The sequence below is a fragment of the Perna viridis genome, chromosome 8 (assembly GCF_037379345.1).
Source record: "Perna viridis isolate PV_CMFRI_1.1 ecotype Kerala chromosome 8, ASM3737934v1, whole genome shotgun sequence".
Lineage (NCBI taxonomy): Eukaryota > Metazoa > Mollusca > Bivalvia > Mytilida > Mytilidae > Perna > Perna viridis.
The window spans coordinates 29548657-29674792 of NC_142452.1; the positions used below are offsets into that span (position 1 = coordinate 29548657).

The 126136-nt window shown below is 32.8% G+C and overlaps 7 protein-coding genes and 1 non-coding gene across 12 annotated transcripts; 6 read left to right on the plus strand and 2 right to left on the minus strand.

The window, feature by feature from the left end:
- The first annotated feature begins 2577 nt into the window (after positions 1-2577).
- Positions 2578-10957, plus strand: LOC148610152 (uncharacterized). Its single transcript, XM_088542257.1, has 5 exons — positions 2578-2732; positions 6689-6828; positions 7364-7459; positions 8112-8294; positions 9577-10957. The coding sequence occupies exons 1-5, from the start codon at positions 2721-2723 to the stop codon at positions 9779-9781; spliced, it is 636 nt and encodes a 211-aa protein (XP_088398383.1). The 5' UTR covers positions 2578-2720; the 3' UTR covers positions 9782-10957.
- An 11608-nt stretch (positions 10958-22565) lies between these two features.
- On the plus strand, positions 22566-40073 carry LOC148610153 (TAF5-like RNA polymerase II p300/CBP-associated factor-associated factor 65 kDa subunit 5L). The gene is made up of 15 exons (XM_088542258.1): positions 22566-22692; positions 23389-23546; positions 27017-27135; positions 28164-28293; positions 28646-28709; positions 29758-29812; positions 30579-30768; positions 31689-31862; positions 32227-32339; positions 32719-32800; positions 33412-33523; positions 34374-34542; positions 36348-36470; positions 37703-37766; positions 38714-40073. Exons 1-15 carry the CDS (start codon positions 22624-22626, stop codon positions 38826-38828), a joined length of 1737 nt encoding a protein of 578 aa, XP_088398384.1. The 5' UTR covers positions 22566-22623; the 3' UTR covers positions 38829-40073.
- Positions 40074-48716: 8643 nt separating this feature from the next.
- LOC148610154 (tyrosinase-like protein 1) lies at positions 48717-51431 on the plus strand. Its single transcript, XM_088542259.1, has 3 exons — positions 48717-49175; positions 49688-49803; positions 50296-51431. Exons 1-3 carry the CDS (start codon positions 48765-48767, stop codon positions 51314-51316), a joined length of 1548 nt encoding a protein of 515 aa, XP_088398385.1. The 5' UTR covers positions 48717-48764; the 3' UTR covers positions 51317-51431.
- A 3066-nt stretch (positions 51432-54497) lies between these two features.
- LOC148610155 (uncharacterized) lies at positions 54498-55819 on the minus strand. 2 transcript variants are annotated; one of them, XM_088540722.1, is made up of 2 exons: positions 55737-55819; positions 54498-55488 (listed from the first exon to the last, which is right to left on the minus strand). In XM_088540722.1, the coding sequence occupies exon 2, from the start codon at positions 55468-55470 to the stop codon at positions 54673-54675; it is 798 nt and encodes a 265-aa protein (XP_088396848.1). In that variant the 5' UTR covers positions 55471-55488; positions 55737-55819; the 3' UTR covers positions 54498-54672. The 2 variants fall into 2 exon arrangements, with proteins under 2 accessions (XP_088396848.1, XP_088396847.1); XM_088540721.1 differs by having other exon boundaries at positions 55725-55819.
- A 3733-nt stretch (positions 55820-59552) lies between these two features.
- LOC148610156 (polyphosphatidylinositol phosphatase SYNJ1-like) lies at positions 59553-97693 on the plus strand. 4 transcript variants are annotated; one of them, XM_088542261.1, is made up of 26 exons: positions 59553-59696; positions 61892-61978; positions 63359-63626; positions 64015-64240; positions 64651-64734; positions 69330-69488; positions 70284-70453; positions 70941-71022; positions 71502-71657; positions 72158-72314; positions 72971-73159; positions 74033-74135; positions 75169-75309; positions 75693-75885; positions 77286-77297; positions 81001-81159; positions 81857-82016; positions 82802-82880; positions 84429-84629; positions 85666-85750; positions 86682-86853; positions 88195-88376; positions 88688-88790; positions 89396-89478; positions 90187-90328; positions 90850-97693. In XM_088542261.1, exons 1-26 carry the CDS (start codon positions 59576-59578, stop codon positions 91668-91670), a joined length of 4335 nt encoding a protein of 1444 aa, XP_088398387.1. In that variant the 5' UTR covers positions 59553-59575; the 3' UTR covers positions 91671-97693. The 4 variants fall into 4 exon arrangements, with proteins under 4 accessions (XP_088398387.1, XP_088398386.1, XP_088398388.1 ...); XM_088542260.1 differs by lacking the exon at positions 77286-77297 and adding an exon at positions 79204-79224; XM_088542262.1 differs by lacking the exon at positions 77286-77297.
- A 738-nt stretch (positions 97694-98431) lies between these two features.
- Positions 98432-105487, minus strand: LOC148610157 (uncharacterized). Its single transcript, XM_088542265.1, has 5 exons — positions 105373-105487; positions 102946-103068; positions 101578-101743; positions 100721-100823; positions 98432-99670 (listed from the first exon to the last, which is right to left on the minus strand). Exons 1-5 carry the CDS (start codon positions 105443-105445, stop codon positions 98459-98461), a joined length of 1677 nt encoding a protein of 558 aa, XP_088398391.1. The 5' UTR covers positions 105446-105487; the 3' UTR covers positions 98432-98458.
- LOC148610158 (serine/threonine-protein kinase PLK1-like) lies at positions 105484-121288 on the plus strand. Its single transcript, XM_088542264.1, has 13 exons — positions 105484-105898; positions 107558-107665; positions 107923-108039; positions 108895-109112; positions 109471-109566; positions 110717-110916; positions 111441-111554; positions 114696-114794; positions 115953-116048; positions 116303-116456; positions 117385-117514; positions 118180-118296; positions 118782-121288. The coding sequence occupies exons 1-13, from the start codon at positions 105794-105796 to the stop codon at positions 119016-119018; spliced, it is 1791 nt and encodes a 596-aa protein (XP_088398390.1). The 5' UTR covers positions 105484-105793; the 3' UTR covers positions 119019-121288.
- LOC148610159 (small nucleolar RNA Z159/U59) lies at positions 116744-116819 on the plus strand. Its single transcript, XR_015914850.1, has one exon. It is a non-coding gene; the product is annotated as a small nucleolar RNA Z159/U59 (small nucleolar RNA).
- Positions 121289-126136: the final 4848 nt, after the last annotated feature.

The window sequence follows — 126136 nt, forward strand, 5'->3', positions numbered from 1 at the left end:
TGCAATGCACTGAAAGTCCTCGTTGCCAGTTTAATTGACATTGCTGGTATAATGAGAAAGTTTGGTGAATCTTGAATGTTAGATAAGACTCTCTGTTCTTTCTTCATTCTGCACTTCATCTAATTTTCATCGGTCTACCTCGTCAATATACACGTCTTTCCCTGCTAAATCAGCTGCTTAAGCGTCAAAAATGCAATTAGTTATTTAATTTTTTAGAACTCCCTAGTTTTAGTCTCCAGTAATCTGATGCTGTGTAATAATTATCAATTGTCAAGCATCTATAAATCTATACATCTAGAAATAGCTCCAACCATGGCATTCATAATATAGTAAAAAAAAATTCGGGAAAAATATATACCCACAACAAAAGGGTTATCATAGAAACCGTGCAAAAATATGCTAAAATTTGGGGGAAAGTTAATGAAATCGGGTTTAAAAATGTCAAATTCTCCGCAAAATATCTTAAATTTTTATTTCATGCCCTGAAACTATCAAAACTTCTTCCTTGGAAAACCTCCTTTATATATGAGCATCGCCGGTTAGATTTTAAGCTATTTTACTTCGTAATTCACTTATCAAATTTAGCATGGTAAAAATTGGCTTAAATTCACTTTCACAATGAGATCAAATCGTCATTGAAAAAAAAGCTCCTTCAACATTTAAACTATATAAATACTTTCAAAAGTCCCCCTTTTCAGAAAATGTTTTATCTGCAATAGAATAGAATCTTCAATTTTTTATTACTATAGCAACCACCAATTACCATTTGTGTCATTGTTCAACCCTAGTCAAAAGTGCGAAACTAAACTTAACTGTGCTGGCCGAACCTCTATAAAACAAATAAAACCGACGTTAATTAAATTGTTCAACTTGGCAAAAGCAAAGTAAAGCTATTAGTGTCAGCAGAAAAAAAGCAAATGACCATAAACTGTACAAAAAGGGAATTAAATATGGTATATAAGTGCCCGGTATCCAAGAACCAGGATTCTAGCGGTAATCAAGGGAACCTAGGTTATAGTGGTAATCAAAGCGTAATCAAGGGAACCAAGTTTATAGCGGTAATCAAAGCGTAATCAAGGGAACCAGGATTCTAGCGGTAATCAAAGCGTAATCAAGGGAACCAGGATTCTAGCGGTAATCAAAGCGTAATCAAGGGAACCAAGGTTATAGCGGTAATCAAAGCGTAATCAATGGAACCAGGATTCTAGCGGTAATCAAAGAGTAATCAAGGAACCAGGTAATCAAAGCGTAATCAAGGGAACCAAGGTTATAGCGGTAATCAAAGCGTAATCAAGGGAACCAGGATTCTAGCGGTAATCAAAAGAATGAAATCCAGGGCAAAGACCAGACATGGAAAACAGACAAACATGACAAAGAACATAAAGTAACTAAAATCATACATACAAAGTAACAAAAGTAAATGAGCAACTCGGACTCCACTAAAAACTGGGAACATGGACCAGGTGCACTGGTAGGGTTAGCGCCCTCTGCTTTTCTAGAAACACCCACCGAGTTTGCTCATAAAAAGTCAAGTCCGGGGTGTACGAAAGAGGAAAGGAAAACTACATTTTGTATGACACGTTGAACAAATCAGTTTTTATGGCGCAGAACTTTGTCAAAAAATAACACGACCTATTCGGACAAGGATCCGTTTTGAATAACTAAATATTCAACTTAAGTATTTATCGATAGTGTTCTATCAATGTCCCTGCTGTGTAGTGGTTGTAAGCCGACCGAAAATGTATACTAGGATCATTGTGTCGATCGATCATCTGAGCGAAATCCAAAGTTTATCGATCATGTTAAAGTTCAAAGAATAAAATGAAATTATTAAACTATTTTTATACGTATTTATTGAAATTAAATGTACATGGTCGAAGGAAAAAATCCGTCAAATAGTACTAGTCCTAATATCAATATAACGGACCTAGTGAATTATTTAGAACAGTGTGTAGAAAGCCCACTCAGGTAAAATAATACTTCATGAACACTAGGAAAATTGTTACTTTTATGTATATGATAAAAACGTTACTGCATGAATATTGGAGAATAGTCTGGCACTCTTCAAAACCACTTTATATTTTGAACCTTTTTTGAAAGAAAAATGAACACCTGCACATGTCTGATCCCAGTAACCAAATGTATAGTCCAATGTATAGTCCAATGTGAGTTCGGTTTATATAGGTTTCATTGTTTTAATTGTCCTAAATAAGATACCGGACCAAGACATACACTTTCATATTTCACAAAAGGCGGGGCAAATAATGTTTGCCATGTTATGGATATTTCTTATAGAACTGCATGATGAAAGACGATTATTGTTGGATTGGATGCTGGGAAAGAGAGGTGATCCAATTTAAAGGTGCAATGTTCAGATTTCAAGCGCTGAATGTATTTCTTATTTTATCAAGTAGTACGTGATTAGACTGTAAACATATGTTCTATAAAGAACTGAACATTTATTGTTAGTATTTAATCCTGTTATATTTAACTGGTATACAATTTCTACAAAAGCAAATGGTCAGATTAATGCACAAGTAATTATAAATAAATCTGGAGTTTTTGTCGAAATGTATTAGTATATGTAGGCATGAATGCTCCTTATATTATGAAACACAGTGATTATACTTATGGTTTTTACATATTTTACTGCGACATTTCCTGGACTTTGATGAATTGGTAGCATTTTTGAAGAAACAGTGTGCATTAACGGACGGAAAATGCATTTTCAGGTAAAAAATACTAAAATATAGAAATGAGAATGGAAAGCTAAAAGATGAATATTTTAAAAGGTAATTTTGAATATTAATAATCTTTTAGACTTTAAAACGGATTCAGCTATCATTTTTCGTGCTTCTTTTTCTTTTATATTCTATTTTGATATTTTATGGGTTGGACCATCAGTTATATTATATTATGTATACCTAATAAACAACATCAAAACCATATTTCCCGGAATAAAACACAAATTGAAAGACCTCAGCAAAGGAATTTGTTTTTGTTCCTGCTGATAAAGCTGCAAATAATATTATTGTTATTTGTCGTAAGTTTTATATTGAAATTCTATAAAAAAAAATTACGAATTCACCAACATTCCAACTGACTAAATTTTCAGACAGTGAAAATGTGAACAAAGACAAATTTGTTGCTACCTCTTTACAAGCTGAGCCTAGTAGCATGGAAGTTCCTACTATGTACTGACTTCCCAAACTTCACAAATCACCTTATAAATATAGATTAATTTCCTCTTCAAGTAATTGCTCTACCACTTGACCATAAAAACCTGAATATAAATTTTTGTTACAAAGCCTATGAAAATAATGGAAGTAACTATTTTTTGGAGTGTTAAAAACTCACCAGAAGTGCTTGATAAATTACAAGCCCATGTGGGATCTTTCGAATCTGTTCAAAATTTTTACTTTTCAACTGTGTACGCTATACTTCCGCATAATCTCATAAAACAGAAAATCACATATTTTATCAAACGGTCATTTAATAAATCGGGATGTGAATGTGTTTGTTTTCATTCTTTAGATCATTTTTTAGTAACGAAAAACATAAAAGCTACTTTAATTTTACTTATTTTGATATGCTTACAGCACTCGAAATCCTGTAAGACAACATTTTCGTACGCTTTGACGAAACCATTTATCGTCATGTTGTTGGAATTTCCGGGGGGAACCAATTGTGCACCACTTATTACGAATCTCTTTTTGTACTGTTACGAAGCACAATTTATGGCTAGAATAAATAAGATCCTTCCAAACAACATTTGGTATAAAAAAAAATAATAACACCTTTAGATATTTGGACAATATTTTGGCTCTAAAAAACGATGCCTTCATTATTTATACTAAAGATTAATATCATGTAGAATTATCTTTGAATAAAGCAAGTATTGATAGTAAAGAATATCCGCTTCTTAACCTTAGTATTCATATCGGTAGAGGTTAACCTAATCCTAAAATTTACGATAAAAGGGAGGATTTTTCATTCCCTATTATCAACTATCCGTTTTTAGTTGGTGATGTCCTCTTGTCACCATCATATGGTGTTTACATATCACAACTGATTCGATTTTCTCGTATTTGTAACAATGTTTCGGATTTTAATGAAAGGAATCTTCATCAAACAAAACAAAATACTACATCAAGGTTTTCGATATCAAAAGCTCGTAAAAACATACACAATTTTTTTCAACCGATACAAGGAACTCATGCTCAAATACAGATGTACTTGTGAAGAATTAATACGTGCGGTTATGGTCTACACAAAGCACGGAAAGCTCGATATTCACCCAATAAATTATCTAAACGCTTGAATATGCTCATTCGTAAGGGATATAGTTATGATATTGTTGTCAAATCATTAAGGGTAGCATTTTTTGTATTAATATTGATTCCCTCATAGGGTCTTTATATAGAAATTAAAACACTATTAGAGTGCTATAATATCTTAAAGCAGTTTTTGGCATGACGTGGGTTGTGTCCTTAACCCGGCATGAAAAGAATTGGGATTGATTTTACATTTTGGCATGTCTGTTAACTGCTGTTAGTCCTTTGTTCGTACACTAGTGTAATTCATATTCAGTTTCTTTAATTTATTTCCGTTGTAACAAAGGACTCAGACCTTTTTTAACTGATTTGTAGGTGTGTCATATTTTTCCATAGTGGCCAGATTTTAAAGGGGGGTTGTGATCACGCCAAAGTACTTTAATCCAAAGTCAGGAATTTCTGGCCTATGTATGTCTTGTTTTGTTTTCACCTTTAGTTTATTTTTTATGTTACTTGCGTATATATGCGCAACATTTTCGCAGTACCTGTGTATAATGATGTTTTGGCGCTAGTTGAAGCCTGCCCTATGGTATGAGGATTTCCTTGTCGTTCATTGAAGATCAATGGGTGGCCTTGGGCTGACAGTTTCATATCGGTGAGGTTTTTTTGACACATACACCATACCTATTATCGTTACATGTTATCCTTTATCGGGTTACTATCCATATATTGTTCACTCTTGTAACGTCTGTCACTGCAGCATGGATTGAAATTCTGATATTGAATATTATTTGACAATTGACTACACTACATACCGCCCACATTTTTAGGTGAACAATCATCATTTCATTAGTAAATTTTTTTCTAGAAAAAAAGAAATTCAATGTTTTACTGCTTAATGATTTACAAGTGCAATTTTGGTCGTGTAAACGGGGGCTTAATATATGTGCTTTAAATGTTTAATTGAATAAATCGAAAAAGGCGTTAGCTTATAGTCCAACACCGGTCATGGTAGTTTTTTAAAACTGATTTTTGTAATATCCAAATAAAGGACAAGATAGGATTTGCATGAAAAGATGTACTATATATTACTTGAATTATCAGTAAATAAAGCTCACTATTTGTGTGATCTATAGAACACAGTGTATTGCTTAGATAGCATTTTTATTGAATCGGGCAAAGGATGGGTGGGACAAGAAGGAGGGGCTATGATCGAAATTGAAAATGACAGGCCAAAACTATTAGTAAAAAAAAAGACAGGCATTTAGTTGTGTTTTATAGCGTATAGTAGAAAATGAGTCTGAACTGAAGTATAGGAGAAAATAGTCCAAGGGGTTTTTAAGTGGCTAATAGTGTTAGCGACTTCTTGCACTCGTTATTTCTGTATTTAATATTCGCATATGATTTGCATTAATGTGTAGTTATACGCCACATAATCCAGCAGATCTTCGCCGTGTTTACCGCCATAGCGTTACAATTCTAGATTAATACGAGATAAAAAAATTTACCTCTTAAATATCATACACGTTTGTTCTACGTGTGTTTCTTGTCTGAATGAGACCGTAAATTTTACATGAAGTGATCAGTTAGCTTTGAACATTACCCAGTTTCCGATTCAGGCATTGAGGCTAGTCACAAGACTTTATAGGTCATATGCATTAGCACGCCCCGATATTTATGAATATTCATTGCCAGCTGCTTAATCTGGTTCATAAACTGGTTCCTTGGTCAATATTATAATTGACCCAAAGATCGCTACAACGTACTTTTTTAAAAACATACCATACACATGTCTATGAAAATGATCGGTGAGCATTGCATTTGTTTCGTATTTAATGGGTTTAAATATAAGATAATTATTCATTATTTTAGACTTTAACTGCTCCATTTTATTCTCCATTTCTCATGACGTTCATATTTTTATCGTTTGTTTCATTTTTGGTGTAATATATTTTATATCTTATTGAATGACGTATTTGTGTGCGAGCATGTATGTGACTGTACTTGACTTGTGTGATTATGGCGTTCTTGTTTGTGTGTATGGTGGTGATTATGATGTTATGTATGTGATGGTATGCGAGTGTGCGCGCAATTGTGAGTGTCGGTATGTATTTGGGTGTATTATGGTATACTCCTGTGTGGATATGTGCTTGTGTGTACTTTTATATATTTATTTATGTAATGTAAAGCGTCTACAGTAATTTTGAAGTGTCGGCGCTATATAAACTTTGTTTATAATATAATGATATTAATTTATGTAATATTACCCAGTTTCCGATTAAAACACAGGCGTTAGTTACAATTGATAATATAAATGTCATTTAAATATCTTTTCTGATCTATTCTCCTAATCGAGAAAAAATTATTGAAAGGTAGACTTTTAAAAACTGACTGGTTTAATGTCATTTTATTAGGTAATTTTTCTCGTGGTGATAGCTATTTACTGCTTCGAACAGTCAAACAGTTCTGATGTCAACGATAAGTGTAAGCTACCTAGCGAAAGAAGCAACCTTAATGGGAAATATAGAAAGAAAATACGAAATTTTAATATTGCGTAAGTAATTCACTGTCAGTCAGGCATTTATTTTTTTTTTCAATAATACACTTTCTTAACTATATGCTGAAATGGATTCACCTTAAAAGCTTTATTGGTATATGATGCAATCGGATCTACTACACACTGTTCCGCTATAAAATAAAGTCGCATCGGATGCAGGAAGGAGAAAAAATCTTTTTTTTTTATTTTTGGACGTATTTGCGGCTTTTATGGCGATCCGAGTGTTGAAGTACATGTAGCATAAGTACCACATTCCGAAATATCACCTGCTTTTAGTATGATAACTACGTGCGGCGTTTCAATGTAACACCCTCTACACTAACGGCACTATATGTTGACAACTTTTCCTTTCATTCTTATTTCTTCAAGTTACAAAAAAATGCTGTGTGTTTTTGCTTCTTTTTTGTGCGTTTGTTGTTTGTTTCATTCGTTTTTTCAATTGTTTTTGTTTGTTTGCGCGCGCGCGCGTGTGTGTGTTTGTGCTTCGCATTTCAATTTTATGTTCAAAGAAATATATAACTGTCTTTCATAGACCAAAGAGAAAATTGGGAGAAAAAATTGCACGTACGAGAGGAAGATTAAGTAACCAGATAAAAACTGCAGCTCAAAAATACAAAAGATATTGTAGGTATGTATCTGTTGTCAGATATTATTTAAGTTACTTGCGATTTTTTAAAAATAAACTAATATCGATATCTAAATATGGCGTAGAAATTAAACTACTCAAATTCAACAAAAAAATATTCTTGCAGTATTGGTACAATTCACGCACAGAGGCAACTGTAACAAGGACATTTGGAAATGTTTCTTTTTTCCTTTAATTTCAAAGTGAAAACATGTTTCCTAAAATATAATATTCAACATGTGACCGTGAATTCTCTGATATCTTTATATGTTTATTGAAAATGATGCTCTTGGTATTTTCTGAAATATGGATTAACAAATAAACGATGCATTATTACATATCCTTTGCAGATATTAATCATTTTGATAAACATCTTTGATCTGTTTGTAAAGTTAATGTGTTTTGCTCACGATCCTTAGCATGCTCCGTTCACGAACAGTGTTATCCATATTTTCACGATCATTTCGTGTAACGAATCGCACTTCATGACAGAAATGTTCATCAATAAATAAGGGAAATTATTTTTACCTGCATTTTCTCTCCGTTTACTCCAATGTTAAGAAAAATAGCATGATATGTTCAATTGTTTGTAACACAGTGCGTATGCTGGTACACACACCATGATAACATTGTATATCTTTTCTGTTAATTTTAGAAAGCCGGACTTTAGTTCGACCTATAATGGCTTTATTCTAAGCAATTTCAAGAATACCACTGTTTGCCCAGGGCAGTGGGATAGAATTGATATTCCATCTTATTATGTTGATGAAAAAAATTGGATATGTGTCACTCTAGGAAATTTCCAGAGATTCAAATGTCCAACTTATAATTGCTTGAGGTGAGTAAAATACTATTCTATATATATTGTAGTGATCCCCTGATACATTGGTTAAGTTTGTGGTCAACTTAAATTTCAACAAAATCAGTCGTCTAGGTGAGTATTGTTTAAACATCTTCTTCTGTTACTCAGCTGCAACATCTAAAATTATACAAGATTTTATTCGAAGCTTTGTTTGTATTGTTCTAGACATTAAATTCTGTGAGCAGAAATGAGTTCTTCTGGTTGAGCTTTTCAGGGCCTCAACGGATTTTTATCATATTTTCACTGATGAGACCTACTTTATATCTATTTAAATAGGTGGTCATCGGCCAGTGCGCATATAACCATAGGTGTCTATTAATTTACAAGGTTAATTTCATCGCGTATTATTTGTGTAGGATGTTATTATAATAGAGTGCTTTAAGTGTAAGTGTTTGTAAGAATCAGGCAAAAATAGAAAAAAAAATCAGAAACATGCATATCAAAACCCCCACCGATCTGACAATAAAATATCACTCAAGGCTTACTTCTCTATTTGAAAAGACCATTACTTGATCTCTGCGCAGTGGTTTTGCTCAGAATTTATTCAAAATAATTTTAGAAAAAATGAGGTTTTTAACAGAGTTATCTGCTCCTGAAATGTCCATTTTCAGTGCATTTCTGTGAAATTGTATCTCAGTGCTCCAGTACGATATAGAAAATCTTGTCTGTTTTCTTTGATTCTGATGGTGCAAATAGTAAATGATTCTTACAGGTACTGACACTGACATTTAAAACTTTCACATAAAGAAATATTTTCAGCCAACTCTAGGTAGTCAAGTTATTCCAAGTTAGCTTAGTCGTTATAACGTGATACTAAGTCGTTATAACGAAACAATAAGACATAATTAGGACTTAGAATTAAACAACACCTTTAAAGAAGCAGTCTGTACAGAAATAAGAAATGAGGTGATTCATATCAGTCTTAGGTTGCACTAAAATTGCAAGAGTTATCATTCTTGATTTAAGTGATTAATTTTTGGAAGTGAATGTGGGGTCTATTCCAAACGTTAAATGTTTCATAATACAGAAAGGCCTATTGGTACGTAAAAATGTTTCATATGAAGACCAAAACAGCATCGTTTGTTCGGTGGATTTTTCTGTACCACGAATCACTTCTACCATTGGCTGAGTCTTAATATGAATTGGTACTTAAATTATAAACATTACTTATAATGGCTCCTTGACCCCTTACGGCAACTTAGATGTAATTGGTTCTCTTTACTTTGCAAAATAATCGTTGACCTTCTATTTTCAACAGCTCTCGTTGTCAGCTTGGAAGCGATGCCCCAGACCCAAAGGCTCACCCCCGTGTTGTGTATTCGTGTCAACTGGATAGCTTTGTTGATGTGCCATTTTATGTATTTTGTTTTCATCAAAAGGATGCTACCAAGTTTGAATTCCGGAAAGAGTTCATGATACTTTCAAGGTGTTGTCGGTGCACAAAGTACACCTGTACAGAATAAAATAATTTAATGTATGTATTGATTTCTACTGATTTAAACTAACATTTATAATACAGTGGATTCAATGTAGACTTACAATATACAATGCATTCAAACGCTGAGAGGGGGACTGGCAGTTTTTTGGAAACAAAATATTCTGGCCCTGGAAAAGTCGAAAATAAATATTCTGGCCTACACCTCCTTAAAAACAGATTTTCTGACCTTAGTCCAGATACTCAATACAGTTAAATGAAAATAAATAATCTTACTCAATGTGCTTGAAAATAGATTTTTCTGACCAGGAAAATTTCGAAAATAAATATTCTAACCCAACAAAATTTGCCAAGCCCCCCTCCCAACCAACCAACTAGGCTTATGAAACACAACATACATATCCTATTTTTGTGCCTACCCTGAACATTAATTAGATATAAAACATAGTTTGAATATGGAATTAACGTTTTACGGTATAAAAACGTGAATTTAAAGCAAAATTTTGATAGGAAAACACTCAGGGTCTTGTACTAAACATGAACCTACAACAATGTAATTTCTTTGACATTCTCTGGTAGAACTTTGGCTACCTATCTAAATAAGAATCATGCTAATTCTGTAATACACGATACACCAAAAAAGGCTACACATTTTTTTTTATTTTTGTTGTTAAATTGCTTTATACGTCTATATGATGAAATGTATAATTATTGATTCCAATCTGTCTACTCTTAGGGTATAATCCACACTGAATATCCAACAATTTCTGTTGTATTTTATTGTCATTTACAGAGTTATCTCACTGAATTTGGAATTCTACGGTGCATTCTATATAAATTTTATCACTTCAGAACAACAGTTTTACATGTATGAAAAGCAACATGTTAATTTCTGTTTACTATAACATTTTAATCAAAATACTAGTATCAAATTAATACGTAGGCTTTCCAACTATGAATCACATTTTACATGATTCTTATCTGGAGTGCTACATAATGTTCAAGTTGCTAAAATAATTGCAATGAGAAATTACAGTGCTTCCCAATGACCCATATTGTGTTTAATACTGATGTTAATGTTCATAATTTTCAAAGGATCATAGATTGTTCTTGATACACTAAGTTATGAATCATGACTGTATTTATGAAATGATTGCATATTACTGAGATTTTCAATGTACAATAAACTAAAATGTTTTTTTTTCTTTTTGCATAAAAAAATTTAGACTACGAGAGCCACAATTTGTAAAATGGACCCAAAAGTAGCAAATTAAATATGACAATACAATAAAAACAACTAGTATGTCATCATTTTAGAACGACAAATCCTGGGGAAGTTTTGATTATATTAAAATAGATTAACTTTGACAAGGGTATACAGTTAAGGAGTAATCAAGGAAACCAAGGTTATAGCGGTAATCAAAAAAATGTAATCCAGGGACAACGATCAGATATGGAAAACTGACATGCACAACAAAGAAGATAAACTAAAATCATACATACAAAGTAACAAAAGCAAATGAGCAACTCGGACTCCATTAAAAACTAGAAGCATGGACCAGGTGCACCAGTAGGGTAAGCGTCCTCTGCTTTTCTAGAAACACCCGCGTAGTTGTTCATAAAAAGGTCAAGTCCAAGATAGATTAACGAGGAAAGGAAACCTCTGACCCATTGAATAAATCAGTTTTCAAGATACCCCAAATTTCAATAGCCATACAGCAACTATCGTGGTTCCAATTTAAAGCCATGATAAAGGGGTTTTTCCAGATTACCAAATTGTATTGATTATTTTTCATAGTTCAATAAAAAGAGGTTGTTGGAGAAATCTAAATAACAGAACAAAATATCAATTTACCCTCTAGATTCAAACTTTGGTTTATACCGCGTAATACAAATTTTAATATTTCAACAAATTGGTTCATAAATAAGAGGTACGGAGGTACCTTAATATCATCTAAAAAAATTCATGGAGAATTTGTAACAGGTGAACCGTCTTTTATCTTGGACTAATAAGGACAACGCTCAAAGCATTTGGGATTGGTAATGATAATTTGATCTTCAACAAAGAAAATACATTCAAAATTCATACTACAATATAACTTCAAATTTGTTGTGATATGTATCGTTGATCCTCTACACTACATAACAACACCTATAGATGAGCTGCACTTGATCCTCTACACTACATAACAACACCTCGTACTACCATACATCGTGTACTAAGTTGCAACCCTAGGTATATCCTACGACGAGGAATGACCAAGCAAGCGAAATTATTTTTTTATAACCTAGCTGGTCGAGTGGTCTGGGGCGCTGGTCTTTGTGCTGGCGGTGTTGCCATAGATATCACAGCGGTACGAGCTCGAGTCCTACGGAGGGAACGACCAAATTTGACAGTTCTAACATCGTTGGGAATTTTTCAGACTCTTCTATGCTTATGTTATCTTCCCTGTATCAATTTGAACCGATGGTTCAGTGTAGTGAATAGAGTCGTCAAATTATGAGACCGTAAAATCAAGAAAAAAATCCGAAATTGCCTACTTTTCCTTCTCTGTCAGGAACCAATAAACACTTTTTGTCAAATTGTGCTATGTAAATTGTAAGCTTTTCACGATATTAAGATCACTGTTGTAATTGCAATTGGAAGTGTTATTTGTCACAATTTTTTATCATTTTTATTGGGGTAAGGGTAGCAGTTTTTTTCTTGAAAAATATAATAAAAACTTAACGAAGTAGGTCCCATATCGAATAAAATAATCTTACATTTTGACGTGTTACATGTCAGAAAGAAGTTAACCACCTGTATTTTTTTTTAAATGAAAAATATAAACACTTGAAGCTCTTTTTGTTGAAAGAGTAACCATGGGAACCAAAATTCTAGAGGAAATCAAAAGAATGTAATCCAGGGACAAAGACCAGGCATGGAAACAGGCACACACAACAAAGAACATAAAACAACCAAAAATCCGAAGTAACAAAAGTTAATGAGAAATTCGCACTCCACTAAATACTGGGAGCACGGACCAGGTGCATTGGTAGGGTAAGCGTCCTCTGCTTTTCTAGAAACACCAGCGTAGTTGTTCATAAAAAGATCAAGTCCAGGGAAGACGAAAGAGTGAAGGAAAAATATACGACACGCTGAATTGTTATTACTTTGTTTGCAGCAATTACCAAATGACAAACAACTGAATTATTAAAAGAAGATATATTTAAGTAGCTAAAAATCAAAGTCCCATAAATTCCGCGAAAGGGGATGGGTCAGTGTTTCCCTGTGTGGCCAATGCACTAGAAAAACATATTCCAGGGATAACAACGAGACAAAGAAAATAGACACACACAACAAAGAAAAAATGTAATAAAATGTAAACCGAGTATTATATATATGTACTTTTTGGTTGCATAAATGTCTTAGTCGACGCATGTTCTACATACTAAATTCGTTTTATGTGTCAAATATTTATTCATTGCCTGATAAGAAGTATTGTGTAACAGTTTGCAAAATATTTATTATTTCCGATTACATCTTGTTATTGCATGAATATTTTGTGATTATTGAAATATAAACTTAAGCTCAAACTAACATGCCAGCTAACGACCAAGCGCTTGAATAAATTACCGATTCTGATGATTAGATTGTACAAGTGTGTTTAAAATTTCAATAAAACTAACCCGCAATACGAGTCAGATTACTCTTTAAAAAGTTCTTTGACAACGAAAAAGTAAGTTTTTTTTTGGAAATGGAACAATATATGACAGCTACAATGTCCTGCGCATAGAGTAACTTTATTCGCTCTTTTATAGATTTACACCTCTGCCACACTCAGCCTTAAACCCCACCCCTTTATGCAAATTAGTACAGTACACGGGAAACCGCTCTGTGGATTTTTCACATGCTATATTCTACACTGTAGTCTCCTTCTTCCATTAATTTCTCCATATTAGGCTCCAATGTTTCCAGTGCATTTTTCAACAAAAACACAAAAATAAAAAAAATTGAAAACGGTTGATTCAATTAAACGTTCATACCCTGAAATTCACCATGAGTCCACGGAGATCGGAAGAACGTCTAACCTTGCATGAGTCAACAGCACATGTTTGGTGTTATTGTTTTGGCAGTTCTTTATATTTACCGGATGGTCTTCCTGTTTCCATCTTTGTATCTGCAAATAAAAGTCACACATCATTTTATACATGTCTTGAGCATGTCAGTAATGGATGTTCGTGTCGGAGGATGTTTTATATGGATCATGAACCACAAGCAGTTAATTTTTCCTCCTTTTTTTTAACAAAAATTGCTACTTCGACAAACAAATTACGTATGTATGTCAGAATGGCTACTATCTGCAAATGGTATGGAGTAATTTTATATAGGGAATTCTTTAAGCTGAACTTCGGAATACTTAATTCTTAGTAGCATTCCAGCTAAGAATCATGCAAAATGTGATTCATGGATAAAAAGCCTACATATTTTTATTTTTGAAATTTTGTTTGAATTGGCATAGTAAACAGAAATCGACATTCAGTTTTTCATGTATCCCGTGTTCTTAGGCGATAAACATATAGACTGCACTGTAGATTTCAAAATTTAGGGAGATAACACTGTAAAGGACACTCAAATACAATAGAACCTATTGTATTTTCAATGTTGATTATCTCCTAAGAGCAGGCAGATTTAAATAAATAATTACACATTTCGTAATATAAACTCGTTAAACAACTTAATAACAAAAATAATAATATGTAGCCTTTTTGGGGTGTATCACATTTTTTAATATTTTGCATGATTCTTACTAAGACAGCTACTTAACATCTTATTAGTAGACCTATTTATGAACATTTTGACATTTTTAATTTTCTAATTCGACCTAGTAAAAGATTCACAAGCTTTTTAAATATTTTTCATTCAGTCATATCATTCTGGGCTTGTTATTGTAGAATTAATATGTATAATATGATCGTGAAGGAGAGAGTCAAGATTTAATTGGATCATGAAGATTTAATATTGGATCCTGACATTGACTTAAGTAAGCACCCATCGCAAGATTACTACATAACAACATAACTAAAAACGTAAATCAATACAAAAAAAAATATAAAAAGGATATTATGATAAAACTATTCGCATTTATTTAGAAACACAAAGCATTTAAATAAAATGTGTGTTTGAATGATATTGCTTAGACGTTGAGTACGTTGTTGGTGTCACATTCGATTGAACCGGGGCTGGTTACGAAAACCGAAATATTACTATTAGAATGTGAAGTTATCGAAGGCAATATAGATATTAGAATGTGCGAAAATGTTTGCTGTTTTAGAATTACAATCATAAATCTTTGAAAGATCCCGTTAATTTTGGAGGGAAAGCATTATTCGATCACAAGAACGTCCATTTTCATATTTGGACAGGTAACATTAAGAAATGCTTTCTTCCCATTTCACCAATATATATAAGTTGTTTCTTAACGTATTTTGATAAAACCAACTTTTTTGGAAAGAGCAATTTGTGCTGCAGACGATGTCATATTTTTTTCAGGACGTAATGATAAGTTCAAAGCGAATTACAATATCACAAATGTCTCCCCTTTGATGTGGACATTGTAAAAATGGAAAGAAACCGATTTGAAGACAAAATTTTAGACATTTTTTTTTTAAGTTATGCGGACAGCTTTTTTTAATCGGGACTCTTTTTAACTATATTGACCATTTATTACATAACCCCAATGAAAATATATATAAAATGTTCAATCAGTCTTTTTGTTTAAAGCCTTTTTGTCCGTATTTCAATTATGTCACAAATTTTAATTTTTTCGACGTTGGCCATTGGCTACTTTCTTGCTTACCGTTGTAAAATATAACAACGAATAGTATTTTTACCAAATTTTATTCGCGCTAAAACGATTGTATAAATATTCAGAATATCAAGTTTACTCTAAAAAATAACGAGTTTTATTGTCTAATAGTGGATAAATACTAGTACTTTTTACGAGAGAAAAATGAGTTTCGATCGTTTATATTTTCACAAGAATGAAATTAAGCTATTACAGTTGATTTTTTTTATCCATTTAGACCGAAGATCGGAATTGAGCTAAGAGTCACCAGAGCCTATAGATTTGTAAAGCCTATTAACATCTGCAACTATCTCTTACACCGCCTGAAGAAAATAGTTCTACTGGCATACACAGTTTAATGTTCAAATACACACTTGGGTCACCTTAACAGTGATTTCTAAAATACAACTTTTAATTAAATTGTACCAAGTTTAATTCCATGTTATTTATGCCGATAAACAAAAACAAAACATCTTTTACTCCGAACTAAATATGCTGACCTCTGTTGTGCCATGTAAATGATTGTTATACTAAGTGGACTGCATTGTGGAAGTCTCGCATATCTTGGAACGCCTTTAAACTAATTTTAAATGGGAAACAGGCTATAGAAAACATTGAAACCAACTGTACTAGGTGACTACCCTTTTATTTTCCAGCGGGGTCATATAATATTGGTTTTCAAGCAGAAGTCAGACGTCCCTAATATGGCAAAACGTTCCCAAGACATTTAATTAACGGCAAGCTCCGGAACAGTGACCCGTCTTCCTTCTGGGGCGGCAATTAATTTAAATAAATAGGTATACCGTCTTTAAAATGACTTAGTTTCCCGTCAATATAGCGCCCCTTTTTTAATATACAATACTGTGGAGCACTTTCAGTGTACAGAATTATTGCCACCGGAAAAAAATTCTGTTGGTCATTGGATTGATATGCGAATTATGAGATGGAAATCTGAGTCTTCCCCTATTTATTGTTCATGCACATACAATAATAATTCTCTTGGACTTTTCCGTTTGCTTACTGTAATGATTTTGTTGTCATAGTCATGTCACAATCCATGTAAGAAAATGTATCGTAGTTAGACCTGCGCACGAATATATGCATTTATTCGCGCTTTTCAATGTTTAACTTTTTGATTACAGCTACCTTTTACTAATTGTACCCTAAAACACTGTGCATTTGACATGTATTTTCAGTGCTTGAGAAGGAAAACGGTGTTATGGTACGATATATATATGACCAATATGTAGAGATTTTTCTCATGCAAACATGCAACCACTGGAATGATCATCATTAGTCGAAGCGCATGCTCAATATACACTTTCGCAATGAAAATTTTTTTTTTCTACCCAAAGCCTTACCTCGCTGACGTATACACACGCAGTGCTCATTGACCATTCTGCAATTAACACGAAAGGTCTATTGATTAAACATACGCCGTAACTTGAATACAAATATGACATGATAAATAGCATATGTCAACTAAGCAAACAGGACCCGTAATATTGAAACACAGTCTCAAGGTAAAATCAAGTTGACTTGATAAACTTAGAAAATTTTCAGCTGCGAAAAATAATCAGTTAATTTCCTATCAGCTCACACAATCTTAGCGTGAAATGTTAAACCTTTGGACAGGAATGGTCATGTCAATGCTTGTTGGGAAAGAGTCGAACAAAAGCATATTCAGATAAAACAAAAACTACAGGTAATTGACAGATTATACACATAATTAAATTCACTAACACGTCATATATTTAAACAACGACGATCACACGAAATATACGAAGAAGAACAACTACTTTTTTAGACTACATTCCCACCTGCTTTAAGGATTATTCATGATCATATTGTATATTTGCACATTTTTTTCTAAAACCACTTTAAGTGTCGGTCTCTCTAAGAATCAGGCAGTGGGTGAAACAATGCATAAAAAAAAACACCATTTTGAAAGTTTAATTTGACTAGTTGCACCATCAGAATCAAAGAAAACAGACAAAATGTTCCATATTATGCTGGTAAATTGAGTTATAATTTCATTGAAATGCACTGAAAATGAACATTTCAAGAGCAGATTACTCTGTCGAAAGCCTCATTTTTCTAAAATTCTACTGAACAATTTCTGAGCAAATACAGTGACGCAGAGATCAAATGATGTTCTTTTCAAATAGAGAAAGCATCTTTGAATGAAGTTGTATTGTCAGATCTGTGGGGTTTTGACATGCATGTTTTTTCCCATTTGCCTGTTTCTTACAAAAACTTAAACTTAATCACTGTATTATTTTTTTCTACCCGAGAGGGTCCATGATTGGTGAACAAAACTTTCTTTTCTTATCTTAAAAGATTCTCCTCAAAACTTAGAATAATACCAAAAGTGTTTGAAAGTATTTGGCATTATTTTGTAGTTTCCATTTAAATAATGTTTTCTGACACACCCATATTTTGTGATATTGCACGCTTGACGTTTTGATTACAAGTGATATTGCACGGCTGACGTCAGCTGTTTATATTCACGATAAAATTGTCTTATGTAGCAAAATTATCAGAATGAATATCAATCTTTTTTTTAAACATTTTTAATTGGTATTTACCTAAATTTGTTCACTTTAAAAAGGCGTATCCAAAAGCAGATGCATACAATGAATCAACCAAATTACAGCTAGTTGAAATAGACCAGTTCCAATTTCAATACAAATCTAGCAAGGTTTGTGTGTAACTTAAATAAGAATAATGAATTTGTGAACGATAGCCACGTTTAAAAGGTAAAGAAAGAACTGAATAAATAAAATATGAATAAAACGTAAAAACAATTGATATATTTTATAAAAAGTACGTTGTAGCGATGCTTATGATATTGACCAGGGAACTAATTTAGCAACCAGATTAAGCAGTTGGCAATGAATATTCATAAATATTGGGGCGTGCTAATGTATATGACCTCAGTGCATGAATCGGAAACTGGGTAATGTTAAAAGCTATCCGATTACTTAATGTAAACTTCCCGTTCTCGTACAAGCAAGAAACACACGCAGAACACACGTGTATGATACTTAAGAGGTACATATTTATCTCGTATGAAGCTAGAACTATGACGCTATGGTGGTAAACACGGTGAGGATCTGCAGCATTACGTGGCGTATAACTACATATTTATGTTTTTTTTTTTTTTGTTTTTTTAACTAGCTTTTGATGTAGTGTCATATTGTATGAGTAATCTTTTCAACTTAGTATTGGTTTACATCTTTAATAGTCACTAGAATACATAGAGGTTATCATAATCCGTGTTATTATAAAATCCAAAGACAATTTCTATACAACTGATTTGCTCGAGATCTAACCTTTCACTGCCCTCCGCTCTTACACTCTTAATTTTATGGTGACATTAATGGGTGAAATGACGAAACTCTTAATGTGAAAATAGCAGATGTTTGGCATCTTAACAAAGATACATTAACTACATTGACCTGTAAATGACCATGCCACACTACAGTGAAGGCGTATATGATGAAGGCATGATCCTTGTGCATGACAACTCCGGGAACACCAAATGTATTAGGGACAGAAAAACGAACCTAACTCAAAATCAGGGTTGATATCGGGTGCTATGGAAGGACGAGTACAAGACACTTTAGTTAATCTTGCTGTTCGTTGATAATCAATTCCGACCAAGAAGAAACGGACATTTTATGAAATTCATATTGGAAATGGAAACTTATATTTGGCAGTCAGGTCATGGTGTTAACCAACTTCTGAAATATGTCGACATTAATCTTTTGGCTTTTATATCCATGTTCCAGTACGTGGACTCGGCATCAGCAGCAATTTAAAAAAATGTCGAATATTGTTCAATTGTTTATATCAATGTTCTTTAACTTGTCAAAAATTAACTGCCAATTTTAAGTTCATATATGCTTTTTCTTCAAATTTTGACTCTGTTGAACATACAGCTGATTTTATGGTTGTCCGGTCCTTTTTTTGGTTTTTGATTTATCAAAATACCTTATGTCCCCGGTTCATGACTGGAACTTCCCTACTGTTTCAGAGCATTACACAAAAATATAGTCCAAATGTAATTCCTTTTATATCATTCGATACATCTTTTATAACCTGTAAGTAAGTTTCTAGAAACTCGTCTGAATATAGCTGAAATATTGCTGCTCGGACGTTAAACCCCAACAAACAAACAAACAGTTTCTAGAAACTATTCATCTAATGAAAGTACTTATCTACTGAATCAATTTATATCGATCGTTTGAATTTTTACGCCGCAAATAATCGTCAAATTGCAAAAATTTGGCGTGATAAAAGGAAAGTACGAGGACCGAATTCAAACGTATCTAAATATAAGCTTATTGTTGTAAATGCTTAATATCGAACTCTTTGATTTATTCTTAAATTCACCATTCTGATTACGAAGGCCATTATCAGAAACACGCACCAAATCCATAATGTATCGTAGCAGCGCGCCAGTTTGTGCAATATTCAGTTCGATGTCGATTTACATGGAACATCTAGATGAATGAACACAAAACTCTCCGACATACTGGGTAATTGAACAACAAAGTACTAGTTGGCCTTTCAAAGTTTCTAAATTTTCAAATCAAAATTCAATTTATCGACCTACAGGTCATTGAAATAATTCATCTACTCAGATACATACCCCTCTCAATTAGCTGCATTCCTCAGTTGATAAGCTTTATAGCTCAAGTGTTACAAGTTATCGCATAGACACTTATGTGTCATTTAAAGTGCTTAGTTTCTTAGGCACCAAGCTAGTCCCAGACACAAATACATTAACATAAGCGCCAAAGTCGTAAAATATAATTTCAACAATTATATCTAGTGCAGATACTAGTCATGCATTTTTAAGGCCCTGGAGCACAAGCAGCTCTATTATCTTCACACATGGTAAAATAGCCCAATAGAATGGTTATTCCAAAAAGCAATATCACCAGACCGCAGACGGACACCATCCCGAGAAATGCATTATCAAAATTCCTTTGCTATCCTCTAAGCAGTTTCATTCTTAATTGTAATCTCCGGGTTTCCAATGTCACGTGGCAGAAACCGTAATAAAAATACAAGATACAGTGAATGATACATAGGGATGGCTTCTGGATTTATGCTACTCTAAAAGGCTTTTGTGCATTTGGCCCAAGAAATAAGTGGCAAATGATAGCATGGAACCCCTTTCTGTATATAAATTTCTTGGTAGGATCCATTTCCCCCTTTTTGTAAATATTTTGATCCTCTAGGACCTGCATGAAGCATCTGATGACAGCTTCTGTATTCCTCTTTATATTTCATTTCTGTGATCGATGAATATTTATAGCCTCGCTGGGTTTTCATTTCTAGCTAAACATTAAATAGTTTATTATGTGTCTAAAGTAAAGAGACAGCTTGAATATATCGACAGTGAACTGATTGCTTGGAAATAAAGTCGGTAATTGGTTGATATATATAGTATATAGTATCATACATATTAGGAATAACAGTTCTAAACAATATGGCAATTGCAAATTTATGATTATAGTTTATTTTACATCATGCAATCTTTTAAATGTTGTCCATGCTACAGTTTTCACAAGAATAAAAAAACAGTGCTTACAGCACTTTGATTTGTTACTTAAACATTGACCCCCTTAAATAATTTCTAGATCGGACCCCCAACCCTTCCCCTTGATAATTTTCGTAATAAAGGTGTTTGGAAATTAATTTCTATTTTCAGTTAATATGAAATGTTTTGTCGCTTTCCTAAACTTGTTGATAGTCCTGTATCTGGCCTGGTCAGTCTGACTAGAGCCAGTCCTTGCTATCTAATGTCATTTGCCTACAAATGGCAATGACTACTGGCACAGGCATTGGTTGGCTTTAATTAGTGGGACATACAAACAAAACAAAACATTTTTATTGCCCATGAAGGCAGAAAAAATAACAATTAATTTCGAACGCTGATTACATTGATTTCCATCATTAATTAAGCATGCTACAAACAATTATAAAAACAAAAATAAGACACCCACACACACCCACGCATTATTTGTGTGCGTAATTTAATCCTACGGACGACCCTGGACTTGTATACTTGTAATATATTCATGTTATAACTTACATGTAAAATGTGGGTTTAATATATCCATAGACCTGTAATTAAATTTAGGTCTCTGAATATATCAAAGTATGTCCTCGAAATCTTTTCCTTTTTTTATTTTTTTACTCTTGTTAAAAATCGATTGATTTTTTTTTAGATATCTGGACTGAAACATGAAAAAGAACAGCGGGGAGGTACATGTACCTCCCGAAATGTGTAACCCGCACCTGTACCCGTACCAAATTTCCCGTACCCAAATTACTGTATCGGCGATTGTCCATTATTATTAAGAATGTTATGCTGAAACTTGGTCCAAAAGTTCTGAATGATGTTTTAAATCAATTGAAGTAATAACAAGCTGAAAACATTTATAATATTTACCAACTCAGTTGATTTTATGTTCTCAAAAGTCCCGAAATGTGTAACCGCAAGTTACCGTACCAAACTATTGTATTTGTATTTTTGAAACGCTAGATCGTACCAAGCGCGAAAAGAATGGATACGATCTTATCCAGAATGAAAAGAAATGTAACACCCTTGAATATTTTTATAATATTATTGTGTTCTGATGTGAAATATATGATAAAATTGTACAGATAACAAAAATACCGTACTTTGATTTTTGGGTACGAAAATTTTGGGTTAAACATTTCGGTATTGTTGGAAACTGCATAGCCATTATATCATTTTGTAAAGGTGTACGGATTTTTAATTGGAAATATCACGTAATAATGAGGAAATCGGCAAAATAGTATTTGGGTACAGAGAAAAGTTTGTAGGGGTACGGGTACGGGTTACACATTTCGGAATGTACCCAGCGCAGAACAACTCGGCGTTACTCTGACTGTACCATAAACATGAAAATTATTTTCCGTTTTTAGCCAAACCGGAAACTGCTCTGACAGGGGACAGACAACTCGGTCCGAATGTTTCGAAATTAATTTGATTTTGAGAATGAAGCGAGTTAGACACGAACAAATAGGCGCAACAGTTCAACAGTATTTGAAAAGAAGACAGTATTGGGTAATAACAAAGCAAAACCACTTTCATAATTTAACACCAACTCTTTGTTGTCAGATGTGGAGATGTATGCATAGTCCGAATTTCCTCTAACCCTGCAATCCCCCTCTTTTTTATTTGGGTATTGATATGTCGGGTTGGGGTCAGAACGATGTGCCATACAAAAAGTTGGAGATTTAGCTGTACCGCGGAGTATCGTCCTTCAACCGCTTGTAACGACTTTCAAGTTGAATTTGTGCATGTCACACCTGCCTTGTAACCTAGTTCGATTCCGGAATCATTTTCCTGTATGCTGATACCAAATTTGATACAAAAATTACTTTTATTATTGAAGTTTCGATAATTTTCGATTTGAGACCATGTTTTGTTGACATTTTGAACCGTAATAGAGAGTAGGCGGAGCTTGTTACTTTTGGAACGGAAGGGTATCATGCACGTAATTTTCAGCGGAATTTTGAAATATTCTGTTAGATTCCGGTTTTCAAAATCGTTTCTGCTCCGTTCCGTTCCAAAGGTAACAAGCTCTGGTCTGGTCTAAAATGGATACTCCATACCCGAACCAGTAATATCTTCCCTGTGCCCAAATAATGTTTTGCTAAAATATTCATACTTACGGTATGTTTCTTTACTAGAAACGAATTAAAATGTACTTTTCCACATCTCATGTAATTTTCAGTTCATTAATTCATTTCTTTCTAGGGACCAGAACAAGTAAATAGAAGGGAAACAAAGTTAGTACAGAATGTTGAAGATATGGCATTCAAAAGAATACTGAAAAGTGAAAGTTCAGCTGATAACAGTTTGACATTTACAAGTCCATCAGGGGAAAATGCTCATACAGAACAACAGTTTAATAGGTAATTTACTTGTATATCATACATGTATTAGTAGATGCTTGAGTATATAAAGGCAACTATTTCGTCTTACCTGAGCATAATGAGCATAATGTTGTTTTTGGGCCAGCTGCAGCCTGCCCAGTGTTGTGAGGGATTCCTTGTTGTTCATTGAAGACCCATTGTTGGCCTTCAGCTGACATTTTTCACGCTTCATACATTGGAACTACACAAGATAATGGGTAAAATGTGAAGACTTGGATTCTCTGTCAGAGTGGGTAAAGGCTGTGAAGTCTTTAATTTTGAAATGTATGAAAGTTTTAAGTAGGTCAATGAGTATCAATGCAACTTCAGTTTTCAAAGACCCCAATGCAGCAAAAACATTGTCTACTACACATGACAAATATGTTGTCGTACCAACAGACAAAGCCCAACACAATATTGTTTTTGTCTGCAAAACATATTACATTCAGTGTTTATTATCAGAGGTAGACAGAGAAAATCAGACCTATACTGCTACCACACTCTCCAAAGAAGAGATAGTGGTAAACCTTAAATCTGTGCTATCCTCTTTTGGTCTCTCAACCAAAGGCAATGATTGTGATCTACCGTCAATGTACTGGATTCCTAAACTCCACAAGAATCCATACAAACAATGCTACATAGCTAGATCTGCAAAATGTACCACCAAACCTCTTTAAAGATTTTAACTTCTATACTCACAGCTGTCAAAGAGGGTCTCCAGTACTACCACGACACTTGTTATTCCTGTAGTGGCATTTTAATTAAAATTCAATGTGGATCCTGAAAAATTCGAAAGATCTTGTGGAAACCATGAATTCAAGATTATTATCAGAATACAATAACATTAAAACCTATGATTTTTCAACTCTTTACACTTCTATTCCCCATAATCAGTTAAAATCCAGACTCAAAAACATTATACATCATTGTTACTCCAAAAAAGACGATATACCTAGATATAAACATGTAGTTCTTGGTAGAGTTCTTGGTATGAGGCTGATTTTATAGCTGATCTAAGTCAAAAGAAGAAACATTGTTTAGTTAGATCCGTTAATCTCAGTTTCTAGATGACTTATTATCTTTAAACAATCCAAGTTTCTGGGATTTTATACATTGTACATTGCATCTACCCCAAAGAACTTGAGATAAAGGATACTACACAAGCTGTAAAGTCAGCCTCATATCTTGACCTACACTTAGAGATCAATGGTAAAGGAACACTATTGACCAAACTATACCACAAACACGATCACTTTTCATTCTGTATAATATTGTCAACTTTTTTTATCCGCGGTAACATCCCATCAGCACGTATGTATGGAGCATATGTTATGCCAGAGCTTGCAGTAACTACACAGACTTTTTGTATCGTGCAAGACTTCTTACAATTAGGTTTCTGGAACAGGGTTATGTTGCTACACAATTGAAATTATCACTACAGAAGTTTTATGGTAGTCATCATGAACTCAAAGATAGCTATGGTTTATCCATCTGCACCATGACAACTGATCTGTTCAATGTGTCATAGTTTTCCTTCCTGTTTTTGGTCTACCCTGGATTTGACTTTTTATGAGCAACTTGGCGGGTGTTTTTAGAAGAGCAGTGGATGCTTACCCTACCGCTGCACGTGGTCCATGCTCCCAGTTTTTAGTGGAGTCTGTGTTGCTCATTTACTTTGTATGTATTATTTTCATTATTTTATGTTCTTACATGTAGTTGTGTGTATCTGTTTTCCAAGTCTGGTCTTTGTCCCTGGATTATATTCTTTTGATTTCTGCCAGAATCTTTGTTCCCTTGATTACTCTTTCAACCCTGCGGGGTTGTTGTCTCTTTGACATATTCACAGTATCCTTTCTCCATATACATTGTAGCTTGACTCTTAACCTAGGTTGTAAAAAAATTCAAATTTGAGATTTTCTTCAAATCTTTGATTGTTTTCATATTCTCACAAAGCTTCCTTTTCAAGCAGTCTAATTAATAAAAATTTGTGCTGATGAAGGATGTTACATGTAGGAAAATTTTATGAAACAGAGAATAGGAACATCAAGACAGGCTACATTTGTGAGATACATGTATGTTGAAAATTTCAGATTAAAGGGAATCTATGAAAATTTGGCTTCACTTGCTTTAGAGTCTTGACATGCCTGTGTTTCATTAGCATGATTAGAGAGTAATCTTTTGGTTGTTAAGGTAGGGGCAAAGATCAAATATTAAATAAAATAATATTGTAAGAGAATTGAAAATTCAGTACCATAATCATTGGCTGTATCCAGCTCATGTATACATTTAAATTATTAGCTTGTAAGAATTTGTAACAAATTTGACAAAATTTCAGGTATACACTTGTTTTCCTCAGGTGTTTTGTTAACCTGTTGTCTCAATGTCAAGATTATTTCTCTGGGAAACCAATGTTTACAAATCACTTTGTCTATCTGTCTGTCCATGTAGGTTACAGACCACCAATTCAACCAATGAGCATTTGGAACGTACGCAAAAATAGTCCTAAGCAGAAATTACCCCTGTTCCTCATAGTGCTGTGAAAAAAGTTCTCATCTTATTTAAAAAATTTAAACAGTTTCTGAAAGGAAAAACATTTCTGTACATTTTATAGGTGCATTTTGCTTCTTGTGATTTGAAGCCTAATCTCCATAATGATTTTTAAATATACCCCTATCTTGTGAAAACACTGGGATTTCCCATGCTATTTATAGACCCTTCACTTCCGGTGACCAGTACTGCACTGCAAGTCTGCTAACCCCACATGCCATTCGGAGGATTGTGAGCTGACATATGTAGAATCATGCTGATATATAGTCCTCTGCAGGTTAAAGTTAAGGTAAAGTCCAGAGAAGCCATTGAATATTGTGAAATTAGCATGGAAGCCTATGGAAAGTGGAATTAGTGGTTTTTAGCCTGTACCTTGCATGGGCAACCCCTTATTGAACGAATTGAAATAATTTGACATTATGTATGACAGTTTTACATGATACATATATGTAGATGAGCATGCAGTAAGATGATTATTGTCAAATGATTTTAAAAGCAAGATAATCCAACTTAAAGGTTTATATGTCACAAGCTCAGTGAGCTTATCTTGATACTCAAAAAAGTCTTGTATACACATGTGTGTACCCCCAACATTGAGGTACACATTATTTATTTGTTGCCTTATGCATTTGTTAGTGAAACTTTTGAAATAATAAGGATTATAGAAGATGACACTGCAAACTTTGTATAATTCAGTTTTCTCTTGCAAGTGAATGTACCATTGGGCTAAATTCAAATTTCTCTTGCAAGTGCATGTGCTAATGGGCTAAATTCAGTTTTTTCTTGTGCATGTACCATTGGGCATAATTTAGTTTTCTGTTGTAAGGGCTATACATGTACTACTAACCAAACTCAGTGTCAAATTAGAAGCATTGCGGTCCATGACTAAAGAATCAAATGTGTTCTTAAAATTTTTTTTTCAGATTTAAAAGATACATCAATGATTCCCCAGACCCATACAAACAAGAACTACAGCAGCTTCTATTCCCAGTATTTGTACAGTTGTATTTAGAGTTACTATTCAACAGTCACAAAGCACAAGGTAAGATAATAGTGTACAGTAAATCTCAGGTGAAATTGGCTTTTTTCCTTTCGTCTATGTTGATAGAGAAGACTAGATTGAAAATCTAGCACAAAGTAAGATGAAAGTTTATAAAGTACATCTCATGTAAAACTTGTGTTTTACAATCATAATGGTAGTGTACAGTACACCTCATGTGAAATGTTTTCCCACTTGCTGTTAGACAAATAAAACATGAGGTAAGATAATAGTGTACAGTACACCTCAGGTGATCCACTTGCCCATTTATCATTAGACAAATAATACATCTCAGGTGAATTTTTATTACAAGTTCATCTGTTGTGGGACAAATAAATCTCAAGATAATAGTGTACAGTACACCTCAGGTACAAAATAATACATTGTTGTATGATAAGGCTTTTTACATTATTTAAATTATAGATAACTTGCCCAGCAGGTTTGCAAAGAATTATACTTCATGAGTAAATGAATAAGTTTTAACTCTTCTATTTACTATAGAAGTTGTCTACAATGAACAACTTATAGTTTTATACACATGTATATGTATTGACAATTTTATTCAATAGCATACATTTGCATTGCATCGGACATGTGCATTGTAAGGGGGGAGTCAGTTGGCAAGTTTCCATAATGATACATACATGAAACTGTATCACCTCCGCGGGACTCGAACTCGTACCGCTGTGACATCTATGGCAACACTGCCAGCACTAAGTCCAGCGCCCTAGACCACTCGGCCAGCTAGGCTATAAAATAGCTCAACCTGAGATGGTAAAAGTTTGATTTTGATCATACAAGTTTTAGTGAACATGTTAAAGTATAAATTTTACCATAGAGAGTGTAGAAACAATTTAAAGGAAGAATATGCCAAAGGGAAACTAGACTTTCTAATGAAATCTAATGAAATGAAAAGTAAAATGGCAGGAAATCGCTCACAGAACTTAATTTGCTGCCTGATGGTTAATAGTTGCATGCATTTTTAATTGCTGGCTTAGAATGAGAGAAAAAAGATTTATTTCTTTTTTCAGCCAACAGATTTTACACCAAACATTCTAAGATATTTGATCACCATACTAAGTATAAAGCAACATTAGAACAGATCAACCAATTTAGTGGAAAGACAGACTTTGCAGCATGTAAAGAGTTTGTTGATCTGAGGTGAAAGATTTTTTTTTTGTGATTTATTCATTCAATTTTGTAAAATTAAATTACAAGGATTGACTGGAATGTTTTTTGTGTTCATTTGAAATACATGTAACCTTATTGTGTAAGTTGCAAAGATTTGTGGTTTTTTTTTTTGTTGTTCAAGTTTGAAATTCAGGTTTTATGTTGTCAAAAACAAGCTTTAGTCTATCAGGATGACTTGATTTTTCATAAAACTGCATTTTTCATTACAACCTTTAGCTAGGCATGTATTTTCAGCCTTTGAGTCATGTTATAGTTTTACTTAATTTCAAACTTTTTGAAAGTGCAAATGTAATGTTTATGGCATATTCTAAATAATTTACAGAGAGAATAAATATCCTGTTGAACTTGGTAATGAGTCCTTGGATTATATCAGAAGGTATATAAAGGTGAGATACAGTCAATTTATTGTCCTGGCAATGCATTGCAAGGGGACCTGGAAATGCCATCCATCTTTCTGGGTTTTCCGCATTTTTTTTTGTGATGCTTCTACCAAAGTTTGTTTTTGGTATGTAGCCTTATTATGAAGAGTTACAGATAAAGTTCGACATTGGTTATGGTTGAATGGTTTTCGCAGACGTTACGGCCCTTGGACTTAGAAAATTTCTGTGAATTTAAAGATTTAAGCACTGTTTTTAAACGCTTTTACCAATTGATTATATCTTTTGTGTGTAGTCTTATTATGTGAAGTTACAGATTATTGGTTCAAATCTGGTTATGGTTGAATGATTTTTATTGAAGTTATGGCCCTTAGACTCAGAAAATTTCAATGAATTTAAAGTTTGAAATGTATCTTTTTACGTGGGGAATATTGGAACACTGTTATTTTATTACCTATTATTATACTTTTAAAAGTAATTGTGGTGTGCCTTTTTGGTAGACCAAATATTTGCATGAAGTCAAATGGTTGTACTGTTTAAAATTTTATTTGACAGACACAAAATGTAATCAGTATGGCTATGATTAGTGTATGAATAACCTCTTACATATACAGCAAAACTTATCAAAACTAAGACTATTCAAAGTAAATTTCTTAGTTCATGGGCCAATTTTCATTGAAATGTGGCATTTCTTTTGGCCTTTGAAATGAAGTAATGAGAGTGCACTTTAACATATAGTTCACAGCCAGCCAAGCAGTGAAGGGTGGTTGTAGTTTCTATTTTATTGATATGGCAACCAAATTAAAATTGGAAATGAGGCACCCTATAAAGAGAAAGGGAGGGCCTGAGGCTATGCAGGGTAAAGATTAGGAAATACAAGATGGTAGCCCAGACCATCCTGCTTTAGGATGTACATGTAACGTTCTTTATTTCAACATTTTGTTTAAGTCAATTCATAATAGTTTTATGGGTTTTTTTTTTCAACATGCAAAAATTGATACTTATGTTTTAAAGTTAAATTTATAAATGGCGCACTGATATAGTATTTTATTTACAGCAGGAAGAAAACACCATGGTTGTACAAGTTGTTAATAGATACCTAAAGCCAGTAGGTGAGGAATAACACCAGTGTCTCTCTGTCAGTTCATTTAACCTCTTTTCTATTCAATTCATGGATTTCAAAGAACCTTAAAAAACAGATGATTTGCACCAGCTGCATAGGTGTACTCGTACATGACCTCAAAGATTATTTTGAGAGATGATATAAATATGACTAGAATATACGCTTATTGTATGAATTTTGGGAAATATTGTTTAGATTGAAATTTTATATTACATGAGTTTACTTGTGCAGAATATATTTTACAAGGGATAATATTTCCAAATATGCAGGCAACAATCCTTTTTATTGTAAAAAAGATGCTACAATTTATTTAAAATGTATTTTGTAGTTGATCATGTTATGATTTTGAAATTATACATTGCACTCAGTGCAATATTGGAATGTATATTGCAGGCTAACTTTACCATGTTATGAATTTGAAACTATACATTGCACTCAGTGCAATATTGGAATGTATATTGCAGGCTAACTTTACCATGTTATGATTTTGAAACTATACATTGCACTCTGTGCAATATTGGAATGTATATTGCAGGCCAACTTTACCATGTTATGAATTTGAAACTGTATATTGCACTCAGTGCAATATTGGAATGTATATTGCTGGCTAACTTTACCATGATTTGTATGGGTGGAATATATTGCTATACATTATCATATAAATTTTCTAAATAACAGATTAAAGTAACCAACACGAATATATGTACATGCACTCCATCATATGGACTGATCGTGAGAATTTCTTTTTCATTTAGTTATAGAACAGAATAGCAAACCAAAGCAGTTAGAGCTGAGAGAAGAATCAGGCTGTACAGAGGGATCAACAGATAAACAGACTGCATCAGAGTCCATGAGACTATTAAAACAAGCCATCAAATCTGTCAGGGACGGACCTCCAGCTGTGTCATCTATATGTTTCTTCACGTACATCAATGCTCATCAAGGGTAAGGAGAATTTTTAGTTATACAAATCTGTCAGGGACGGACCTCCAGCTGTGTCATCTATATGTTTCTTCACGTACATCAATGCTCATCAAGGGTAAGGAGAATTTTTAGTTATACAAATCTGTCAGGGACGGACCTCCAGCTGTGTCATCTATATGTTTCTTCACGTACATCAATGCTCATCAAGGGTAAGGAGAATTTTTAGTTATACAAATCTGTCAGGTATGGACCTCCAGCTGTGTCATCTATATGTTTCTTCTCGTACATCAATGCTTATCAAGGGTAAGGAGAATTATTAGTTATACAAATCTATCAGGGACAGACCTCCAGCTGTGTCATCTAGATGTTTCTTCACATACATCAATGCTTATTAAAGGTAAGGAGAATTTTTAGTTATACAAATCTATCAGTGACAGACCTGCAGCTGTGTCTTCTTAATTTTTTTTTTTACTTATCAGAATTTTACAGCACATCTATTTACAGTGTTGTGTTTTTAATAGTTCATTAGAATGGCTGATTTCCCAACAAACGATTTCAAAATCATGTTAACTATTAACAAAATACAGATTTGAGACTTTTTGGATTCCATGGTGTCAGCGTTCAATCCATCCTTGTAGGAGGGACTCTCTTGATAAATACAGGAAATAATTAAATTCCTATTGTAAATATAATGAGAATATGTATGGTGTGTATGTCAAAGAGACAACAACCCTACTGAGATGAAAAGGTCAACCCAAGGCCACCCATTGGTCATTACTGAACGATGAGGAAACCCTCATACCTCAAGGTAGGCTGCAGCTGGTCCTAAAATATCATTATACTCAGTTACAGCAAAAGAATTGCCCCTTCCTCAAGTAACATAAAAAATAAACTTAAGGTGAAAAACATGTAATGACTCAAGTTCTTTTAACCAATTCTAGTTTATGCACAGTAGATGTATCAACAGACCAAGAGATGATAAGTTCAGGGTTTGAAGACTCCTCTATAAAGTTATGGAAAATTTCTCCAGGATTATTACAAAGAAGAGAAACAGACATGGATCCTTCCAAGATACATCTGGCTGCTGACTTCTGGCATGTTCATTCTGAGGAAAGGTTAGATTATGTAAACTTTAAATTTTTGCTTATCCAGACTAAGGCTGACCATTTATTTGTTAAGAGATTGTATTCCATATTTACCTTGCTATGTGAAATAACTCATTTTGTTGTATTTCAAGCTTCATTTACAGCAGAGCAAGGATGAATAGTCCAAAAGTAGTTAATGTAAGCTGCTGATTGCAAGCATTACTTGTCTTAAAACTGAAAATATCCTTATGTTTTGATAATCATACCCCCCACTTATCGGGGAGGGGTTATAATGCAGTCACACTGTCTATTTGTTTATCTATGTCTAAAAACAATTTCATTGGCATTTTACTCAGCTTCCAATGGGCATAAAGATTTATTACTTTATTTACAGTTCTGCTAAGTATGAAGAGACAGTGACAATGAAAGGACACAATGGATCAGTTTACAAAACTTGTTTCTTCAATGGGCTTCCATACTTTTTGTCTGCCTCTGAGGATGGATCAGGTATTTAAATCTATTGGTACAATACTGTTATATGTGTAAATATAGTGACAATAATATGTACCTTCATTACAGAAGAATTTTAGACAGTCAAAAATTAATCTTGGTGAAATTGAATTGATATATTTACGTGTTAAGATACACTGGTTTACTGTAAGTAAAAGTACAGGAAAAACCTCAATTCTGGTTTCATGTCTTGGTATCAGTCAAAATATGGATTATCGTTTTGATGGGGCTGAAATATCAGATAATTGTTCGCCATATTTTAGATGATGTAATTTATTTTCTAAAAGCAAATGACTGGCAAAATAATCCCATAGAGATGTCATCTGTTTCTTGATTGCAATAAATGTTAAGGAAGAATCCAATTGATTTTTTACAGTAAGATTGTGGGATATGGAAGATTTTACCAACAAAGTAGCTTATAAGGGGCATAGTTATCCTGTCTGGGATTTAGATATAAGGTAGGAATAATCATACTGTTTCAGTGTTCATTCCAGACTGCGCCATTGGCGTGGATATTTTATGCATGGCGCACAAAAAGTATGGCATGTGGGCCCAACTGGCGCACAGTATTCCTTAGGTCAATTTCCGAATTTCCAGACTTATTTTCTGTTCCGTGTCCGCATGCATATCTGCATTTAAAAGCACTAGTGGCCTTGGCCGTTTCGTAGTGAATGTGAGAAGCAAAAGTTAAAACTTTCCGTGGGTCAAAAAACAATTTAATGCAACTGCAGGAGGTGTGCAGGGGACATGATCATTTCCCCTGATCCTACTGACGGGACCCAGTAAATTTCAGTTCAGCCGACTGATTGAAAACAAACAGACATGGACGGCAAACCTAGAGTTGAGAATATCAAGTGAAGATGAAGCTGTTCATTGTCCATGGGCCTTGGCTGGGTTGGATACGATCCTGATAAGAACAGAAAGATTCTAAGTGGAGCTGCAACATCGTATTGAATTACAATTTTAATCAACAAAATGCCATAATAAAAAAAAACAAAAAACAACACAGTATTTTTTTATTCATTTGGAGTTTTCATATTTCTACCACTTTGTTATTTCATTCTTGTAGCCATGGCAATAACTACTTTGTTAGCTGTTCTCAAGACAAATCAGCCAAGCTGTGGACAACAGACAGAATTTATCCATTGAGGTCATTCATAGGTCATACTGCTGATGTTGATGTGAGTGTAATAACTTAGGAACACTACTCTTTTTGATGAGATATTCAAAGTTTGTGTAGAACTTCAAAGTAATGTTCTCATTTTGACATACCAATATGCTTTACTGCCAATTTTGGGCTATCTGTGGCTAATGGAGATTTGTCTTTACTAAAATTCAAATTTACCAATTGCTCTGAGCCAAATGATTTTTGGGGATTCATTTTCATATTTTCACACATGTTTGTAATGAATAATTTTAGGGTTGTCAGTACCAACGTTTTTTTTTCAGCCTGTTAGAAGATGTATTAAGTTATTGGAAGCACTTAGATTATGGCAGAATTAACTTCTCCACTCAATACAATTCACAAAATTTTAAGACATGAAAATTGAAGACTGGCTGAATTTGATACCCTTGTTCATAAAACAAATCATGAAATTAAGCATGCCAGAAAATTGCCACCTAATGTGAAAGTATCATTGTTTGTGGGGTACGAATATTCCTGGTTTTCATAGGATCGGAATAAAAGTACTTTCACAGTACATAAGAGTAACCAAGGGAACCAAGATTCTAGGGGAAATCAAAAGAATGTAATCCAGGGACAAAGACCAAACATGGAAAACAGACACACAAGAAAGAACATAAAATAACAAAAACAATACATACAAAGTAACAAAAGTAAATGAGTAACTCAGACTCCACTAAAAAACTGTGAGCATGGACCAGGTACACAGGTAGGGTGAGTGTTGCTGCTTTTCTAGAAACACCCAAGTCTGTAGAGTTGCTCATAAAAAAGTACAATAACTTCTGTTGATTTTCTTTATTGCAACAACAACCAGGGCTACAATGCTTACCATATATCTATTTTGACAGTGTGTAAAGATCCATCCAAATACCAACTATATAGCAACAGGGTCTAGTGACCGAACAGTGAGACTGTGGAGTTTACAAGATGGTAAAAGTGTACGATTAATGCAGGGACATAGAGGGACCATTATGGCTCTAGCCTTTTCTCCAAATGGACAATATCTAGCATCAGCAGGTATGTCTAGGTGATACTTAAATGTACATGATATGTTTTAATTTTAAGTTTTGTTCTTTTTTTTAAATTTTTTAATTTTTAACATATTTTCTACAAAAATAGTTTGAATGCCCTTATGAATGCTTGATAGATAATGTCTTCAAAAAATGCAGACGACGGTTAAGTAGATATTTAGAGAACAACCATTGATTTTGGCTAGGATCAAATTTGAATTAAGAGGACATGATTGAAATTATCAAGAAATAAAAAGCCAGGACAGGCCATAAAAGAAAACGAAAAGGTAGGATCTATCCTTGCCCTTATATTTTTTTCTTTATATTAAAAAAAAAACACCAAAGAAAAAAGACAGGACCTAAATTTATCAAAAAAGGCAGGATAGAAAATTTGACCCTAGCCCCCCCCCCCCAAATAAAAATTTAATGGCTGCTCCCTTACATCTAAATTTTAAGTAGAAATCTTATATGAAAAAGGAGAGGGAAATTTCAGCACAATTATATGCTGTAAGCAGTCAACAATTGTCTTCTGTTATGCAGCATTCCTAGGGAAGCAAACATTACTGGGTTATTAGATACATTTAGGCTGCTGATGATAAGCCCTGTGCAGGTCCGGGTGTCAAAAGAATAGGCCTGCAGCAGTGCTAAGCTTGTTGTAAAAGGCGAATAAATAGTGCTCAGAAACCTAGCCAGGGGCTAGGCACTCTGCCCACAGAGCAACTGGGATGTGTGCCCCAGGTGGTGGAATGGGATACCCCTGGCGTGTTTCATGCTGGGGTTGTCAGGCTATAATACGGAAACCTGACCACAAACCATAGTGGTGCACCGTGTTGGAAAAGATGCCACATTCCTCGCACGTTAAAGAGCCCTGCTGTGGTATTTGATAGGAGTAGGAACCTTTGCACTCGTCAGCAGGAGGCTAAATTGCCCGACCCTACCCATCCCTCTTTTTTTTTGTGGCAATCAAAATTTGTCTACACAATTATCCTTGTGTCCCATCCCTTTTTTCATTTCATCATTATCATTTCATGTTCATTTTATCATCCCTTTCATGTTTATCGCCTGAATATAGCTGAAATATTGCTGCTCGGGCGTTAAACCCCAACAATCAATCAATCAATGCTGATGATAAAATGAGTCCCAGCCTGCATGATTTTTAGATTGAACTTTACTTTAGTGTATTGAGGAAGTTGTCTCTGCTTAAAAAGTTTTGTTTTCTGTCCTAAAAGGTAGATTGGATAATTAAGATCTTTTGGCATTAAAACTTTTTTAGCATTTAGCAGCATGCCCAATCACTTATTGGTGTACGTTTTTGAGGTACACTGTACAACAAAAAACATCTATGTGCAATTTTACAAGTCAAAAAACTCATGCACATACAATTAGAATATTCTTTTTGGGTTTTTGATCATTCAGGATCAAAATATTTTATGTCACCTGTCCATCACTGGAACTTCCTTACTATTTCTGAACACTACACAAAAATATAGTCCAAATGTAATTCCTTTTATATCATTCAATACCTCTTTTATAACAAATAAATGTTTCTTGCAATTTATCAGCTCAATAGAAGAGCGTCTTTAAGGTCAAAGGGTAAAAAGCGAAACTAAACCGTCTGTGTCGGGGAAAAAAACTAGTGAGCATGCTGAATTAGGACACATTTTGTACTTTTTATATGACCCCATGCTGCTGTTGTTGTAGTCATCATACATAGACATTTGTTGTCTGGACAGTAACAGCATGGAGTATATAGATCTACCACTAAGGCCATTTTCTATTTAAAACTAAGTAAAGTTCTTATGTATTTGCTAGGAGATGATAGAAGAATAAGAGTATGGGATCTGAATACTGGTTCCCTGTTTAAAGAGCTAAGAGGTCATACAGAAACAGTACATTCCTTGTCCTTTAACAAAGACAGTACACTTTTAGCTTCAGGTTGGTATAAATGAAGTTATATATTGCAGTTTAGGCAATTCTATATGCCTTTCTATTGACTGACATGTTATTTGATAAATCAATCTCTGTCTATTTGTCCACCAAACCTAATGATACTATGAAAAGCTCTCATGGTTTGTAATGATAATGTGTAAAAAAATAAAACTTGTACACAACATTATATCAATGCATTGTACATGTATACATGTGCAATAAAATATAAGTATGGTAGTCATGGTAACTAAATTTTAAAAGATCTCCAACGTGGTTGACATAAAACTGTATTCAGTCAACATGTAAATGAATGTACAGCTGTTCATGGTTTTTGCTTTTACCTTTTTGTATGAAAGAAAATTCAAGATGATGGATTCGACAGTTCCTTATTTTGGTAATGAGTGGGGTAACAGAAACTGATAGGAAGATTGTTTCTATGGAATCTTTTAGTTCTTGTTATACTGTAAAAATACTTCTATTCATGGGTACCAATTTTTGTGGTTTAGGGACAAACTATTAGTTTTAAGATTCTTGCATCCATAGATTTGACAAATCTGTCATATATATGAATGGGAAATTTCCTTTTGTTGGGAACAAAAATTTGTTGTCTCCCAAACGTACTAAAATCACGAAAATAAGTACCCAAACAACAATACTCTCACAGTATTTTATTATAAGTATAACAGTCAATTCATCTGCCATACCTCAGTATCTCTATATCCTTTTAATCAACTGATCTGAACCCACAATTTCGTCTGAAGTGCCTGAACCAAGTAAGGACCATTGCAGTATCAGCTGTTCTGGTGGTGTAATATCAATTTTAATAGATTTATTTTGGATTTGACTTGATTATGAATCAGATTAGTGTTCGGTTATTTTGTTGTTTCCCTTATTTAATTAGTAAAACTTTCAGGGAACATTAATGCATAATTGTGTACCTTAGATAATGATATTTTTTTTATCTTAATTGAAGGTAAATGATTGACATTTTCATTTGCATGGCATAAGATAGAATATGATTATTGACATGAACCCATACCACATCCACATTGTAGAATTTAGAATGTTGTGACAGTAATCTTTCTTGAATTTATTAATTTATTAGTCATACATTGCATACAAGTCAAGATATGGTACTTACAGTACCAATATAATCAGTTTATTGTCATGTTTGGGGTTTATTTTACATGAAAAGATTGTCATTTTTATGAAAGTTTCTCTTGATTTTACTCTTTCAGGTGGAATAGACTGTAGCATAAAGATTTGGGATGTTAGAAAAGGAGTCAGTAACAACAATACAGTGTATGTACATTTATAATATGTGATATTAGTTTGTTTATATTCTTTATAATTACTGGGATGATTTTCTTCTGTTTTTTAGCGGATTTTAGCTATTTCAAATCGGAATTTTACTGTTACAGTACATTTATTACATGTGATATTAGTTAGGTTATATTCTTTATTATTATTATTATTTTAAGTTGTACTGTGAAAGTACTATTGTTCATGGGGCACCAGTTTTTGTGGTTTTTGTTGGTAGGCCAGACCATGAAATTTGTTTCCCAATGAAAAGGAGATTTCCATTGATGTGTATACTGAAATTCTTAAAACCATGAATTCAAGAATCCAGGAACTTGTGTTCCTTCCCTAATCCACAAAAAGAAATCTCCATGAATTAAAGTACTTTCACAGTGTTAGGAATAATGTGAATAGTGAATGGAACTCATTGGGTAAAAAATGCATAATATGCCATATGTTCCATGGATCCAGATAACAAGGATCATTTAGAATTTCCATGGGCCATTATTATTGCATTTCCATGAAATCTTAATTTTCAACTTTAAGGGCCTTTTATGACTTTATTGAAATACAATAGTCCTAATAAAAACTCAACTGTTACCATGGCGATTGTGTACATAATATTTTAAATTGCATGAACTGCTAAGGATTTTCACAATTGTTTGGTAATGACAAAATGACAAAATTTGTTAAGTTTCTTGAAACATTTATCATCCTAAAAAATCAAACTCATTGATATCTACTCAGACCAGACAAATTGGTGACATCCCTTGCATGGATGGTTTACTGATACTTTACATCTGAAATAAATCTTTATCTGTTTTGCATGGGTGGTTTACAGATACTTTACATCTAAAATACATCTGTATCTGTTTTGCCTGTATAAATTTTCATTTTCAATTATTTATACTTTTTTCAAGTTTTTTTGAATGTTATATTCTGGTTCCTAGGATTGATGGTCACACCAGTGCAGAGATGGTCGGTAACTATTCTACTAAATCATCAACAGTCATATGGTTGAACTACACCAATCACAATGTACTACAGGCTGCTGGATATGTATGATAAAACTTAAAGTGGTCTTTACATGCATTCAAAATAGGAACAATACATGTACATGTATGGGTTAGTTCAGATCTGTGGAGACAGACACGCTGTTAGCAACTATGTGAAGTTTAGAGGCATGTAAGAATGTATGAGGCAGCTTGATACATGTTATAGAACTGAACATGGTGCCTTGCAGACTTTTTAAATGACAAAAATATGACTAGTTCCAAAAGAATACTCCAGTATGGATACACTGTTCTCCTTGTAAACTGATTTTAGGAATATCATACATGTACATATAGTATGTATAAGCTCACAAGCCTTCCATATTGCAAAGAGCAATATCAGTGGATCAATTTTGAGTTGTTGTAAATTCAGGTATTATTGTTTGCAGTTATTAATGCAGTTTTATTTTTCATAGTTTCTACTTGAGATTGTAACTTCAGGGTTCTTGGATTACTGTTTCCCATGATACTGGGCAAATGAAATTTTAGTTAGGTCCACTTCCCTGCTAAATAAAGTCAATGAATATCTAAAAGGCTTTATTAAGATGACTGGGAGTTTTTTACGATCTTGAATACCAATACAGGTCTCTTACGGTCGATGTTAGTGGGTTAGTAGAACCAACTGGTGTTGGTGGCGGAGCCCAGCCTTCGGGACACCTGACCAAAGAACTCACTCAGAGTATGTCCTACTAGCGGCTGGGCTGCTGTGTTGATGCTCTGGCCAACTCTCAGACCCCACATGGGTCCCTGAGTAATCAAGGGAACCAAGGTTATAGCGGTAATCAAGAGAATGTAATCCAAACTGGGAGCATGGACCAGGTGCACTGGTAGGGTAAGCGTCCTCTGCTTTTCTAGAAACACCCGCCGAGTTGCTCATAAAAAGTCCGGGGTAGACAAACGAGGAAAAGGCAAACTATGATCCATTGAATAAATCAGTTTTCATGGTGCTGATGGATACATCATAACGATCCACGAGTTCATGATGACGACCATAAAACTTCTGTAGTGATGACTTCAGTCCTGTAGCAACATAACCCTGTTCCAGAAGCCTATTTGTTACACTTCTAGCATGAGAGTGTTTCCCCGGTCTAACTGTTTAGGAGTATGTCAACGTGTAGAATGGCTTTATTAAGTGCAGAAAACAGCCATCAATAGTGTTAAAGTTACATCATACATGTTGTTTTTATATCCTGTGATATGAAGTAGTGAGGTATTATGTAATATCGGTTACTGGTATTAAAAGCAGTCCAAACCTTTATTTTTGGTTTTCTAAAAATTATGCCTGACAATTGTGAGTTTCTTCCCTTTGGGAAAAATATTTTTCAACATTTTGGGAAAAGTCTCCAGGGGAAACAACCAATATTCAGCTGCAATAAAAGGGTAACAAAATTTGCTGAATACATTCTGAAAATATTGTAGTTGCTTGTCAGTCCAATGGTATTTCTGTCCCTACACAGTTGTAGAATGTATCAAAGGCTCATTTTCTCACTTTCTGTATTTATTGAATATCATAAAATATTATATACACAAAAGTTACGCCCATCTTAAGTTTCCCCCCCCAAAAAAAAAATATCAGATATCTTTCTTTGAGTTTTAAAGAACTGTGAAAATTTGTTCTTTTTGGGTATTATATAGCCTTGATAATATTCAAATTCTGTTCTTTTTTTTTCCAACTAAATATTTTGACATTAAAGTTGGTTGATTCTATGTGATAATTTGTAAAATTGTAAAAGTCCCATTATATGCCCTAATTTTCATTTGGAGCTTTCTTGTCGAAAGCACACATTTCAAAACCTAAGAATACTGACTGCAACTCCATGACATGTTTGCCATAATGAAAACATTATTGAATGATTTATAGTATATAACTTATATGAAACTCAATATGTATTGTGCATGACTCAGTTGATACTGTGATCTTCTTCAAATTATGATACTATAAATTTTATGGGTAGAGATGTACCGCTAAGCATTAGACTAAGGAGAATTACCCATTGTCACAAAGTATTATTTTGATTACAGCAAGTATTTATGCATTAGCAATATGCTGGAGGCAATTCTGTAAACCAACTTATTTTGACGAGCTGTTTATTATTTGCTAATTTTGCAAAACGGAAAAACAATGCAGAACTAAATCATTGCCAAAAATCCTCTTTAATAATGTTTAACATGTACACATGATTACCTGTCATATGTTAGAAATCCTGTATTTACATATGAGAATCATAGGCATAAATCTTATGATTAAAATGATAGATCTTTTAGAGAGTGTCTCAAAATTAAATAGCTGCGAAATGGGATTGACATCTTAATTTGTGTAAAGTGTTTGCAAAAATAAATTTGTTTACAGAATATTTTATAAAGTCAGTTTCAAAGAACATTTTTTAAGCAGTTGTTCTATTCTAAATATTTTTTTCTAGGCAGCTATTTACTGTTTTATTGTTAATGTTTATATTTGTTATTTTTGTACTAAATAAAGGTAAAAATGTACTAGTAATAATTTTTTATGTGATCCTCCTAAAAACTGCAGTCAAATATTGTTTAAATGAAGTCATTTGTGATATAGTTGTCATCAGTAGTTTCTTGAGTTTTTAGGCTTTGGAATAGTATCCACACTTGTTCCATTTGGTTTAGGTTTTTTTGTGATCTTATCAGGCTGGACTCCATGGAGCACTTTATACAGCTGCAAACGTTTTTGGTCTAATAGTTGCGATCAGTATCAACTGTTTTCTGTTGAATCTTTGATGTTAATTTTTCTGAATGATCTTTACCAAGTTCTAAGCTATAGATTGTTTAGTCAAGGGCAGAGTTCATGCTCATAATAGGACTCATAAAGATGTTTCTAAGTTTACATGACAACTTTAGTTACACATACATGTAGATAGTTGGAAAATAGACTCAGTGGCAGATCCTAAGATTTTCAAAAGGACTCAAAATTTCTCATCAAGAAAAATGTAAAAAAAGAAATATGCATTATATTTTACTCCTGTTGAATGACTTTGAGGTGAACAGATGCTTTGTTTTTTAACTGGATTTGTATCTCTGTTACTCAAAAAGTGTTTAAGCAATATCATTCAAACTTTGCCAGTGATTATATACATGTTGAGAAGATGTGCTCCTCTTAATGGGGAGAAATTTAATTAATTTTTTCCTTCATTTTGAGCACCTTTAACTTAGCCATTTTTGTCACTTTATGTTGTGAACGGTACTCACATAATGTAATCTGTAACTCAAAAAGTATAACTGCAGTATCAAATTTTGTGTGTCCACTTTCATTCTGTTCAGATTCTTGTCTACCATTTAAGTGTAAGTGTTTGTAAGAATCATGTGAAATGGGGGAAAATTAAAAAATATGCAGGTCAAAAGCACATCATCTAACAATTTAATATCACTCAATGATACTTTTTCTATTTTAAAACACCATTATTTTATCTCTGCATCACTGGCTTCGCTCAGAAATTTTTCAATAGAATGTCAGAAAAATGATGTTTTTGACAGTTATCTACCCTTGAAATGTTCATTTTTTTTGTGCATTTCAATGAAATAATAACTCAATACACCAACATGATATGGAAAATATTGTCTTTTTTCCTTTATTCTGATGGTGCAAATGATCAAATTACACTATCAAAAAGGTGGGTTTTTCACCCACTGCCTGATTCTTACATAGACTGACAATTAAAAACAAACTAAATTACAGTGTATTATATCGAATTTGCATGATGTGTCTATATTTGTCCAAACTGTTCAGGGTTCAACCTCTGCGTCCGTATCAAGCTGCGCCCTACAAATTCATTTATTATCATGAAAATACCTTTGATGGATAAACTTTAAGATATGTTCAAAGGCTGATGATAGCCGAATTTTAGTTGAAAATTCCTTATTGTACCGTGATTCCCTTTTCCCCGAGGATAGCTGATTTGAAAATGACGATGGACGTGCTCAAAACGTTTCCGAACGGAATTTGCTTTACTGCCCAACAGGGAGGGTACTATGTTAAATATATATATCACTGTGTCCAATAAACAAAATGAGTCGCATTTGCATTCTTATCGGAAAATACGCAGAGGACCAGTATTATGTAAAATAATTTGAGGAATTAAAAAACTGCAAAAATGTTTTAGTTGGCAAATTATACATAGTCCCTTCATACTACTTAAATGAACTGTAAATAGTTAGTCTATGTTAAAATTGAACATAAATAATACATTTTTAATGTTGTATTGCAATAAAAGTGAAACTAATTCATCAGATAGTCAAATACATGTATTTAGATATGCATAAATTGGTTAATTATTTTTTGTTTTAAATATTTTAAATAAAAAAAATCTATCAAAAATACTATTTGTCAGAGGAGTTGATTGGTAATCAATTACCTAGTGAATAAAAACCGCCAAACTGTCATGTAATGTAAGTTACTGGACAAATTTTTTGTTTTTGTTTTTTTGTTTTTTTTTGTTTTTTCTTCCTTTGTGTGTGTGTGTGTGTGAATTTGCATTTTGTTCTAATACAAAAAAGATTTAATGGTAAAAAGTAGTTATACCATAATACATGCATGTCAAAAGATATTTTCATTTCCATTTATCAGTGTGTCTCCCTTAAATCGAATTTTACTTCCAAAAGTCAATTAAGAACAAACTTCAAATTGAATTTTTTATTTTTAAGGATAGCTAGGTTTCAAGGTTTTTGATCCGTCAAATTCTTTATCATTTCATTGATATTTTGTGATTAATTAAGAGAGTGAAGAGCTGTAAGGTAACTAAGTAAAATTGGCGGGAAAGTTCCAAGTGATAAAAAGTGTCAATTTGGAAAGTTTTAAATGTTGACCTACATATCATATCTCTAAAATCATTAGTACAAATTTACATTCGGTTTAAACAGATATGACAAAAATATGTAAATTATATGAGAACGCAAAATTTATTATTACAATTTTACCAATCTAATTAAGAATTGGCAAAAACTTCGCGCAATAAACAATATGCACATGGAAAATTTATGTTATTTTTCAATAGACAAAATTTTTATCATAGCCAATTCTTATAAAATAATTTTAAAACATATTTTTATCTTTAAACATCAGGAAAGTAGCTCTGAATTTAACTGAATAGGGGCGTGTCAATGTTTTTTATCCATTGAGATATAACCAAATTATTTTAACCAGTCAGATTACAGTATTTTTCTTAAATTAATTTATTTAAAGTTAGATCCATCAATTGTTCCATTGGTCACTGCATGTAGGGTCTAACAACACTCCATTATTCTTTCTGTTCATATGACATTTCCAGAATCCTCGGGGTTTTTTTTTCTTTGAATAATACTTTCAAAATAATGAAAGATGAAATTAATCTGATGGGCTGATGAGAAAGGTCATCGGAATAGAAAGTAGCATAGAGTGTTGTCAGATCCTACATGCAGTGACTGAATGGAACAATGGTTAGGTCTAATTTCAATTAGATTGACAGTTTTATTTCACATCATACAATCTTTGAATTTTTTTTATGTTACTATTTTTACAAGGATCAAAAACCCAATGATTTTTGCATGCGCACTAACTGATGTAAAAATCAAAACCGTTTTGATTCTCTCTTTATTAAGTCATTCAGAAATTGCTTATTTCTTATACAAGCCAATTTCAGCAACAACAAAACAACCAAGATACTCTTTAAATCTAGTCTACACGGTAAAAACTTTTTCGATATGAATTAAGAATAGAATATTAAGTGTCAAAGACCGAATAGAAAATGTCAATTAACTTAGTTTACTGGACTTGTGCGGTCTGTATTAACATTATATTTGTATATGTCATACAAATCGTTTAGTTAATTGTGCAGTTTTAATCAGTTTTATGATGAATAACCTTTTTTTTTCAATTTAAGGTTTTCAAATATTTTTATTGATGATCAAGGTTAAAAAAGATACATACACGCTATTATTTCGTAACATGCAGTATTAATGATCTATATTCCACTTAAACACGCACGCATGAACATGTATGCACTTATTCTCGCTGCTTCTGTCCAGGTCTGAATAAGTAATTAGACTGTAAATAATTATGTATATTTACAATGTACAAAATTTAACAAGACTTGCACACAAACAAATATCAGCGCACGCATGATATGTCGGAAATCAGTTTGATACAGAAGGGGTCCACAGGCACTTCTGATTGCATTGTTCAAACCACTTTTTTCTCGACAACTATAGATTTTTGTTTGATTCCTGAATCCCATTATAGTTGTAATTGTGTATGTTTATAAATATCGGAGTCGCTTTTTATACCCGTCATGTGTGTGTGTGTGTGGGGGGGGTTATATAGTGATGGGCCGTAAGTCGGCCCGTAACAAATATTTCCGTCACAGATTTCTTGGCTTCTGCTGGATAGAAGAGTGGTACATGGCTTATACGTGATGACTTATACCGTGTTCCCGCTTACCATGCAGCCTTCTAGGTCTTCTACTTCCTGTTTTCCCAGCGACTTTGAGTTTCTACATGTGGGGTATTGGGAGATTTCCGTCGCTGATTTCTCAGCACCCATTTGGAGGTATTATTAGGTTATTGGTTTATGGCTTAAGCATGAAGATTTGTACCGTGTCTTCACTTTCCAACTTTCTAGATCAACTGATTCCTGTTTTCTGAGCGATTAAGAATTTTTACATATGAGATATTGGGAAATTCTCCTTCGCAGATTTATCATCACCCATTTGAAGGAATGATCAGATGTTTGATGATATTATGATTAGATGAACTTTTCAGATATTTCTATATACAAATTACAGCTTCAAATAATATTTTATTTAATTTTCTAAAAGGGATTGGGCCTACTTTATTAGCAAGAAACTATGAATCCACTGAGGACATTCAGTCAACCATAAACACTTCAAAGGTTACATGTACATAGAGCTTTTGAATATAACAAGAATGGATTTGGTATGTCAAAGAGACGATGACCCAACCAGGATGAAAAATATTATAATTTTATTAACCCTTTTAATCCTCATTTTTTCGGTTCTGTAACTAGCCTACAATATAATTTCTGTGTATATGGTCATTTGTGGGGGAGTGGGGGTATAGATTTAGTGAGCATTGCTCACAGTTTTTCTAGTTTTAAGTACCGACTATATATATGTGTGTACCGAAAGTAAAATCTCCAAGCAAACATTGACCATAAAAGTTGCATAAAAATTAGAAACGTATTCAGAGAGAAACACAAACATGGACAGCAACGAACGGACAAGCCTTGCCCCAATCAAAGTAATTAAAAATCTGCTACACTAAAGCGCATAATACGCCCATCTCCTATTGTATCATCTGTGTCTAGAGTTCGATCACTTTGAAACGAAAGAATCAAGATTAAGGGAGCTCCCTTCCACGAAGACTAACATTGTTGAGAAAATTAAAAAGTTGCTTAAACAGATTTGACTGAAGCATGAATAGCGGTATATCTTTGCTTGTAGAAGGAGCAGTGAGACTACACTATAATTTAGATTTTCCATTACGCCCAATGAACCGTAGCAGAAATGAAATATTCCAGAATCGTATTAATCTTTGTCATACATATATATATATATATATATATAATATATATATATATATATATATATATATATATATATATATTGTTTTACGGTTTCCTGATGGTATGTGGGTCAGGGGATCTAAAGGTAAGATAAATGCTTAATAGTGGTTAAGTTAGAGTTTGAATTAATACCGACGAATTAGTGACTACATAACGTGATTTTTTTTTCTCTCCTTAACGATGTTAAATAACTTTGAAATGAAAATTTTTAATTGAGTTCACTATTCAATTGAATTTTTTCCTCGTCTGGTCTTATGTCGTGACAATTTGTTTGTATATTAGCGTCAATGTCTGTTGTTTCAGTTTCTATAATTTGGGGATTTGTTGGTTTGTTGTTGCTTTTCATCTGACGGCAAAAAAATGAGCTCGTATTTTTGTATGGCGCCGTCGTCGTCGTCGTCGTAGTAGTAGTAGTTGCCGGCTGTGGACACTTGGTTTTCTTGCGATACTTTGAGCATTAGATGGTTGATCTTTATAAAATTTAATGACAAGGTTCCAAGACACAAAAAGGTTGGTATTGATTTTGGTGTGGTAATAGTCTCAACCATTTCAGAATTAGGGGCCTAAAACAAGCATTTTGTAGATTTTAACTATATAGCTCCAATTAGAGCATCAAAATGTATATGATGTTGCTCCACATTATTCTAAAGCACAGGAGACAGACTTTTAATGGATTTGGGGGGGGGAAGACTAGAACTTTTCGGAAATTAAGGACCAAAAAGCGGGACAGGAACATTCATTTTTCAGATGTCCAGACAATTACTTGACCTTTAGTGAATGAATTTCTTTGGAAGTATATAACAATGTGCCATACCAACAATGGGAATTAATTTTGGGAGTTGAGACTTAAGCCTTGTATTAATAAGGGGCCATAAAGAGGGCATGAAACAAGAATTTTTTGTATGTCCGTATAATAATTTGAGTACCAAAAAGGAAGACTGGGATTGATTTTGGTGTTGTGACTTGAACCAAGAAAGAATAAGGTGCCACAAAGGGACCAGAAAGACGTTTTTTTTTCTGATTTCTTGGCAACTTGAGTGGAAGGGATGTACACGAATTGGTCGCTGTGAAATTGTACCACAAGGTGCAATATCCCCACAAGCAGTTTGGGATTGATTTCGCAGGTTTTGACTGGAACCATTTAGGGATAAGGGCCAAAAAGTGACCACTTCGGTCAATATTTTATTTTGTGTCAAATGTCTAATTGTAATAAAAACTTAAAGCTGTATTGAGTTTGAATTAAGGGTCAATACTTGCACCAACTGTTCAAGATTCTATTTCTTTAACTCCCCATGCACACAAAAAAAATCGAAAGATACATTTACTTATACGAATAAACAAAGGTCGATGTACTTATAAATGTGTTACCCATTTGAAATGTTTGTTTGCAAAGACGTGCCCACAATTATCCCAGGTCTCAACCAATATCTTACAAGGTCAACTGATACATTAGTTAAGGTGACGTCATCCGTCACAATACGGATTGACTGATTAATTGCCGATCTTTGACAAAAACTTAATAATAATTGTAATAAAACACGCCGAAAGTGTTAATAATTCTGAATATTTTGGTATATCTTTGTTATATTTTATCTATATTCAGGTCTTCGTTCGTTGCTTAACTGAGCGGCAAGGTAAGTAGGACATATTGGGTTTACTTCGAAATTTGTAATGGCGTTGTAAAGTTATGAAAATGACAGCATTTGAAGAAACAGACAAATTTTTTGCCTCGTGATTATAAAATTATATGTTTGATATTCATACAAAACGATTTTCATTTTTTTTTTCAATCTGCTGAATGGAATAATATGGGAATACGTAATGATCAATAAAATTGTATTTATATAGTAGGCGACTTTAATGTTCAGTATAAAACAATACAATGAAAAATGTTCTATCTCGTAGTTTTGGTAGGGAATAACAAAAAATCATAGCTTGATGACCAGGCTTAAAACGCTATTTAAATGATTTTTTTTTTAAATTTCTTATGATATATCTTTTTTCTAAGCTTAGCAGTGTCGGGTCAGATCAAAATATCTGCAGACATACTACCGGAAACAGTAGACTAATATAAGATATCGCAGTGAAATGATTTTTTGAAATGCGTAATTTCAATGCTAACATGCATGTCTAGTAAATATTACATTTAGCATAAATGAATAAATAAAAGAATAAATGAGACAAAAATAACACGAGATAATTGATGCATCAGATTAAAATCTTATAAGAATTCAAATGAGATTACACGTATATCAATTGGAAGTTTTGAAACTACCTATTTCTGACAATAAAAATAATTACCAGTCATACCGCGTAGAATGTGGGTCTGAGAATCACTTTTTGATTTATTCATTTTGGTTTTTTTTGCAGATGGGCAAGGCAGTATTGTCTGCAGTTGCCATCTCTTTATTTGTCTGTTCAGTTACATCCAGGGTAGTAAATAGTAACGACGGACCTCGTTCCCTCTTAGAATGTTTTGATCAGAAAGTGGAGGATAGCCAACAAGGTTATAAATTAGCCCAGAGCATTCAAGATCGATGCTTCAATATGTTCTTTCACCAAGGTATTCATAAGAACATGACACTAGATGAAGTTAGTTACCTCCAGTCCTTGTTCCGTAAAGTAATATCCGAAACAGTAGTCAGAAGGTCCAATAGAAGGCCTAAGAGATTTGCTAAAATGTTGGAAGTGTTTCCAAAACGCATCAGGCGGGAGGTTCGTGACCCGATGAGCAACTGGGCGAAATATTCCGCTGCCGTACGAAGGCTTAAATTTGACATGGTAAAGCAATTTAAATTTTCATTTTTCTGTTTGTAGTTTCATTATGAAATACTATATATGAATGTAACTAGTAGCAGAACAACGATTAGATTCCGAATCTTTCACAACAGTTTTGTCACAACAATATGAGAATTTACTTCCGCAATACACCATCAATTATATTAGCCATACACCATACTTCGTGTGGCGGAGTTGAAAAAAAGGGATATACAATTATCGACAGTAGAATTAAGTTATGTACAGCTCTTTAGTGATAGGAATAATGCGGTGTTTTAATTGTTGTTGTTGATTTTGTTTGTTTTGTTTTTGTTTTTTGTTTCGTTTGTTTTGTTTCTTTTCTTTTTAATATTTTTTATTTGTTTTTGTATTATAGTTATTAATCATTGTCAACTCAATTTAAAAACATAAAATCAATTCGTAAAATCATTATCGACTTTATGTAATGTAAGATTATGTAAGTTACGAATTGTCATTCCTTATATCCAATTCGCCTATCACTTTATATTTTCCAGAGTGACGGTAAAGGAAAAAGCCGATACGACACCATCGCCGATGTACATAGAATAGCAACGGAGGAGGCACATGATGGACCAAATTTTCTACCGTGGCACAGATTGTATCTCTTAGTGTAAGTTTTATTTTTGTCATATTAAAACCAGTGCATTTTAACTAAAAACTGTAGCCATTCAATTTTGTGTAATCTCTGAACGACAGAAAAAAAAAAAAATTTCTGGTACATATGTTGAAACCAAAGCTTGTCTGGATAAGTCGTAGAAGTGGGTGAAATATACATTTTGTTAACACACTGTAATGCTTGATCGGGTTAAATATTCACAAAAGACTGCTGAGCCATATTCCATGGAGAAAGTTTTGCAATAAATGACTTTTAATTGTGAAAAATCTATATAAAGATAATAATGTAAGCAATGTTTCCATACCTAAATGACAAGTAATTAGACCAGTTGATTGATTGATTGTTGGGGTTTAACGCCCGAACTGCAATATCTCAGCAATATTCAGGCGAGTAATTAGACCAGAATAGACTAAAAATAAATCAAAAGACTAAAAATAAAACTCTCGAAGTTGTTACTTAGTGGGTTATTTTGTTTTTTTTTTTCAGATTTGAAACTGCTGTTGGTGTTGCCATACCGTACTGGGATTCGACGATTGATTATGAAATGGATGATCCCGTCGAGTCTGAAATTTGGACGGAAGATTACTTTGGTAATGGGTTTGGAGAGGTTGAATCAGGTCCCTTCAATGGATTTATCACCCCGGTCGGTCCGCTGATCCGAAATATTGGTTCCGATGGCTCCTTGTTGACGAAAAAGGGTATATTGCGCATTCTGTCGAGAAAGAAGCTTGCTGAAATCTCAGACGGCACGGCTGCAGACGAAGATGATAGCCTTGAAGCCCAACATGCACAGGTCCATATCTGGGTCGATGGGCAGATGAATAATATCAAAATGAGCACTTTCGACCCCGTATTTTGGAACCTTCATAGTTTTGTAGACTATATATGGGAATTATTCCGCACCAGACAGAAAACTCTGGGAATTAATCCAGCCACAGATTTCGTTCCGACAAGCAAACCAGGTCACTTACCAAACGACGAAGCAAGAGGGATAACAGGATATTTAAATGTCGATGGATATTCAAACCGTATAGCTGGACTAGTAGAGTATAAGCTGACACCAGCCTGTCCACAGTGTTGTGACAGTCCTGCCATGTATTGTGATAAATTGAAAAGCGTTTGTGTTGGGAAAGATAAAACAGTTAATTCTTATGTTGGTAAGCAGGAGTATGCTATTTCTATAGCCAAAAAGTTTGGACTGTCTGACGGAAACCATGGAAAACCTTTCTCGTTGCAGATGCGATATCGAGACTCGCGGGCTAGAGTAGACTCAGTAACACTCGTCTACACTCTTTCCCGGGATTCAATGCAGCTTTCTCCTGGTCTAACCGTCCGTGGCTTAGTCAAAACACAAGCGAAGATTGATGTTAAATCTAGAAGCAAGCCGAAAGTCATTAGACTGAAAAAAGCTCAATCTATTAGCTTAAAAAAGCCTCTTATCAAATCGTATTATCCAGTGACTTACGTAAAACGTAAGTCTACAAAGGTGGTTCGGAGATTGTACTAAATACAAACAACACGTTGCGCGTATTGTAAAATTTATAAACGCACCAATGGATTTTGTATAAAGGTAGCATTTATTTTACTTTTTGAACACATGAACTAGCTCAACTCGAACTTATTAAAATAGATACATAAATGTCTTTTATTGGTTGTTATTTTGAAATAGCAATGATTTACTTTGTCAACAATTGGGGTAGAAGTAAAGATATCAGGATAAGGTTTTCATGATTACAAACGTAACAACAAATTTGTTCCGACGACAGTTCTGAATTAAAAATACAACCGGATACGTTTCAACAAACCACGAATAGACCCTTTTGTGGTAAGTTGGTGAGCATACTCAATATCCACTTCCGCGAGTTAGGGCTTGGGTAGAACAAAAGATTTTTCGTCGCGGAAGTGTATATTGATCATGCTCTACGCATGCTCATCGACTACCCTACAGTTAGCACAAAAGGGTCTATTTCCCATCTTCCATCAACGTTGGTTGATTGACTGATTATGGTTTAACGTTCTATGGCTAATTTTCATGCAATTCGTTGACCAATCGAACAGACCCATCTTTGTACTAGTTGGACATGCTTGGTCTGATCTTTATTGTGCTAGCTAATAAAAGCAAAAGTCCGCAGGTAAGTCGGCGACCCATCTAGGACACTTTCTTACTACCACCGTGGCTAACCCCTAACACAAGTTTTACGGATCCAACACCGCATTCACGGTTTTTCTAACGCCGGTGTTTTTTAATTTACGTCTTTCAATTTCATTTAATCCTACAAGAAGGAATGACCCGGCCATCGAAAGCTATGTTTAATATAGCCTAGCTGGCCGAGTGGTCTAGGGCGCTGGACTTTGTGCAGGCGGTATTGCCATAGATGTCAAAGCGGTACGATTTCGAGTCCCGTGGAGGGAACGACCAAAAGTTTGCTTCGCAAATTTGACAGTTCTAAAACATCGTTGGGAATTTTTCAGACCTATATATATTTGGGGGGACAATTTACGATGGCGATTGTAAAAACTATGGTATCAATGTATATATTAGTTCTTTACAGGACATTATGAATAGGTAATTTCAATTTAATTTAGATTTTCTTTTTTGAAGATCTAATGTTGATGAACTGTCTTATGCCTCGAGCCTTGTCAAAAGTAGTCCGATATAACAGACGGTTCGCTGGTTACACACTCTCCGTGAATATATTTTCAAATGCTTATAAGGTTCTTCTGTACCTTTAATTTACGAATCAATTTGAATACAAAATGTTCGGATTATTTTACAGTGTAGACCAAAGTTTGATATATGAGATATAGGTTGCGGTCAGGCAAGTCTGGTTACTTGGTTCGTGAATACTCTCGATATCGACCATGGTGACGATATATGATAATAATGGCAAGTTTCAGGGTGTCTTATATTTTCTTCTAAAATGTTAGCTTGATCACAAGCTGTGTATGGCAACGTCTGATAATTGAATGTAAGCACAAAATATCGGCAAAAAATACCGTAGCGTCAGCTGCCAGATAATTCAAATACGTCAAAACCCCAAAACGTGACCTGAACGAGAAAACAGGAAACAAAGATGATTTATACAATGTAACGAAAATACAGGATGATTTCCATAAAAGTTTTTCACTTATCTTCATAAATGTAATTCTACCCTTAAAAGTAAGATATGTTTTGAAACGAACAATTCAAATATTAAGGTGAACAAACTAGAGTCTAAGGAGTTGAGTACGTTATGACGCCCGACATTATTTTGGATCAGAATATAAAGTGTCGATATTTGAATGGACTCATCGTAGTTCAATCGTTGCACCGCTTTTCTAACATCAGATTTTGTGCTTTCCTATCAATAGAATTAGAACCAAACAAATAGGAAAGTCTAAATCTAAAAACTCTGACAAGCAAGAATAACTCATAATAGGAAATATCAAAACAGGAAGCCAAAATTCAGCAAAGAGAGTTTTACCATCTACAACATAAATTATAAAGCCTCAGTGATTTACATAGTAAATTTTGAATTTCGTAATACAAGGTACTGCAAAATTGATATAATTTGGACCAGACACGAAGTTGTACAATTTAAAGTACAAAATTTAATTTTCTTAATAAAATCAATGTTTTGTTTTGGGTTAGGGTTAGGGTTTTCACTTCAACTGCTATAAGACATTAATAAATGTTGCAAACCTGTCCTGGAGACTGTTAAAATGTTTGGGCTCGTCGTAAAGCAGAAATGCTGGATGATAGTTTAGGATAAAGAAACCGTAATTTTGGAAATTATTACATTAAATAATATTATTGAATGATAAAATATCCAAAAATTCAAAATTCACGGCAATGGTATTTTTAAATTGAAATTTTTCATACTTTGGACTAAATGCCAGTTGGCAAACATGTCAATTCTCGTTCTTTAGTTCATAAAAAGGTAAAAAAAAATGTCTCGAAAATTCCGAAAGGAGGGAGCGTCACCTAGGGTGTATGTAGCTCATGGACTATTTCTATCTGTTGTTTGGTGAGATGCGTTGATCATTTCGATAGAGAAATGAATTCTGACATTAATTTGAGTTAAAGCTCATTACGTGTCAAAGTTTCCAACCCGGGTTTCCAATTTATACCATCATTTTTTGTATCCGACGAATGGGTGATACCGCGTTTTGACCTTTTTTTAAAAAAAGATTTTATTAATTTCATGCTGTATTGGCCAACCATTGACCAATATCTTGAACCCTCTTTTTCTGTGTTCGCTTTCCAAAGTCTGTTTATACCCGCACCTCATGGGTGGACCCAAAACATTATAAAAAGGGGGTTCAATATGGAAGTTCCAGGCTATCACTTACTCATTTTTTTCTCAAATGGACACAAACCTAACAAGAATCTCCAACAGAATTGAATTCCTACCCTAGAATTCCCCCACTGGATCAGCGCCTGCGCCTAACATCGATTTTCTTACATGTAACTGCGGTTCTTTCCTCTTAAACAGAACTTTGGAGCAACTTGGGCCTGAATTTGCAAACAATAACTTGATTCTGCTTCGTCCGTCTAAATGTATACATTTCAATTCTTCCCTTTCTTTTAATTTTTGCATCTCTCTTGAAAAGAATTTAAACGAACGGTAAACACGAAAACTCGGTAAGTGGAGTCCGGTTTTCTAGATTTGTTTCCTGACTGAACACATTAATAATTTTCAAATAACATTTAAATTACTTTTATGCTTGGAATACAATATCTAGTTTAAATGCAATCGAACATACATAAAATACGCACATAAATCTAAATTTTTTTTAACACATTTTTTGTCATATTGCAAATCGCGAACTTCAGTGATTTGTACAAATTTTACCCTTTTTTAATTTTTTTTTTTTTTCAAATTAAAGCCTCTGCTTTGCCTTCCCCCCAAGACAAATTCCCAAGCATCGTGCTTTCATGGACTTTTTCCTCTTCTTTCTTGGTCTCTGAATTACTTCCGTTTGGCTGCTGGCATCTTTCATACAACACAGGATGGTCCCACTGTTATTTGCATTGTGGGTATGTAATTCATTGCCTTTCTCTTCGGCCTGTACATTGCTTTTCCTGCGGACCAGATCTTCTTGAATTTCGTACATTTTGTTCATAGCTTTATTTGTCAAATTTTCGAGACTAATTGCCTTTTTTTGCAAAATCTGACTGCGTTTTTTAGTCATGGTTTCATTGTCATAAACACTGTCAGGAATATGATAGTCCTTAAATAGGCACCTAGTGTAACTATAAGGGTCGTTTCTGATTTCCACCAGCGCCTCTTGCCAAATGATCCATTCCTTTCTCGCCCCGCCCCAAATATCTGATATCATATAGTGTCCTATTTTTCCTTGCCTTGTATCGACATTCAGTATTTTATCATGTGCATCTTCATTGATTTCAATAAACCCAACTGGTACCACCCATTCTAAATCTAATCCATCTATATCAAGATCAATGTCTGCGTTATATTTAACGTCTGGATCCGTGAAATAATTCGGGACAGTTTCTGACGCCAGCATGAACGAGTTTTCCGATATTCCCAAAAAGACCTGTCGGAGGGGTTCCCCGCATTTATCAAGTTCAATGAATGCCGCCTCTGCTAAAAGAGTGTCCTTGAATTCGATGTATTCAGGTTGTAAAATCAATTTCTGTATGCGGTTTCTCGACATTTGCTATTGGTGTCATTACTGAAAAAAATAAGTTTTAAATATATATATTGCACTTACCACACAGGCAGTCAGATATAAGCTACGAGCAGTCTGTTTGGTACTGTAAAAATGCCTCGTACACGAATAACAATTAAAATATGGATGATTATGAAAATTTAAAAAGTGGCATTAATTAATCATAGAAATTGAATTAAAATGATTCACAGAAGAGCCCAGGTAAAAATTATACAATTTAAACCGCAACTGAAACTTACATCATATAATACTTGCAAATTTCAAATCATCCATTGTTTGCAGCTGAGATTAGGCTATGAAGGCACTTTTGCTTCACATCAGGTTCATTGACGTTGTAAACGTCGCCATTGTGACGGGAACGTCACTATGCGGTTGCTATTATCTTAACTGGTTCCCAAAAAATTACGCTTCTTTGATCAATCTATACATTTGTATATGGTTTTCTTTAGTATCAAAGATGTTAATAAAACTACTGAATCCTAGAAAAATGTTAACGAATTGATTCGCCGATCCTGTCATCTCTTTAACACTTGGGTTAAAGAGTAATCAAGGGACAATGACAACAGGGAATTAAAACAGATAAAAATAACTCGTTCAAAACAACAAAGGCAAATGAGAAAATCGAAATCCACTAAAAACTGGGATCATGGGCCAAGTGTACCAGTAACGCAAGCGTCCTCTGCTTTTCTATAAACACCGGCCGAGTTGCTCATAAATAGTCAAGTCCGGGGAAAGGAGGAAAGGAAACTATAGTTTCTGGGAAGGGGAACGGGTATCCTTTAGTAAGCGTTGCACACAGTTTTTTTTTCTGGTTACACCAATTTATATCTTTAGTTTAGTTTAAATATATTTTATTTGCTCAAAAACATATTGGATTGGACAAACGTAAATCATACTTATTTAGTACATTCCTAAGCACAATATACATATATAGAATACATATAGAATAAGAGAGCATGCTTTAACAATATATGAACTATACATTACTGTAATGAGTGTAACTAAAAGTCAACTGGAGAGAAAAATAGTTTGGGGAAGGGGATGTGATGGTGACGATCTATAACACAGTAAAAACACAAATAAAATATCAGCTTGATTCACAAATCATACAACAAGAAATCTTTTTGACCCTTTTATATACTGAAAAACCTCTTGAAAAATACAAATGTTTTCTTTATATGTTAATTCAGGGCTTCCAGATAGTAAAATGTTTGCATTAAGTGGATAAGTATCACTTAAATTATTAAACAAAGTTTGTATTTGGGCTATATATAAAGGACAAGAAAGAGGTAGTGGTCAACATCTTCCATATTAGTACCACATCTACATAGCGGATCTGTAATGATATTTACTCGGTGCAGGTCATAATTCAGAAATTAAAGATGCAGAATATCTTAGGTGGGTTATCAGTATATTTAGCTTTCTAGGCCCGTTTGAAAAATATTTTGGTGCAATGGATCGATCCTTATTCCTAGTTAAAACCGACTTAAATTTAGATACTGAATCAATCTTTCTTATTGTAATGTCGCGATTGTTCCATTCCTTAATAGTAGCTGTAAAGAAAGATTCCACTGTAACAGACAATCTTTAATACGACAATATAATGTCCTCTCCGTGTCGTAATGGATAGTTGGAAATAGATTGTACCTAAGGTGGAAAAGATTTCACAAATACTCAGGGGCATGTTTTTGTTCGATATTTCAGAGCATTTGTAATTTTCTGCGTTGTCGACGTTCTTCTAGTGTCTTCCAATTGACTTCTTTATATAAGTTTTCAATTTTTGCAAACACCAGTAACCCAGTTATAATTCTTGTCGCCTCCGTTTGGAGTCTTTAGTCTGTCTATAGATTTATTGCTTCTTGTGATACATCAGGTGAGGATCCAGAGATTTAGAAAGGTGATTCCAAGATATTAACCGCTCATTTTTGACAGATTTCCGTACAAAAACTTAAAACAAACAACAGCACATTCATACAGTGATTCCCCAATTTAAACAAATATAAATTTACATGTACATTGTACATCGTTATATGTGTCAAATCAAACGCTTGTGTAGCACATGGATATTGTGTAAAAACATAATAAAACAAACGTGCCCTGGGCTTGTCAAAGTTTATTTGTTCCACATAGCTAACGGTTCTTTTAGGTGTTTCTATTATGTAAAATTGTAGGGTAAATATCTAAAAATAAGAAATATTGTTAATGTATTAATATTCGTACCCCCCCAAAAAAAAAAAAAAAAAATAATAAAAAAATAAAAAAATCCCTGTATATACTGCAGTTGTAGTATTACAGACTGAAAAAGGTCAATTAGACAAAATGTAAAATATGCGTCTTCAACGGTCTTGGTTTCTTATTTTGAACTTTATCCCAGTCTTCGCAAATTTGCGTTAGAATAACATTTTTTTCTACAATTTTTTATGAAATTATGATGAAAAATTACGAATTTAATTAAAGTTAAATCTTTGATTACACTATCATGCATAAAAGATATGTCATGCAGATCGTGTATTTTCATCAGATTGAAAAGTTATTTGTAGAAATTATATATTACCACTCGTGTATTTTCTACTTAATTGTATGCCAATTCTCTATGCATATAACATATCTAATGAAATTAGCTTAATTGAATAATTGATGCATGTACCAAGGGTATTAGTAGCCTAATTCTTTCAAAATCTCTTTGAGTAAGTAGTTCTGTTTGTCTCATTTCGGTCAGCCTTAGTTTCTTTACAAATCATCCATTGTTTGCAGGTTAGATTAGATTATGAAGGCACTTTTGCTTCACACCAGGTCTGCAACCAGTAAAGAATCATTTCCATCAACGCAGATTTAAGGGACAGTTTTTTTACCAGGGTCTGTCTAATACTCGCACTTTGTCTCTCTTTAATTTTGATTCTGAGGAAGTCCCGATTAATCCCATTCCTTTTTTCAAGTTTATAAAATTTAATCTCATATTCCAACTAATTTATTTCCTGCAAATAATTCTATCGTTTTGACCAACTTTAATTATATGTATAGTCAACTTCTACATTTATATTTTGCAATTTTTTTTCTATTTGACATCTGAAATAAAGTAAGCATTCCGATATTCTATAATAAATCGACGTTTTATCTTAAAGTAAATTACGACGTAATTTGCATTACATCTTTACGCCATCTTTGAAGCTTTCAATCTCTCTAAGTATCTTTCCAGTTTCTTATTTTGAGTAGCATGATCTTTATATATATGATCACCTCTTAGTGTTGAAAGCATATATAGAATACTAGATGATATATTAAATGAAACATCTTTAGAGTAATTTTACATTGAACAAGAATAACTCACCAGTACTCCAGCAATGTTAGAGGTTGTCTGGGAAGCTATTTTCCGGCTTGGTGCCATCCTTTGGGTATGGAGGAACGGAATTCCAATCTCTTACGTTGTAGGAGTAAACTCACCGGCAGTACGAACCAATTGGACGCTCCCGTTTTTCTTTACAAACCTACTAAAAACAATAAACTTGAATCAATCGAATGCATTGTTTGGGGGTAGATGATACACGGAGCAGAATATTTTGTTGTCATATCACAAATTTAGACAGTAGCATGTATTTTCAATAAGCAAATTGTGTATGGAATGGTATAAAAAGATATTGCTAAGTTATCAAAAATAATTTTTTGACATAAAACTGTGTATGATTAAAGGTTCTTCCAAAGGGGGATAATAGACAGTAACATTTTCTATAAAATGTAATGGGAATTTTACTTTCTGGATATCCTACAATAAAGAAAAAAGTTCGATGACTGCTAAATTAGTTTAGTAATGTGAATCAAATAAGTGTTCTCTATTTTGCAAAACAGTCAACATCCACTCCAGAATCATATAAAATCTTAATTAAAACTCCATGACCTCTAATTCAAGTTCGTTGATAGTATATTCATTCAATGACATCTTTGAGGGGAACTAGGAAAATATGTAGACAAAAATTCTTAACTTTAGATACGTCATAGTGCTTTGCTTTATATTTCGTATTTTGGTCTTAAGCTTTAACGGATATGCTGCAGACGGAAATAAGGGAGACAACCCTTGAAGAAAAATTCTTAGGAGATGGCGATGATAAAAAATTTCAGAGTTTTTCACAAATTAGAACCACCTTACAGCGTTATTTTGGAAAACAGAAATTATGACGATACACTTATGTTCGAGTCAAACGCATTGGCAGTTCTGTGTACGTGAAAAAGAACGACAGTAGCAAAACTTTCATCTTGAAATTATTTTCATAAATCAATCTCATTATGTCATTTGTGTTCAACATTATTTAACTCCTACCTATTTACCACATCGGAACTTTTATCTTTGGCGTCAGTAGCACATCACAAACGTCACGAAAAATAACTTTCTCAAGTGTCTTTGAGGATTGAGAAAAATGCCTTGGATTTCCTTGTATTAATTTTAAGTTGTTTAGTTTAAATGCCATATTGTTACTAGAAGTTTAATATTGTTGTTAACTTCAATGAAAGAATTTTTAAAATTGATGATACCAATTTTAAATTTGCTGTATTAACTAGTAGTCGGAGAATCTTTAGGACCATAGCACAGGCACTTGTCTCACAAAAATAATCCCTATTTGTGTTAGGATAAGGTTTAGGGATTAATTTTATATGGTACATGTACAATGTAAGTGCCTGAGAACCATAGACTCTTACTCTTTACTTCATATCATGTTTGATCATTGCCATTTGGTAAAAGGGTCCAAAGAGACTCTTCTTATCAACTGTTCCAACTTTATTGGGATTCTATTTTAATGGCTTATGGATTTTTATGTACATGCATCATGGTCTAATTGGCATACATTCTGTTTTCTATTCAGGGCTTTTACTAAACTAACTTTTTAAAAAATAATTTCATTGCATGAATATATTGTATGTTGATACAAAATTAATGTTTGGGACAGGCACTACAGAGGACATAAATATTGTAGCAGTTATGACAGTCTGCTTCTTTGAAGATAAATGCAAAAAACCTCATTTTTGACCATTTTCTAGCCACTGTGTTTTTATTAGAAGGGGATGGGAACAGGATATTTTGACTATCTGTTTCCACCTTTCACAAGAAAAAATACTATGTTGCACACTGTCCTGTTTCCACACTATTAATTTTCATTTTTGACCATTTTTTGACTTTTTGTTTTGGGGTCATATGCACTTTGTAGTATATTTGAGGTAACCACTGAGTTGTAATTTAAAAAAGCAACCTTTTGACTGCTATGGGTGTTATACAATCATTTGTTTGCAAGAACTTCTCCTTATTTTTGGCTTGGTAGCAGTTGCTTAAAATTAGGTAGCCAACAAATATACAATCACAATAAAAAATTTAGGGGTCATTGGCAAGTGGGCCCCTGCTAATTTTAAAGCTTGCTTAGATGTTATTTAGGTTATATTGTAATTCATACAAAAATCACAAATTTCTGTAGGATAAACATATCGTGTTATATTGGTCTATTCCTTTCATACTGATCCCCTGAAAAATGATTGGTAGTTACAATATATTACCACAATATATCACCTTCATCACAATATACCTCCCTCGTGACTGGAAATGCTTTTCCTTGTCCGTATAGGACTTTTTGTTTTCATTTAAGATGACTTTTATTTGAAAAATGAATAATGGAAGTGTTCATTTTTGTTATTTACAGTACATGTACTATTATTGATTTATTTAAATGTTAAAATTTTTGTAAATTTGATTCAAGTTAGACATTCACTATATCTGAGAAATTGCAACAATTACGGGTTCACTTGAGTTTCTTAAAGGTTAAGCATACATGCTTAAAAGTGTGATGTATAAAAAAGGGTATTCAGTAAAATATAACATACATGTATATTGCCTGAAACAGAGGGTGATACTCAGAGTAACAAACTCAGAAAATATATCACCCTCGACTGCATCGAAAGTAATATATCTACCTTGACTTGTCTGTTACTTCGGGGTATCATTCTCTACTGCAGACAGTATATGTATAATAGCCTTTTGTAATACTACCAAGTATTGCATTTTTCAGCTCTTTATTTCATATTGGATTCTAGCAGCCGTCTCTATAGATTACAAAAGCTATAAGAGTCCTTTTTCAGAACAAATATCTATGTACAGGACTTAGTAATTATAAATCCAGGGTGCATTCACTGGCATTTGATGTGGTTTTTGTACAATGAATGTACTTACATTGTTTAACAATTTGATTAAAATGTGTAAAATCCTAACAATAGTATGACTTCAAATATCAAAATTGAGTACTTTTTCTGGACTCTGTAATAGTGATAGTCTCTTGAAGCTTTTTCTTTTCTATTTATGGTATGATGAAGTTTCAATATTTTTAAGACTTTGATTAAACTATGTACTTCTATAATGCTGTTTCTATCATAGCTGCTGCTGAAACTGAAACCATAAAGAAACAGTATGCAAAGATCTTAGATGCTTATGGTTGTCTTGGAGTATTGAATTTTAATCTTGGTAAGAGTATGGCATAACTGGTACATTTTATAGAATTTTTATAACAGTGTTGAAGTTTTAATAAATTTCAGCTTCAATTTGCTTGTACTTTTATCTGACCACAAAAAAGTTTTGGTTGTATAATGGTTGTATAGTGCTGTTCTTGTAATCAGTAATATTGGGAATTGATCAAAATGTCTGAATCGGTGATCGTTGTATCTATGTTTGAGAGTTTGATTAGGATGACCCTTCTATACTGTTTTGCCAGAATGCCTCCATTACTTAATTTGGATATTATTAATGCTATGAAGTCACCCAAGCCGACAGGCAACAAATCAAATTGTTCAATGTTATGGTTAAAATAAATTATCAAAACTTTGATAAAGACAGAATCTTCCCTTTTTTTAAGGACATGAATGAACTGATCTTGTTATCTTGAAATCGAAGCTCCCCATTGTGGGTTTTTGTGGACCAAACTCTTCGAAAACTATTACAATGAAGTCAAAGGACAAGCATTTTATATTGCTTTGTATGGGGATTATTTTTAAGGCTTGTCTTGAATTTTTTGGTTCTTACACTTACTCTACTGGTGACCTGGTCCATGCTCCTAGTTTTTAGTGGAGTCCGAGTTGCTCATTTATTTTTGTTACTTTGTATGTATTATTTTAGTTATTTTATGCTCTTTGTTGTGTTTGTCTGTTCTCCATGTCTCATCTTTGTCCCTGGATTACATTCTTTTGATTTCCGCTAGAATCTTGGTTCCCTTGATTACTCTTTGTTCTGATGCTTTTTGCCCTGTAATCAGAATATTTTTTTCATTTCTATTTTGTTCAAATCAGGGTCATTCAATTTCTACAAAAAATTAATTCTTGGGTACTGAATATATTTACATGTTTGTATTCAGATTTTTTATTCTAGAATCATAGCACACGTAGGTTGAAATCACAATTCAAATTTTGAAGTCCTTTAACACATTCGTTCTCTGCCAGATACCTATGCTGTGTCAAATATTTAATTGCAATCCAAATTCAGAAATGTATCTTCTTTGAATTGTTTTGAACTGCCTTAACTGTTCAGGGTTTTCCTCATGGGTCATCTGCATCCCACAGAGCACATTATATTATTTTATAGTTTAAAAAAATACAAATAATGGGTAAAATATTTCTTCGCATTTTGTATTTAAAAAAAGGAATAATTTGAGTTTATGTTTTGCCTATGAGATACAGAGCTATTTGTACTCAAATAAAGACTTTGTTGATAATGCACCACCATATTGTTATTGGTGCATCTTCACCATGGGAACTTATAGAGTTCATAGTTCATGCTCTGTTTCTAGAAATAGGAACCATTGTTGTCATCAAATTATGGTGTACATGCATATGCTAATTATTTTTGTTGCAGGACCAGAATGTATCTCATACTTAGTCCTAGTAACAGGCTGTTTGTCAGTTGGAAAGATACAGGATTCAGATATCTTTAAGATAACCACAACACAGTTTGTGTCCTTACGAAATGTCCAGGGTGATGAAGAGCGAATACAGGAAATTAAGAAACTGATGAACTCTGGGACATTTTACTTCTCATGGTCAAATTCCGGTGTGCCTTGGGATCTGACATTATGTGCCCAGAGGAAGCTCCAAGAACATGAAACTGACAACAGATTTTTCTGGTAGGCATCATAAACTTCTCTAATTATAAAAGGCCATTTATTCAGTTGTGAACATTTAATTATTATCACTACTTCCTTAAGCCTATCCCAAAAAAAGTCTGTTGGTGGTGGGGGGGGGGGGCAGAATGTGCATGAAATAAAAGGCACCACCAATGTATTTAAAACAAATTACATATCAACTACTTAATGCAATATGAATTCCAACCAAGACAATTCTATATCGATGGTATTCTGCCCCTTGGAGACACTTTTTTCTGGAATAGCTTTTAGTGACTCACAGTTTTGTTTCATAGTTCAAGATGTCTATTGTCATACCAACCAGTGCATTAGAATATTGTACAGTACTAAAAATATGTGATGACAATTTCAGAATTCGATCTATTTTCAGGAACCGTATGTTGCATGTACATTTCCAAAGATTCGGTATTAACACAGATCAGTGGCTATTCAAAGTGATTTGTGGTGGTGTAGAAATCAGGACAATATATGCTGCCCATCGCCAGGCAAAGGCTTGTCTTATTTCTCGCCTGAGCTGTGAAAGAGCTGGTACAAGGTTTAATGTCAGGGGTGTCAATGATGACGGAAATGTTGCTAATTTTGTGGAGACAGAACAGGTACTGTTTACTTGTCTTAGAGAAAGTTTCTACAGTTTTGTTAAATATTTTTGTGATAAATGTAATTCTTGATTAATTGTTTAGCATTTGGTTAAATATAATAAATCTTCAATTCAAGCTGGACTGTCTTTGCTTTTTGTGTAGGTTATATTTATGCATAATTTTGGTAGAAGATATGTAATTATTGTCAGAATCTCTGATGGGTCTCTAGTTTATTTCTCAGTTTTTTTTGGTAGGCTGTTTTCCTTATTTATACTTTTACCTAAGAATTTTCGCTAATATCACCCTATTTAGAACTTTTAATATAAACCATAAACTACATGTTTAAATCAATGTTCTGAAAGAAAAAATAACCAAGCTGCTGAAACCCTGTTCAAATTTAACTTTGTTTTTGTGTCATGTGATTTCAGGTTATATTTTTGGATGAAGATATATCTTCTTTTATACAGACAAGAGGTTCTGTGCCACTGTTTTGGGAACAGCCTGGTATTCAGGTATTATTGACAACTTTATTGTTTTTCTATTGTTTTTATTGCCTGATATTTTCTGTCCTAGGCAACTACTTTGATACTAATAAATGTCTACAATTTCTATTGATGACTTCACCTCTAATTGACTGTGATGTCACAGATTAACAGAATAACGTCAGTTTTGAACACATAGCAGAACATCACATCTTGTCCCATCAGGCTTACTTTGACATTTTCTGTCTTGACTTTCAAACTGCCGTTATTGTGTATATCTCATACACACTCAGTGTTCTAGGATTTTTCAGAAACTGAGGTTTCCTCAGGAAAAATCCATATAAAATCAACTTTCCCACAGTCAATGACTGCTTTCCTAACAAAACAAATCCTTACAGCATACGAAGTTTTCAACTTGCTACGGGAAAGTGTAATAGTACCTATCTTTCCCTGACCCAAATTTCACTTGATCCGGGTAACAGAAAATGGGAATCCTAGAACACTGCACACTTACACTCCTTTTGTTCAATAAATGCAACACTTAATTTATAAAGTGTAAAATACCTGTTAACTGTTTGTTTGTTTTTTTGGAAACAGTGCAATATTGAATGAAAATAAATAATTCAATAGCACATTCTTTTAAGAACAAATGAATGTAATTTTATTCTTGTAAATTATACTAAATACATGTAGTAGCGTCCATGTTCTATTTGTTTACTTCAATTTTATTAAATTTTTCTGCAGTTTCCAAATTCTTCCAACTTCCATTTTAAGTACTGGTTCTAATGAATTGATCAATACTAAAAATTGGTTATTCAGTTTAATACTGCCACATGTAAATATTTTTTTCATCAGGGCTGAAACAAAAAGAAACCTTTATTTTTGTTGATGTACATTTTTCTTTTATGTTTGTACTAGTTAACAGGAAAAATTCCAAGAAATATCACGGCTGATAGACAGAACCAGGTTAACCATAAAATGAAAAAAATATACTTGCTAGTTACACCATTAGAGCTAGCATTATATACAGAACAATGCATGATTTTTTTTTTTAAATTCCGTCTTGCCAATTGACAATTTAATATGTTTATTTATGACAAATTATGGCATTAGAATATGAGATTATATTTAATTTTCCTTTCATTCATCTGTCCCTCAGTTTGGGGTTATATGTCTATCTTGTGCAATAAATTATTGTCAGCCAAATTTGGAGACACTTCACCGGAATGATTTGAAATTTTGGTATTTAGCTTTGTAATGATGAGTTGTACAGTGACACATCAACTTTCTTAGTACTGAACATTTTCATTAAAATTTTACGAGCTCTATTAACACATGATTGAGGGGTTTTTTAACATCATTAACCACCCTTTTGTGTCTCACATAAGTAGTATTAACACATTTCTTTTAACATTTTTAAAAGCAAAGTCTAGGATTGTGTAATCTATGTTATATCCACTAATTTTATTTTAATTTTTAACTTTTAACTTACATTATTTATCAAGTCAAAATCTGTAAGTACTTTTAATACAGTTTTACAAATTAAGTTTCAACTCTTTTACCTACTTGTAGTAATTTACAATGGTCCTTGTGAAAATTATACTTCCAAACCTAGTCATTGGGTAATTAGCATATAATGAAGTAGTTTTTATAGGTATTGGTCTATAAGCAGCCGAAAATAGATCCCTTTTCAACCCATGCATTTAGTTGTTGCAGGGGTCTTCCTGGATAAAAGACAGAATGTACCATGTGTCCCTTGAATCAAGACAAAGAATGGCCATTTAGAAAATTATATGAGCAATTATTTTATTCAACAAAGTCTGAATTGTCAATTTGAATTCCCAAACAAGATATAAGGGATGCACCAAAATCCCCTCTGAATGATTATACCTGTCAGGTGTCACTGCTTCCTCCGTGACAGCAACAATATTTATTTTTAATTTTCAAAGAGCAATATTGACCACAGTTTTAAATAAGATATTTAAAAATATTTATTTTATTATAAAAAAAAGGAGAGAAAATAACACTTTAATGTATTTGAAGGCCAATTTAATGATTATCTTGGGAGCTGTCAGAGGACTATTTCAGGTGTAATCCCCAGTGGCCTTTTTCAAATGTTGGCAGGTATGAATGATCATTTGGTGTTAGTCATTTTGGCATATATGATAGCTTTAACAACTCCCTCAGTTAAATATAGATTTGGACTCTGCATGATTAAGTCTGTTTTTCCAACATTTATTGCTCAGGTTTAGGTTTTGCCTGATTCAAAAGCTTGTTTTTCTATACAGACAACAGTATATCACCTTCAAATACATCATGATTTAACCTGAATTTGTTTTAATTCCTACATTTCAACATTTCATGATGAAACACATATACTACATGGAAATATTCCTTTTCACCAGTATTTCTGTTATTTCAGTAATGCCAACTTGCATTGATAAATATTTCAGTGTACAGTGAAGTTATAAAAGTTCCAAACATTCTTACTATGGGTTAAAATGTTTCCTTCAGTAAAGTTCCTACGTAGTCATTTGACCAAATCATACTAACCATTTAAGGAGGTAGACCTAGGGTAAGGGACATAACTCTTGAAATCATTGAAATGTTTGTATCATATTCAATTTCACCAAACCTCTCAAGCTTTTGTTTGAACCAGAATAGAATCAATCCAAGTTAATTAGATGCTTACATAAGATTGATATGAAATGCTGCATACAAATGTTCCAATGATTTTTAAGAGCTGTGTCCCTTACTCTAGGTCTACCTCCTTAAGAATTTTCAAAATTACAGCCTTAGTAATTTATCTATTTGTCATTTAGAAAAAGAAAAATAAACTTCGTGTAAGTGAATTGTGGGTCAATATTATGTGTACTTGTACATTGTACTTCTAAATGTACATAAGGATTTAAATATAGAAGGATTCGCATCTCGTAAAATATCGCAATATCTTGTATGGCATGATTTTAGTATACTAGCCACAGCTACTTCCTGCCTATACAGTCAAAATTAGGTCATATTAAACATTGATATCGCAAGAGCAGGGGAAGCTACAGCTATAAACATCCTTATATACACCATCAGACCATTTTTATCAATTGAAAACAAATTTTATGATGATCATTTGGGTTTTGATGAAGGAGTTGGTCAAATATAAACGTTGATATCACACAAGAATGGGAGGCTACAGCTACAAACTTTCTTATATACACCCTCGGACCATTTCTAATCAATTTGAAATAAATTTTATGATGACAGATCGGGTTTTGAAGAGGGAGTTTAAATTTTAAATAAAGAGGGTAACCACATTGAAGGTGGGGCTTAAACAGGAGTCAAAACAAAGGCTTGTATAAACGTTGATATCACAAATGCAGGGAAATCTACAAGTATAAAACTCCTTGTATACTCCCTCATACTATTTCTGATCAATTTTTAACAAATTTTATGACAATTGGTTTGGAAAGTGGAGTTTAAATTTTTAATAAGGAAGGAAGTATACCTTCGAAGGTGTGACCAGGTTGAAAATTTGATCACAGATTAAGGTCTCAAATATCGAGGTATTGATCAAAACAAAAGATTGCAAAAGTTTGGAGGCAACTTGAGATGGGATATTTTAATTTGTTTTTCAAACCATATGGGTCAGAATACCTACATTTATTGTGATGAAATGTTGAAGCGATGGAAATCACTTGCCATTAACAGGGCACACTCAGCATCAACGTAATGCATCGTTGGTAATCTCCCTGTACATGTGTATATCGCCCCACACACAATATTTATTATTGTACTATGTAAAATTATGCGAGATTCCAATCCTTGCTATATATAAATCCTTTCTGTGTACCATTCCTGTCTTATGTAAAAATAAAGATGAACGAATATTATCAACTAGCATTAAACAACTCTGTTCTTTAATAAAATTCTATCAAAAGTTTCTAAATTAGGAGACAAAATTATGCCTACAAAGGTAAGTAAAATGACTTTAATGTCCTACAAATCAAGTCAGTGACATGCAAGAATACATCATTATTGCATGTTTATTATGAGGCGTTCATACACATATTTGAAAGGATTTTTAGCTATAATTTTCACTGATCTCTCTGAGTAACATTCTGTTTATTGTCTTCTTTCTGACTTGGTATATTTAATGTATTGTGTAAAGTAATACAGATGTACAAATATATATTCCTGTGACATGAACAACATCTTTATATCAATCAAGGATTCACAGTTGAACAATTCTGCTTGATAAGATGTACTTACGTGTATTTTTAATTCTAATAAAAATCCCCAATTTTGATACCTTATAGCGAGTAATTTTCGTTGGGTGCTAATTTTGGCATATTTTAACAGTCTATTTAAAAAGCAAAAATAAATTCCACGAGCTTACTTTGCATACTTTTTTGCCTCAAAACTGCCAAATTTTACACCCGCCAAAATAAACCGCCATATGGTATTACTTGTACATTTTTCACTTTGATGATTAAGAGAATTTATCCTACTTATATTTACAAACCATGGTTTTTTTTTACTAACAAAATAAACTAATGAATCAGTAACATTTAGGAAACAAACATTGATACCAATTGATCTCTATTATCATGGGTGTTCTTTTGAATTTTTAGGTTGGATCTCATAAAGTAAGGATGTCAAGAGGACATGAGGCATCAGCTCCTGCATTTGAGCGACACTTACTGATGATAAAACAACTGTATGGGGAACAAGTCTTAGTTAATCTGCTGGGTAGAAAGGAGGGAGAACACATGTTAAGCCAGGCCTTTCAGGTTTGTGTATGGGGAACAAGTCTTAGTTAATCTGCTTGATTAAAAGGAGGGAGAACACATGTTAAGCCATGCCTTTCAGGTTTGTGTATGGGGAACAAGTCTTAGTTAATCCACTGGGTAGAAAGGAGGGAGAGCACATGTTAAGCCAGGCCTTTCAGGTTTGTGTATGGGGAACAAGTCTTAGTTAATCCACTGGGTAGAAAGGAGGGAAAACATTTTTTAAGCCAGGCCTTTCAGGTTTGTGTATGGGTAGAACTACAGATCAATTAAATGTGCAGGAAAACATTTTCTTGGTGTCAGGCTGATTTCTAGCAGATTTGATTTAATTTTTCTTTGCACATAGAGGAAAAGTCCAGCAATTTTTGTTCCAGTCTGACAGATTTTTTTTCCAAAGGCAAGTTTCGATGGGTCTGGAAGAAGCCTTAGTAAATCTGTTGGGTGGAATGGAGGGTGAACACATGTTAAGCCAGGCCTTTTAGGTTTGTGTATTGGAGAACATGTCTTGGTTAATCTGCTGGGTTGAAAGGAGGGAGGACACATGTTAAGTCAGGCCTTTCAGGTTTGTGTATGGGGAACAAGTCTTAGTTAATCTGCTGGTTGGAAAGGAGAGATAACACATGTTAAGGCAAGCCTTTCAGGTTTTTGTCTTTGAGCACTTAAAGTAAGCTCTTTTTGGGAACATCTGAATTTTAATATATAGTCTATTGTGTTATTTATCTGTTTATTTTTATATACAGTTAAATCTGTCCTTCCAAGGAAATGCAAGTAACCTATATTTTGTGCAACCTTTTTCAGAATCACCATAAAGCATCAAACTATGGGAAAGACAAGCCCCTGATTAACTTTGATTACCACTCAGAGTGTAGAGGTGGGAATTTAAAGAATCTATATAAGCTGAAAGACAGAATCAAGAAAAGTATTGACCATTTTGAATTCTTCTATGTAGAGAACAATTCAGTTAAAAAGTAAGTAATGTTATGCCATAGATAGAATTTTATCTGGTATTTTGAAGTATTTGTATATTTCTTGAACAGTATAACATTTCTGGACTAGTGTGTAATTACTGATCAGTATTTTTGCCAAGTATTGCATCAGATTTTTCAGTTTAACTTACTTGTTTTGTAATGTCAGGGTTAAAATGGGTAATAGGGAATTCAATTTGAATGATTACTCCAGCTAACTAGAGTCAAATCTGTAATGCTTAATCTCTTTCTATATGTTTGTGAAAAAAAATGAATAAATATAGTAACTTTTTCTTTTCTACTACTGTCAGAGTAGAATGAATACATTTTTGTTTTAACCTCCACAAAGCAGGAAAATGGCTATAACATATTAACAAAGTTTATACATGTAGTCTGTTCTTTTTGTTAGGCCTTAAGTTCATTTTTAATTTAAATGATGGGGAAGAAATATCCTTAGCATATTGTGTTCCATATCTTTTGTCTGTTGTAGATTTCAGACAGGGACTATAAGGACCAATTGTTTAGACTGTCTGGACCGGACCAATGCTGTGCAGACCATGATTGGAGCTGAGGTAATATATCCACTAACTTGGAAAGAGGAGGCCTATTTTATCATGTTTTGGTTCCTTGTGTTTCCTATCTCAGTTATGGCCTAGCATCTACATGTCAAGTGAATAAATCATTTGTGTAGGTTTCTAAAAATATAATAAACCACTAATTTAAAAAAATATGTTTTATGTAATATAGAGACATTTCTAATGATTGTGGTTTCTTATTTAAAACATATCTTATGATATCTTTTTAAACCATATTATTTTGTGTCTGAATCTAATCATTTCTGGATGGTATTTTAAAAGATGAATTAATTATTAAGGTGTTTTATGAAAGAAATTTGGTTTTTACATTATCTTTTATAACATTATTGATTTGTTTGATTCGTATGTTTTAAAACAACCTCAGCATACCCCGTCATCCATCTTGATTACTCTTGGTTATCCTACCTTGTACTATCGGAAGGTGTTGGTTCATTTGACTTGGCTTATATTTTTAGGTTCTACCCAAGCAGTTAGAATGTCTAGGTTTGTCTAATAAAGCACAGATGATTTCCAGATTTGAGGAGATATATAAACAGATATGGACATTGAATGGGGACCATTGTAGCAGGATATATGCAGGGACTGGTGCCCTGGGAGGTGGGAGGTCAAAGGTGAGTTTGATGTTGAAGGTTAGAGGTCATACATTGATATATTTAGACAAAGGGAAGAACAATGTATGTGTTTTTTGGGTGAAAGATCAATGGAAAGTCAGGATTCAAAGGTAAATCTGCCTTCAAGGTGGAAAGTTCAACTTGAAGGTTATCCTTCTCTTGTAGTTTTTGGGTGAAAGATCACTGGACAGTCAGGATTCAAAGAAAAATCTGCCTTCAAGGTGGAAAGTTCAACTCGAAGGTTATCCTTCTCTTGTAGTATAAATTGAAGGAAAATCTGCTCATTAGGTCAACAGTCATAGATAAGTAGTTTTTAAATAGTAAATAGAGTATTTAATATAGATGTTATGATATGTCAGGGTCAATGAGTTTATTTTAAAATATCTTAATTTCCATATAAATTCCTATTCCTTTCTGAGAAATATGTGACTTTGTGAAGACTGGATTGTTAGAAATTTTATTTACATCAAATGAAATGTTTCAATTTGTGATGATTTCAGTACTCTGATGCAGCAAGGTCAGCATCTAGGACAATCCAGAACAATTTGTTTGACAACAGTAAACAAGAAGCTATAGATATGTTGTTGCTAGGGAGTACACTGAGAGGGGATATGGCAGATAAAGTCAGAGCTTTGCTATCTACCAGAGTTCTACATGGTAATAATTATATTGTGCACAGTTTGTTTTCAATATGTCAGAATTGCTGGCAAATATGGAAGAGATGTCAGTTATGTTATATGGTGTTAGATTAACCAAGGTTAAAAACACAAATTGTTTTGATGTTAAGGAGGTAGACCTAAGGTAAGGGACACAACTCATACAAATCATTGGATCAAATCATCATGTTGTATTCAAAGTTTTACATCAATCTCATTTAAGCATCAAAGTAACTTGGATTGATTTCATTCTGTTTCAAATGAAAGCTTGATAGGCTTTGGTGAAATTGAATATGATATCACTGATTTCAAGAGTTATATCCCTTTCCTTAGGTCTACCTCCTTAATTTGTCTTAATTATGTAACTAAAAAGTCCTTGCTGGCATTTTAGAGTAGTGCACTTCTCAAACATAATATGCCCTATATATGAACACAAGTTTGATATAAATTTGTCAATTTGTCAAATATTGCAGAGATGGTATACATGTTGAATAACTTCCTGTTGGAAATGTGGCTAATAGTATAACCAGAAATCATGAGGATTCATGTTTAATCACATGACCAAAATTAACTCTCTGTCTCATTTTGGTTTTGGCACAGCACATATTTATTTAATTTTGACAAACAAGGAAAATTAATTATCACAATTCTTTACAGCTCCAGGCCCTATTCTCCATAGTATGATACAGAGACATCCAGAATTCACAAGAAAGAATCCTCTCCGTGTTTGTATTGGTACATGGAATGTCAATGGAGGGAAACATTTCCGAAGCATTGCATTCAAGCATCAGTCAATGGCTGATTGGTTACTGGATGCTGCTAAAATATCAATGGAACATGAAACTGGTATGTGATACATGTACTTTAACTGTAGTTCAAGTATTTTTTCTACAAACATAGCCTTGTTGGTCTACAGTTTGTGTAAAGTTAGGGAGGTCTTCAATCTAAGGTTGGATAATTCTAAAGACATAGATAATACAATACCCAGAATTTTAGTGCTCTTTTCCAACTATGCTCACTCTTGTTGGATTTTGGGAAGAAAATAGGCCCATTAGGAAACATAAAAACATGAAAAACTGGGGAATACTATGAATTTCTGGAATTTCAGGAAGTTTGCATGAACTTAACCAGGGGAAACAGCATGTATTCAGAGGTAAATTGAAGGTAACAAAATCATATTACCACGTTTTCTCTGCTAAGTGTGATGCATATTGAAGTTGAATTGACAGGTAGTTGATTTGATTGTCAAAGTGAGGTGATATGCCTTCTTCTGGGCTTTTTCTGTAGTGTGATTGCACATCCAAGATACTAATTAGACTGTTAGATAAATAGGAAGTCCACAGTTTCATTAGTCTTTCATTATACCCCTTTTCTTTTCCTGACATAATTTCTGATGGACTTCCAAATGGCATACTGTAAATATTGAATTTATTGTATGCATTATTGTGAATTTGATATTTCAGTGTTTTTGTGATTTTGAAAATATTCTCACATTCTCACGTGTTGAAAACTTTTAAGCCTATCACATTTGTTCACATTAAATACATTGTAAAACATCTCAATTTTAGGTACACACTTCTGTTCTCCCTTCATTCTCTTAATGACTCCTTGGCCAAATTTGTACTTCTTTTCAATATCTTAAAATGATATAGGTCAAAATTATACAGTTTTAATGAGTTGAATAATTCATAAATTTTTGTTATGTACATCTATTTGAAGGACACGTTTCTCCAGATTCAGACATGGACAAACCTATAGATATATTTGCCATAGGTTTTGAAGAGATGGTTGATCTTAATGCCAGTAATATTGTCAGTGTCGGGTAGGCTTGTTACATGTATCTGCCTTTAATTTTTTTTTAGGAGGTAGACCTAAGGTAAGGGACACAACTCTTACAAATCATTTAACGTTTGTATTCAGTATTTTCCATCAATCTCATGTAAGCATCAAAGTAACTTGGAATGATTTCATTCTGTTTCAAATGAAAGCTTGATAGGCTTTGATGAAATTGAATATGATACAAACATATCCCTGATTTCAAAAGTTATGTCCCTTACCATAGGTCTACCTCCTTAAGTTGCACCAATGATTATGGTTTCAAATCTTATTTACATGTAAGTGCATTTTTAATGCCCAAATTCTAAAGGAAATTGATTGATAGTTTTATCATGCAATAGTAAAGAAAAGAGGCGATAAGTCATGTTGGGTAATTGTGTGTGTGTGACAGTATGCCATGACTAGAAATACTGATCAAAAATTCCAACATGAGGACTTTGTCTAGTATTCAGCAGAGAAACTAGACTCCTGGAATTTAGCTATGTTTTCTGTAATTTCAGGTAGCAAATTTCAAGCTTAACACATGCCTAAAACATAATGATTAGCACTGATGTTTGTTTTTCAATTTGTCCATCTATCATTCAATGACTTGTAAATACTGTATTAATTTTCGTGGTTCAGTAGTTTAAGCAATTTCAAGAATATTTTTATACAGATTTGTAAATTAATTTCCATTTTTTTTTTTTTTGTTTTCAAATTTTTCTTTCCCAGTTAATTGACCATTAATACAAAAAAAGTGGGAGGCATTCTCTTTGGAACAGATCATGTGGGAGATTCTCCCTATTCAAACTGCCTCATGTGGTAGATTTTTTTGCCAAAGCAAATTTTTTATGTATAAAATCAGTTGTTTTAATTTTTTCATAGAAATTGTAGTAGTTTTAACTGAAAATTATGCAAATCTTACATTTACATATGGGGGATTCAGAATTATTCATTGATTTTGAGGGTGTCTCCCCTGATGTAGAAGGATAAACTAGTATACATTATGCTTTAGTCCAACTGTTTATTATTTTTTTCAGTACAACCAATGCCAGAGAATGGCAAAAGTATATACTAAAGGTGATATGTAGAGATAATAAGTATGTTGTTCTAACTAGTGTCCAGCTTGTGGGGGTCATACTGTATGTGTTTGTCAGACCTCAGTTAGCTCCCTTTATAAGGTAAGGTTTTGTGTGTGAACAGTATGTAAAAGATATAATTAGAGTTTTATGATCTTGTTTCTGATTTTAATTAGCAATCCTTTTTTGTACCTAATTTTACAATTATGGTTCTTTTTTTTTATTTGTATCATGAACTTCATATGTATTTAAGCCTTGTAAAATCTTATCTGATATTATTTGTGTAAGATTAATTTTTGGAAAATTTGTTTCAAGATAAAAAAAAAGACTTTCTAATGACCCTTTTTTAAACAATGTCTATCCCAAATGGAACACAGTAGAATGCTTTGAGAATTGAGATAAATACTTTTTAGGAATTGTCATATTTGTTCAATTACCCTACAGATAGTTTCTAGAATTCAAATTGAATATTTTTTGTTGGATAGAGATGTTGCAACAGATTCAGCCAAAACAGGACTGGGCGGAGCTGCTGGCAACAAAGGGGGTGTGGCTATCAGATTTCTTGTCCAAGGGACATCACTCTGTTTTGTCTGTGCTCATCTGGCTGCAGGACAGTCACAGGTCAAAGACAGAAACAGTGATTATGAGGAAATAACAAGAAAAATAGCTTTTCCTATGGTAAGTAGTGGTTGTATGGTTTCTTATGTGTGGGTAACTGTAACCTCTGAACTTTAACCTCTGAACTTGTTATTAGCATTTCTGGCATACACATAGTACTGGATAAATTGCAATACTTGCTTTTTAATATCAAGTCATATTTTATTTTTTGATTTCATATGAAATTTGTGAATAACTGAACAGATTATTCAGAATTTTATTTCATAAATTTTATTTAAGAATTGAATGATTCATTTTTTATATTTCACTTGCATGTAAAAGTGTTGACCTACTGCATGCTTTATGTCAAACAACTGACAGGTCAACACCTTTACACAACTATGAAACATCAAAATGAAGCATTCTATGCTTTATAATTATATTTGATAAGTTACTCTTACTTTATTTCAATTTTGTTTTAAGAAACATATAGAAAATAGGCAATAAACTCTGATCAATTAAAATACTTCACTTAATTGTGGGCATGGCCTTTATAAGTTGCTAGAAGATGTGTTTCACTGACTCATGAAACATCATAGATAAGCCAATTGCGTATTTTAATGATATACACAATAAATGTAATAATTATTATTTAAAGTACATGTACATGTAAATAAGAATTGAAAGTTAGAATTATATTTATTTAAGTTCTTTTTTTCACAAACAGACTTGCATCCCAGGTTTTATAAATTAACTTTGATTGAGGGGGGGGGGGGGTTCATTTGACCAATATGATTAGTCAATGTTTGATTTAGTGTCGTTTTAAGAGAAAAATACAAATTTGATTCCTCCACCACAAAATAACTGGAGCATATAGTACGCAAATATTGAACTGGTTTTTTGGTGCAAGAGGTTATTTATCAATGGATTACAGACCAAGATCTTGCTGATATTTATTGATACTTTGCCTTCAACAATTTCATAGATGAAACATTGGAAAAGTTCTCTATTTGTTCTATAATCATACTTACACAGTGTGTATACTTCGTTAGAGAATAAATTTTAATCCAAAACAATCAGAGGTTGCTCTAATACATCTTGTTTTCAAAATTTTAACCTTAAGTTATAAAACATCAACTGCTGTCCACTACTTGTGTGTTTGCTAATGATAATATATTTGAAAGTGGTTTACTTTTTTATCACAGTGAGTGTCTTAGTGTGGTTAATTTTTCTAAATTCTTATTTGACCGGTCTGTTTGCTCAAAAATTTTAATTGTAGACCTCTTTTCAAATGGACACAGGCTACGAAGCTCATTATGTTATGATCATAAAGTTTCAATAATTGACATAAAAAACAAACACTTGGACTTCAAGCATTCAGAACTTGTTATGGTAAAACCATCTAGTATAGTAAAACTTAAAAAAACACACCATGTTCTGAGCTGCTCTTTATTTTTTGTTATATTCTTCTTCCTTCACAGGAACAGTGCATGGTAGGCCATATGAAATATCAGCATTTTGTCAGTGTTGTAAAATATATACTTATTGTTGCATGAAGTATCTGGAGGTCTTCTTTAAAAACATTTTCTTATGAAGTTAAGAAATATTATATATATATCAGAGCTCCAGCATTCATACAGTGTCCTTGTTTTAAGTTGTTTTTTTTTCAATTTTAAAACCAATTGTGCTAGTTGACAAATATTTCATTGGATTATTATGTTTTTCTTTCTTAGGTATCTGAAAAAGTTTATCTGTAACAAGTCAAGTAATCCTTTATTTGTTTCTTCCAAGATTCATGTGCATTTTGTACTTTTTTACTAAAAGATATGAAAAGTAATGGATAATGTAAAAAGATATCAGTCAGGTCCATAACTCGAGGAGTTTACAATGACCCCTCCTCCTAGGAGCAAAATATAACTAAACTGTTAATAATTAGCTTAAAGTTGGTAATCTGATCTTCCTGTTTTATTCAATAACTGGCAACCTTTCATTTTTTTTCTCAAAAAAAGGGAGAAATACAATGCCAATGTTTAAACATTAATGTTTTCCATCTAATAAAATTGTCAAAATCAGATCTTGTAAGAATGCTGGACTTGCGTGAACACAAAGGGTTGAAACAGGTTTGACTTTTCCCCATTTTCTTTCAGTAAGAAAAATGTTATAATAAGAATTTATGCCTTTTTTTTCTTTTTCAGCTTGTTTAAAACTAACATATTAGATTTGCATTATACTGTGCATGTTGTAGTTTTGTTAGAATTTATTAGGGTGTTGTAATATTATTTGGTAAAATTAGGTTACAGGAAATTGAAATGTTAACTTAAGCACCCTTACAAGGGGTTAGGGTGTTATTATATGGCTATTGGAATGTATTATAAATGTATTTAATTTTTGTGATCAAGGGTCAGAAAACTGTATTTGATAAGGTGTTAATGTTCCTAACAAGCTGTTACTTTTTTGGGGGGGTTTATTTTTCAATTAGCCCCTCTTTTGATGTGTTGATACATGTTTACCAGGTACAGGTCAACTTGTCCACACATTATATATATTTATAATAACTTAAAAAAAAACAAAACAAAAAAAAATGCTTCTAAATATTTTGATAGATTTTTTGTACCATGATTGTTTTCATGAAAGTAATCTTCTATAGATATTCTGCATTTTTTTCTTTCAGAGTCATGAGACTTAACAAACATGCTTTCATGCAGATTTTATATTTCATAAATTAATAATCCTCCTTCATATGAAACTTCCAGTATTATTTCCAACTACCAAATAGTATAATAATCAGAAATATGAATACTCAGTCAGTAAATCAAAGTGATTGAACACACTGAAGTACTACAATGATTTGTCTATACCGGTATATTCATTTTTAATCTGTCCAGTTGTATTCAATAATGCGCAACATACCAAAATTTGCAATATTTTTGTAGTACAATGAAGCCTGTCTAAACCCCGTCTGGACTGAAAAATTTGTTCAATTTAGACAGGTATTTTGTTCTTCCAGGTTCAAAATGAATTTAAGAAGATAGACCTAGGGGAAGGGACACAACTCTTACAAATCATTGGAGTGTTTGTATTCAGCATTTTAAATCCACCTCATTTAAGCATCGAAGTAACTTTGATTGATTTCATTCTGTTTCAAATGAAAGCTTGATAGGCTTTGGTGAGATTTATATATGATACAAACATATCACTGATTTCAAGAGTTATGTCCCTTACCCTAGGTCTACCTCCTTAAACTGATACGAAGGGACAAAAAAAAATGTTTGGTTTACACAGGTTTCACTGTATGTTTCTTGGATTTGAAAATAATTTGGGAACTTCTTGATTAGTGATGTTTAGGATTTCAGTTTAAAATGTCTTCATATTATAAAAGATTACTAACCTTATTTCCAGCTTTATGGAGTATTAGATAAGGTAGAAACCCCCAGCCAACCTTCCTCTTTTTGATCTTCATCTTTTATTGTAAATGGGAAAATTTCACGTCAGTGTAATTTTTGCATCATTTGCGGTTATGAAATATCTATGAAAATATGCTGCCCCCTTGCAAAAAAATTTGTTGTTCAATTGGTTTACAACATTTAAACATCTGACTGTGATATTCACATCCACATAAAATGTTTAAACCAGCAAATGACATAAATGACACTGTGAACATTTTTACATTTACAGTATTTCTTTGTCCCTTTCCTTATTAATTTTAAGAATGGGTTTATATTTTACGGTAGATGTGATATTTAACTTTCCACAACTATTACATTAAATTTTTATTAGATTTATATTTTGTTCTTGTTGTTGTCTCTTAGACATTGTCCATAACGTCTCGTTTCATCTTTGTGGTATAAAGTTGAACATTGAAATGACATTTCTTATATAAAATCATCACTGCTTCATATTTCCTGAAATCTAAAGTGAACTGCAAGGTTTTTTTTTTAACATTCTAGATGCAAACAAAGTATAAACCCATCTTTATTGTATGAATCACAGCTACAGACAGCTTTTCTTCATTTCCCTGAATTAGTCTTGTTTTAAATGTACAATTGTAATTTTCTCTCGACCACTTCAAATAATGACATGCAGGCATGTAGGAGAAAATTAAGTAGCTGTCTTTGTAAGAATCATGCAAAATCTGAAAAATGTGATACACCCCAAAAAAGGCTATATATTTTTATTTTTGTAATTAAGTTGTTTTATGGGTCTTTATTATGAAATGTGTAATTATTCATTCAAATCAGAGTTATCTCCCTTACTTTCGAATTCTACAGTGCATTCTATTCAATTTTTATCTCCTCAGAACACGGGTTATATGAAAAACCAAATGTTAATTTCTGTTTACTACAGCAATTTAAGTAAGATATCAAAGATAAAAATATGTAGGCTTTCCAAGCATGTATCACATTTTGCATGATTCTTAGCTGGAGTGCTACTTAAATTGTGACATTAAAATCAACTATAAGCCTGCCTTATGCTAGTATATGACTTGACATATACTTTCTCCCTTCATTCAAGTTAGTGCCCAATTAGATGCACTCCCTTTCAGGTCTTCATCCAATCAAAAGCATTGTTACATGAAATACAGTGGAATTAGAACTATGCTTGTCACTAGTGCAAAACAATTTTGATTGGTCCTAAGATCTTAGATAGGACATCTTTCAATCGAATGTACAATTTGTATATGTATATTGTTTAGTTTTTGATTGAAGTCTGAACTTTCTTTCTTATTTGTAAAATTAATTTTGACTTTTTTTAGTGGTATTCTTCACTGTCTGTTGTTTACTTTGAAGTTGATTGATCATTTTTATCATTAAATACGAATACAACTAGTAAATTATAAATAGAATGTATACTTTTTAGTTTCTTGGTTCTGCATGTTATTCTTTTGCTGATTTGAATTTAAGGTTTATGTAATCAACAGCTTACAAGTCTATTTTGATTTTAGATTAAAAGCTACAATTTTTTTAGCAAATTGGTTGGTTCCTTATGGTTTCATTATTTAAAGAAAACAAATGTTTTTTCATTTGAATTAGTTTTTTTATGTTATTTTCCTTAGAAATATCCTAAATTTTATTCAGTTCTTACTTTATTTTGCTATTCACTATTCCAAACATTAATGATGAGTAATGATTGATACATCTATTTAAGCAAGATTTACTATCAACATTGATTTATTTCATCAATAATTCTCTTTTTCAGGGGAGGAGCATTATGTCACATGACTATGTATTTTGGTGTGGTGACTTTAACTATAGGATTGACCTAGGTAATGAAGAAGTTAAAAAATTAGTACAGGATGAGAACTGGTCAGCATTACAGGCTTGTGATCAACTCCATCTACAGAAATTAGAAGGAAAGGTTGGTAGAAACTTGTATCTATTGTTAATTAAGAAGTTATATGCCTGCTTGTGAGAGGATCAGTGTTGTATTTGCATCGTTTTTCTGTTTGATTATTCCATTGTCTTCAAATGGGCCTGGTTATAATAGAGAAGAGGTAAATTAGCAAACCCAGCCTATTACAGGGTTGTGAATAACTATGCAGACAGATATCAGAAGAAAAAAATGGTAGATTTGTAGGTCTTTTAAAGGAAAAGTTTTTCTCATTTTTTAAACCCCTAAATGAATTTCATGGGGTATATAAACTTCAGTCTGTATCTGTCTTCTGTCTGTCTGTCTGTCTGAAAGTCTGAAATAACATTGTCCACGACTTCTACTTCATTACTGTCTGGATTCTCATTAAAACATATGCAGAGTTAGATCACTATTTGGAAATGTGTATGTTGTCTGGAATTTCCATTTTGATATTGCAGGTTTCATGAAAAATATAGGTATTCATATTTCAGCTTGCTTGGAAGAATTTGGGTTTTGACAAGGTTTGTTTACGTCATGGTTATGGTAATGATGCATAAGCTATGTCCTGCATGTTTGAATTACAGTCTGCATTACACAAAATTATGGTACATTATATTTCATTTTAAAAATCAACTTCTGTATAGCATCATAAGGTATGATAGAACAGGTGTTTACTTAAAACTTGCTGTCTGTTATTTTCCAGACATTCCAGGGCTTTACAGAAGGACCTTTGAACTTTGCCCCTACCTACAAGTATGACTTGTTCTGTGATGATTACGACACCAGTGATAAATGCCGGACACCAGCTTGGACAGACAGAGTATTGTGGAGACGTAATGTATGGTGGAAGAAAGAGGCTAATTGTAAGTTGCATAAATAAATTTAAAACAAAGTCATTTGAAGGTTTGTTTTTTAAGTGACATAGTCACATAAAGCTTTGTTTCAAATGATGTAATTTAAAACACATGAATTCATAATAAAAGATGGAAAGTTTGTTCTTCTATGAACAGTTCATCATTGGAAATCCATTGATGCCGCCAATACATGCTACTTCATCACCCAGGGTCATTTGGCATACATTTCTTTGTTTTCCAAAATTTGTATGGGTCACAGTGATTGGCACCATCACACTTCTGTAATGGGATTTTTTTTGTTGAAGACTCAGTTCTACTATTATGAATATACCTATTCCTTTATTTTGGCTTATCCCTCATGCAACTAAAGTGAAAATATTTATCAATTGTAAAATTAATTCATGTTTTATATTGTTACAGCAGAAATAAGAAATAATTTCAAGCATGCATTAGTGAATATGGCTAGAAAATTAAGATTGGAATGGTTACAGATATCATGCTAAATGACCCTTGGGTGATGAAGTAGCAGGTGACAGAGGCACTCCTGGGTTTTCAAGAATGTCAAATATGTTTTGGAAATATTAGGAAGTTGTGGCTAGGTTTTATACCATAAAAGGTTTAAATAAATGTAGTTTATTTATTAATTCGTTTTTGGCAGTGTTTATAATCAATGAATAAACATTTCATGTAAAAATCTCAGCCTGATGTAAAGTAACATTGTGTTTAAAATTTAGAACATGTTGGTTTCTATGAACAGATAACTAGTATTAAGAATATTTTTTATACTATTTCAGTGCTAGAAAAGGAGAGCCATCTTGAAAATGGTCATTTGGTGCTTTACAACAGATCTGAACTGAAAACATCTGATCACAGGTTTGTACAGTTCAGTAATGATCAGTATCTTTGGATCGGTTTTAGTTATAGAATAGTTGCCATTTCACAAAAAGCTTTTAGTGTAAAATTAGTAGAAATTAATGATGTAACAATGTTATTTTCTATCTTGACATTACTTTGAATATGACTAATTGTACACCTACATTTTGTGAAATGGACTAGAGACCATTTGATAGATTGCAGGTGTGTCTTCCCTATTGGAGGCATACAGAGTTACCTCCCATTACAAGATTTGCCTGTCATTAAGCAGGTATCTTGTATTAAACTAATAGAACAAAACACATTTTTGTTTCTTATGAAAAATTGAAATCTTGATGACTTTTTAGTATTTTTTAAAAGAATCACGTAATTAACCTTTCAAGTTGAATGATTTAATTTATAGTACTTAAATGTTCATGTAAAGGGTATGCCTGTTAATCCTCCCACATTCGGGGAGACTTCCACAAAATCAATGAAAAATTTAGAATCTCCTGATTTGTGGTAGGTTTTTGGATAATATTGCTATATTTTCTGTGAAAAATACTAAATAATTGAATTTTTAAACTTAAAAATTTGCATTTACTCCAAAATCTCCCATATGAGACAGTGTCAGTGGGAGAGTAATCAAGTAATCAGCAGACACACAACAAAGAACATAAAATAACCAAAATAATACATACATGTACAAAGTAACTAAAGTAAATGAGCAACTGGGGCTCCACTGAAAACTTGGAGCATGGACCAGGTGCACCAGTAGGCTAAGCAGCCTCTGCTTTTCTTGAAACACCCACTGAGTTGCTCATAAAAAGTCAAGTCCAGGGTAGATGAACGAGGAAAGGAAAACATTTGACATGTTTTATGGGAAAGAATCTCCCACATAACTGTTCCAAAAGTTAACAGATATGGATTTTCTAGAACAGAAATGTCCAATATGAATGTATGGATTCAGTTAATATACATTTACTGATTGATTGTACCAGAAAGTCTTTCAGAAAAAAAAAAAAAAAAAAACAATTTCTTTGTTTGTTCAAGTTTATACACTTACCCTTGAATCCATATTTCCATGTGTCCATAACAATTTTTTTCCATCACAGTTTTCTCTGTAACTGCTCATCATGGGGGCTTGAAATATAAACTCATTCTTTCTGTAGGTATGCCATATAGTGGGATCCAGAAAAATTCAACTACAACTTCCTGTTTCCCGAGGAATTAATTTATTTTTTTACTTTATATTTTTAAAAGTTGAAATTCTCAGTAACTACTCATCACAGCAGCTTGAAATATTAACACTTTCTTATGTATGTATGCATTATGATGGGATTCAGAAAAATTCAGAAAAATTCTTTAACCGAGTTAAACCAGGTTATTTCATTTAAAGAGTAATCAAGGGAACCAAGATTCTAGCTGAATTTAAAAGAATGTAATCCAGGGACAAAGACCAGAAATTAGAAACATTTCTTAAATAATATTGCTTTTCTATAAGATTGAAATATTATAGAGTGATAGCATTCAAGTGAAGCAAAACATTAATTATCTATATATTTTCAGGCCAGTTGTTGCAATATTAGATGTTGAAGTGGTTCAACCTCAAGATGACAAGAAACAGGAAGTATTAAAGGATGTCATAGGTCAACAAGGTCCACCAGATGGCACTGTGATTGTGTCCTTGACAGAGGGTGAATTTGATGATGAAATGATTGACTGCATTGTAGAAACATTGTCAGATATTGGTGATCTCCTTCTCGTAAGGTATTTTCATCAATACAGGGACTTAATTTTTAAAAAAATTGAGATAGTTTATATGAATGATATGTATTAAGAGGGAGTCCATGCAAAAGCCAGGCAGTGGGTTGCATGTGACAAATTTTGTTCTTGAAACATTTTCACCAATTTCATATCACAAATGGATCTTTTCTCAAAGTTGAATGTTTGGTTTGGATTTTCTGCATCAATTAATGAGAAATAAATTACGTAGAAAGCATTTAAATTTGTTGAAAAGGGGGAGACAGTTCTTTAATTTTAGCAAAATTTGGTTGCTTTGTAAGGGAATTTTAAAAATCATTTTCTGAGCCAACCATTGTTGATTCAAAACAAACTTTATACTTTTTGACATACATGTTGTATATACATTATATTGGAACTATAGTGGGATAAAATTTTCCCTGTGCAATCTATATAATAGGATCTTCTTGATTTTTACATGGACAGCCTCTTAACATAAAAGACAGATATTCATTTTCAATGTAAGGGTAAAGATTCCATATAAAAAACTTTTTCCTAATTCTTATATTTGCTTGCACATTTTTATGAAATAAGTAAGAAACATCCATTTTATAGTGTGTATTTCATCAGTATTCTATTGAATACTACTCTAAGAATCAGGCAAAATGTGTATAAGGTGTGACAGATGATGTAAAAAAAACTCAAAGATTTTAATGCATTATCGTAGTATCTTATACCTCATATCCTCCAGAAATAACAAAGTGTTTGTTAAATTTGCCTTTTTAAGATATTGATAGGTAATATTTAGTTAAAATGCACTGTAGGAAAAGGTGGATAAATTCTTTCACACTTTTTTCACATATATCTGCAGTAAAAAATATCTTTGCCATAAAGGCTTCTGATTTCCAGTTGATTTGTAGGTGTGTTGAATATTTCTGAGGCAAAAAAGACCAAATTAATAAAAAAAATAATGTGCCAGCCATTGCCTGATTTTGACACAATGATACTTAAATTCAAATATATGTATCTTTATAGTATACAAAATATTCAAATCCTTTTCTAGATTTGGCGATGAAGACACAAGTATGTGGCTGTTCTTTAGGACTGGGAAAAGTGCAATAGATGCATTAAAGTACAATAACCAACAGGTAGGATGGTAGAACAGATAAATGAAATTAAAGAACCTTAGTGAGTGCACTCGCATATCCCACACGTCCCAATGTTGGATACTCAAGTAAATTTTTTTGTAAGAGAAATATATGTAGAAAGACCCTGATAAAAAAAGAAATAAGTGGTTTTTTTTTCAGGCTTTAGACCTTTATCTTCTAACTAAATTCTGTTACCCAGAATGGTAGTTTCAAACTCCAAACTGTGATTTCTTTGAGTTTTAGTTAATCTAATGTAAATATCATCGTGGTGGAACAGAACGTACACTTGACCTGTAACTTATCATGGTGAAAAATATCCAAAATCATGTCATAATCTGCAAGCGTTTAGAAAAAAATTCCGGAAAACATTTTTTTCTTTGAATTTTGCTAAGTTCAAGGCCCGTAATTTCGGTAAAAATCATCAGAGTGGAACAAAAGTCAAACTTGACCTGTAACTTATCATGGTGAACTTATATACCAAAAATCATGTCAATATCTGCAAGCGTTTAAAAAAAAGTCTGGAAAACTGAAGATGGACTGACGGACGGACTGATGCACGGACAGGTCAAAAACATTATACCCTTCGCAATTTCGTATAAAATGCGATAAACTAACTGTATTTGAGTAGATCTACACTTTTGTAGCTTACTAATAATACAATGATGCAGTTCTGTCTGGTTGACTGGTCTGCAGTAGATATTATCTAGGCTAATTCAGTAAAAGTCGGTTACTTGCACAGAACCCCTTCCCTTAATGAGTGATTTCTATCCTGTCCTTCTTTGTGGAGTCAGTTAAACAGAACAATCAACAAAGGACATACATGTTTTTTTCAAAATTTGACCCTATGCAAAATAGAATTTAAGAATTGCTTGAGTCTCCCTAAATTACATTAATGTTACACTTACTTCATTTAAATTGTATTTTTTTTCAGTTGAATGGCAGAAAGATTAGGGTTCAGCTAAAGACCAATGACTGGAAACAGCAGATTGACAAAGAGATGGGATTGTGTTCTATGAACACTGGTGCTCTGTTCAACAATGTCAGTAACAGTCTACTTGGAGAAGACTTTACCAGTACTGGCTTGTATGATTTTGAATCTGATGGTATGAAGGAATCATTAGTGTTTTCCTTTTGCATTACTTTTTTTAAAGTCAAATGTTTTTTCTTTTAAAAACTCAGTTTTTACAGTCATTCTAGACAAACTTGTATTTAAATTTAAATTCAAATTTGTGTATTTTAAAATCAAGATATGTTACCCATTATACATGTAAATGGCTCAAATTAAGAAATAATTCTTTATACTGTATTGTACCAATGATTTGCATCATGGTTGAATGTAAATTTACAGTGAGTTTTTTCTGAACCTGAATACCTGAACCCTTTTAGGAGGTTTTCACTGATATTGCACCAAATAAATGATTTTATCATATTTTAACTCACAGATGATAAAACTTATACAGATAAGAAGAATCTTTATGTTTTACAAAGACATAAAATTGTTGATTTCATATGTACTTTTTGGTGCTTATTATCAATTAACTGACTCAAGAAATGTAAAACAATTTATTACCTACAAAATCCTAATAAGATTATTTTATGCTGTATCTTGGTTTTGAATTGTCTTTTTCCCATTCTAAGGCTGTAATTGAAAATGTATTTGATTTTTTAACCACATGCTGTTTTTAAAATTTTTGCCAGAGTTTTCCGATTCTACATTGTCTGTTTTCTGCAGATTTCATGAGAGAAACCAATTTTCCTTCAGTCTCTTCTTGATTTCAATTTTTTCTCCACTCTCTATTGTAAAATTAAGATTTAAACATGCTCGCTAAAAATCTTTATTCTTACATCTGAATTGGAGAATAATTTAATAATTAATTTGAAAGAGTGAATAACCATAATATAATTATGAGTGCCGAAGAACGCCTAGATTTAAAGAGTGTGCGGAACTTGTTTCATGCATGAGTTAAATGTTCAAGTATTCTTTGCACAAGTGATCATATTATTCACGATAACCAATTGATTATCTTATTTACTGTACAGATTTTCTTCATAATTATCTATATTTTCAACTTGAATTTTAAATTCTGTGATTGGCGTATTGATATCAAAGTGGTGACATTTTGGCATGAGAAGATCAGAGAATGAAATTACAGAATTTATTTCACAATGTGAATTATTGAAATTATTGACGCTGGGAACATTGGATAAAACACTGCTGTCTATGTAATAAATAATTTTATTTAATCCCTCATTACTGGAGAAGAATCTTTATTTCCATCCACCCACATATCATACAATAACTAAAATAAGCTTTGAGGGATTTTTTAGGGTTTTTTTTCCCTATCCTTTATCTTTCTTTGAGATTAATGGAACTAAAATACTGAAAAGTACAATGTACTCATTAGTGATATTGTTTATTAGGACAATATGTGATATATTGACAGATGATGAGGATGATACTGATACATTAGGAGTGCTAGATAACAATACACCAACACACTCTGGTAGAAGTAGTCCTGCCTTCTCAGATGATGGTCTATTGGATGGACCAGTGCCACCAAGTAGACCTGCACCTCCTGCTAGGCCAGAAATGACTCCAGTAGTGGCAGAAGACAAACCAAAAGAAGTAAAAAAAATTCTTGATGACAGCAAATAAAATATACCCTCTCTAATCATCTAAGTAGGAATTGATACTTGGATTATAAGACCATAACAACTTATGTGTAAAAAAAAAAATCCTGTAATTTTGAGATACTTTAATTTTTATTCTAGAGAGATTTAAGGATCATTCTCTGATATTAATACAGTTAGGTATGTATATATCTCAAATTCAAGATTCTTGCATTATAAATTGTTAATTATGAGATTTAGTCAAATGATGGTACATGTATTAAAAGCACATATAAATTGCATTGATATATTTTATCTATCTAAAAGGTACCAGGAAAGCAGCCACCACAGAGACCTGCCCCTCCAACCAAACCTCCCCCTCCTCAAAGGCCTCCTGGTGGTCCTCAGAAACCAGGTCAACCTTCCTCAGGTAATAACAAATTTATTGACTTTTGTGCAATGTTCTGTGGAATTGTAATGTATACCAATAAAATAGGTATAATATTGATGTTGTCCCCTGGTATCCATATTGTTATAACTAAAAATCATTTCAACAGTGTATTATCTTAGGACTAACCAAAAGTGTTAGCTCATCACTAAAACAATTTTGGTTTGTTTTAAATATGATGGGTTGTACTGTGCATGCTTTTAATTGCATAAAGTGGATTTGTGTCGATGTCTTTATGCTACAGTTTTCAGAACATGGTTGTTATATTATTTGCAAGCAAAATTAGAGGGGTGTTTAGGAATCACTATGCCTGGCAGCTGTCTGCCCTCCTATTTTTCTTGTACCTTATAAGTGCAACTCTGTGTGTATCATTTAAAATTGTTACATGTTAAATGTTTACATGTTTAGAGCCTTAGTGTTTTCCAGGCTTAAAGCAAAGAGTTTGATTGCCTTTAATTAGACTCAAAACCTGGAATTCTTGGGCAGCAAACATTATCGTTTTTTTTTGTTATATTTATATGATCAGAATCTCATCACTATTAATTTTTCTATTGTTGATAATGTTTGTAATTTTCTGTATGTTGTAGGTCCTGCTAAGAAAATACCACCAGTCAGGAAACCCTTGGGATCTCAGACCATAAACAGCATTAAATTTAGAAAACAAGCAAAGGTTAGAGTTGTTTAATACCAATATAACCCTAACCCTAACCCTAACCCCTAACCCTAACCCTAACCCTAACCCTAACCCTAACCCTAACCTTAAACTTGGCAGGTGTAAGTTGTAATTTGATTATGAAATTTGTAGAATTGGCAGTTTGCCAATATATCCTTATATAGTACTGTTTTGGTATTAAACAATAGAATACTGTTTGGGTTAGTAATAAGGTACATTCTTTGAGTTCTCTTTCTCTGTAATTGAATTTCAACAACTACCTGATACATCATAAACAAACTTTTAGAAATTTAGTTTTATAGTTTTGCTGCCCCACACAAATACATTATCGGTAATAATAGCAGGGATGATTTTGTTCCGCTTTTTAGTGGAATTTCACCATTTCAAATCTGGATTTTACCATTACGATTTTTTTTTGCTGTATATATATACTTCTGATTTTGCCAATTTCCGCTTTGTTTGTAGACCAAGTAAAATCTTCTCTGTGATAGCAACCCACACACAGTAGTATCTACATTATATCTGATACATATGTTCATAGATGGAAAATGGACATTCTATTACATAGAATAATTTGATTACTTGGCAAGCCCATTCAGATCCACAAACATGAGCTAAAGTAATTTTACACAATTGATATTCATCATGGCTTCCCAATGATGCTTGTTGCAGAAAATGATTAAGTTATGTTATTTTATTACACAGATTGGAATGATAGGGCTGCCTACCAATGTAATGCACACAGGCCATGCTGCCAACATGAAAGAAGCACAGAATGTTATAGAGAAGTTAATTCGAGGGGAGAGTGTTGAGGCGACATTACCACAGCCTCTCATGCCACTTAATGGTAATCTAATGAACTTTAATCTGTATATTAAAATAGACTATAGAAAAGTTAGCATCTAACAACAAAGCCTATTTTCAACATAAGTAACACAATTCAATTTATATAAATCATAGTGTTTTATCAATCATACAATGTTACAGATTCAAATAACATGTTTTGTGTTTTACTTACATGCTATGACACTGTCTACTTGAGGTTATTGTATAATTGGTGTACATTTTGTAAGACAAACTCACTGACTTAATGAAAACGGCAAAATTCTTCATGTATCAGTTAAAAAGGATTATTAATCAAAGATTATTATCACTAAAAGCATGGCTCCATCTCAGAACCCCACCAATACAATGTCAGGCCTTAGTGTCCACTTGTGTCTGTGGCCCAGACATTGTGAATATGTTCAGAACCTATGCAGGTTAAATCTTTTTACATAAACTCTGATGATTTTCATCAAAATTGATTGATTATGATCATTTTCCTCATTTACAAACATGAAGCAATTTTATAAGTTTTTATCCTTTCAGATAACCAAAGACTATCATCACAAATATCTCAGAGTAAGACTTCTGAGACTTTATCAACTGTAACAGAGGGACCAGTAGAAGGACAAAATGTTCCTAAACCAATTCCTAGGGCCAGGAGTACAGGAAATATTTCTGGGAACCCAGTCCCTGTTCCAAGAACAAGGGCTAGTCCAACAGAAGATAGGAAAAGTCAAACTCTACCACCAGCTAATGATATGAGTGCCCCAGCTCCAAGGCCCAGACCTGCACCAAGACGAGAAGTTCAAAGTGCATTTGTTCCTTCTTCTGTTACAGAAAGGAGCCAAGTAGGACATGAAAATTCTAGTCAATTGAATTGGTTACTTGATGCACCAATATCACCAGTACCACAGTCAAAACCAGATCCGTTTGATACAAGTAATGTTCCAGTGTATGCCAAAGTTAATCGTAAATTAAACAATACAGATAATCAGTATGTTGATGCATATTCTAGTCGAAGTCAACAAAATGGAGATAACTTTCATTCTGATTCTAATCAAAGCCTACCAGAACCAAGTTTTAGCCCCCCAAATATTCCACCTCCTCCTCCTGAATCTCCACCACCGTCTCCACCTGGGGATTTTGGATCACCAGAAGAGGAATCATTTTCATCAAATGACCAAAACCCTCCCTCTCATCCTCCTCCTAATCTCCCCCCTCCTCCACCCCCTAGACCACAAGATGGTCCTCCTCTGGACTTGCCCCCAGTACCCTCAAGACCAGCTAGGCCCCCATCTAGTATACCAAATAATCTTCCACCTGTTCCTACAAGAAATCTACCTGCTGTACCACCAAGAAATTAGTATTATTTGTTTTCTTATGAAAGTTTTTTCACACACTCTCCTACAGGGTATGTAAGTCTTGTCATGTGACCCTGTGATTTCACGAGAATGGGTCCTAGTCTATCATTCAAAGGCATAGAGATTTGTCATTTAAAAAGCGTTGAGTTCAGTGTTAAGGGCAAAAATCTTACTGTGTAAAAAGTACCGATAAAAATGACAAATAACTATTTCTACATAATAAATATTGTAAGAAAAAACATAAACTAGAAAATTTTGCATTGTTATACAACGTTTTGAGTACCCGGAAGTAAACAATAAAATACAGATCGGTCTTCAGTTTTCAATACCATCTACATTGGAAATTCTGGTAAAGAAAATGAAACTTGAATGAGACCTACATACCCTGTTAGGCTGATTAATGGTATTTATACACATTGTTACTTTGTTATACAAGTAAAATTTCTTTTAATCTGACATAAGGTAAAGTAAAAAGACCTTAACAATGATTTTTCAAATAATAAAAAATGTGATGTTTGCATTTATGTATGTGATAGATATTGGTCAAATAAATGTGCTTGTACTTTCATCATTTAAAGTATATAATGGGTATTCATCTCAATTGATAATGTTAGATTTATTGTAAAATTTTTTCACTGTTAAAGCCAAATTGATACATGAACAATCACATCATATTAGCTTTTATTATCTCATCTGCTTTTTAAAACATAGCCAGTTAAAATAAATCAATCATATTTTGTGGGAGGATATTTTGTAAAATGATTGATATTGTTCTAGAGTTTTGTATCATTGGGCCAAGTAATTCATTTTCTTCAGCGTTTTAGCATTGTTCAAGAGTTCACATTTATTATTAAAATGATTTATTTATATATTAAAATAAATTTGAATTGTGTAAAATTATTGATAGAAGTCAACAAACCATGACATATCAAATTCAGCATTGCTTTTAATTTTACCTTTGGTGATTCCCCATTATTAATATCTTTGTTAAAGTAAAGTAGGAGAAAAAATGATCGGTTCAGGTATTTTTTGAAAGAACAGTGGCAAGGTGCTATATTTTTCCCTCATTTGCTTTCGAAGTAAAATCAACCAGTTTGCTTGAAAAATGAATTGACAATTTTATCATATTATTAAGTTTTTCCATAGGTCTTTCAAGTGATCTGGTTAGTCAAATATATGGAAGAATTTCATTATAAGAGAGTTCTTTTATGATACCAGGCCCTGGTGCAATTACTTCAATATGAATATAGCTAGCAATTATTTTAGAAAATGGTTTAAGATTTTTGGGGGAAAATGCACCAAACTTTTTTTTCTGCACCTATACCAAAATTTTGTTTATGAGGGTTAAGCATAACTTCAGTATTCATCTTCCTTATAGAAAAAGGTTGTATATTTACATAGTCCTGCCAGCCTGATTTTTGTTTTAAAAAATCAGTACATGCATTTCGGATTCTGTCTCTTGGTATTCAATTATGCTCATGTGTTTTATGGCAACAACTTTACTCTACAGTATTTGTATACTACTATTATTATTATAATTATTAATATTATTTGAACAGTGTAACCTGTCTAAACCAAACCCCTTTTGCACTTCAGTATTTAAATGTCAGTCCCTGTAAGACTCAGGCAGTTAGTGAAACATGGTATGGAAAAAAACATCATTTTGATAGTGTAATTTGACTATTTGCATCATCAGAATCAAGGAAAACAGACAAGATTTTCCATATCATGCTGGACCATTGAGTTACAATTTCATTGAAATGCACTGGAAATGAACTTTTCAAGGGCAGATAACTCTGTCTAAAACTTCATTTCTTTAAGATTCTATTGAAAAATTTCTGAGCAAAGCCAGTGATGCAGAGATCAAGTAACGGTCTTTTCAAATAGAGAAATCATCCTTGAGTGATATTACATTGTCAGATCAGTGGGATTTTGACATGCATGTTTCTGATTTTTCCAATTTTGCCTGATTCTTACAAACACTTACACTTATGTAGTACTCCAGATAAGAATAATGCGAAATGTGATTCATGGTTGGAAAGGCTACATATTTTTATTTTTGATATTTTGTTTAAAACGTTATAGTAAACAGAAATTAACATGTGGCTTCTCATGTAACTCATGTTCATAAGAGATAAAAACTATATAGAATGCACTGTAGAATTTGAAATTAAGGGAGATAATTCTGTAAATGACACTTAAAAACAATAGAAACTTGTATTTTCAATGTGGATTATCTCCTAAGAGCAGACACTGAGACAGATTGGAATGAATAATTATACATTTCATCATATAGATCTATAAAGCAACTTGATAACAAAAATTAAGAAATGTGCAGCTTTTTTTTGGGGTGTATCACATTTTACAGAATTTGCATGATTCTTACAAAGACTACTATTTACCGGTAATCAATTTTAAGATAGGTGTTCAGTTTACCCAGGTTCTAAATACATTTACATTGTATTCTGATATGAAGTGGAAAACAAAAAGTGACAAGTTTTTGGTTTATTCTGGACTTGGTTTAGATAGGCTTCTCTGTATTGTCATAGAACAAAACTTATTTTGTTTTGTAAATTAGAGCTTTAAGTTATTCTTGCATAATATGACAATTTTAACAATACTCAATGGGGACAAGTTTAGTGAAAACCAATTTAAGCTGAATTTCTTTGAGATTTAAAATTTTGTAAACTCTTTTTTGAAACTTTTAGTTGTTTTTAATGTTGATTTTGTGGATAGGCTATCCCAAATTTTCCCAAGGATTTTGCATCATTTTAGTAAAAATTTGTAAGGAAACTTAGATTTATTTTATGTTTACACATGCAAAAATTAAGTTAAATAGTGGTGTGGTGGATTTGAAAAAGACACCTCTATTTACCATGAGATTGAGGTACAATTTCTCACTAATCTTAGTCTTACTCTAAAACATGAATTATCAGACTCCCTTTAGTATTGAGTTTTCACTATTCTTATGGTACACATATACTGTAATATTTTTTTGTGATTTCTTTCACTTTGACTTGTGGGTCTTTTAAATATGTATAGGTTTATTTACTTCTTAGATGTTAATTACTTATAAACTGATAACCATTTCCACTAATAGATTACCAGTATTGTAAAGCATGTACTAAATGCATGTGGTCTTTTATGTTATCAATACATTGTACATTACTTTTACATTTATACATACCAATTTTAAGTACTAGTTAACAAATGAATCATGCAAGGAAATAATTACACAGAAAATAAAAAATTGTGATATTGATAGCACTAAAATTTTAAAAATAAGACATCTAATGGAAAATTATATGAAACCCCACCACGTTGCAAACTATTTTAGGGGTACTATTAACTTTAAATGGCAAACTTTATTAGTTTAATGCTGAAGAAGGATATCGGTTATCCAAAATATTCAATGTAAATTTTACCATCTGCATGTATCTCTGGAGATTTTGTACTTTTAATTTGTTTATTTGTACTTCCGTAGTTACAAAATTAGTGCTAAATGTGAATTACACATATAGATAGTGCAATAGTACATTGTGATTTTGTGATAAAGTGTTTTTTTATACATCCATAATTGTTATTGAGAAAACATGATAAAAAAAAACAATTTAGCTTTACAAAAAAATATTCATGGCTAGCAGCTACATGTATGACCATTGAATCAATGAAATTGTAAGTATATGAATTAAATTATTCATGTACACAATCACAAGTTCCTCTACTCTAAAAAATCTCTTGCTGTCCTATTTTGGGCTATTTAGAGAAGATGTTAGTGAGATTTACCAAAATTTTGAAAAGATAGTAGGGTAAAATAAAAAGAGTACAAGGAACTTTGCTTCAATTTGTAGTACTGTAAACATATTAATTTTTGCAGATTCTGTCAAGTGACCATATTGTAGGCATCAATCTTAGTGGTTTAAAATAAAGATTTGTGTTACATAGTGTTAAAAAATGATTTCGCAACTTGAATTTTTCGCACTTTTCAGTCCATTGCTAAAATAGCGAAAAATTAGTACAAGAAAATTAAAACATTTACAGTATCATACAACTTGCCTGCGACTTGACAGGCCAGCTTTTGAATGGTGATTTTTGTTACATTCCCTCTCTAATGTTTTAGAAGTAGTTAAAGCAGAGAAAAAATAATGCCAATGAATTTTTTTGTTCCATTATTATAACTATATGGATGTTAATTAGATTATTGGTATGTATGTTTTATGCAAATCTGTACTAATATAAATGTTGTTATACTGGTAGTGTTGTGAATATACATTCCATATAGAAGGGCATGAACAATTCTCTATTTGTCACAATTGTGGTTTTCTAGGAAGCTGTGGCCCTTTTCACAAAATATCGTAAGAGTAAAATTAGTCATAAGTTGTGACGTCATAATACTTAACTGTATTATGACATCATAACTTACAACTAATTTTACACTTATGATTTTTTGTGAAAAGGACCGTTGGTGCAAAAAATGAAAGTGAGACACATTCTTTTAAAAAGGGGGGATTTTTTTTGCTAGTTTTTGTTGTTGTTTTTTTTTGTTTTGTAGATGCAAATATTTTGTGAATTATTAATCTATGCCACTTAACTATTTTAAACTTACTTCATTAAATTGGTTTCAATTTCAACAGTCACCTTACTTTATTTTTTTTTTGTAAATTTTGAACTTTATGAATTGCATGGATATTACATTGTAGTATTTTTTGGTAGTTTTAAATGGTATGCTTACATATAAATTTACTTTTGAACTGAAGACACTAATTATAACATAACATTAACAGAAACAAAAAGGTTAGGAAGGCAGGGGCCATGGGCCATTTGGCCCTTTTGACAGAAATTGGTCCCTTCTCAAAATTTCCTTTCCAATCACTGGAAAACGTGCTTTGTTTACTGTACATCTCAACATTATATTGCTTTAACGGGGGCATGATAATGGTCCTATAGTGTACTTGGGTACTGTATGATTGTTAATTGGCAAAGCCATAATTAGGTAATTGACTGTTAATTGGTAAGACCATAATCAAGTATTTTATTGTTAATTGGTTAGGCCTTTGTTAGTTATTGTTCAATTTCCATTAGGCCATCATAAAAAAATTCCTAGATTTTCATCCAACATTTTTCAAAATTAGGGGCAGGTAGGTGAATTTTATTTTGTATCAATTTAAGTGAAAAATGCTGTCAATTTGAAAGAAATTGGCCTAAATTGGGAACAATGTCAGAATAAAATTTTGTGAGGAGGGGATGAGAATCTAGGATATCCTTCTATTGTGGACTTACATTGTTATGCTAGCAGATTTTTAGTGACAGCAGGGTTGTGAAGTTCTATTTACATACCTAAAAAAATGAAAGTATAGATAGTAAAGGTTACCAGTAATTAGAAGCAAATCAATATTAGTTTCAAACTGTTTTAAAGACTTGCAATTGAAATGAAGAACATACAAATGTAGTTTAATTTCAAGTGAAAATCAAGTGGAAACCATGAGAATTTTAAACATGCACCAATAATGATTATGAAAATTACCCATTTTGGCCATACCAAGGGTTATTTGTTGTGTACAGTATTCCACTGTTATGTTGATTTGTGCATTTGATACATATTTATAGAATAAACTGTGATATATATGAATTGCTACATGTTTTATTATATATATTACCGGTACTGTGAAAGTTATTGTTTGTAGGGTACCAACTTCGGTTGTATTCATGGGTTTGGTAAACCACTAAATTTGGTTTCTAACGAAAAAGAAATTTCCTGTTCATTTGTATGAAAGAGTGTTCAATATTCTGAATTGATCATTTTTCTCTAAACCACAAAAATTGAAACCCAAGATTAAAAGTTCTTTCACAGTAGTTGAGCCTTCATTACTACAAGTATGTTGGTTTTATATGGCTTCAAATTTTTTTTTAAATTGTCAATTTTTTGTGAAATTGTGTTATATGGATGCAAGAGTTTGTCTGTCTGTTCATGTGTCAAACAATATGTATATAACTCACAATTAAGCGTTAAAGTTCTCATACTCTAAGCCTCATGTAAAACAATTGATTCAATGACTATGCCTGAGGTGTAAATGCCTTTTTAGTCCACTTGAAATTTGATCCATACCTTCACTACAAGACAACCACACCAAACAAAAAATTAAATTAGATAACATAAATATGTTTCAATTTGTCACAAAAAGGTGTACGAGACTGACTGCCTATTATGAACAGTACAATAACTAAGACCAATTACTAATCAATATACTGGTCATCTCTTCATTTCACCAAGTACAGAGACCACAAATCACAAAGTCACTAATGTATTTTTTTTTTTTTTTTTTTTTTTTTTTGATCAGTCAACAAACAGTATGTTGTAACATAACCATTGAGATATTTTCATGAAAATCTATTGACCTTTGTTGGAGTTATTACTCTTTTTGACTTTTTTTGCTTTTTTGAAGTTTTCATTTTTGAAAAGAAACTCACCTGAATCTCAAGTACATGTATAAGGGTTGTTGGCCCCAATGCTCTTTTTAAATGATCTAATTTTTGAGTGACTCAGTTGGCACAGAAGGTAGCACTAATGATAAATATAGATATTTCTTTAATTGATGAACTTTTTGTACCAAATAATACAGCTAAATGATTTTAATTTCAAGAGAGTGATTTGGGGATTCAGGCTCTTGAAGCCTCTAGTCATTTTAGGCGCAGTTTATCTTTTCCATTGTAATTCCTTAACTTCTATCTTAAAATCTTTATTGGAAAATGAAGAAAAAAAGAAAAATGATGAATAATTTATTCCTATATATTTACACCTTCCTTCTAGATTTTGACTTAGAGTTGTCACATCCTTTTTTACCTGTTTTCCACTTGTTCAATGATTTATTGTTTTTAATTTTAGCTTGTCTCTGCTTTTCACTCTCTGCCATTCTTTTCTCTTTTCTCTTCAATTTTTTGGTCACATCTACACTATACCCAATATGAGTTGCATACCCTGGTACATCACTAATACTAGAACCTTTAAATGCACCCTCAATATCCTGAAGCACTTTCGGCTTTTTTATTTTTTTGTCATTTTTCATTTTAGTGACATTGTCAATATTTTCTGATTTTACACTTTTTCCTTGAATTTTCTCTGATTCTATTTTATGTTTCTTAGCTTTTTTGTCTCTCTTTCCATTTTGTAAATCAACACATTTCATTCCTAACTCTTTAAGTCCTTCCATTAAATTTGCCTTATTTTCCAATTGCTCCTCTGTTTCTGGTTTCCTCCATGTTTTCTTTTTGCTTTCAGCACTTTTACTGTTTTCTCCCGATTGGCCCTCACCAACTGGGTCACTGTTTTTACACAATTGTTCTAGTTCTTCTTTTGACTTTTTCTTCTTTTTCTTTTTATCACATTTTTCATTAGAATTTTCAGCAGAAATCTGACCTGATGTTTCTTCATTTTTAGATCTCTTCTTCTTTTCTTCATCATTGTCACCATCTTCAACAGAATTAGTCACACTAACATTTTCGTCATTATATTTGTCAGACTTAGATTTCTTTTTCTTTTTTGAAGGGACACTTTCATCGTCCTCCTTTCTTTCATCTGCAGTTGATAATCCGTTATTTTGAGAACTAATTTCACCATCTTCTTCTTGCTCCTGTTCATGCTTACGTTTTTTATTTTTCTTCTTTTTAGCCTTCTTGTTCTTTTTATTTTCATATTCATCGTTTTCCTCAACTTTATTTGAGCTACTATCCTCACCCTCACTATCGTCACTTTGTCCAATATGAAAACTGACTCGCTTTTTTGAGTTGTCAAAATCACTCTCTTGAATGAAAGAATTCTCTTTGTTATGTTCCTTTAAAATGGAATGTAATTCTGGCTCACTGGAACTCTTCCTTGGAGAGTTTTTTAGTCCAGCCATTTTCTTAGCAAAGTAATCCTGAATGCTCTGTTCACTTTTAACAGTTATAAATCCCGTTTGTTTAGCATTTGATTGAGTTTCATCAGAGCTTTCTTCACCAGAACTGGCCTGTAAAGGTTAGAAAACAATTAAAAGGAATATTAGAACTAAAGAAGAAATATTTACAACTTCAGTAAGAAAATATAACAATGGAAGTCAAAGGCATATCTTTCTTTGTGCCATTTACAGCTCTAAAGGATGAAGGCTGTTCTTTAAAATAAGAATTTCAAAGGGTTATGAAATCTTTTAAGATCTTTCGAAACTAGAATGATATAATAAGAAAAAAATGATTTTTCATAGGTTCTGTCTTTATAGCAGGTTTTAAGCTATTAAAAAGACAAAAGAAGTATCAAGATTTCATAAATATATCCCATATAACATTTTAAGGTGTTTAAAATGAAATTATGAAATGAAAAGTGGAGGTCACAAAAAATAACAATGCATAGAAATGGATAAAACCAGAGGAGTCTGAAATCTTACAAAAATGGCTGAACGTGAGCAACTAACATCCTTATAACTATTTAATGAAGTAAGACTATTCGTGAAATTGTAGCCTCTTACATGTAGTATGAAATGTCTTTGGCGCCTATGTAATAATACACCATACCATGCCACAAAACACTTCATTCTGGCCCATTGCCGTCTACAGGATTTATAGTAATTTTAGTAGGACAGGATATACAAATGTTTTGTTTTTTTTTTCATTCAAGACCTAATTGCCTCAATGTAATTTTTCATCACAAGCACATTAGCATATATATGAAGTACCTGGTAATGGTTTCCATGAACATTTTAAAGGGATATCAAATAACAGCTTCAAAGAATTTACTGTTTAACAAGAGCCAAACTCAGTAAGCAGGTACATGTGTGCACAGAATTGTGAGCAGACATCTAAAATCATATCAACACATTTGTCCTAAAACTTAGTTTGGATTGTTTTCCCTTCCAAACATCAGAGAAAAATCATCTTTCCTCATAAACACCTCTACATAACCAAACCAAGAGTTTCATCAATATCTGTTTTATGGTTAAGGAGGAGTAGCACTTGTAATCAATGTAATTTCTTAATTGCCCTACACTTTGTGGTTGGGGGATATAATCAACTAGGGATCTTCTTACCTCTTCAGGGGAATCATCTTTTGTTGATCTTCTACCAAAAATGCAATCAAGGTCTTTAGCAGACTTCAGTGAAAGATCTTTACCCTGTGTAAACTTCTGGTAGCTAGTAAAAAAACAGCAAAAATCATCTTGTACTGTCAGTTAGAAATTGGTGCTTATACATTTTTACTTTTGAAATTTCCTTCGAGTTCTTTTTCATTTAATGAATGTATTCAATTTCTGATTAGTTTATATGCTATAACCTAATTTGGGTCCGTTTACACTGAATATATCCATTACTTATATTAACACTGAGTAAACAGCAACTTTAATTTTCCCGCCGTGTAGTAATTCTAGTGAACAAATTGGCCACCATTTTAAAATCAGTGGCAAGACGCCGTCATTTCATCACTGGGAAATGTTCAGTTATTTTCCAAAATTGAAGACACAGTTATTAAAGCAGGAATTTGACATAAACCCGGCGGACATAAAGTTAGTTAATAATTTATTGTCACAAAAACGTTTCAACGTTACAATGTGAATGAAAACATTGTTTCGGATGTAGACAAACAAAAAGTAGTTCCGTAAAAGGTGGGTGTAGCCTAAATAGCAAGTTAGTTTATACAATTGAAAAAATGTTGATTTTTGTCGACAAACCAATCAAATGACAGGATTCTCATCAAATTAAAATATTTAAAAATAAATTGCACATTTAGATCTGATTGAACAACAACGTTCACTCATTTAAATATAAATTGCCTTATGCAATTAAAGCACATGTCAAAATATGCCATAAAAGCAAATTCACAATAGAGAATGCATGTTATGATGATTGAATCTGCAACAACACAAGATTCAAAACATTACTACCAACTTACTGAACACGACTTCTCGACGTTTTGGATTTGCTTTCCAGGCTAATGACTTTGTCTTGTTTTTCTTTCTCCTCAGATGGATTGGACTGGTTTAAGTTGGATAGCAAAGCATTGAAATCATCCTGGTGAGCTATCCAAGTGTCTGCATAGCTAGCTGAACAGCCAAGCCCTGTGTGAAATGTGTAGAATTCATGATATTCAAGCTATTTATAAAAACAGAGACCTATAGTTAAAGCGATAAGAAACTTGTTAATTAGTCAGTTTATCAATAAAATTATCACATGGCATAGAACGAGATTCCCTGACCTTTCCACACATTTATCAAACTTCATTTTCCTCTTTTGATGAAATGATCTGAAAAAAAATTGTAGCAGACGCCCAGAAGACTTGAAAATGGGAAACGGAAGATTTTAGTCAATTATCTGCAAAAACAAAAAAGTTGTGATAGGTAAATGTGAAAATAATTAATTTAATTTTGAATTATTTTCATTTTCATAAAAATTAGTGGGTAGGTAACTTGTGTTCAATACTTCTTTTTTTGCTTGTTTTGATAGAAAGAAAAATGTGGTATGGACATGAATAAGATATAGTATAGGAAACTGATTTCGCTATTCACAATACTTTAAAACTTGTGATTTAAATTGTGATTGTTGATTAAGTAAGTACGAGATCTCGTTCCATGCCACGTGATAACGCGATATTTCAGTTAGTTGTTAATCTCTTTAATTACAGGTCTATGATAAAAAGGAAATTTCCGAGATTTTAAATTTATCCTATTTTCTATGTCAAGATGTATTTTGTTGTTATATTTTATAGAATTTTCTTTAAAAAAAAGTTACACATGACGGTAAGTGACCTATGAAGAATATCAGAATTTGTGATCCTGTTTTAAAAAAATTTCAAAGGATGTTTTAAAGCAATTATGAACAGTTATGTTAATGGTTCTGGCATCAGAACTCAATATGTACAGCAAACACCTGTCTAAACCAAACCACTTCTAGATGGAGGTATTTATTTGGTTAAAGCAGGTTCAAACAGATTCAAATTATATTGAAACTTGTATGAGGAGAGTTAGGGAGATGTCTGGTTTACATACATTTTCGGTACATCCAGGGTTCAGTTCTGCTAAAAACCTTGAAATCTAGATTTCACTGTACATTACTGCCTAAGGGGATTTTGTCATTCCCATTTACAATGTGGATTTCATTTTTTTCTGTTGGCAAGACTAAAATTAAATGCTTAAGTTTACAAATATTGATCCTCAACATGCATGGAACTTTTTTCTCCATGAACTTGCTTACAAAATGGGGAAAAAAAAGAACACAAGTAATGACATTAACACAATTCATGAAAACAGGCATAGCTACTCACCAAGACTATCATTTTTCAAAGACACTTTGACATGATCTACATGTCCATCTTCTTTAGCTCCTAATCCTTTCCCTTTAGACCATCCAAATTTCTCCAGCATTTTCTGTCCAAATTTGGAGTCATCTACAAGAAAAAAAACATACTACTAGCCTAAAGTAGCAATATACAACACATTGTTTTCCAGTTTTAAAATATAGGATAGTTACAAACTTATGAGGATAAATGCAACAAATATAGAAGCCCATTAGGGCATTTAATAAGAGATAGCACAAGTTTTAAAGGCAAAGTACAGATTATTATTTGATAGAATAAAAAAAACAAGCACAGTGGCTTTTAACAAAAGTAAACAGTTACTTTATATATAGTATGATACGATAAAAACTGTACTACAAAACACAACATACTAATCTTATCAATAGAATCTATCATGTTGATCAAATCATCAAACCAATGCTTTTCAAGACCTTATACATTATAGTTAAATACAGTGAAATCCCATGATTTTGCATGTCCCCTAATTTTGCTTTAATATCCAAAGTTAAAGTACATTAACACCTGTAGAATGACTATTCTAATGTTCACAGGTCTTCTTCTTTTTAAGAATTCTCCTTTACAAGCTTGCAAACAAGAATTCCCATTCCAATTATATTTGTGCAGCTGTGAAAGCTTTTTTTGAAAAATTCTCGATCATTTAAGGCCCAAATTTTGTCTATTTTTAATTGGTTATAAATTTTACACCTTCTGATGTAGTTCAATAGTGCCAACTCTCTATCCCCATGAGACTGACACATTTTGAAGCTGATTTGGCGACATTTTCCTTTCATCTATTGACTTTTGCCTTTTGCAATAGGGTATGTAAGTCTCGTCATGTGACCCTGTGATTTCATGAGAATGGGTCTTAGTCTGCCATTCAAAAGCATTAAGATTTGTCATTTAGAGAGCGTTGAGTTCAGTGTTAAGGGCAAAAATCTTTCTGTGTAAAAAATCAGATAAAAATGACAAATAACTATTTCTACATGATAAATGTGGTAAGAAAAAACGTAAAGTAGAAGATTTTGCATTGTTATACAGCTTTGCGAGTATCCGGAAGTAAACAATAAAATACAGATCAGTCTTCAGTTTTCAATATGTTCTACATTGGAAATTCCAGTAAAGAAAATGAAACTAGAACGAGACTTACATACCCTTTCAAACCTTTGCCAAATCTCACACATTTACACCTTGAAAGCTCAGCAGCACTGTAGTTTCATTTCTTAACATTCTGTTCACTGTGATGTGAATACTACTGACATTACATTGTAAAATTCAAAAACTTTTGTTGATTAAAGGAGAAGACTACGTTACTATGCAAGTCATGAATATCAAAACTTATCTGTCAAATGTTAATGAAAATTAAATGGGAAAAAATAGTTTTCTTTTCTTTCCAAATTAATCTCAATTCATTAATAGTGAATTCGAATTTCATGTGCTTATGGGTGCCACAATGATAGGTTGAGCTTAGACGTCACAAAGTCATTTTATAAAGTGAAAGTAAGTAGGTAGTAGATTACAATGTCCAAAGAAAGTGCAAATTTGAGACCTTTCCCTTAATTGCAAACCAAAATACACAGAACAGATTGAAGCAAAACATGTAAGTAAATGTCAGAATTTATTGGCAGCTAGAAGACTAGTATTTTGGAGGAAATATAATGGCTACTTCCGAAGAATATTCATGTTACAGGTCAAAAAACTGTTTGAATATTTCTCTTTTATCATTTGTGTAACCATAAACTTGAAATGACAGCATGTTTTGATAATTATAAAAACAAGATCATGGAAATATTAATGTAATATTTTTTGTTTTCATATTATTATGCAGTACTTGTATCAATACCGAACAGACTCAGTGACGTCACATGTTAATAAGAAGCTATCGGTAAAAATCAATAAAGTCTGTGTATGAGTCTATGACTATGACCAACACTATCATTATCAATTCCTTCAAATAGAAAGGCTTTGCGAGATAGCTACTCACATAAATATCAAATTTTACATACCCTTGTGCATTTAACATTAAAGGTTGTTTATTTTTGGTTACATGTGTATGAATTTTCATAAGAGCCTAACTTTATGCAGAGGTGGTCTTTCCCTTTAAATATTTTGCACCTAGCACTCGAACTCGTCAAAGAAATTGATACACCTAATCTACAAAAATTAAATTCCTTATTCTGCAGACCTCTATCATTAAAAACAATATTGTAGTCTAACGATTTCGTTCCATTGTTGTTGCCTATGAAATAGTACCCACTCAACCCCCCCCCTTTTTTTCAGGTGAACCACGTGTTTAGTCGTAAGAAGAGACGATGGGCAGTGAATGATCTATGGGAAAACAGAGAGCTCGTTCGTCAAATCTTTAAATCAAATGGTGGAAAGGTTTAAACTGCACACCTTTACTCCACGCAGAACCCCTAGGGTCTACAGAAAGTTTCTGTTTTCTTCTAGGCTCGGCTAGCATTGACATCTTGTTGATGTGTATTGCCCCTTTCGTCACATCCGCATCTATTTTAAGAAACGTTATTTATGAAAAAATCTGGTGCCTTCCGAAAAGCGACAAGAAACAACATGTCCACCTGGTGGACGAATCGTAACCAATCAAACAACCTGAATTTGTAATCAGCCAATCAAAATTTTGTTGATTTGAATACCTTCCGAAAGCAGAAATTTGAAATTGGCCCGAAAGACTTGAATGGAAGAGGAGTACGTCGGGAAAAACATCACAAAAAGCTTTTAAAACTTCATGCAGTGGCCGTAAAACAGTAATTCACATTACAACATCGTTAGTTCTACGCAATAGGGATAAGATTTAGCGATGTCGAGGGACAGGAGAGATGAAATGAAGAAAGATATTGTGCCCGACTTGGTTCTTGATCCAAGTTCGGGCAAACGATATTTGAAAGGGAGATTTCTCGGGAAGGTAATTCAAATTTAACGCACTAATGTGAGCATTAATAAGAATAAATATAATAACAACGTTATTCCCTGAATTGTTTTTCTATTTTTTATGTTGTCAATGTTCATACTTATTGATTTATGCAAGTTCAAACACGTTTTTCATTTGTTTTTGTTAGCTGTCCGCGGTGTCTTGAACTTACTCTGACCCGTTTTTGGCAAAAATTAGTATACCTAAGCGGTTTATTATTGAAATTGACTGAATTAAACACTCTTTATATCTTAGAATTGTATCAATTGGTCTAGTATACACAGAATTGATTTAGACCCCCCTTTTTTTTAAATGTCATTATACTGGATTTATACTTTAATGATACATGCTCACTGAGAACATATAATACTATGGCTTTGCCTTCTTTCTTACTGATTACTGTTGTACATTAATATCAGAGGCACCCAATGGGGAAGAAATGTTAAAACTTAAAAACTAAAACTTGATTTTAAAAATAATGATTAGTCAGTGACACTGTGTGGAAAGTAAAGATTTCTTTATTTCTATTGCACTGATCAGTGAAGACACTGTTAATAGATTCCGGGTATTTTGGTCATACATTGTACCACCCACTGTAGGTGCATGCACAAAAATTGCTCACGTGCATGTATTTTATGCAGACAATTTAAATTTGATTTTCAACCAATTCCGGAACTAAAGTCTGTACTAGGATAGCAAAACTGTTCCATATTAATTGATGTGTTGTGACAGGAAGTGCAATACATGTGCTGCACAAAAATAATACATAGCTTACAAAAATTATGTATGCCCAATTGACATTTATACCATTGAAGTTTTTGTTATATTTTAATTTGTGTAAACTTGATGTTGATTGCATATTTGGTTTGTTTATTGATAGAAAAAATGTCAAAACTTTGAAGAGCACGTATATATATCAGACTTTAATCCAAATTCAGTTAAAGTGTGTAGACAGTGTAAAACTGCTGTGATTTATTTTTTATACAAATGTATGTGGACAGTAGCTTGTTATGAATTAAACAATCCCTTTTAACTATAAATGTAAATGTCAACTTAAGATCTTAATCTTTTAATCTCTATCCATTATTTAAAAGCCAATTATGGATACAGATTTATCTTGTTTGAACCAAATTAACCCAGTTTATAGCATGTATAATGGCATTTTTTCAATGACTTATTTTCTGAATGTTAATACATGTACATTGTGTACATGCCAAGAGTACCCATTTTTAAAACATGAAAAGTAATTAAAATCCACAATAAAATATAGTAGTTCCTTAAAAGAGTTGTGTGTAGGAACTAGAATGTGCAATTTTATTTAGATATAAGTTATAATACATGCCAGTATTTTTTGAACTTATACAATGTATGAACTTTTAGTGCAATTTTAAGAACTATCAACAAAGACCCTTCGATTTTATTCCAGACCCATCCAGTCATTGACCTTATTATTTAAATGTGCATGTATACTCAGTTTCCAGATTGCAGCATTTGCTATTTTCCTCTCCCCAAGGAATTATTTAGGGCCTCAGTGAGTCATAGCCAGATTTTTTATTTTAAGGGAAAAGTAATTTTTATATAGAATGTCAACTGGATTCAACATGATGGTATTGAGATTTAAAATAAGGTAATATTATAAATGCATAATTTTAGGGTGGATTTGCCAAGTGCTATGAGTTGACAGATACAGAAACAAAGGAAATATTCGCAGGGAAGATCGTTCCAAAGTCTTTACTTGTGAAGCAACATCAAAAAGATAAGGTTTGTATTTTACCCCTGTCTGAAAGACATTTTTCTTTGATGAATAAGGTTCTTTCATACTGCAAGTTTGAGTAAACTGTTATTTTACAGATTTGTACCTTGTTTCATAAAATAATTCTTATCATATCCCACTCATTTGTGTTCACATATTAAAACAGTCAAATTGAATTGCTTATTATTTAACAAGTTAGTGATTTTAAAATATAACTTGTGTAAATTTTGTATGTTATGGATACACGTAACCTTTTGTTTTGCAGATGACACAAGAAATCAACATCCACAGAAGTTTGGCACACAAGCACATTGTAAAGTTTCATTCTTTCTTCGAGGATGCTGATCATGTGTACATTCTACTTGAGCTGTGCCGTAGAAGAGTATGTAAATGTACTATGTATATAAAAAGACCTTGTTTGAATGATTTGCACCTTTAATATTTTAAATATTGTATCAAATAATAAGTGGGTACATAGTCTTCTTACATTGTATTTAATTAAACATGTTAAAAATACAAGTACAATATACACTGTAGATAAAAAAACTAATGAAAAATATTTTCATAACTTGACCACATCAAATATAGACTTGTCAGATATAAAACAAATTATACATGTACAGTGTAAATGAATACCTCCTACCTACACAAAGTATAGTAAGGTAAGAAAAAATAGGGTAGGTAGGTAGGGAAATAAAAATACATTTTACTCTTGAGTTAAAGGAGAAAAAATCCTAGACTTTTACTGTGCTTGAGCAAAAATGGCCTTGAAATGTTTAGTGTAGGCACAAAAAACTAGGGTTTGTAGGGCAGCAGGAAACAAACATATATTTCTTTGGCCTGAAATAACATATTACAGTGAAACCAGTCCTTTCCTTCAAAATTCTCAACAACTAGCCCGAATAATAGAGGACTGTATAGGATTCAACTAGCCCGAAACAAGTAATGTACAAATCATTTCACTAGCCCTGGGTTAGTGGCTAAAGGTGAAGACTGAGACTTGCCTTAACTGAACTGTGTAAACAAGGCATCTTATCAAGTCAATTTATATCAGTTTCAATATGTTTTGTATCTGTGCAAAGAAACACCTTAACATAAGTGGGAACGAAACCTTTCCATGTAGACAGGTTTCACTGTATAAGTGTAATTTAAAATATAATATATGAAAAGACAAATCATATCTTTTAGATTTTAAATCACTATTACTCAGTTTCATTCCACCCTCATTTAATTGTAGTCCATGATGGAGTTACACAAGAGAAGAAAAGCCATTACAGAGCCTGAGACCAGATACTTTGTTAGACAAGTCATTTTAGCTTGTCAGCATCTTCACAATCATAAGATTATTCACAGGGACTTAAAATTAGGGAATTTGTTTATAAATGATGAAATGGAGGTAAAAATTGGTGACTTTGGACTAGCAACAAAGGTGGATTTTGATGGAGAAAGAAAAAGGTATATATGTTTCTTTAGTGAAGGACATCTTTGTCAATGTCTTCTGTCATATCTGATCCTAAATTATGCAAATTGTTTTGAATAGATATCCACAACTAAGAACATAGATAAGTTTTCTAACCCTGAAATTGAAGTGAGCTTGCCCCATTTTACAATACAAATGTTTATTTGCTTTAAAAGTGTATCCTTGTTACAGTTTTTGTCTAATGATGACTTGATTTAGATTAAACTTGTAAACAACTGTGTGTTACTTTACCCCTGCTGACCACTGTATCATTTCTTACTGTTGCCCTTTTTATGTCAAGTTTAAAGCTAGTGTTCTCTGTACATTTGTCAATGGGTGTTTGTCCATTTTCAGAACACTTTGTGGAACACCCAACTATATTGCTCCAGAAGTTTTAGGTAAAAGAGGTCACAGCTTTGAAGTAGATGTTTGGTCAATGGGCTGTATAATGTAAGTTGCTTTAGAATAAGAGGTTCTGAAATGTCATATACTCTATCTAGAATAAAAGCTTAGAGATGTATGTATGTATTTTCAATTTCTATTAGTCAAAACTTTTTAACCCTTGTCATGCTACGCCCGGACTTGTTCGGGATTGCACCATGTTCCGCTTTATCGGTTCTGGCAGTGTAAATCTGAGTTTAGGAAAGCACAATCTGTACCAATCTGCAAGCAGCGTGACTGTGCTTTAAAATTAGGCTATCTGATATAGAGTTTGTTAATAAATAATGACTTGAAAGCTAAAAGAAGAGGTTAGGAGTTTCCGCTGTAAACAAAATTGATTTTTTTGTGGGGGGTAGGGTTCATTTCTCGGACCCTCACCAGAGCAGAATTAATCTATAGTACTCTATTTTGCCTGGAAACTAAATAAGAATGATTTCTGTCACCACCATTACGATGAAAACCCCTTGTATTGACTACTTCCGGTTTGTGGACAAACAGGGGCCAAAAATTGGAAAAAAAATCCTCATTTTCACACGAATGACCCTTCAGGGGGCTCCCAACTCCCACTTGTGACTGTTTTTATTTGGCTTTAGTAGCCTTCACGGTCTTCAGGCTGTAGGATGAATGTGCTTTGGTTCCTAATTTGTTCCCCATGAACCCCACAGGTAGCAAATAATGACCAGAAATGGACAAAAATGACCATTTTCAAGTGACGGACCCATTTTCACGCGTTGATGCAACCACCCTCCCAGCACTTCCTCACCACATCCACCCCACCCGTGATCACCCATCTTTAATTTATATGTATTATCAGCATCAGTACCATTGTGCAACTAATTTGCATAAGTTTGCAAAATATCGAAATCTAGACTTTCGTTCAGAAATGTGCAGCAAGACAAGGGTTAATGGGAAATTTACCATTTGTAATGATTGGGGACAAAATAGACAAAATCCTTTAGATTTTTTCTAATACAAATGTGTTTCAAAATTTACTGATTTGTATAATAGTCTTAATATGGTGAAAATGGTTATATTTAAATATACGTTGTATGTTAAAACACATATTCACAGAACTACTAGTGTTTTCAGAACATCTTCTAAAAAATTTTTATAATACTCATTCACTTAGAAATATAATAGACTCCATTAATTTCTTCAGATACACATTGTTAGTTGGTAAACCTCCATTTGAGACCACATGTCTGAAAGACACATACATGAGAATAAAAAAGAATGAGTATCATATACCATCAAGAGTTAGTAAACCTGCAGCTGTACTGATCAGTAAACTTCTCAGGGCCGACCCAACAGACAGACCAAATATGGACCAAATACTTGATGACGAATTTTTGCAATGTGGTAAGAACAAAAGTTTTGTGTTTGATCTCTTAAAATTTTATAAGAGTTAATTCTAATGTAAGTATTGATGTCTCATATTGTTGTAATGATTACTGTGAAAGTACTTGAAAAGAAACACAAGTTTGTGGATTCTTGAACTTGTGGTTCTGAGGTTTTCAGTATACACATTAATGGAAATCTCATTTTTGTTGGGAACCAAATTTAGTGTTTAGCCTAACCACGAAAATGTATAGCCCATGAACAATAGTACTTTCAAAGTATCAGAACTGGGTTGTGTAAACAAATTTTACATGGTTATTATGGTTTTAATCAACAGGTCTGCACTAATAAATGCAAAATATATTTGGTGGCTGTCTCATTTTTGCACAAGCAGATTTTTCTTGCTCCTTTTATGAAGTATTCAGACTACTGTTACAACATCGAGACTTCAAGTATTTAAAACTCTGGGACTTTGACACAAGAGTGTGTAAATCATTCCTACAAGGTTCTTTTTTTTTTTCACTATTTTTGTCATTATTTTTCAGGTTATTTACCACCAAGGTTACCAACCAGCTGTTTGACAATGGCTCCAAGATTTGACACATTGGCCAAGTCAGAGTTACAGTCAAGGAAGCCGCTTCTAGAATTAAACAGAGGAGGTTATTATTAAAAAAATATATTGAGGCTTCTTAATATACATTGCATACTGGAGGGTTATATAAAACCCTCCTATTCATTAATGTATGGTATGTTAAAACTTTTTTGTTTTATATTATAAGGCCAAATAAAAAAATAAGTGTGTTCCCGGTTTCCTGATTGACCCTATTTTTTTTAAGGCGATTTGCCGACCCGAGCATTTTTTCGGCAAAAATCTGAAATTCCAGAGTTAGTCGGATCTCGTTCTGGCATTTTCAAACATGGATCACGTTGGGCTTTGCCAATATTTACCCAAATAATCAAGTCGTTATATTATGTTCCCTACGATTAGGGTGCACTATACAGTTACATCAAGGCGCACTGTTTCACACACCAAGTTACCTCCGTCAAATTTTGTAAAACTTAAAATTAGAAGTTGAAATTTGGTGGATATATTGTTTAAATGTAGATAAGCATTTATACATAGACAGATGTAATATATATTATGGTAAACAGGTGTAATTTAAATGAAGAATGGTATCAGGAACATTTCAGTCCCTGCCGTATTAGGTTCTCTCCTCAGCATCAGATGGCTGATTTTCAAAATACCTTATTTCGCATGAAATTTTTGGACTAAATTTTGTGAGAGAATGAATCAAAAAGGGTCTTATTATTTTTACCTTTTATCCACCTACTCCATGCATGCTTTCATCCTGTGGTAGTGTCTAAGTGCCTGATATTTTATAAAACGTAGTATTTGGCTGTTAGTTTTGGAAAGGCACCCCTGATTTGTACTAAAACTCAGTAATATTTTTTTCAGTATGTTACCATGGCTACTGGATTTTATAAGAATAATCACTAAATTACTTATAAATGACTTGAAACTCCACACACCAAGGATTTAAAAAATATGCACTTTTTTATGACAAAACACTAGAAATTTCTGTGCGGGCTGCTTCAAAATAGCTTTATTTCAACTAAATGAGACAAAATTTTCAGAAATGACCTAACTGTATTGTACTACCTTACTCCGTTGACATTGAAATGGATATGGAGAAGAGTTACGCCAATGTCGCAATTTGCGATTTTTATTAGATCTGGTGACAAAAATAACCTGTTGGCGATTTTTCTCCAGGCCTAGGTTTTGTATATTAAAAATAAAACCGACAAAGTTTGACAGCAACGGATATTCTCTCTAATTAAAAAATTGTGTTGACTCCTGGTCAGAGTTGAATGACCATAACCAATTTACGACCGAAACCAATCAAATGTAATTAGACCAGGTGATCGTGACTCACAATATCATCATGGGAGATGTCAATCAGATGTTAACATATTATTGAGTCAATCATAACTCATAATCTGGTCAAAGGTAAACACAATCATGACCATGTTCATGTGGCTATATACAGGCTTCACAGCCCTTTTAAACCATATGATACAATCAGAATCAGATTTACCTTATAACAGAATAAATAAAATCCAATTAACAATAATCCCATCAGGAAGTGTCTAAAACACTTCGAAACGCAAGAATTGATAAAAGAAAATGGATGACATTTGTTTACACTTTTTTGGCGGGAAAATCAGTAAACAAATAGAATAGGTATTCCCAAAATGTAATTAAAGAAATACTGACGGCATTAAGTAATAATTATTCTAAAATCTAGTAGGGGTACAAATGATAATTTAAAAGGAACATAATTAATGGTCCATAGTAGTTTCATAGAAATTTTATCACTTTTAAAGAATCCAGTTCGTTGAAAATTTATAGATAAAAAATCAAATCATACTTTTAGATAAATTTAATTAGACCACGAAGGATAAGGGTCAACATGTTTATATGTGCATAGTAATATAAAGTCGTTGATAGAAGAAATATACCACCTGTTTCTGGAGTAGTACTTTATTATTTTGCATGTAAAAAGTGACTAATGGCTTTAGATTCTGACTAAGACTAGAACTTAAAACCTGCTTTATACATGCATCAAGAGTGAATCTTGGGTACATGTATGACATGAATGAAGGGATTATTTTGTTGAATTGACAAAGATAACTCATCAGTGGACTAAGTGCCATATCTTAAAAAATACAATAAATTTTTTTGTCACACATTTTTGAAAGTAAGCAGCTGGCAAATCTTCTGGGGTAGGTAGAATTTTGGAAGCCAGAGCACCCTCTATAATATCACCCAACATGGCGGGGTACATTTTGCAGGCCCCATCCAATCTACAAGTTACATATCTATTGGCATTAAAATTCCTTAAATGTAACCACATGGATAAGAGAAAAGAAATCATGGTTATAGATGAAAACTGCTGGTTTACACTATGTATCACCTACATCACGAATTATATCATATTTCATCTTCCCTATTTATGAAATCTTGAGGTTTTCCAAATTTAAAGATATTGAGTACTTCTTGTATTCAATCATTATTTTGATTTGATCTTCCTACATATTTGATTTAAATGCTGCTGATGAGCAAGTATTCTTTAAACACATGTACAGCATATCGATATTTACAATGTATAAAACTGGTATTTTTTGTATTTAGACATATAGTGGCTACTTTTTTATTTAAAAAAAAAGAAAGAAAAGCCTACCTACCAACCTTATTTTTTTCAGACTTGAAACATGAAACACACATATATTTTTTGTTTGGCCTAATGCAATGCCTTATGAAGAAATAGTTCTTTTGACAGTTCTCAAATTCTTTAGAAAAATAGAATTTTCCGAGTGACAGTTAAAGAGAGAGAAAACTGGCACATATTTGTTTACCGGTAACTAGATATATATATATTAACATAAGTTATGAAGTTTTGACAGAAATTACATAGTATCTCCATTTTAAATCACACTAATTAGGTCAAAATATGATGCTGTTGATACTTTGTGTCAAGACTTTCAAAACTAATGTTATATCATTATCTGTGATATCACTTTCATTGTGATACAATGATAGCAGTTAGCAGACAAATATATCAGGGGAACAAATAATGAAAAGAGTTAATATTAACATCGGTAACTTTTATTGTAAATACACAAATATTAATGTAGACATAAACAAAGCAGTTCATATACAATTTTATGTATGGTTTTTCAAAAGGAAAAAAAGAATTTTGAATTTTTTTAATTTGCATTCATTCTGTTTTTCTTCCCAGATGGCAATGGTCGACCCCAAACAGCATTACCAGAGGCAGTAAAAATGTATGACAAACAGATGGCAGAAGGTGGTGAAGATGAAGGCCAAAGAAAACCCAGTAAGTTGTAGAGCTGCACTGTGAAATATCAATTTATTCCTTGGGATGTCATTAATTTGAACTTGAGTTATTGAAGGTTCCTGTGCAAGTACCTACTTTAGGGTTTTCCAATTTATATAGACCTACTCCACTTTGAAAGGTTAAGTCATAAATACAACCAGTATCTTGATGAACAGATTAGTCCTTTTATACTGGTTTTATTCTAGCATTTGGTAATTAGTTTGACATTGCTTTGTTAATTGAATTAAAAATACTGATAATGTTGCCTGAAAACACTTATTAACTTAATTTCAGTGAAACATTTGACAATTATGTATAACTTATTACCTTATAAGATGAAACAAACCATTCTGATCAGTATTCACAAAAGTATATGTAGTACAGTGTGCCAATTAGTCAAATATGAAACCATGCAGTTGCAGTGTTAATCTTTCTTTTATCCTTTTGAAAATGCTACAGTCGAACTTCACTTGCTCAAACTCAGATGGCTCGAACACCCGGGATTTCTCGAACACAATTCAAAGTACCAAAATTTTCCCCTATATAATAAATATAAATGACCTTGGATTTCTCGAAAACTTGAACCGACTAGTCGGTCCGTTCGGTAATAAATCTCGGAGAATAAACCTCACTAACTCGAACTCGTCAGCCATTTTGTCAGCTTGGGTAATAAAAGGTGTGAAAAACTCAAACCCTATCATTAATCAGTGTCATTTCAGTTAATTACAGGTAATATTTAAGTCATCACTAATTAGGTAGTTTTGATAAAACTGATTGGTTCGAGAATGTTCCGAAGTCAGTATGATGAAACCATGACTTAAAATCGGACGAAAACAAATTATTGACCAATGAACCCTCTGGACGTTTTTAAAAGAAAACACAGCATTTTTAATGTCCACAAATCAACACAATCTTCCGACAGCGAATGAAAAAGATCCACGAACTAACACAACTTCCAAGGAAGTAAGCAATTTCTAACGACAAAGTCGAACTCGGACCAGCAATGAAAGAAATCCGGAAATATACGAACTTCAATTTCTCGAACACATTTCAATGGTCCCTTGGAGTTCGAGCTACCGAGGTTTGACTGTATATTATCTTCTGAAGATTGAAAGTATAAATGTGTTTAAAAACTTATTTTTCACATTTCTATGTAAGGTGATGAGCCAGCAGACTATTATCTTGGAGATCTTTTTGCACAGCTGTCTGGTGTCTTGGCTTCAAAACCATCAGAGAGGGTTGTGATAATGGAGGGTAGGTAAAAAGTTCATTTGAGAATTTGTGAAAAAGGTATAGTTCTTTATAGCTATCTGCATTTTTTTTAAGTACTTTAAACGTGATGTCAAGTAAATTTAATTGTTGATTGAAGAGCCTTTTTTTCAAGATACTTAGCAATGGTTTCAATTCTGAAACCTAGGTAAATCATGAAAGGGACTTATGATACAAGTAACTGAAACTAAAATACAAAGAAAATGAAGAACTATAAGATTTTTTCTTTTTTATTTCAGAGGATGCAGAAGATCCAGCACTGATACCTATTTACTGGGTCAGTAAGTGGGTTGACTACTCTGACAAGTATGGTTTGGGATATCAACTGTGTGATAACAGTGTTGGTGTATTGTTTAATGACTCCACAAGACTTATTCTTCTGGCTAATGGAGAGTAAGTGATTTTCTAGACATGTATCAGATTATTTCATGTACTTATTCTCTATACCCTAGTTTGAAATCCTACATCCAACTGGTGCAACAAAATCTGGAAAATTAATTGATACTAAGAAAATTCGTAAAAGTGATGTCATAAATTTCTAAGACTTATTGGAGTTACTATGGAAATTTAGAATAATTTTCTGGCTAAAAATTTTTTTTAAGTTTCATAGTGCTTAGACAAGATCTTTATTAGTCAAAGTCTGTGTGATGTCTTTTTTTCCCCATAGTGTACATCTTTCAGTGTATAATGATGAGAAAAACAAGACTTTCGTTCTTCTGAAGTTCTATGTGGAAGATCTTATAGGTCTGAATACACTGCTTGTCTATTAATTTGGCTTCTTTTTTAGTCTTTAAAAAAGTCTATTATCCTGCATGTTTCCATGTTCCAAGAATCATAATTTTTGCTATTCCTTGGTTTTATTTACCCATTAATATGGGTATAACCCCATAATTTGATTTGTAACAAACTTTCTGATTGGTTGGTTCTCTTTGAGCAAACCAGGTTGTTTTGTATAACCTGCTTCTGTACTATGACATTAACATTGATTGGTTAGCACTACATAATTTAAATAATCCCTAACAAAATATTGTTTTGATTACGAGTCAATAATTAACATTTGGACTGCCACCCATTAGAAATTGAATAATGAAGAATTTTCTCATTTTTGAACAGGTTATACTCAATAATCTGGTTTAGACATGTGTAAAGTGATTTATTTCATGTAACCTATTCAAAAATAAGAAACATTTCTGAAAGGGAAATGATAGTGTATAAGGCTTAATTATGGTCAATTGTTAGGTTCACAAGAATTGAAATGTTTAGCAGTTTCTAAGCAGGACATTTCATTAACTTTTTGTAAAACCAACTACTTGCATTACAGGAATGTACAGTATATTGAAAGAGATGGAACTGAACATTATCACACCCTCAAAGTCTTTCCTGAAAATCTTACCAAGAAGGTTACATTGCTCAAATACTTCAGAAACTACATGAATGAACATTTATTGAAGGTAGGTGTTCTCAGTTGAGTGAAATTTTGTTCTTAATCACTGATTAGTAATTTTATGTTCAAATGTATGTAAGAATCTGGTAACTTGTGAAAAATATGAATCATGCTGGTCATAAATCAACTTCTCTAACAATATACTTTCAGTCAAGAAAGTCTTTGGTATTTGAAAGGACCACTGTTTTTACTCTTTGTCACTGGTGATATAAGCGAATTTTTCATTTTCTTGAATAGTTTTGCCTGAGTTATCTGCCCCTGAAATGTTTGAATTTCAGTGTTTTTCACTCACTATGCCAAAATGTCATATAGTCAACTACATTGTCAAAGTGCAATTTTATTTCATATCTAGGTTTCACCCACTGCCTTATTACAGAGGCTTACACTTTAGTTTTAATCTTCGTGGTGTATTAGATGATCCACTAGTAATGACAAATTTTCAATGAGTCTCTAAGTCTGCTGTTTTCCTTGCATTATATACATGTATAACTGGATAAGTGACATTGTGAAAACCATGTTTCATAGAGGATCACCACAAAAATGGAAATATTTTTAAGCCAAAAAGTTATTTTTTATTGTACAAAAATTTGATTTTATGTACATATCAATATATTTTCATATGTCTACAGTTTCAGTAAATAAGACATACTGAAATTGATTATAATTTTGCAGGCTGGAGCCAACATGGTACCTAGAGAGGGAGATGATATGACCAGATTACCCTTCCTGAGGACCTGGTTCAGAACACGTAGTGCAATAGTCTTACATCTCAGTAATGGGACATTACAGGTTAGTTTGAGTAGCAATTAGCACCTGTGAATGTGAAACCTGTCTTCTTTGGCCAACATCTATTGATGTATCCCTGTTCATCCTGTCCAAACCAGGCATCTTCCTCAGTGACTCTGTTCAGTTTGAATGCTCTCTGAGCTTGTATACATCAAGTAAATCAGTCAAAAAAAGTTCAAACTGACAGGCTCAACTGTATTAATATTATACTCAAAGTTATTGAATAATATAGGAACCTTCCTTTCATTGGTATGTCATAATGTGCACCTTATAAGTACAAATTCTGAACTCATATTAAGGTTGACTATTATACATTTATATAGTTTGTATGCACTGAGATTCTCTGTAAATTTGAATAGACAGTATTTTCATATAACAGAATTTGAAGAACGCAGTATCCCACTGAATTTTTTTGCTACATCATTCATAGTTTTTGTTTGCATTTTTTATTTATTTATTTATTTTTATTTATTTTTATTTTTTTGCAGATAAATTTTTTCCAAGATCATACCAAGATAATATTGTGTCCAGTAATGCAGGCAGTGACTTACATTGATGAAAAGAGAGACTTCCATACATTCAAAATCTCACTAATTGAGAAATATGGTTGTGCTAAAGAACTGTCTAGTCGGTTACGCTACGCCAAGACAATGGTAGAGAGACTTATGACTACAAAATCTTCTGGATCTGGACGTATACGATCGGCAAATCCATCTACCTCCTAGTAAATGGGCTGTGTGGGTTAAAATAATGTGTCACATGTATTGCTAGATGTCGTTCTTGCATCAAAAGCAAAGCTTATAAAATGGTTCAGGTCCATGTGTTTTCTAGATTTTCTGTGATGACATAACCCTTGTAATATTTGAACACCTGATAGGGATTGTTTGCACACAAAATAGGATAAGGTCAGACTTATTTTTGGGACCATAACTCATTTATTTATTTTTTTCAAACATTTTTCATCATAGAATTATACCAAACAATCATATGCTATTTTGGACTTTCATCATAATTCAAAATAGTCTTCACTTATATTTCACTTATTTAAAAAAGAGTGTTCATGAACTCAGCAGATTCATAGATTCTCCAAAAAAATTAGTCATTGTTAATTATTCATTATTGTTAAGTGTGAGGGGTAAGATTTTTCGAAACTTTGTCCACTTAGTCAACTATTTGAAAAAAAAAATTCATAAGGCTTTGATGTAAGCAGATCTTAAGAATCGAACTGCAAACGAACAATTTTCCCTAACATCAGAAAATGAACAAATGATTTGAGTGTTCATGTGAATGTATTGATTGGCTTGTTGGTGTACCATGGTTACTTACTTCTGTTTTTAGTAGTGCTGTCTTATGAAATTTGTGTTCTTGAAATTGACCTGTAAGTCCCATTCAAGTCTTTGGTTCTTTTAAATGCTTTTAGTCCCCTTCTTTAATGAGAATCATGGGCTTGATGTGTTAGATGGGATTTTTTATTTCTCTTGTGTTATAGGCTTTGCGACAACTTGGGGAAAACTTGTGCTAGTTTTATGAAATATTGAAATTCCATAAAAGTTTGACTTTCCTGTTGGTTTTCTGATATAAATCGACAATTTTTAGTAAGCCCCTAAAATTTCAAATTGCTAATCAATGGCAAATTTTATTACCCGTCAAAAAATTAGTCTGGCCAGGAAAACGCTCGTGCTAATATTTAGTCCAGCATTAGGAACGTGCAGTCAAGTAAAATTCAATACTGAAAGTATTAATATAATGGAACGTTTTGTACTGAAGTGATATTTTGAGATACACTTTTCTTTATTTGATCCTTAGAATTCTTTTTACAAAAATGATCTGGGATTAAAAACATTAGCATTTAATCTTTTAGGAAATGCATGTGTGTGGGGTTTCTTTCTTATTTATAGTGAGTGGGAGAAAGAAGTTGTGCATGTGATGAAGTTTAAGTCAAAATACATTTGAGTCTTGTACATGTATGAATGGAATATTAGATGATAGATTGTGATATGACATGTGCCCTAGTTGTTATTGTTAACAAGTCATACCAAAAGGGGCCTTTTGTTGTTAGAATCATGTATTAATTACCCAATACAGTTGTAATCATTTTCAGGTCCTTATGTCAAAAACTTGTCATTTGTCTCTTTTCTTGTTCTTTGTTTTCTTTTTCTTTCCTTACTTTTCCCCACTTTGTCAATGTCAATGGAATCAAAACTTGTTTATGAAATAGTTATATGTATTCAATGTGTCAACATTTTAGGTTGCCAAGATTTTGATGTAATTTGTTCCCAACAAATGAAAACTAATTGTCCATGACTTTACAGGACAAATGTCTTCAAATTAACTTCATAGCTGGAAATTATTTTCAGCATGTCTAGATATTGCTTGTGAACTTAGATACTATGTTTGCACTATTTTTAAAGATTCATTGTTTCTATAGAACAGTTAGTAGGATTGATCATACTTATAGAAAAATACTACATATCCTGACCTTTATCACCTGGTCATTTTGTAAATTTAAGTACTGCTCATCTAAAAATCATGCAGAGTGTGATTCATCACTTCATCACGAAGCCTAGATGTATTTGATAAACAGTTTAAATTGCCTTTTCAGTATTCCTTTCTCTAGGCATCCTGTACATAATGTGATATTTTTTGACTGGTTTAAGTATAATAAAAAGGTTGAATACACCTTTTTTTTGGGGGGGGGGGTGAATTTGCCAGTAAATTTTTAAAGTAGATTCTAACTATGAAGTGACCCTTTAAAATACAAAGTCTTTAAGACCTTCTTATGGGTTTAAAAGCAAAGTATCCTTGTAGAAAAGATATACATGAATCATTTTCTGCTTTTGCATGACTCTTAGATGGAGCATCGTCTTCCCTTATCTTTCAATCGCAAAACTATTTTGGTATGAATATTATGTAACACTTCACAATTATGTTACTATTTTTGTGGTTTATACATTTCTTGAGTTTATATTTATGAATAAAAAAGCAGGGAACTCAGTTTTGATGTATTTATTTTTTGCCTTTAATAATAGCGTAGGACCAAAATGGTTCATGCTCTATCTGTAAATGAACTTTGTGGGAGAAACTCTATGCAGACCTGTTATTACCGGTAGATTTTGCTGATGTGAAGGGCACAATATGTTCTTGATCATATTACACTATCATTTTAATTCTAAAGTTTACTGAAGTTTTTTTCCTGCATTTTCTACAAGAGGGTAGAACTATTAAAGACTCAGAACCTATGGTCGATTTCACAAAAATCATAAGTGTAAATAAAAGTTGTCAGTTATGATATCACAATACTTTGATCTATTATGGCATTAGAACTGGACACTAAGTTTACATATACAATTTTTGTGAAAAGGACTGCAAATTTTGATGAATTTTGTAGGTTGACCAAAAGCAATGTTACCATAATGCTAATAAATTATGTTTAAAATAGGACTATTGTAAGTTAAGAACATTCAAAATTAAACACATTTAGGGGCTAAGTATACCAATGTCTAAAGACATGAAAACTTGAAAAAAAAAATCAGAGCTTATTAAGGGTATAAGTATTTTGTTATTGAGCAGCCTGACAAGTTTTTTCCTATCTAATTTTTGTCCCTTTCCTGTTCTTCCCTTCTTTTGGAATTATATGCCCTATTCACTCGGTGCTATTACATAGGAAAAATCGCAACTTTTTTCTTTTAAATATGTGAAAACATTTGGTTGGTCATGTTAAAAACCAACATGAAAAACGTAAATTAAATCCTGTATTGTTTTTCATAGGACTTCATTAAAAAAGAGTATGATTTGGGAAAACATGTTTTCATGTATTCTTATAATGTCATATCAATGTTTTTGTGAGGATAAAAATGTGTTGCAATTTTTCCTGTGTTTAAACAGAATTAAGGAGGTTGACCTAAGGTAAGGGACATAACTCTTGAAATCAGTGACATGTTTGTACTGTATTCAATTTCACCAAAGCCTATCAAGTTTTCATTTAAAACAATAAATTGATGCTTACATGATATCTTTGTAGAATGGTTTATACTAACATACAATTGATTTGTAAAAGTTATGCCCTTACCCTAGGTTTACCTGCTTAAGATATTGTCCATGTAGAAACTGCAATGATCCTATAATATGGGAAGCCCATAGTAAATATTAGCAACTAATTTCAATTTTTATGGTACTCAAAATGATGTCGGAGAGAACAAAGGTCGTGGGTCACACAGAACATGTTTAAAAATTTCTCCAAATCAATATTTTGAACAGTTTTATTGCTATTTGTGTTAATAGATAATAACAGTACAAAAAACTGATTAACAGATGAGGCATAGAACCCCTAAAAAATGTGAGGCTGTGCCGAGCATTTTTAATTGCTTCAAGCCGAACTTGTGTATCAAAGTTTTCGTCAAGTCAGTGCACTGTCATTTTCTTTACGCAGCACAAAAATTTTTAAACTAAAAATGACATTATAAGCAAGGAAAACTATTTTTAAATGAAGATGATGACATCCTGGCAACTTCAAAACAATGTAATGTTAAACAGAAAAGTTATATTCAGTCAGTGACCATATATCACTTGTAAATACATGTATACAGTTAATGTATTTTGACTGGTCAAATAGAATGGTTGCAGTATAAATTATTTCATTCACATTATTTCAGTAAATTACAAATTAACATTAATCATTTTTTGGAAAATATGAGTGATCTGTAATGGATGAAATTTTTGGAAACAAAATTACACATGTACCACCCACTGCCTAGGTCTTCATTGACATTGTGTTTCTTGAATCTACTATTCAAAACACTTATATCTGGGCCCAGTTTAAAAAAAATCTCAATTTGAAATTTTCCTCAGATCCTTCCTCAACTCAAATTTGACCAATCAAATCACATAAAATTGTAGATTTGTGCAAAAACTTGAGAATTTGAGGAAATTCTCATCTTGAGATTTGTTTAGGAAACCCAGGCCAGAAGCTTATGACTGAGAGTTCACCATGGATGTTTCAGTTTACCTGTAACTATTGAGTCATTTAAACAATATTTGTTGGATCAACCCATGTGTAAAAATAAAGGTTAAATAGGTAAATTTTCACAGGTGAGTGGGTTCACCCATGATAGTCCACTTTCCACTCTATTTTTTACACATGGTATGGTCCAATACTCACCTCACAAGATTGTCATGGAAGCAATACCTAACAACTGAATGGCTGAAGTGATACCATAACCACAGGCAGAAAGAAGTTGCAGTAATATGGTTGCACACATAGTTCTACAGGTAAATTCAAACATCGGGTAAGAAAGTGCTGCACAAGTATATCAAGCATATGAAACCAAATATCAAACAAAATCATGAAATGCCATGTGGATTTTTCTAATAGAAATGGGGAATACTTAGTTGTCACATTATTGGTAAATATATTGGATTCAAAATTATCTTGCTTGAAAGAAGATTTTTTTTGTCTGCTTGACTGCTAGTTTTTGTATAATAAAGAAATTTTTTAACTGGTACATTTTTATCCTGTTTAATTTATTTTCAATCTAATTAAAATATAACTTACTTTAGTGTACCTTTCAGTCACTACATCTACATGCAGTAGGTCTGATTATGTCATTCCCCAACTTGTGGGGAGAAATATTGTTTTTGTCTTTTCTGTCTGCAATATTTTGTAACCACTTTTCTTCACTGAATTTTAGGAAACTTTGTAGATAGTGAGGACATGCTAATAAGTTGTGTGTATTACCAGGAATTGTTTTCAAGGAGTTTTCAAAAATGCTGCACCAATCAATTAAACTGAAAGAATAATCAAGGGAACCAAGGTTAAAACGGTAATCAAAAGAATGTAATCCAGGGACAAAGACTAGACATGGAAAACAGACATACACAACAAAGAACATGAAGTGACTAAAATCATACATACAAAGTAACAAAAGCAAATGAGCCACTCGGACTCCACTAAAAACTGGGAGCATGGACCAGGTGCACCGATAGGGTTAGCGTCCTTTGCTTTTCTAGATATACCCACCGAATTGCTCATAAAAAGTCAAGTCCGGGGTAGACAACCAAGGAAATGAAAACTATGACCTGTTGAATAAATCAGTTTTCATGGCACAGATGGATACACCATAACGATCCACGAGTTCATGATGATGACCATAAAACTTCTGTAGTGATGACTTCAATCTTGTAGCAACATAACCCTGTTCCAGAACCCTATTTGTTATAATTGTAACGTGACACAAAAAGTAATTTTGGCAGGCTCTGGCATAAAGTATGAGTTGTGATATGATCCTCCATATGCAGGTGCTAAAGGGATGAACAGATGAAAGGAAAGTTGACAATTCTGAATGAAAAGTTATCACGTTGGTTGTAAAGTTTGGTCAATAGTTTTCCTTTACCATCAATTTCTAAGTGTAGGTCAAGATATGAGGCTGAATTCATAGTGTCTGTAGTATCCTTTATCTCAAGGTCTTTGGGGTAGATGCGATATATAAAATCCCCAAAATTAGGATTGTAAAGATAATACGTCATCTATATAGCAGAAACCGAGATTAAAGGACCTAGCTAAAAGATATTCTTTCTTTCTGATCAGATCAGCTATAGTCAGCCTCATAAGAGTGAAGGAATAGGTCAGCAAGTAAAGGAGTACAATTTGTTGCCATTGGAATGCCGGCCATTTGATGAAAAACGCGTCCACCACACTGCACAAATATGTTGTCGATTAAAAATTCCATCATTTTGTAAATATCTTTCTCTGTATATTTGGAAGATGATTTGAAATTATTTCTTACAAAGTATGAGGAATCTCTACCAAGAACTATATATTTGTATCTAGGTGTACCATCTTTTGTGGAAAAACAACAATGCATAATGTTTTTAAGTCTGGATTTTAACTGAGTATGGGGGATAGAAGTATACAGTGTTGAAAAATCATAGGTTTTAATGCTATAATATTCTGATAATAGTCTTTAACTGATTGTCTCCAAAAGATCTTTCGAATTTTTCAGGATCCACATTGAATTAATACCACTACGGGAGTAACAAGTGTTGTGGTAGGACTGCAGACCCTCTTTGACAGCTGTGAGTATAGAAGTTAAAGGTTTGAAAGAGGTTTGGTGGTACATTTTGCAGATCAAGCTATGAAACATTGTTTTTATGGATTCTTGTGGAGTTTAGGAATCCAGTACATAGACGGTAAATCACAATTATCATCCTTGGTAGAGAGACCAAAAGAGGATAGCACAGATTTATTCTTTTCCACAATCTCTTCTTTGGAGAGTTTGGTAGCAGTATAGGTCTTATCACTGCTATTATTTTCTACGACTACCTCTGATAATAAACATTGGATGTAAATCATTTTGCAGACAAAAACAATGTTGTTTTGGGCTTTGTCTGCTGGTATGACAATATATTTGTTATGTATAGTAGACAATGTTTTTGATACATCAGGGTCTTTGAAAACTGATGTAGCATTGGCACTCATTGACCTACTTAAAACTTTCATTTCTTAAAAAAAATCTAGAGAAAGTGTATTTATCTATAATTTGAAACTCCCTTTATTTTTTTATTTTGTATTTTTTTGTTGAAAAGTTAAATTTTTCATTTATAAGTCAGTTGAAATTAATTCAAACTAGAATAACTTTGTGTTTCCATATTTTGCATATTAACTGAAAAATGCTTACACCAATTAAAATAGAACTTTGGGAAAGTGTACACTTGCATAGTGGAAAGCTCTTTTATATACATATTTTTTTAATTCTAATTTTTTGTTTGAAAACATCTGCAGCAGCTTTCAAGTATAAGACTGCTAAAAACATTTCCACTTAATATATGTATTTTTCATACACATATA

Bases quoted from the DNA above. Each gene is read 5' to 3' on its own strand.
- LOC148610158 (XM_088542264.1), top strand. From the start codon at position 105,794: ATGTCGAGGGACAGGAGAGATGAAATGAAGAAAGATATTGTGCCCGAC. The intron at 110,917-111,440 runs GTAAGAACAAAA...ATTATTTTTCAG, and splicing joins TGACGAATTTTTGCAATGTG to GTTATTTACCACCAAGGTTA. The intron at 114,795-115,952 runs GTAAGTTGTAGA...TTTCTATGTAAG, and splicing joins TGAAGGCCAAAGAAAACCCA to GTGATGAGCCAGCAGACTAT.
- LOC148610157 (XM_088542265.1), bottom strand. From the start codon at position 105,445: ATGTCAATGCTAGCCGAGCCTAGAAGAAAACAGAAACTTTCTGTAGAC. The intron at 101,744-102,945 runs GTGAGTAGCTAT...CATTTCACACAG, and splicing joins TTTGAAAAATGATAGTCTTG to GGCTTGGCTGTTCAGCTAGC. The intron at 99,671-100,720 runs GTAAGAAGATCC...TAACCTTTACAG, and splicing joins AAGATGATTCCCCTGAAGAG to GCCAGTTCTGGTGAAGAAAG.
- LOC148610153 (XM_088542258.1), top strand. From the start codon at position 22,624: ATGAAGCGAGTTAGACACGAACAAATAGGCGCAACAGTTCAACAGTAT. The intron at 33,524-34,373 runs GTGAGTGTAATA...CTATTTTGACAG, and splicing joins GTCATACTGCTGATGTTGAT to TGTGTAAAGATCCATCCAAA. The intron at 34,543-36,347 runs GTATGTCTAGGT...TGTATTTGCTAG, and splicing joins ACAATATCTAGCATCAGCAG to GAGATGATAGAAGAATAAGA.
- LOC148610152 (XM_088542257.1), top strand. The intron at 6,829-7,363 runs GTAAGTAATTCA...TGTCTTTCATAG, and splicing joins ATACGAAATTTTAATATTGC to ACCAAAGAGAAAATTGGGAG. The intron at 7,460-8,111 runs GTATGTATCTGT...TGTTAATTTTAG, and splicing joins AAATACAAAAGATATTGTAG to AAAGCCGGACTTTAGTTCGA.
- LOC148610156 (XM_088542260.1), top strand. From the start codon at position 59,576: ATGGCGATGATAAAAAATTTCAGAGTTTTTCACAAATTAGAACCACCT. The intron at 71,658-72,157 runs GTGAGTTTGATG...TGATGATTTCAG, and splicing joins TGGGAGGTGGGAGGTCAAAG to TACTCTGATGCAGCAAGGTC. The intron at 90,329-90,849 runs GTAATCTAATGA...TTATCCTTTCAG, and splicing joins GCCTCTCATGCCACTTAATG to ATAACCAAAGACTATCATCA.
- LOC148610155 (XM_088540722.1), bottom strand. From the start codon at position 55,470: ATGTCGAGAAACCGCATACAGAAATTGATTTTACAACCTGAATACATC.
- LOC148610154 (XM_088542259.1), top strand. From the start codon at position 48,765: ATGGGCAAGGCAGTATTGTCTGCAGTTGCCATCTCTTTATTTGTCTGT. The intron at 49,176-49,687 runs GTAAAGCAATTT...TATATTTTCCAG, and splicing joins GAAGGCTTAAATTTGACATG to AGTGACGGTAAAGGAAAAAG. The intron at 49,804-50,295 runs GTAAGTTTTATT...TTTTTTTTTCAG, and splicing joins CACAGATTGTATCTCTTAGT to ATTTGAAACTGCTGTTGGTG.